General features: G+C 44.1%; 1 protein-coding gene and 1 pseudogene across 1 annotated transcript; one reads left to right on the top strand and one right to left on the bottom strand.

Moving 5' to 3' along the window:
- Positions 1 to 31,035: 31,035 nt before the first annotated feature.
- On the top strand, positions 31,036 to 117,090 carry LOC120055181 (fibrillin-2-like). Its single transcript, XM_039003102.1, has 63 exons — positions 31,036 to 31,220; positions 38,241 to 38,323; positions 38,583 to 38,690; positions 45,013 to 45,108; positions 45,224 to 45,319; positions 59,719 to 59,916; positions 69,861 to 69,986; positions 74,420 to 74,545; positions 80,179 to 80,331; positions 85,880 to 86,128; positions 88,022 to 88,159; positions 88,412 to 88,531; positions 88,660 to 88,785; positions 88,891 to 89,013; positions 89,435 to 89,710; positions 89,959 to 90,012; positions 90,261 to 90,386; positions 91,534 to 91,659; positions 93,453 to 93,572; positions 94,366 to 94,503; positions 94,604 to 94,654; positions 94,853 to 94,978; positions 95,119 to 95,346; positions 95,650 to 95,775; positions 96,782 to 96,910; positions 97,092 to 97,217; positions 97,493 to 97,618; positions 97,784 to 97,906; positions 98,004 to 98,129; positions 98,407 to 98,532; positions 98,771 to 98,893; positions 99,218 to 99,466; positions 99,551 to 99,673; positions 100,394 to 100,516; positions 100,650 to 100,811; positions 100,949 to 101,017; positions 101,116 to 101,241; positions 101,410 to 101,535; positions 103,604 to 103,753; positions 103,908 to 103,979; positions 104,194 to 104,319; positions 104,836 to 104,961; positions 105,530 to 105,655; positions 105,774 to 105,890; positions 106,053 to 106,181; positions 106,421 to 106,540; positions 107,130 to 107,255; positions 107,424 to 107,576; positions 107,757 to 107,822; positions 108,898 to 109,023; positions 109,180 to 109,299; positions 109,470 to 109,592; positions 110,261 to 110,392; positions 110,573 to 110,698; positions 110,899 to 111,105; positions 111,269 to 111,394; positions 111,510 to 111,632; positions 111,826 to 111,942; positions 112,084 to 112,212; positions 112,341 to 112,460; positions 112,751 to 112,982; positions 113,583 to 113,742; positions 113,885 to 117,090. Exons 1-63 carry the CDS (start codon positions 31,036 to 31,038, stop codon positions 114,254 to 114,256), a joined length of 8,679 nt encoding a protein of 2,892 aa, XP_038859030.1. The 3' UTR covers positions 114,257 to 117,090.
- Positions 117,091 to 119,172: 2,082 nt separating this feature from the next.
- Positions 119,173 to 119,435, bottom strand: LOC120054442 (annotated as a pseudogene).
- Positions 119,436 to 144,179: the final 24,744 nt, after the last annotated feature.

A 144,179-nucleotide genomic window follows, 5' to 3' on the forward strand; every position in this document is an offset into this window, starting at 1 on the left:
CACCTAGCTATCTTAAGATGCATTCACTGAATTCAATTAATAAGTCGCTCTGGATAAGAGCGTCTGCTAAATGACTAAAATGTAAATGTAATGTCCAGAATCTGATTGTCTTCACATAAAGTAACCCAAAGTAGTTCAGTTGACTGACTGGCCAGTAGATGGCTCTCCTTTTCTAAAACGTTAGCTAAATCTGAACTGACATGTTTTTCCACCATAAAACCTTTCATTCAACTTAACCTTTAATTCAACTCTAATCTAATTTATCAAATTAAGTGGTTCCAAAAGGAATCCAAAAACGACAACATCCATTTCACAAAGCAGCAATCTTAAAATGGTTAATAGACTCAATTGATGGTAACGTCATGACACAAGTAAATATATACAGTATAACGACATCTTTAGGTAATAACCCTCAATGCTATTTAAATGAATGATATCCCATTCTTTCTCCTCTGTTTTGTTTCTCTATCTATCCTTTCACTGCTCAGATGGCTTTCCCAGAGAGCTAGTCATCTTTTCCTCTCGTCTGTCTGGCTCCTTGGATCCCCTCTCTCTCTTCTCTCACCCCCCTTCCCATCTCTCTCTCTTCCCTCTCTCTCTCTCTCTCTTCCCTCTACTTCAGCTTGCCTGCCAGATCTCTGGCCCCGCCAGGTCCTATATGTCACATGCCTGGTTCTCTATCTCCCCCAGACCAGGACACAGACTGAGAGGGCCGGTATCAGTGTTTCCAGTCAGTCGGGGTTTCCACTTAGGTCAGATATGAATGGGTTTCCACTTAGGTCAGATATGAATGGGTTTCCACTTAGGTCAGATATGAATGGGTTTCCACTTAGGTCAGATATGAATGGGTTTACAGGAACTACAGTAGTTGTAAAGTGTCATCTATAGTTTGGAAGAACATCAGATCCTACAATAGTAGCAAGTCTCTTTTTTTATTCAGTAAGTAGCTGTTGGTATTTTCTTGCTAGGGTAATTGCATTTTAGTGCTGTCTTTTACCTAGTAGACTACTTAATCACTGCTGTTTGAACTGTCTGATTGCTCAGTACTTGTGACTCTTAGTTGTACACATAGATTAGTTTCAGACATATTTCTGTAGCACTCTTGCTAATTTGTGGTGTTGTTGCCAGGCAAATCAACAATCAGTGCTGGAAGATGTGTCTTTCACCTCTGCTAGGCATTTAAGTGGTGTTGTGTTCGCCAAAACAAAGATGTTCTGTCGAGTTTGGTATTTAGTATTTTATTAGGATCCCCATTAGCTGTTGCGAAAGCCGCAGCTACTCTTCCTGAGGTCCACACAAAACATGAAACATGACATAATACAGAACATTAATAGACAAGAACAACTCAAGGACAGAATTACATACATTTAAAAATGGCACACATAGCTACATATCAATACATACACACAAAATATCTAGGTCAAATAGGGGAGAGGCGTTGTGCCGTGAGGTGTTGCTTTACACATACTTACACTGACATCCCAACACACACCTACACACACACTACATATTCCCACACACACATGCATACTGACCACACACACACACACACACACACTGCTGCTATTGTCTTATCTATTCTGTTGATTAGTCAGTTTACCTACACCTATATTTAACTACCTCAATTACCTCGTACACCTGCACATCGACTCAGTATTGGTACTCCCTGTATACAGCCATGTTACTTTTATTTGTTATTGTTATTCGTTATTCGCTGTGTATTTATTCCTTCTGTCACTATTACATTTTTCTTATTATTTTTAATCTTTATCTTAGCTCTGCATTGTTGGAAAAGGACCCACAAGTAAGAATTTCCCTGTTAGTCGACACCTGTTGTTTATGAAGCATTTGACAAATAAAATGTGATTTGATTTGTCTCACCTAGCTATCTTAAAGGAAACTTTGTGCATCATACCAGCTGTATTTCTGTATTTTGAAAGTTATATATCTTGAAAACCTTGAATGCTGACATGTAAAACATTATGGGACAATTTTTTTTTAACCTTTATTTAACTATGCAAATCAGTTAAGAACAAATTCTTATTTTAAATGATGGCTTAGGAACAGTGGGTTAACTGCCTTGTTCAGGGGCAGAACGACAAATTTTTACCTTATCTGCTCAGGGATTCAATCTTGCAACCTTTCGGTTACTAGTCCAACACTCTAACCACTAAGCTACCTGCCGCCCCACTATATCAACAATGAACTAATGAAACAAATACCAAAAGATAGTTTTAAGGTGGAATTTTCCTAATTGTAAGTTGCTCTGGATATGAATTTCAGGAAGATGACACTTGTCAGTAAAAGTTCTTACTGATTGTCTGAACTGTCAAGAGAGAGTAAAGTGCAGAAAAATATTGTGAACTTCCTAGTTGTCATCTTCACCTTAATGGGGCATTTTGTCACAGATATTCCTTGCCCTAGGTACGAGGAACATAGGTCTGACTCGCCTCCCACTGAAACTTCACTATACGCAACACACACACACACACTAAATATGTGTACGTGACCAATAAAATTGGATTCGATTTGACACATACACTTAGCCCAGCTCTGTCAGTTCACACTCACAGCTGTCTCGCTTGCCTGGGCCTCTAATTGTTGCCGCATGACATCACAGAATCCCTCGGCAAGGACATCTTTCATTATCATTTCGGTAACGATTATCATTATCAACTACTATCAAAAGTCTGCACGGGCTGCATCATATTTGTGAGAACAGGTTGCGCGACGGAGGTGGAAAGAACAAAGGGAGGTAAGTGGAACCACATTGGGGTGATTAGCATCTGGCTGTGTGTTGGCCAAGTGGTGCATAAGCTTGTCAAGGGGTACTATCTGCCACACATCATTTAGACATTTGTTTTCTTATGGTGATCACCTGTCATTCCCTGACCTTAGAGATCCTTTTTATGTCTCTATTTTGGTTTGGTCAGGGCGTGAGTTGGGGTGGGTATTCTATGTTCTATGTTGTGTAGTTCTATGTTTTGGCCGGGTAGGGTTCTCAATCAGGGACAGCTGTCTATCGTTGTCTCTGATTGAGAACCATACTTAGGCTGCCCTTTTTCCCCACCTGTGTTTGTGGGAGGTTGACTTTGTTTAGGGCACATAGCCTTTAGCTTCACGGTTTGTTTTGTAGTGTTTATTGTTTTGTTCGGCGTCTTTTCTAAATAAAAGAACATGTACGCTTACCACGCTGCACCTTGGTCCTCTTCTTTCAACTGCTGTGACATCACTGTCATTATTGGCGCAATATCGTCCCCGCTATAATCATTTTCACAGTAGATCATCTCAGACCCCCATTCTACGAACATTTACTACAGTAGTTTGTCAACATTGTTGACATTTAATGGCACATCCTTGACATTATTTCAACATATTTGACACATAGTTGTTTGAGTAAGTAATGGTCCTGCCCACTTACAATGAGTAGCTAAGCCCCGCCATTGAGAAACACACTGGTTAAAATAACCTAAAGCCATTCTTATCCAGCATCACTAATGACAGCTACGAATGTGTGATAGCTGGTTGTCACCCTGGCTCTGGCAGACCAGGCAGGGCCTATTGTTTCCTTACCAGCCTGTGATCTCCTGTAGCGAGGTCAGTAGATAACACATTGGAGGGTAGATAACACATTGGAGGGTAGGACAGTAGAACACCTTGCACCTCAGAGAGAGAGAGAGAGAGAGAGAGAGAGAGATAATGAGAAAAGAAAAAGATAGTTACTTGACACATTGGAAAGAACTAACAAAAAACAGAGCAAACTATAATGCTATTTGTCCCTAAACAGAAAGTACACAGTGGCAGAATACCTGACCACAGTGACTGACCCAAACGTAAGGAAAACTTTGATTATGTGCAGACTCAGTTAGCATAGCTTTGCTATTGAGAAAGGCCGCTGTATGCAGTGTACACACTGCCCACAAAATGAGGTGGAAACTGAGCTGCACTTCCTAACCTACTGCCAAATGTATGACCATATTAGAGACACATATTTCCCTCGGATTACACAGATCCACAAAGAATTCAAAAACAAACCCAATTTTGATAAACTCCCATATCTACTGCGTGAAATACCACCGTGTGCCATCACAGCAGCAAAATGTGTGACCTATTGCCACAAGAAAAGGGCAACCAGTGAAGAACAAACACCATTGTAAATACAACCCATATTTATGTTTATTTATTTTCCCTTTTGCATTTTAACTATCTGCACATCGTTACAACACTGTATATAGACATAATATAACATTTGAAATGTCTTTATTAGTTTGGAACTTCTGTGAGTAATGTTTACTGTTCATTTTTATTGTTTATTTTACTTATGTTTATTATCTACTTCACTTTCTTTGGCAATGCTAACATATGTTTCCCATGCCAGTAAAGTCCTTAAATTGAAATTGAATTGAGAGAAAGGACTTGAAAGTGGTCTCTATCGTTCTCCCTTCTTTCTTGAGCCCTGATGTGAGGCCTCTAATCATTGTTATTGGAATAAACTGCCATCCCACCAGTTGCCAGAGGTGTAAATCAGTTCCTCATTAGGCATGTAGAGTGACACCAGGCCAAACCAGACCCTTCAGGACTGTACCTGCAGCAGGACAACAAAGGGGATTTTGGTACCTCCCTGATTCCTTGTCCCGCAGGTACAGGTTACCTTTCATCTCAATAGTCTGAAGAGGCTTCCTCTCCTCATCTCCTTCTTTTCAATTTACTGATATGAAATGATGAATGCAGCTTCCCAGCAGGCACCCACCATGTTGTTTTCAGCTAGCCTGTGGTCTTCGGACCACATCAGAGATGTACCCGATTACCCGTACAGTACTGACTAGGGGATCAATGAGGGGCCCATCCTGTATCCTCTCCAGCTTGACCCATAGATTTATTAGGATCCCTATTAGCCGACGCCAATGGCGACAGCTCGTCTTACTGGGGTCCGACACATAACCAAAAAGACATTACAGACAAAATACTTTACAATTTACATACATTTAAAAACATTAACGTGTGTGTGTGTGTGTGTGTGTGTGTGTGTGTGTGTGTGTGTGTGTGTGTGTGTGTGTGTGTGTGTGTGTGTGTGTGTGTGTGTGTGTGTGTGTGTGTGTGTGTGTGTGTGTGTGTGTGTGTGTGTGTGTGAATTACACATACATGTCAGGACATACACTCAACAAGTAGATCACATGGGGAGAGGCGTTGTGCCATGAGGTGTTGTTTTATTTGTTTTTTGAAACCAGGTTTGCTGTTCACTTGCTCTATCTAAGGTAACACCAAGTAATTTAGACTCCTCTTGTTCAACAGCTACACCATTCATTACCAGGTTCAGCTGAGGTATAGAATTTAGGGAATGATTTGTACCAAATACAATGCTCTTAGTTTTAGAGATGTTCAGGAGAAGTTTATTACTGGCCACCCATTCCAAAACTGACTGAAACTCTTTGTTAAGGGTTTAAGTGACTTCATTAGCTGTGGGCCCATTAGCTCCCGATGTGTGTGGAACTTGACTGATCCCGGTGAGGAATTTGCTCTAAATCTCTGTGGAGAGCAGGAGCTGTAAATCACATGACAAGTATGTGGGAACGGCTGTTACATGTAATGAAGATGGACAGGCTGAGGAGGAGAAGGGTGGCAGTGGAGACTACATTCCTCTAGTCTAACTTTTCTACAGCTCACTTACACACGCACACACCCACACACAATGTAGAAAACTGTTAGTGTGTATGCGTATATAGCATTGTATGTTAACTGTTTGTGTGTATATAAACTGTTTATACTGTGTTTGTGTGTGTGCGTGCGTGCGTAGAGGAGTAGGTCTGTGCAATATAATTGAAGTTGAATGTCACCTAGTGTCACGCTCGTGATTAAAGACGGACCAAGGCGCAGCGTGTGTAGTTCCACATCTTTATTTCGGTGAAACTTCAAAACAAAACAATAAACCAACAACGAAATGTGAAAGTAGTGGTGCACATGCACAAACACAAAGCAATATCCCACAAACACAGGTGGGAAAAATGGCTACCTAAATATGATCCCCAATTAGAGGCAACGTTTACCAGCTGCCTCTAATTGGGAAACATACAAAACACCAACATAGAAATATTGAGCTAGAACACCCCCTAGTCATGCTCTGACTTACTACACCATAGAGAACCAAGGGGCTCTCTATGGTTAGGGCGTGACAGTACCCCCCCCCCCCCCCCCAAAGGTGCAGACCCTGGCCGCAAAACCTGAAACCAAATGGGAGGGTTAGGGGGGGTGACTAGTGTCGGTGGCGGCTCCGGTGTGGGTCGTAGCCCCCCCCAGACCCCGGATCCGACCATGGAGCCGGGCTGAACGCCGTGCCTGGACTGGGCACCGGCACAGAGGAGGGATTTGGCCCTGGAGCTGGGTTGGACGCCGTGCCTGGACTGGGCACCGGCGCAGAGGGCTCCGGCCATGGAGCTGGGCTGGCCGCCGTGCCTGGACTGGGCACCAGCGCAGAGGAAGGCTCCGGCCTTGGAGCTGGCATCGGAAGTACCGGGCTGGGGAGACGCACTGGAGGCCTGGTGCGTGGAGCTTGCACAGGTGGCACCGGATTGGTGACACACACTTCAGGGAGAGTGCGGCGAGCTGGCACAGGACGTACCGGACTGGGGAGATGCACTGGAGGCCTGATACGTGGAGCCGGCACAGGTGGCACCGGACTGGTGACACACACTTCAGGGAGAGTGCGGGGAGCTGGCACAGGACATACCGGACTGGGGAGGCGCACTGGAGGCCTGGTGCGTGGAGCCGGCACAGGTGGCACCGGACTGGTGACACACTTCAGGGCGAGTGCGGGGAGCTGGCACAGGACGTACCGGACTGGGGAGGCAAACTGGAGGCCTGGTGCGTGGAGCCGGCACAGGTGGCACCGGACTGGTGACACACACTTCAGGGAGAGTGCGGGGAGCTGGCACAGGACGTACCGGACTGGGGAGGCGCACTGGAGGCCTGGTGCGTGGAGCCGGCACAGGTGGCAACGGATTGGTGACACGCACTTCAGGGCGAGTGCGGGGAGCTGGCACAGGATGTACCGGACTGGGGAGGCGCACTGGAGGCCAGGTGCGTGGAGCCGGCACAGGTGGCAACGGATTGGTGACACGCACTTCAGGGCGAGTGCGGGGAGCTGGCACAGGATGTACCGGACTGGGGAGGCGCACTGGAGGCCAGGTGCGTGGAGCCGGCACAGGTGGCAACGGATTGGTGACACACACTTCAGGGAGAGTGCGGGGAGCTGGCACAGGACGTACCGGACTGGGGAGGCGCACTGGAGGCCTGGTGCGTGGAGCCGGCACAGGTGGCACTGGACTGCTGACAGGCTCTTCAGGCCGGATGCCGTGCAGAACACACCTACATAACATTTCTCTCATCTCTCTCTCTCCCAACTTCTCCATCACCTTCCTGACGGTCTCTGGCTCTTCAGGGTGAGTACAGGGAGCTGGCACAGACGGCGCCCCCCCCCCTAACCCCCCCATTTGGTTTCAGGTTTTGCGGCCAGGGTCCGCACCTTTGGGGGGGGGATACTGTCACGCCCTGACCATAGAGAGCTCTTGGTTCTCTATGGTGTAATAGGTCAGAGCATGACTAGGGGGTGTTCTAGCTCAATATTTCTATGTTGGTGTTTTGTATGTTTCCCAATTAGAGGCAGCTGGTAATCGTTGCCTCTAATTGGGGATCATATGGGCCATTTGGGCCATACGTAGCCATTTTTCCCGCCGGACTGATGGCCCGCTCTTCCACTCTCCGCTGCTCCACCGACCAGAGAACCAAGGGCTTTCTATGGTCAGGGCGTGACACCTAGTGTAAGAAAGAGACCTAGGGCCTCAGTCTTGAAAGGATGGCACAACAGGGGGCTAGAAGGTGGACTGGAAGGAGGGAGGGAGTCTTGGCACCAGGATTCCAAGCATAGGGATATTTGATGTTGCCATTAAGTCTATCACCATCAGATAACATTGGCAATAGGCTACATTTAAGGATTCATTTGATACCCCCCATGTAGCTATAGCTCAAACAGACCAATTCGAAGCTTACCTTGTAAGATGTTTTCTGTTTGGTGAAAACGTGTAAAATTAGCATTTTGACTCTCTGGGCTAGTGATCAATAACGGTTAGTCACAGGCAGACAAATAAGATATCTTCATGATCTTTGGAGTTCCGGCTTTCGGTGTGTATCAACGTATTCCGTGTTTATTTTGTTTATGCGTCACAACGCTAAACGGAATGTAGGTAGCAACCATCTTTAAGTGAGGTCATCGGCTAGGCCTGCCTTTATAAATTCGTATGCCCATATATGGTAGTAAGTCAAACAAAATATTTGAAGGCATCGATCAATAGACAAGATACTCACCTTTCCGCTGACACCCTGCTTTTGCAGATTGGGTCTACCGTTCTCATACCAGACTGAATTTCTTTTTTTTAAATCTAATAATGGGGACTTTACATTATAGATGAATAATGTTTAGATATTGTTTTACCCACTTCATATGTACACTGAACAAAAATATATACACAACATGTAAAGTGTTGGTGCCATGTTTCATGAGATTAAATAAAAGATCCCAGAAAAATCCATCTGCACAAAAAGCTTATTTCTCTCAAATGTTGTGCACAAATTTGTTTACATCCCTGTTAGTGAACATTTCTCCTTTGCCAAGATAATCCATCCACCCTACAGGTGTGGCATAGCTGATTAAACAGCATGATCATTACACAGGTGCACCTTTTATTGGGGACAATAAAAGGTCACTCTAAAATGTGCAGTTTTGTCACACAAAACAATGCCACAAATGTCTCAAATGTTGATGGAGCATGCAATTGGCATGCTGACTTGAGGAATGTCCAACAGAGCTGTTGCCAGATAATTTTATGTTCATTTCTCTACCATAAGCCGCCTCCAACGTAATTTTAGAGAATTTGGCAGTACGTCCAACAGACCTCACAACCGCAGACCACGTGTATGGCGTCATGTTGGCGACCGGTTTGCTGATGTCAACATTGTCAACAGAGTGCCTCATGGTGACGCTGGGGTTATGGTATGGGTAAGCATAAGCTACGGACAACAAACACAATTGCATTTTATCGATTGGCAATTTGAATGCCCATTGTGAGGCCTTTTCTTGTTGTTGAGTATCTGTGACCAATAGATGCATAACTGTATTCTTAGTCACGTGAAATCCATAGATTAGGGCCTAATGAATTTATTTCAATTGACTGATTTCCTCATATGAACTGTAACTCTGTAAAATCTTTGAAATGATTCCATGTTGCATTTATATTTTTGTTCAGTATATACTTAGGAAAGTATTCAGACCTCTTGACTTTTTCCACATTTTGTTACGATACAGCCTTTTTCAAAAAAAATGTACATTGTTTTTTCCCTCATCAATCTACACACAATACCCCATAATGACAAAGCAAAAAACTGTTGATTTTTTAGCAACAAAATACCCCGGAAATATCACATTTATATAAGTATTCAGACCCTTTACTCAGTACTTTGTTGAAGCACCTTTGGCAGCGATTTCAGCATTGAGTCTTCTTAGGTATGACGCTACAATCTTGGCACCCTACTCCACTCAACACAGCCCCCTCCTGTCTGGGGGACGGCCAGACATTTCAAAGCCTCAGCCTGGGGGTTCCAGTGGGGTGCCAACCAGCCATAGCACAGGCTAACAGGATAACACTTGTTAATGCCGAGCAAACAGACATTTGAGTTGGGGTGTGAGGAATAGCTTCTTACTGGACCCCTGAAACACACCTCCAGTCCACTGGAGAGGCTGTCAGTTTCACATTGCACTCACCAACTGTCATGAAGGGCTTTCCAACTACACTCCACAGACTACATGGGAGCACAAAATAACTTGTCACACTTTATTTGGACAGTCCGGATTTTCCATTTGTAGATGATCTACAGATGGTCATTCTATGAACAAACAATATGTCGATTAGCAACTGCTAGCTAAGGTTACGGTTAGGATTAAGGTTAGGCTTAGAATAAGGGACAGGGTAAGGGTTAAGGTTAGGGATAGGGTTAGGGTTAGTAGATCGTTAGTTGAAATGTTACTGCTAGCCTGTAGATAGTCTGTAGTGCATTTACAGATGGTAACTAATTTATTCATGTGTACAATACTGTAACTTTAATACTGGTGTGCTTATCCTCTTTGTTTTAGGATGTGTACTAATTTAACATGGCTGTGACCTGGTAGAGAGGATGAAAGTGTGTTAAAGGGATGTGTGTTAATTGGCTCCCCAGTTCCACTATCAGGACCAAGCAAATACAGCTGGAATCCTGATGCCATCAACCTAAATTGACCCTCCCAGGGCCGGTTCCAAGCATAAGTCACATAAGCGGTCGCTTAGGAACCCCGGCCGCAAGGGGGCCCCTAACACACACACAAAAAAAACAATACACCAGGTGAAATTTAGAAATTTGGTTGTGCGTCAGCAGTTTTTCTCTTGTTATGTCAGTCGCTGACAGTCACTCAATTTGCCTTGTCAGCAAACCATTTTTCGATTGGTAGTTAGTCTAGCCAGCTATCTAAACATGTAGTAATTATGGCAGAATACTGACCAGGTACGCAGGGCACATGCCCAGAGGCCATGACCTCCAGGGGTCCCCCATTGATTTTGTTACTCATTCTCACACAGATATCCTATTAACATGGCATAAGTCATTACAAAAATATGTGTAGAATTGCAGGAAATTTGCTTTAAAACAAACAAAAAATTGTCTCTCCAACTATTATCACTGCTGGGTGATTTAAAAAGTCAAAGTCAATTGATTCATAATACACTGCTCAAAAAAATAAAGGGAACACTTAAACAACACAATGTAACTCCAAGTCAATCACACTTCTGTGAAATCAAACTGTCCACTTAGGAAGCAACACTGATTGACAATACATTTCACATGCTGTTGTGCAAATGGAATAGACAAAAGGTGGAAATTCTAGGCAATTAACAAGACACCCCCAATAAAGGAATGGTTCTGCAGGTGGTGACCACAGACCACTTCTCAGTTACTATGCTTCCTGGCTGATGTTTTGGTCACTTTTGAATGCTGGCGGTGCTTTCACTCTAGTGGTAACATGAGACGGAGTCTACAACCCACACAAGTGGCTCAGGTAGTGCAGTTCATCCAGGATGGCACATCAATGCGAGCTGTGGCAAAAAGGTTTGCTGTGTCTGTCAGCGTAGTGTCCAGAGCATGGAGGCGCTACCAGGAGACAGGCCAGTACATCAGGAGACGTGGAGGAGGCCGTAGGAGGGCAACAACCCAGCAGCAGGACCGCTACCTCCACCTTTGTGCAAGGAGGTGCACTGCCAGAGCCCTGCAAAATGACCTCCAGCAGGCCACAAATGTGCATGTGTCTGCTCAAACGGTCAGAAACAGACTCCATGAGGGTGGTATGAGGGCCCGACGTCCACAGGTGGGGGTTGTGCTTACAGCCCAACACCGTGCAGGACGTTTGGCATTTGCCAGAGAACACCAAGATTGGCAAATTCGCCACTGGTGCCCTGTGCTCTTCACAGATGAAAGCAGGTTCACACTGAGCACATGAGCACATGTGACAGACGTGACAGAGTCTGGAGACGCCGTGGAGAACGTTCTGCTGCCTGCAACATCCTCCAGCATGACCGGTTTGGCGGTGGGTCAGTCATGGTGTGGGGTGGCATTTCTTTGTGGGGCCGCACAGCCCTCCATGTGCTCGCCAGAGGTAGCCTGACTGCCATTAGGTACCGAGATGAGATCCTCAGACCCCTTGTGAGACCATATGCTGACACATGCACATTTGTGGCCTGCTGGAGGTCATTTTGCAGGGCTCTGGCAGTGCACCTCCTTGCACAAAGGTGGAGGTAGCGGTCCTGCTGCTGGGTTGTTGCCCTCCTACGGCCTCCTCCACGTCTCCTGATGTACTGGCCTGTCTCCTGGTAGCGCCTCCATGCTCTGGACACTACGCTGACAGACACAGCAAACCTTTTTGCCACAGCTCGCATTGATGTGCCATCCTGGATGAACTGCACTACCTGAGCCACTTGTGTGGGTTGTAGACTCCGTCTCATGCTACCACTAGAGTGAAAGCACCGCCAGCATTCAAAAGTGACCAAAACATCAGCCAGGAAGCATAGGAAGAGAAGTGGTCTGTGGTCACCACCTGCAGAACCATTCCTTTATTGGGGGTGTCTTGCTAATTGCCTATAATTTCCACGTTTTGTCTATTCCATTTGCACAACAGCATGTGAAATGTATTGTCAATCAGTGTTGCTTCCTAAGTGGACAGTTTGATTTCACAGAAGTGTGATTGACTTGGAGTTACATTGTGTTGTTTAAGTGTTCCCTTTATTTTTTTGAGCAGTGTATAATAATACTCTTAGCAAAAATGTTTGTCTTTAACTTACAACCTGTAGAAACTATGAGAATAGAAAGGTTCAGAAGTTTTGTGTACATTTAAAAAAATAATTACACTACCGGTCAAAGGTTTTAGAACACCTAATCATTCAAGGGTTTTTCATAATTTTTACTATTTTCGACATTGTAGAATAATAGTGAAGACATCAAAACTATGAAATAACACATATGGAATCAAGTAGTAACCAAAAAAGTGTTAAGCAAATCAAAATATATATTATATATTTGAGATTCTTCAAATAGCCACCCTTTGCCTTGATGATAGCTTTGCACACTCTTGGCACACTCTTACTTCAATATATCCACATAATTTTCCTCCCTCATGAGGCCATCTATTCTGTGAAGTGCACCAGTCCCCCCTGCAGCAAAGTACCCCCACAACATGATGCTGCCAGCCCCGTGCTTCACGGTTGGGATGGTGTTCTTCGGCTTTCAAGCATCCCCCTTTTTCCTCCAAACATAACGATGGTCATTATGGCCAAACAGTTCTATTTTTGTTTCATCAGACCAGAGGACATTTATCCAAAAAGTACGATCTTTGTCCCCATGTGCAGTTGCACACTGTAGTCTGGCTTTTTTGTGACGGTTTTGGAGCAGTGGCTTCTTCCTTGCTGAATGGCCTTTCAGGTTTTGGCAATATAGGACTCGTTTTACTGTGGATATCGATACTTTTGTACCTGTTTCCTCCAGCATCTTCACAAGGTCCCTTGCTGTTGTTCTGAGATTGATTTACACTTTTCGCACTAAAGTACGTTCAATTCTAGGAGACAGAACGTGTCTCCTTCCTGAGCGGTATAACGGCTGCGTGGTCCCATGGTGTTTATACTTGCGTACTATTGTTTGTACAGATGAACGTGGTACCTTCAGGCATTTGGAAATTGGAAATTGCTCCCAAGGATGAACCAGACTTGTGGAGGTCTACACTTTTTTTTCTGAGGCCTTGGCTGATTTCTTTTGATTTTCCCATGATGTCAAGCAAAGAGGCACTGAGTTTGAAGGTAGGCCTTGAAATACATCCACAGGTACACCTCCAATTGATTCAAATGATGTCAATTAGCCTATCAGAAGCTTGTAACGCCATGACATCATTTTCTGGAATTTTCCAAGCTGTTTAAAGGCACAGTCAACTCAGTGTATGTAAACTTCTGACCCACTGGAATTGTGATACAGTGAATTATAAGTGAAATAGTCTGTAAACAATTGTTGGAAAAATAACTTGTGTCATGCACAAAGTAGATGTCCTAACCGACTTGCCAAAACTATAGTTTGTTAACAAGAAATTTGTGGAGTGGTTGAAAAATGAGTTTTAATGACTCCAACCTAAGTGTATGTAAACTTCCAACTTCAACTGTATATATATATGGGGGATTGGAAATGATGCAGACAATTACATTGATGGAAGCCACAATCTATCTGCAATACTAAAGCTGATCTACCCCCTAAAAATAAAAATACATAAAAAATCTCACTTAGGGCTCCCTAAAAGGTTAGAGCCGGACCTGGACCCTCCACAAAACAAGATAATATCTTGGCTTATGGCTTTGATCACAGCCACATGTCATGAGGTGTGTTGTGCGTGTGTGCAGTCTGTGGGGGCGGTTGTATATGTTAGCAGTGCTGAGTGTGAAAATGTACTGATTATAGCTTCAGATCCTCCCAGTGTCACTACGTGCAGTCCTGTGTTGCTAGACTAACCCCTCCATCCCTTTGGTTTGTGTAAAACTCCTGGGTGGTCCGTTGATACAGTTTAATAGGCACAGAGCATCTGCATATGGTACAGAAATAGAACTCGACCTTATACAAACATGTCACGGGGAATGTGTCTCAGAGAACGTGGCAAGATTTGCAAAAATACACAAGTATTCTGTTTATAATAATTAAGTTATCTTTGTAGGAAGTAAATCAGAGTCGTCTTTTCCATTTGTTTGTATTTTCAGCCAAACAAATAGTTATCATCACCCGCTAACACATACAGTACATATACACAAACATATACTATATGGATGTAGGTACACACACACACACACACACACACACACACACACACACACACACACACACACACACACACACACACACACACACACACACACACACACACACACACACACACACATACCAGGGGAGGCTGCTGATGGGAAAACGACTCATGATAATGGCCGGAACGGAGCAAATGGAATGGCCCCTGGAAAACAAGTATTTGATGTATTTGATACCGTTCTACTGATTCCACTCCAGTCATTATTACCACGAGACCGTTCTCCCCAATTCAGGTGCCACCAACCTCCTGTGATACATGCCGACAGAGCCTCTCTTTCACATTCATCTGTCTTGGTAAGCGCTGTGAAAACAGCTGCAGGAAGTGTGTGAGACGTGAGATGTGGGTAGGTAGGACACTCTGCTACGAAGAATCTTAGCATCTGTTGTTTAAACCCATAATTATCGTGCGCCTGTCCATTCTTTTCTCCAGGCTACACCTGCTTTACCAGAGTTTCACACTAATAAAAGGCTTTTTGTGGCTTTTCCACTGCTCACACAGGCAGGTCAGGAGGATGAGGTGTTGTTGTGGCTGGGCAGATTGTGGGCTTGCAAGGCACCGGGTCATTTGGCCTGATTAGAAAGCATTGGGAATAATAACAATCCACGGAGATGATACACACACTTCTTTATTGTTTTCTTCTTCTTCAGATTCAAACAGAATCTGATAGAAAAATGTCTTTGTCCAGATATATATGATGATGCTCTGCCATGGTGCCCCCAGCCAGGGAGCCAGGCAGGTGTATCTGGTTTCAGTGGGCTGAGTGACCAAGCTCAGACGGGTGATTTTCAGTGTAAATAATTAGAGGGAGAGTGAGTGAGATGAGGCCCTGCTGTTCAAACAGGCACAGATCCTACTGTGAGCTGGACAAGGCCCTGAGGTTTATTAGCATGGTGGGAGATTGGTGTTTCTCTAAGATACATTCACAGAGAAGCAGCTTCCTGTTCATCACTTCACCAATCACAGAATCTCAGTCAGAGACGTGCAGATAGAGAGACTGAGATACATATTTACAGTGCATTCGGGAAGTATTCAGACCCCTTGACTTTTTCTACATTTTGTTACGTTACAACCTTATTCTAAAAGGGATGAATTCGTTTTTTTCTCTCGTCAATCTTCAAACAATACCCCATAATGACAAAGCAAAAACAGGTTTTAAAAATGTCTAAAAACCTGCTTTCGCTTTCTCATTATGGGGTATTGTGTGTATATTGATGAGGGAAAAAAGTTAATTAATCAATTTTAGAATAGGCGTAACAAAATGTGGAAAAAGTGAAGGGGTCTGAATACTTTCCGAATGCACTGTATAAAGTAGGCTACAGACAGACAGACAGACAGACAGACAGACAGACAGACAGACAGACAGACAGACAGACAGACAGACAGACAGACAGACAGACAGACAGACAGACATTTTGAGGAAATATATTTGATGTTTACAGAAATGCTCCACTTAGTTCTGAAGCCTGGGTTTCTGGCGTGGTCACTGCAGAACTGTGTGAATCTGATCTGATCTGGAGGTCCACTGTGTAGAAAGGGGAAATGGATAGGGATAAAGGCCTGGACAGTGTGTGCATGATCAATGTCACTATGTGAGCTAGCTCCCTAGAATTCGCCAGAGACAAAACAAAAGCAGAATCCTTCTCTCACTCTCTTCCTGCCTCAAAAAAGAGAAAAATATCTTGTCCCACCACACCACAAAGCGTTGGTGAAACTTGAGCTTTGCTTTTGCAATTTCCCTCAGCCCAAGCTGGCTTAGTTTAAGCCCTTACCCTGTGCTCAGTGTCAAACACCCCCAAATGGGGAAGGGAATAGCTATAAACACTATGGCACTACAAGACCATATAAGATAAGATACAGTACTATTCCATGAATGAGGCCATAGCTCTTAAATGATTAGGAACGGCAACCAGTTAAAACGTGAGGCTGGAATTGAATACACAGGTATGTATTCCAGCCAGACCATGAGTTAGTGCCTCGTTGAATGACAAGTTTATGGTATACTACAGACGTAGGATCTTAATTTGAGTCAGTTTGCTTCAGCGGGAAAATAATCCTGCAGCAACAGGAAATGTGAATTATTATGTGTATTATAATTAATGGAATGTTTTTGTTGGAGTCGATACATTTTTCGTTAGGGCAAATCAAGTCTGACATTTAAAGAGGAAATTACACATTTTAGAAGCGTTTTTAAAACTTGCATACACTTCTGTGCAGGAACATTCTCAGCAACAAAAGAGTGATCAAATTAAGATCCTACATCTGCAAAGTGCAAACATTTCGATGAGGGGGGGGGGGGGGGGGGGGGGGCATGTGAGAGAGAGTTATCCAAGTTGTTAGAGTTGGAGTTCTGCTTGGCAGATTTGTTCCCCCAATGCACCCCTGCCCTCCAACCTCCCTTCCTCTATGTGGGAGGAGGAGAGTCAGGGTTCGTTTTTCACCCTCTTCATTTTTCCTCAATGAGACATCAGTCACCTCGAGTAGATTTGGAGAGCCGCCCCTCTCTAAGGGGTCCCCAAATTCACCACAGATGCTTCCTGCCTCAGAGCATCACTTCTGTGGAAGCCTGGCCCTGGCACTCCACATATGACTGGGGGAGGTGGCATTTCATGTTCAGGAATGAGCTAGTCATTACATTTGTTTTCTCAGCATTGAACGAAACCATGTGGATCTTGATAAAATGGTAGAGTTGTAGACGATTCATATTTGTGTTATTAATCGAGCGAGCCGAGGCAGGGATTATGGACATAGGATCCTCTTTGTGCCTTACTGTTCTTATAAAGCCAGAGTCTCTCTCTCTCTAGAGGACTGTAGCCTCTGGAAGCTGCTGAAGATAACTTTACAATCAGGGCTCCAAGATTACCTCACTCCATCCTACTTCTAGCTCTAGCTCCCCACTGTATGAACAGGAAATGGAGAGAGGAAAAAAAAACTCAATGACACGGAGAAGTAACAAACAGATAACATGAGACCAATCTTTTCGAAACCAACATCATGAACATGATCATTGAGGATTTCAAGACGTATCCCAGAATAATAAAGATAATAGCAATAATCAGTGATGGAAAAAGTACTCAATTGTCATACTTGAGTAAAAGTACAGATATCTTAATAGAAAATGAGTTAAGTGCGTGGATTGGACAATTTTCCTGTCCTGCCAAGCATTCAAAATGTAAGAAGTACTTTTTGGGTGTCAGGGAAAATGAGTGGAGGAAAAAGTACATTATTGTCTTTAGAAATCTACTGAAGTAAAAGTAGTCAAAAATATAAGTTGTAGAGTAAAGTACAGATACCCCAAAAAACTACTTAAGTAGTACTTGAAAGTATTTTTACTGAAGTGCTTTACACCTTTGGTAATAATGTCAAGGATAAATGTTTAGTTGGAGTTCAGTTGTGACTTTTATGCAGTAAATTCCTGCCGTGATTTGGATTCCCCTGGAACGGAATGTTTTATGTGGTTTTGAAAATATGAAAGACGCTCTTCTCACATCTGAGAACCATTAGTCCAAGGAACTGTCAGCAAGCGGAGGATTCTTTCCGCTTTCTTGGAATCTTGCTACATTTCTTTCTATCCCTTTCTTTCTTTCTTTTCATTTCTTTTTTCACTTCTGTCTTTTCACAGTTACAAGGATCATGGAATTTCTGAGTCCTTTTCCAGGAAGCCTTATTGCATGACCCACTGATTCCAAAGCTCTCCAAACATCACCCATATAACTGACCCTGCTCTCTCTCCCCTGCTTTCTCTCTCTCCATCCCCCTCTCTCTGTCTTCCCTCCACTGTATGTATTTAAGTCAGTAAAGCATGGCCAAGAGGCTGCGTACAATACACCCTGTCAGTGAGGGAGCCTCGCTCACGTGTACGCTTCCTCCTCGAGTTCTCACAGACCCTACTGAAGACATGTGAGGCCTGTCCGCCCCAACATAAATGGATCAGTGTGTTTGTGTGCTTTTTATGAGATGACACATTCTCATCCCCTGAACACTGCTCCCTTTTGTCTCACGTCACCTTCTTTGAAGTGCTGCATTCTTCTGACGCTGCATCACCGGGGCAGAGCAGCTGGCTGCTGGGGGCAGAGGAAAGGATATCTAGGTGAGGTGAGGCTAGGTTAGCCTCTTTCTGAAGGAGGATTGGTGGGAGGTGAGGAGGGATTTGGTGAAGACTTTTAGGAGCTGGAGAAGACTTTTAATTTGAATCAGACAGAGCAAGGTAAGAGCTGTGATTAGGATGATATAAGGTGGCAGGGGTACCAACAATAACCCCAGCCTGAAGCTCACTCACTTATATGCCCGCCACTCAGATGTTTTCAAGAACACGCTGAAACAAATCAACAATGAAAAGACGGCGTGTTGTTGGTCAAAGAGCTTTATGGGAAAGTCTTGTGTAGACGACTTCTGCCCCTCGCCACAAAATGGCCCCCCTTTCCTCACCACATTGGTACCCAACAACCCTCAGTAATGATCTCCGTGAATGGTTGGCTAAATCTCCTGGTCTGACCCCAATGGAGACGAGCCCATTCTCTCTGACCACAGTTCTACTGATGAGGCCTCAAAGGACCTTACTTAAAGATGGCCGCTGTTTTTCCAGGGTTGTTTTCCCTCTGTATTTTTTCTGTGAGGAGGGAAGACCATGTTTTAATCTTCCTGGGCCCTTACCACCAGACCACAGGATTCCCAGCTGGGAGCGTCTCCACACTCAGCCACGCTCCACACAGACCCCATGGGCGCGACCACAAACCCCAGGATGATGACACTCCCAAACCTCCATTCAGCCCCACCTCACCACCTCCCTGACCTTAACGCCACCCTTCTCCAAAACATGAGTTTTAGATTATACACAGGCATACTAATGGAGTGTGGAGTGGAAAGTTGTGGAACTATGTCATTCAATTGAGGATGGGTAAACTGTGCTCTTTAGTTTAGTTTTTGTTTTGAGATGCAAAAATCTTGAGGCTTTGAGGATCTTCAATTAGGCATATCTTTGTCTACTATGGGAGAAAATAATAAGTTGACCTCAAAGACTTCCATGTCACTCACTCTCACACAAGCAGTGTGTTAATTACGGGGGAACCAGGATGAGACATGAGCTCCCGTAAATGCAAAAAAAAGTCAAACTTTGGGGGGGGTCTCGAAATAATGTAAATTTAACAACTAAGCAATTTTGTACTGCAGTGGTATGAAAATAAAAGTTTATCCCAAATTAAACGAACACCCCCACCTCTGTCATGATTTAAACCATTTATTGTTGGGTGTGCACTGCACACTGTTTGGATGTTGGAATTATTTTGGATTGGACGAATGTACGCATGAAGCGTACTTTTTGAAGTGATTTGTTTGACAATCATATGAAAACATCATGACTGGTTGTGTTCATGCCACATTAAAAGGTCATACATTTTTTCCGTTAAATGGCATGTCTTTACTATTAGGCCCATACATTTTTTCCACACACATGAACACATAGGAGGTCTCGCAAAGAAATAGACCCCCCCCTTATTTCAACTTAATTTGAAAAAACATGTTACCCCATCTCAAGAAGCTAAATTTAAAAAATGACTATAGTAAGTGACTATTATGTGCCAAATAAAGTAACAGGGTTGACTGTAACAGGGTTGACGAATTCATCTTAAAAATTCCTTTGTGAGAGAGGGAATGGAAGCTTGTGTGCAACAGGGAGGGGCAATTGAATGCAAGCTTCACAAAAAATAATTAATTGTTAAAACATCTCTAGCCTGTCTGTCTACAGATATAGGATCTTAATTTGAGCCAGTTTGCTACAATATGAGAATAATCCTGCAGCAACAGGAAATGTGAATTATTATGTGGATTATAATAGATTTTGTAGGGGTTGATACATTTTTGTAAGGGAAAATCAAGTCTGAAATGTCCTGCATTGCAGGGAAATTCTCCTGCAACAGAAGATTCTACATCTGTATGGGTAAGAGGGTTGAAGTGTTATGCTCAGCTCACATAACAGGCTTAACCTTAAAATGACAAGCTGTTGTTTTTTACCTTAAAATGAATCACTAATCAATTAAAAAAATATATATATATTCAGAAATGACTGTCAAAGCAACAAAATAACTAGGGCTTTGCAATGATGGTGAAAACATTGATAAATGGTGGGATTAAGAGGACGCACAAAGGGACATGTCAAATTATGAATTTCGGCACTTTAGCAAGTCTTTATTCATATAAAAAATCTGATTTATAGAATTTTCTCATGTGGTCTATATTAAAGGGCACTTCATTTAATATAACATGCTTTTATTTTTTTTTGCACAATTTCTACTTAAAATATAAAAGGGACGCAAAAGGCACAGAATGTGTAGAGTAATAAATGAGAGAGTAGTAGCCTTAGGGTCTGTTATACTGAATGACCCACTGATGACTTGAGCTCCCCCATAAAGATTTTATCTAACATGCATCCAACACTTGCTCTGCTGAAACATCAGGGCTTATGCAGATATCACATTTCAAAGGAAAACATCACCGAACTTTTCTGACGTTTATGCAGTGACCATTAGAACTTTGACTGCCTTACATCAAAGCACTATGCTATAGCATATTTTCTGTTGTTTCTGCGGTGACCAGCACCTTGACAAAGACACAATGCTGTGCACAGGGCTTTTACTGTTCCTCTTTTTTGCAAAAAAACCTACTAAAAACTATTTTTCCAGACATTTCCATTCAAAAGCGGTCTGGCCCATATAGGATGTGACATGTTGATTCATTCTTATGAGCAGTATGAGTAATGTGGGCTACTTATTCCTGCTGTGGGCCAGTCAGTGTGCTGGTTGGTCTGAGTGATGTATTTCCTAGTTCAAGGGCCTGTTCTCTAAGCTCCAGGCCTCTGGTGGTCTCACAAGGTTCAGGCAGCACCGGGAGGGAACAAACTGGGCATGGGACCAAGAATCTGCCCCGTCTCTGTTCTTCCAACCCTTTACCCTCTCTGACACACAACACAGGGAATCAAAACTGCTTGGGTCTCCAGGGCTATTCTCATGAGGGGCTGGATGGGAGTGCTGAGAGTACCTTCTACTTCTTTCCAGGGGTCTGGCTCGGTCCATATGTCATCCCTCATATACAGAGATCTCTGGGATGCACCCCAGCCTCAACGCTCACTCTGCTACACCACCGGCTGGATGCCTGCTCCTGCTCTTTGTGAGTTGAGGCATGTGTAATCTTTTGGTCTGGATGATGTCACACATAGCTTTTCAACGTGGGGCAAGGCATCTCACGAGAGCCCTTTTAACAGTGACGTGCAGGGCTTCTAAAGGCATACCTTAACATGCAATAATAATGTTTAATGCTGACCATGCGCACCCTGTAAAAAATATTCCCTCAGGATGGATCATAATGTGACTATCCCAACTCAGTACACACACCATATGACCATACTGTATCTACAGCACTACCATGTAGTACACCAAATTAACAAGATATCCACTGTTTAAATAGTTTAATAACCTGGTCTATCTGGATCATCACCATACTGTACCTGGGTGATTTGTGGTAGGCGGTTAGGCAATAGCATGTTCTGTGAGCGTTATGTATTCTCCGTGGGGCCCGATTCAGACTTAGGAAATGTACGCCTTTCCTACACACGCCTTTCCTACACACTTTGCAGCCGTGGATCCCTTGCGTGCAATGTATACATGTAATGCAACCGCTGAAAACAAGTTTTAACCCCACGGTCTATGTCAGAAGTTTTGTTGAGCAGGCGTTTCAATGCCATGACAGAGGGTATCACGTCTGCTGCAGACGCAGTTGATTAGCTTATTTCTCGAGTCAGTTATTCGAATGGAGCTAGGAGTGTTCATGTTTCCAAGTTTCAAACATGTTCTCAAATGCCATTGAAATTGCAGCAGCCATATGAGAACCAGCACATTCTTGAGCATGCAATACGGTTTTCCTCAGGACGAAATCCTCGTCGACCCACAATGCTGATGCCCATAAAAGTGATGCCCATAGCAAGTAGCTCAGGGATGTGCGTTTCAACAATACTGTGTAACTCTGAAGGGCAACATCTGTAAAAATAGCGCCTACTTGGTAGTGTGTACCGGTGCTCGACCAGTCGGCGAAAGCCAACATCATCCACGACACAGAACGGTTGATTTTCAAGGGCAATGAATTCCATTATCTTGGCGTTAATGGATTTCACCTTTGAGTTGTCTCGCTGAAATTTTCTTACTCTTTCAAATGACTGCTCGACTTGAACTTGTTAAGTTGTTGGAAGTGTGCTCTTAGTATTTTTCTGCTGTTGTTCTGTGTAGCGCTGTATTTTTTGTGGTGTCATTATGTAATCTACCTACGTTATATAGGTATGCACGCAGTGGTGTAAACTTAAGTAAAAATACTTTTACATACTACTTAAGTAGTGTTTTGGGGTATCTGTACTTTACCTTACTATTTATATTTTTGACTACTTTACTTTTACTTCACTACATTCCTAAAGAAAAATACATTTTCCTTGACACCCAAAAGTACTAGTTACAATTTGAATGCTTAGCAGTACAGGAAAAAGGTCAAATTCACACACTTATCAAGAGAACGTCCCTAGTCATCCCTACTGCTCTGATCTGGTGGACTCACTAAACATAAATGCTTCCTTTGTAAATTATGTCTGAGTGTTGGAGTGTGCCCCAGGCTGTCAATAAAGTAACAATAAGGGAAATTGTGCCGTCTGATTTGCTAAATATAAGGAATTGGATGTATAGCATTTACTTTTACTTTGTACTTTTACTCAAGTATTACAATTGAGTACTTTTTCCACCACTCTACTTAAGTACATTTAAAATCTGATGCTTATAGACTTTTACTCAAGTAGTATTTTACTGGGTTACTTTCACTTTTACTTGAGTCATTTTATATTAAAGTATCTTTACTTTTACTCAAGTATGACAATTAAGTACTTTTTCCACCTCTGTATGCACGTCAGCTTTGACATCGGTTTTGCACATTGCCGTTAAACTAGACATTCGGTCGATGCCGATGTTGGCATTTTTAGCTAATATCGACCAATTCTGATATGCTAACCGATATAGCGTGTCCCTAAAAAATACTGTTTTGGGGAGTCTTTAAGCACAAAATATATTGGTGAATCAAAAATACTGTGGTTTGATTCATCCTGAAAGTTGCCGATCCATGAAATATTGTAAGGTGAGAAAAGTGTACAACAGGGGTCCTATAAGTCTACTCTAATAATCCTCACTAATATGGAACTGTGATGACAACGTACAGTCGTCATGACCGTGCGCCAGGTTCCAGGTTTAAACTGCTACGTATGGTCTGCGTTCCTAAATGATTCAAATAGGTAACATGTCCAAAATTATTGCACAACTTGTAATATGTTAGCTTAATATGATCCCCTATGGCTAGCGATCCTCAGGAACAACCACACGACGTGACAGAAGAAAGAAAGGTAACCTATCGATGTAATTGTCACAACTTCCGCCAAAGTTGGTGCCTCCCCTTGTTCGGGCGGCGTTCATCGGTCGACGTCACCGATCTACGTTTCTTTTTCCATTTGTTTTGTCTTGATTGTACACACCTGGTTTCCATTACGTTATAATTTATTCCCTATTTAACCCTCTGGTTCCGACATTTTGTGCGTGTTTGTTCTTTGTTAAGTAGTCGCTCGGTTGTGTCGAGCTGGAATATTTTTCCCTGTATGGAATTTGTTTGTGATTTTCCGAGTAAAGTACGTTGTTACTCAGTTCTGTGTCCTGCGCCTGACTCCGTCCTACCTGGTGCACACTGACTCATGACAGTAATGGAATGATGCAACATGTAAGGAAACTAACACTAAAGTCAGTGACAGTTATACATGCTTATAGGTATAACTGATTGTGGACACCAATAGTGGCTAACACTTAATACAATGCAATTTTTAAAACACTGTTAAAGGTCATACAATTAAAACATTCTAGAAATCATTAATCAACTCGGTCGTTTTGGCACTACACTGTCATTTGTGCATGGCTACAGAAGCCTATAGCTCAGCTATCCAAATTTCATCCCAAGTTATAAGGCCAGCATTTCATAAACTTCACTGTGGAAAAAGTGATATATTGATATGCTTTAGTTTGCTGCCATATGACTGGTTTCACATTTGTCTCCTGCGATCATAAGGTAAAATAGATCTGAAACTATTGTAATGTATATTTACAATCCCCTTATCCAAACAGCTAACTAATTTACCAACAGTTAAAGTCGGAAGTTTACATACACTTAGGTTGGAGTCATTAAAACTCGTTTTTCAACCACTCCACAAATGTCTTGTTAACAAACTATAGTTTTGGCATGTCGGTTAGGAAATCTACTTTGTGCATGACACAAGTTATTTTTCCAACAATTTAAAGTCAGATTATTTCACTTGTAATTCACTGTATCACAATTCCAGTGGGTCAGAAGTTTACATACACTAAGTTGACTGTGCCTTTAAACAGCTTGGAAAATTCCAGAAAATGATGTAATGGCTTTACAAGCTTCTGATAGGCTAATTGACATAATTTGAGTCAATTGGAGGTGTACCTGTGGATGTATTTCAAGACCTACCTTCAAACTCAGTGCCTCTTTGCTTGACATCATGGGAAAATCAAAAGAAATCAGCCAAGGCCTCAGAAAAAAAAGTGTAGACCTCCACAAGTCTGGTTCATCCTTGGGAGCAATTTCCAAATGCCTGAAGGTACCACGTTCATCTGTACAAACGATAGTACGCAAGTATAAACACCATGGAACCACGCAGCCATCATACCGCTCAGGAAGGAGACGCATTCTGTCTCCTAGAGATGAATGTACTTTGGTGTGAAAAGTGCAAATCAATCCCAGAACAACAGCAAAGGACCTTGTGAAGATGCTGGAGGAAGCAGGTACAAAAGTATCTATATCCACAGTAAAACGAGTCCTATATCGACATAACCTGAAAGGCCGCTCAGCAAGGAAGAAGCCACTGCTCCAAAACCGCCATAGAAAAGCCAGACTACAGTTTGCAACTGCACATGGGGACAAAGATTGTACTTTTTGGAGAAATGTCCTCTGGTCTGATGAAACAAAAATAGAACTGTTTGCCCATAATGACCATCATTATGTTTGGAGGAAAAAGGGGGAGGCTTGAAAGCCGAAGAACACCATCCCAACCATGAAGCACGGGGCTGGCAGCATCATGTTGTGGGGGTGCTTTGCTGCAGGAGGGACTGGTGCACTTCACAAAATACATGGCATCATGAGGATGGAAAATTATGTGGATATATTGAAGCAACATCTCAAGCCATCAGTCAGGATTGTCACGACTTCCACCGAAGGTGGCTCCTCTCCCTGTTCGGGCGGCGCTCGGCGGTCATCGTCGCCGGTCTACTAGCTGCCACCGATCCGTTTTCCTTTTCTTTTGGTTATGTCTGTCTTGTGTGTCACCTGTGTTCTATTTGGGTAAATAGGGGGGGTATTTTAATCTCGCCATTTCCTCTGGGTTTTGTGCGGGATTGTTGCGTTTACTGTCATTCAGTTTTGGGTTGCGTTTTGGGTTCTGTTTGACAGGTGGTTTGAGGCTACTGTTGTAGTCCTGTTTTTCCTGTTCTTTGGACCTTGTTTATTAAACGCCCTTTCGGAAACTTGTTTTCTCTTGCGCCTGACTCCACACCCACATCTCCTTTTGGAGAATATTGACAAGGATGTTAAGGCTTGGTCACAATGGGTCTTCCAAATGGACAATGACCTCAAGCATACTTCCAAAGTTGTGGCAAAATGGCTTAAGGACAACAAAGTCAAGGTATTGGAGTGGCCATCACAAAGCCCTGACCTCAAACCTATAGAACATTTGTGGGCGGAATTGAAAAAGCGTGTGCGAGCGAGGAGGCCTACAAACCTGACTCAGTTACACCAGCTCTGTCAGGAGGAATGGGCCAAAATTCACCCAACTTATTGTGGGAAGCTTGTGGAAGGCTACCCGAAACGTTTGACCCAAGTTAAACAATTTAAAGGCAACGCTACCAAATACTAATTGAGTGTATGTAAACTTCTGACACACTGGGAATGTGATGAAAGAAATAAAAGCTGAAATTAATCATTCTCTCTACTATTATTCTGACATTTCACATTCTTAAAATAAAGTGGTGATCCTAATTGACCTAAGACAGGGAATTTTTAATAGGATTAAATGTCAGGAATCGTGAAAAACTGAGTTTAAATGTATTTGGGCAAGGTGTATGTAAACTTCCAACTTCAACTGTAGCTCTTATCAATAGCTCTTACAAATTTGGAAATTACAGTGCATGGAGAATTGTGTTATTTCTATCGGGGGTAGTTAAACTATTTCCCTGGGTTCCTGCTGTACAATCCATACAGACAGTGGTGCTTTCACCCTGCCCCAGATCACATGGGGAAATGTGGTTCTGCTTAGCAGATTGAGGTGGTGGAGGGGGCTGGAAGACAGTCAGTGGGGTTCCCATGCCACACTTGTAAGAGAGTCATTGGAAGACCCAAGAGGATCACAAATCATCCCAGTCACTCCACTGCTGCACGTTCAAGGCTAAGCCTGGTCTGGTGTGTTATTCCATGTTCCATGACAAGTGGTATAGGCATGTGTCTGCAAAAGTGTGTGTGTGTGTGTGTGAGAGTGAGAGAGTGAGAGTGAGAGTGAGAGTGAGAGTGAGAGTGAGAGAGAGAGAGAGAGAGAGAGAGAGAGAGAGAGAGAGAGAGAGAGAGAGAGAGAGAGCTAAAGCATGATTTCATACAAATTTCCCCAATTAGTTTTATTATCTTTAGAGCCTGGCCATGCCAGCTGGCCTGAACACATTTATCTATGAAGGCTTGGGAGTGTCCATTAATCTAATGTATAGGGAAACACCCACAATCTAAATATAAACGATCCCAACAGAACAAAAGGAAATCTACATGATTTGTATATCAGGAGTACTGGCATTTGACCTTCCCACTCATTTTATTACCAAGTCCTTTATTCTCAAAAGTCATAACTCCATTGAAGTTGTACTCCCTAATTACAGTATGATGTGAGTTTCAGCATTTTCATGCGTTGTGTGAAGACAGTATTTACAACCAACTTACAAAACATGGTGAGGAGTGGTGAGGAGACTATTTTAGGGCAGTCCTGACAAACACTGCTTGCTGTGTTTTCCAAACCTGTTTCCTTAGACAAACAGGGGGTATCAGTCAACTCTGTAGGCCCCAACATTTGGGATGTGCTCAGCTGCTTCTCCAATATACCACCCAGATGGCAAGGCCCCCAGTTCATTTGGTCCACTTCCTATCAACAGTCACAGCAATGCATAAGGATACGTCAATCACTGCCCTGTGGGCTACTGCAATAAAAAGCAAAGCTTTCTGGGCCTCCCGGGTGGCGCAGTGGTCTAGGGCACTGCATCGCAGTGCTAACTGCGCCACCAGAGTCTCTGGGTTCGCGCCCAGGCTCTGTCGCAGCCGGCCGCGACCGGGAGGTCCGTGGGGCGACGCACAATTGGCATAGCGTCGTCCGGGTTAGGGAGGGTTTGGCCGGTAGGGATATCCTTGTCTCATCGCGCTCCAGCGACTCCTGTGGTGGGCCGGGCGCAGTGCGCGCTAACCAAGGGGGCCAGGTACACGGTGTTTCCTCCGACACATTGGTGCGGCTGGCTTCCGGGTTGGAGGCGCGCTGTGTTAAGAAGCAGTGCGGCTTGGTTGGGTTGTGCTTCGGAGGACGCATGGCTTTCGACCTTCGTCTCTCCCGAGCCCGTACGGGAGTTGTAGCGATGAGACAAGATAGTAATTACTAGCGATTGGATACCACGAAAATTGGGGAGAAAATGGGATAAAAAAAATTAAAAAAGAAAAAAAAAAAAAAAAAAAAAAGCTAAGCTTTCTAAATAGCATGCGTAAACTTGTCGCACAATATAGCAATAACATGTCATTTCAATTTGGTTTCAATGTAAATGTACTAAACTGCCTGTGATAAATGACAGGGTGTGTCCACCAACTTTAAAGACATAAAGATCTTATTCCATTTGATTGGAAATGTTCACAAATCACTTCCATGTGACAATGTAATCAAAAACCATGGAACTATACCAACCTTTTGGGGAGGTAAGGATGGAATTCTATACATACCTAACCTATTGGCAAGGTTAGTTTATCTTTAACATTTTCCATAGGTTGAGGATTATTAGTAGACTAATTGCTTTAATCTAATTGACCATTTGCTTTATTAGACGTGACTTCATTACACAGGTATGAAGGAAAGTATTTGGAAAATAATGTCAGAGGTTTGTCTGAATACTTCCCCCCCCCCCTTTATAACAGTGGAGTCTTACGGAATGTGGGTTTGTCCTGTGGTCCGTTAGTAACCCCCCTCTCTGTGTGTCTTAAAAAAGCACCTCCCCTCTTCCAATCAGGGCAATTCCCTAACTTTTCTCTTCTTCTCACAAGGCTATAGTTCAATATCCCATTCTGGTGCACATATCCCATTTCAAATTTCGACTCGGGGCTCCTCGACTTCAAGGCACTGCAACAATTGTAAGGTATTGTGCTACTATTGATTTATGACACTGGTTATCAATGATTCACTATTGCATAGGCCTAGGGGTGTTTTACCCGAGTTGATAAATGTTTTGCATGTGTTATAAAGCAAAAGTAATGTGCATTTACTTGCTTATTCAAAAGGTGAATGGTTGAAAGGAATTGTCAAAACTGTTCCGGTTAGGATAATTTTAGGCAAGGCTGCTACATCTGTTTTACCGGTATGTTTTTAGTGGCTGCTAAATTGTCATTAACGTTAGCCGATTTACGAGCCGAGGTTCGTTGTACATTCTTTAGGAATATTAATGCTGTTTTATGATATTTCACACAAGAAAGGTGTGGTTATAGCCTACTATCAAGCATTGTTACTTTATTACTTTGCAACTTTGTTTCAAGAGATTATACCTTTTGTCGTCCACTTCGAGGTCATGTTGCCGTTTTTGTCCCATTCAAAAGGTTGCTGAGAAAATGCCTTCATTATAGTGCCAAAATGTTTAGCCCGTTGGATATTGTTAATTTCACTGTTCTATGTAGTTATTTTCTGTCGTTTTATCGAAAGCTTTTTTCATAGTTAATACAAAGGTGAATAAAGTTGCATATGCATTTTAACCGAATGACGTTTTATGTGTATTTCTTGCGATGGAAACGTCATTTGACGTCTGAGTCGAGAAAGGTTGCACTGGGTTGTCACTAGTTACTACAGCCACAAAGTCAAAATGTGCTTTTTGGTCTTAATTTAAGGCTAGGGTTAATCATAAGGTTAGCAGGGTAGATAAGGTTATGACTAAGGTTAGGGTTAGTTTTAAAACCAGATTTTAAGAAGATAAATTGTAGAAATGGGCGGGAATTATGACTTTGTGGCTGTGGTAATTAGTGACCTATCCATAGGTAATTGATCAGGCATTTTTCTTTGTTCGGTCTGACGGATTGATCGCGCCCACATTGATTCCCTTTCATAACCGACTGTAAATTAAGACACTAACTTTTTTCCACTAAAGGATGTCGTTGTAGCCTATCAAATTTGTGAAAGAGGGAAAAAAATCGGAATACTTTCTATGTAGACTTTCTAGTAGATTACTTTCTATAAATTACAAATTGGATGACAAATTATGATAATACTTGCGTATTCAAATGCTAAGGAAATGTGTATAATGATTTCTTGCTACATCATTTCAACATTATATTTTATGTAAAGCAAATTCAAGTTTGTTTGTCTGTGTGTGTGAGTCTGAGAGAGAGAGAGAGAGAGAGAGAGAGAGAGAGAGAGAGAGAGAGAAAGAAAGAGAGGGGTGGAGGGAAGAAATGGAGAGTATTGTTACCAGTAATTTATCACCCATCTTCCATTAAATTTGATTGGAGTCAGGGATGGAGGCTATTTTTCTTCTCCTTTTCTTCCAATAACTGTCTCCCATTATTGAAGGGAAAATCTCTCCTTCCTGCTCTGTAACCCCCTGATGTGGGTTAAACTGTGGTTATATATCACTGGGGGCCCATCATTCAGTCTTAAAGCTGACTTTTAATGAGAGAACTTGGACGTTTTTCTACTTAATATGTTCTAATGCAGTCAGAACAGACCTGTAAAAGTAAACTTCCAGGTAAGTTATTAGAAAATAATTTGATGTTGATGAGGAATAACTGAATCCTTTCCAAATTAAGAGCGAGAGGAGGGAGAAAGAGGGGTGGGGAGTTTGGGGTAAGGGGAGCACTCTAAATAAAACAGTTGACTTTTCAACAATTCACAATTAAAAATTCACAAATAAAAATACATTTCACTGTTATTTGGCACAGCAACCCGTTACTTTTTCTGCACACTTGAAACGGCACACATTCCACTCTAAGTACCTTTCTTGTAGCCCATACTCTTGTGTTGAGATGGTTGACATGTCTGCGGGAGGCCAAAAACCCTGATGTACATTCCTGTGTCTGCCCCCTCCAGCCCCCCACCCTGGAGTGCATACCGGGACTGGGACAGGTCCACACAAACGTGTGAGTGTAACTCGTCAACGAAGAGGAAGCGACATCATCCAGTAGTCTTCAGCAGCAGGGCTACGCAGAAACACACAGAGCAGCTAATGGGAGCAGGGAAGCTGGCCCGGTTGCTGCTGGGATGGGCGGCCGTTTGCTGGGCCGCGGTCCACACAGCGTATGGCCAGGCAGGAGCGGGAGACGGAGGGTACCAAGCCAGCCGCTTCACGGGGAAGGTGGACGAGAGGGAGGTGCAGAGGGTTCGCCGGAGAGGCCAGGAGACACTCAGAGGGTAAGGAGTTTAGTTTCTGGAGTTCTCTGTTTGCTGAGTTTTGTTTAGGCCAGAACTGCAAATTATTTATGTTGATTGACACAAAGAGCATTTGTGTGGTTGTCTGTCTTTGAGTTCAACCATACTGCTCCACTGAAACATGGTAATATGATTAGGTTTAGAATGTGGACAGTTGGACAATTAGTTTATGGCTAGCTTTCCCCATTGAGCTGTCTTGGCAACTCTTTCTTCCACTGCTGTGCTTCCTGGGCTAAGGCCAACATAGCCTTACTACAGCCAAATAATGCTGAATACATCATTGTTCTCCCAAAGACAGCACATGTTCGAAGCTAAAAGGTTGCTTGCAAAATTGAGAGATACTTGAGTATTTACAGCAAAATGGCATTTTCATGTCAGAGTCTAGGGAAAGGGGTTGGGTCATTCATGAAAGTTTGTCGAGTGAACGCAATGACCCAAATCTAGGCAAGTAGGCATTCTGTTAGGTGTATTAGCTGGAGAACACATAGCTGAAGACTGCAGGGGAAAGTTTATTAGCAAGACTGTTTTGAGCGAATCACTCGTAGTGGGGGTAAATGGGCAGTCAATTGGGAATTCACAAACGGGGGTGGTGTTCGAGTGTTTCAGTGGGGTGGATTATAGAAACCACAGAACCCTTCCTCCTCCCCCTTCTTCTCCATCATCATCCCTACCGTCTCCCCTCAAACCCCCCCAATCTCCCCAGGGACTGGGTGGGATGTGTGTCAATGGAGGACGGCAAGCTTTTACTGTATGTTTCCTCCTTTTGGAAAAACAAAGGATGTTTTGTTGGGACGATTCTCAAATGTTTGCATCAGTTATTCCAATCAGTCTCTCATCTGTCCCTGCTTATGGCTCCCCTGCGCCCCAACGCAGGGAAGGGGGTATTCAGATCGTTCTGGGGGCCACGACAAGGGACATTTGTTTCACTTTCGCAGGTGACAAAACAACAGAACTCATGGCAGAGCGAAAAGGAGGGATAGAGAGAGTGAAAGAGAGAGAGAGAGCTAAGCCATCATGGAATGAAATAGTATTAAATTACAGTGCAGGACCTGGGTAGGGTAAAGCACACATAGGACTGACTTGCTGTTTTCTTAAATGTTCAGTAATGATTCGCGCTGCACAGAACAAACAGACGTGTCTGCGTTGTCAGTCAGTGTGATTAATTTGGCAGCCATTGGACCTCTGCCGGACGTAAATGGATCCCCTGTATATCGGAGAGCCAAACAAGTCTCAATGGAGCCATTTTGTCTGTGAGCCAGCTAGGCACAAGGCCACTTCAGGCCTGACCTGTGTCACATTCACTCTGTGGTTGACTTAGACACACGTAGTGGGCTGCTCTGGTCTGGCAATCTTATCCTCTAATCTACTCAGTGAAGCAGAACTGTGTTGCATGGTGTCAAGATTAGATTAGATATGAAATAATATTGCAGCGAATGCAACAGTTGCACAAACTCGTGCTGTTCCCATTAAACGATTGCCTTAGTTTTCATGGCGAGTAACATACCCGGTGGACTTTTCCCATCATTTTGTTCAACTCCACCATTGTTTATAGAGTAAAGTATTTGCACCCAACATATAAAAATTATCCATGGTCCCCTCCCCACACAACATAATGACATGACATTGGAAAGTCTTCCGTTACACATTCTGTACAGCATCAGATTCCCTCTGGGAGAGAGATTATGTTAATGGTGGTCATTACACTTTGTTGTGTGAACAGTGTTTATCTGCTGCCTGAATGCTCCACATACCAGGGTTTCAGACTCGACTGTTGCTGGACTGTTGCTGGACTGGCTGATGTTGAGTGTGTCTGATTTATTGACTTCTTAGGCAGAGTGCAATTTGGTGTCTACACATGGGTGGAATCTGATCATACCATGGGCCCGGGTCCTGGGACCTCCTCAATTACCTTGATACTATACTGTACAACTTGGGAGGCTCTGTAAAGTGGTGGGCTCTAGGTTGAGAGAGAGGGGTGGGAGAGAGGGAGAGAGATGTGGGGCGAGGGAAAGTAAAATAAATAGTGAGTTTGTGGCTCATAACCAGCCATGCCAGAAAGAACGAACGAAACAGCCTTTCAGGCAGGCTAATAATGTCTCCTGCATGTGAAGAGGGAGGGAAGAGGTCCAGACTGGGACTTCTAGGCAGCCAAAACTCTGCTCAGGGGAGACGCTTTGGACGTTCACTCACTTGGTAGTCTTTCTCAAAGTAGAGAAGTGCATTCAGCCACTCGGGTTCTTTCCAAGGTAAATTGGATGGGGTACTTGCTCTCCCCAGAGGATTCCCTGGTACATGCCTAACCCATAAGAAAATAATTCCCATATTCTAGAATGTTCCGATCATTCTCTCCAATAAAGCTATAGATACATCAGCTGGTATTTTGAAGAGGGGAAGAGGAAGGAAGGGCAAGCTCCCAAAGTCTGAGAGGAACATTTGGAATGTATGAAGAATGACCCGTTTTCCTGTGTTTTTTATGCATTAGAGTTCCTTTCATTTTTTATGTGTCTGCATTTTATGCATACATTCAGGCTAGACCTAAAAGACAGAACCTCAGTTTCAGGGGGTACATGTGGCATGTGGTCGAGCTAATGTGGTTTAGATTTTCTGTCACCCTCGAAGAAAGAGACAAAACAAGAAATCTATCCTCTCCATCTGCCTTAGGACACAATGTATGTATGGGTTTCTTGTTTATGGAGTTGAAGGGATGGACTCAAGTTTCGCAAAAACTCTGCCTATCGTAATAGTTTATCACATACATCGTAAGTTTGGCCATAATTCACATGGGCCTCATAAAAAAAACAAAGAAAAAACTTGGACAATACACAACAATTATGCCCATTTGGACTTTTTTTGGCCCATGTAGACCGCCCTCCCTCGTCCTGCTCCCTCTAAACCCACTAACCCAGAGAGTGAGAGGTACAGTATGTACAGTACCAATCAAAAGTTTGGACACACCTACTCATTCCAGGGTTTTTCTTTATTTGTACTATTTTCTACATTGTAGAATAATAGTGAAGGCATCAAAACGATTAAATAACATATATGGAATCACGTAGTAACCAAAAACGTGTTAAACAAATCAAAATATATTGGATATTTGAGATTCTTCAAAGTAGCCACCCAACTTTTCACACTCTTGGCATTCTCTCAACCAGCTTAATGAGGTAGTCACCTGGAATGCATTTCAATTAACAGGTGCCTTGTTAAAAGTGAATACAGAAGATAGCCCTATTTGGTAAAATACCAAATCCATATTATGGCAAGAACATCTCAAATAAGCAAAGAGAAACGACAGTCTATCATTACTTTTAAGACATTAAGATCAGTCAATACGGAAAATTTAAAGAACTTTGAAAGTTTCTTCAAGTGCAGTCGCAAAAACCATCAAACTCTGTGATGAAACTGGCTCTCATGAGGACTGCCTCAGGAAAGGAAGACCCAGAGTTACCTCTGCTGCAGAGGATAAGTTCATTAGAGTTACCAGCCTCAGAAATCGGCAATTAACTGCACATCAGATTGATGTCTGATGAGTCCAAATTTGTCCAATTGCCGTGTCTTTGTGAGTCGCAGAGTAGGTGAACGGATGGTCTCCGCATGTGTGGTTCCCAACGTGAAGCATGGAGGAGGAGGTGTGATGGTGTGGGGTGCTTTGCTGCTGACACTGTCTGTGATTTATTTCGAATTCAAGGCACCCTTAACCAGCATGGCTACCACAGCATTCTGCAGCAATACGCCATGCCATCTGTTTTTCGCTTAGTGGGACTATCATTTGTTTTTCAACAGGACAATGACCCAAAACACACCTCCAGGCTGTGTAAGGGCTATTTGACCAAGAAGGAGATTGAGTGCTGCATCAGATGACCTGGCCTCCACAATCACCTGACCTCAACCCAATTGAGGTCTGGGATGAGTTGGACCGCAGAGTGAAGGAAAAGCAGCCAACAAGTGCTCAGCATATGTGGGAACTAATTCAAGACTGTTGGAAAAGCATTCCATGTGACTCCCTCATGAAGCTGGTTGAGAGAATGCCAAGAGTGTGCAAAGCTGTCATGAAAGCAAAGGGTGGCTACTTTGAAGAATCTCAAATATAAAATATATTTTGATTTGTTTAACACTTGTTTGGATACTACATGATTCCATATGTGTTATTTCATAGTTTTGATGTCTTCACTATTATTTTCTACAATGTCGAAAATAGTAAAAAAATAAAGAAAAACCCTGGAATGAATAGGTGGGTCCAAACATTTGACTGCTACTGTATCTCAGCCCCCGTCTACACCAGTACAGTATGAGCTCAGGGTTCAAATTAGTCAAGTGAGAGAATCAGGCCAACTTTAGATAAGGAAAAAACGTTCTCAGGCATTTTTAGAATTAACACTAAAGCAGGCCAAACAACTTCCCAGAGTTATGAAGATGAAGATGAACTCAGCGAATTCTATCAGCTCCAGATCTGACAAAGAAGCAAGTCCAAATATCTTAGGGCAGAAAAGGGTAGCAATCTACCGACGGGGTCAAATGCCAGTGAGCTGACCTCTGACCTTTTAGAAGGGTTTGTAGCCCCCATCCCCCTTTTCCCAGTTGGATTACCTCCTCCAACTGACCTAAAGTTGTCCTGGCCTGAAATCCAGTCTGTGGTCTTTACAGCCCCCCATCGGCCCAGCTAATTTCCCACTAGTCCCAGCATGGCCCCTTCTGTGCCTCTGAACTGTCTGGCTCTGACCTTCTGTTCCCCTGGAATCCTCCATGTGAAGAGCCTCTGGCACTCTGTCTCATAACTGTTGAGTTTGCACTTTCTAGCCAGGAGCCTGTGGCCCCCAGAAGGCCTCTAGATTATACGTTGGTCTGTAAGATCAAAGGACTGAGAAAAAGTCAGAAGATCTGGTCCGTTTGAGGTTCTTCTCGTGTCTTTCACCATTTTACACTATTAAACAAGAGGGAGCGTCCTAGAGAACATAGACGCAATGAAATGTTTCTTCTGAAAGCCTTTGAGCTCTAAACCTTTGGAAAACACCAGGTTAAAGGTATTTCCCTTACAGTTAGGCTCTGAAAGTATCTCACTAGGGTTATACCAAGTCCCATTTGACCTCATTGACAGCAACTTTTCCAGTTCCATACCATAGCTGCTGTATCTGAAATCTAGAACAATCTCTCAATCTAAACCAAGGGGGTTTTAGGTCGCAATAGAATGTGCTTTTGTTTTGGGGTTTTAATATTTCTCCTGGCTACTGTGCTGTGTGCAGTCATCTTTGTTTTATTACTATTAATGAGCTATAATGAGAGCGCTATGGGCCAGGAGACTACATCAAATACTTCAGCCAGCTAATCCTCTTTAAATTGAGTGCTGAAAACAGCATGACGTTTCAATATTGAGGCAAATCCCCAGGGCTGAACGTCTCTGTACTCTCCTCCTGTAAGGAGCCCGGGGTTAGCCTGAAGGAGAGCGCAGGAACAACAAACCCAGCCAAACCGATATGTGTGGGATTACTGGGTTGACCCTGGTTTGGCTGGGGCATGTTGTCAATTGGCATATCCAGGTTTCAATGAGCGGAGGAATTGCTAACCTGTGTAGAGAGATGATTGACTGTAGCATGCAAGCAGTTTTGCATCATTAATTGTTGGAATGTTGTGCTCTTGCGCTGTTCGTGTATGTCAAAACAGCATTTTTCAAGCCCCCTCAAGATTTGTGTAGGCCTATGACCCAAAAGTGCAGCCCCTCATGGGTTCGCCTCTGGTTGCTAGTGTTGCCCCTTTCTCTGTTTCCATATCTGCAGCTCTGTTTTCTGCTCCCTCCTCCTCCTCCATCTCCTTAACATAAACCTGTTTTCCTTTACCTCCTACTGATCCCTTGTCCCCGTCCCTAAATTCTGTATTTTCTTACCTCCTAACCTTCATTTCATTACATCTCTCCTTTCCCCTCCCTTCCTCTTCAATCTCTCTTTCTATCTTCTATCTCTTTTGTCTCTGAATCACACTCTCTTTCTCCCTTACCCTTTCCATTCCCCCTTCTATTTTCTTGCTCTCTCTCCCTCCCTCGCTCTCTCTTTCTCCCACCCTCCCTCATTTTCTGTGTTTGTGCCATCTGGTAATCCTGTTGGAGGTGTGCTCTCCTTTCTGTTGTCCTAAAGATCCAAACTACAGCTGCTCTAGTCTGTTCCCAGGTGACTGACAGACACCGGTTAATGTCTAGAAAGGAAGAGGAGGCGGACAATCATCTTGTGTTGCATGAAGGAAAAGTAGATGTTCCCTTAGTTATGGATGCATCTAACCCATTAGCAGCCCTAATCCACCTTTTGCTGAGATTCAGTTTACTATAGCTCTCTGTGAATTCCACCCCCTGGTTATAATATTGTCCTACAGTGTTGGATGAATTCCAAAGGGAAATGCATTACAAAGAGCTTGCTTCACCACCACTACAGTACATCGTATACACTACAGTGTTGCCCTTTCATTCGACTCTCTGACTGAGGTCTGAGTCACTACCTCTGTAAGGTAGTTAGAGTACTTGAGGCCAGGTCCGTTATGTGTGGATGTGATTGGAATGGTCCCTCAGGGGGATGTTGCAGCTAATCTGGAAGACCAGTCAGTCGCTCTCTGAGCTGTTTGATGACTCTTACATGTGTCAGTGATCAGGGCAGCTTCCTGTCCAATCACTTTCTTTTAAAGCCTCCCGATCAATCAGCAGGCAGAACCTGGACTCCAGGATGTGCCGGACTTTAGCCAGAAGAGCAGAGACCAGGGAGGCTTAGAGAAAGGGGTTCATATCAATCTGCTGTTTCTTGGGAAGTTTACATTGAGTATGTCTGAAAACAAACTGGTATTTTCGTGTCAGCCATACAAGAAATGCCTACCGTCAACGTTGGAGCTGTTTAGAGTGAAAGCAAAGGTCTCCAGGGTCTGTGAGCGCTTGGAAAATAACTCATGCCCATGTGTGTTTGTTGAAGGATTTTCTTAAATTATATTGGGGCTCTGTTGAGTACTGAGTTTGTTTTCCCTGTCTTGCAGGCCCAATGTGTGTGGCTCTCGCTTCCACTCCTACTGTTGCCCTGGCTGGAAGACTCTGCCTGGAGGGAACCAGTGTATTGTCCGTAAGTACCGAGACATTATGGTCACAATACCTATAAACTGAAAGTCAGGTTGCCTCTGCACTGGTAGTCTATAAAACCCCTGTATGAATCAAATGAATCAAATCAAATAGAGCTTTCCACGAACTTATCAGAAAGTGCTTAACAGAAATCTGCGTGCAAAGAGTAGGCCAAGAGGAGAGCTCAGTCCGTCCTCTTTTGGTTGGCTGGGCCAAAGTTCATCTAGAAATATATTTGACTTGTGTAATATCTCTCCTCCCAGCGATCTGCCGTAACTCGTGCGGTGATGGCTTCTGTTCCAGACCCAACATGTGCACCTGCGGCAGTGGCCAGCTCTCCCCCAGCTGTGGGGCCGGAGCCGGAGCCGGAAGTGAGTCCTAACACCCAGCACCCTACATCCCCCAACCCCACTCCCAGCAACTCTCCAGCAACCACCCAAATACACCCCAATACACTCCAACACCACCCAATACAACCTAACACACACAATGGACCACCACAGCTATAGACACTCTACAGATCAGACATCCATGTTGGCACCACCAAATGTTCCATAACAATATCCCACTGGGCACAGACGACAATTCAACGTCATTTCATTGAGTGACGTGGAAACAACGTTGATTCAACCAGTGTGTGCCCAGTGGGACCGTTCCAATTTGCCATTTGCCTAGTTAACTCTGTATATCCATGGCTTTGCCTGTCTGCCCAGCAGCACCCACCTGGCCAGACCTCCCGTTCCCCCCAGAGGGCTATAACATGTCAGGGTAATGCTGGCCTGGTTGACAGCCTCCAGCCGCTCCAGACTCAGCCTCCAGGTCAAAGGGTTTGGGAGGATTAATGCACACGCCTGGGGCTCCTAGCCTAGCCCACTGAGGAACAGTTTTACAGCACTTACTGAGTGTGTGTAGCATGCTCACCTGCTTGGCTGGGCGGGGGCCGACTCGTCAGTCACGCCTAGCCCTTTCAGGCCCCCGTACACACACACTGAGCCCTGAGTGTGGGCCGGCCCATCTGGCCCTGAGGTGTGAAACAGGATCTACTCCACAGTCCACACACACTGGTCGAACGCCCCAGAGAGGCCAGACGCCAGCTTTATGTGCTGGGAAAACAGTTCCCGACACCGGGGTATGAGCGGCTAACGTCCCCCCATAGGCTGGATGTTGGAGACAGGCCTCCAGCAGAGCCAGAGACAAGTGATGGGAAAGGGTATAAAACAGTATGAAGTCATTTCCCTCAGCGAGAGAGCTGTAGCTGTAGCGAACTGATTGTCACACTCACCGCTTCTGCTCTCTTACAGGGAATTTATGGCCTTTTTACATACCTACCTTACAGTATTGGGATTTTCCAGGTCTGGCGTTTGTTTTGTCCCGTTTTTTCTATTCTAAACTAATCATTTTATTGTTCCGTTTCATCTTTCTTGGCAAACGGGTCAGAAATTTTGTAGTTCAACACTGTGAGTTGTGTATATCATTAAAGACCGTTCTCTCTTTCTGGCCTTCTGGAAGATTTAATGGGATCAAGGGTCACGCAGGTTAATGACTGCTAAGATTAAACATGGCATAAATACACCCATCGGCCAGCTCTGGGAAATGACTCTGACAAAGCGGTTGCACCTTTCGTACAGGTTTCGTACAAGTTTCATACAGGTTTCATACAGGTCAGCGGTCTAGCGCCGGGGAGTTTCTGTCCAACAAAGCTATGTTTGATCCATCCTATAACAACCAATAGACACATTAAAACCTGGTCTGTCTAGATCAATCCTCCATATGTTCTGATACTGTAGGTTGACCTGTGATTCTATTTCACTGGGGGTGTTCAGTTTTCACTATGGTTCTCAGTGCATGAATTTAGTTGGACCACAGAAAGCTTTAGACACCTACTACAGTAACTTGCAGGGCTTTTTAAAGGTCCAATTTTTTATCTCAATATCGAATCATTTCTGGGTAACAATTAAGTACCTTACTGTCATTGTTTTTTATTAAAATTGTCAAAAATGTACAAAAATTGTTTCTTAGCAGAAGCTATTTCTCAAGCAATAATTTTGCTAGGATTGCCTGGGAGTGGTCTTGAGTGTGTGGCCTAATTGGAGGAGCCTAATGGGAGGGATTTGTAACCAGAAAACGAGCTGTTATTGGCATAGAGGAGGAAAACTCTCTTTGTTAGTGGTCTATTAACTTGTCATCAGGCGATCCAAAACTGCACCCATGCAAAACAGGCAGAAATTTCAGGCAGACTTTTCAAACAGCTCTTACACTGAAAGGACATTATCATAACTTTCACAATTTAACAGTATTATTCCAACGTCATAGTGTGGAAATTTGTATAAAACACAGGAAATCACATTTTTGAATGCATTGCCCCTTTAAGTGAGATGCAATACTGCTTTGGGTGACTCTACAGACTAATGCACTGCAGTTGACAAGCTTAAAACTAAATGGAGACCTGTTTTGAAGTACTGTCAATTTCCCTTCCCTTAATTACACCCAGTCTCTTGAAATGTAGTCATTGGTCAGGTTATTGATAGCACTTTTATGCCTCAGAGGCCACATCTGGAATGTAGAGGTCGGAACAACTTGGAAGAAATCAGCAGCATGTTTTTGGTCAAGCTCTTTATAAACTCAGCAAAAAAAGAAACGTCTCTTTTTCAAGACCCTGTCTTTCAAAGATAATTCGTAAAAATCCAAATAACTTCACAGATCTTTATTGTAAAGGGTTTAAACACTGTTTCCCATGCTTGTTCAATGAACCATAAACAATTAATGATCATGCACCTGTTGAACGGTCATTAAGACACTAACAGCTTACAGACGATAGGCAATTAAGGTCACAGTTATGAAAACTTAGGACACTAAAGAGATTCCCCCCAGAAATGTCCGGGAACTTGCAGGTGCCTTGGTGGAAGAGTTGGGTAACATCTCACAGCAAGAACTAGCAAATCTGGTGCAGTTCATGAGGAGGAGATGCACTGCAGTACTTAATGCAGCTGGTGGCCACACCAGATACTGACTGTTACTGTTGATTTTGACGCCCCCTTTGTTCAGGGACACATTATTCAATTTCTGTGGAACTTGTTCAGTTTATGTCTCAGTTGTTGAATCTTGTTATGATCATACAAATATTTACGCATGTTAAGTTTGCTGAAAATAAACGCGTTGACAGTGAGAGGACGTTTCTTTTTTTGCTGAGTTTATGTATCTTAATCCACGTACTATAGTTATATGGCTGTGTGTTCATGTCCAGGCGTCGCATTTTTTTATCTTTTATTTATTAAGGAAATCCTATTGAGATAACCCATCTCGTATTCAAGGGAGCGTATCGTTATTTTTATTTGCATTTATTTAACCTTTATTTAACTAGGCGAGTCAGTTAAGAACAAATTCTTATTTACAATGATGGCCTACCAAAAGGCAAAAGGCCTCCTGCGGGGGTGGGGGCTGAGATTAACAATAAATATAAATTCAATAAAAATATAGGACAAAACACACATCACGACAAGAGAGACAACACAGCACTACATAAAAAGACATGGTTCTGGACAAATAAATTCATATAGGCAATATAAAGGACTATTGACCAATATATCTGCTTTGCTGTGCCCAGGATCAGTCCAGTCATCTCAGACCTCTTCCCATAACTATAATTACCCTCTAATGTCCGTGAACTCTACCTCATAGTCCCTCGGAAACAGCTGTCAACTAACGGGGTCCATACAGGCTCAGTACAGCTCAACTCTGGGAAAGTGGTATTATATACCTGTAGATCTATGACACAGACAGAAGAGCCCCATAAAAAAAGCTTTGGCTTCCCTTCTTAAATCTTTGACTTCCATTCTTGGAAATCCTAATCACTGCCACAGTTAATCTATTCTGGATTCCTAGCACAGATTAATCCACAGATTTAGCTCTGGCATAAATGTTATTTCAGTGGAGATTCTCCATTGAGCATGCTTTTTATTCCAGGACTAGGCTTAATCTGACGTTGACATGTCACTGATCCCAGGAGCTGTGTATAAGAACAGAACAGAACACAGCCATAAAGTCCCTCAGTGTTCCAGCCCCACCACCACTAGTTTACCTCCCGTCAAAAAGAAAACCCCACAGAGATGTGGAGGATGCAGGCTGACCCACAGGGCAGCCACACAGAGGTGCATTGTGGTTCATGTTCTGTGGGACCCCAACCTCCTGCACGTGTGGCATTCTAGGCACCGGTCACAGGAATGTACCATCTCTCCTCATCTGTGGGTGGGGGCAGCTGGTCTAGCCAGTGAGATCATTCCCCCTTCCACCCACTCCATTTCCACCAACCCCCCATTACAGAGAAAACACATGAACCCCTTCAACCCTAAACGTGCTGTAACACAAAACTTCTGTAAACTAAGTCTACAGCCATGTCTGATGTTCTTCCAACCCCCCCTCGCCCCTCCCTTTGTGACCTATTTAGAATATTTTTTCTGGAACGGATGAGAGACATTAGAAAAATTGACGAATTCTCCCGAGCTCCCGAGCTGAAACGTTTGCATGATTACGTCATGCTAAAATTGTGTCCTCGCTAGTTGTTTTCCCCCTTGCAGTGCATCGAGGTTCGGCGCTGCAATCAGTCAATAGAGTCATTTTTCATGTTTAATTTTCCTGTTGGCCTGAGAGATTAGCCTGAATGCTGTGGGAGTTAAACGATATGGCCCACTGCCCTGGAGCTCTGAGTTGAGCTGAGGTTGAGTCTGGGGAGAAAAGATCGGTCTTCCCCATGCCGTGCAGACCCGTACAGAAACTCATAAACCTCTTGTCCAAAGGCATTCACGCTAATCCATCACTAAGTGTCTGCACGAGACGCTAGCCAGGCCTGGAGTCAGACTGGGCGTTAGCTAGGTTTGCTGTGTAAAGTCAGTCAGAATGGTACTACTTGGTCATTTACAGTAACTGGAAGTTCTAGAAAAACTGAATAGGCGAAGAAGGGGTCCAGGAAATCCAGTCATGCTGTATCCCCTCCCCACCTCATGAATCACAGCCTGTAAAGATAGAGAAAGAGAGATGAATGACAGTAATTAAAGATGGCAGCAAGCTAGAGAAAGAGAGATGAATTACAGTAATTAAAGATGGCAGCAAGATAGAGAAAGAGAGATAAATTACAGTAATTAAAGATGGCAGCAAGCTAGAGAAAGAGAGATGAACGACAGTAATTAAAGATGGCAGCAAGATAGAGAAAGAGAGATGAATGACAGTAATTAAAGATGGCAGCAAGAAAAAGAGATGAATGACAGTAATTAAAGATGGCAGCAAGATAGAGAAAGAGAGATGAATTACAGTAATTAAAGATGGCAGCAAGCTAGAGAAAGAGAGATGAATTACAGTAATTAAAGATTGCAGCAAGATAGAGAAAGAGAGATGAATTACAGTAATTAAAGATGGCAGCAAGCTAGAGAAAGAGAGATGAATGACAGTAATTAAAGACAGAGAGAGAGAGAGGGAGAAGGGTGTTCCAACTTCCAATCAACGGCTTGCATGGGCATCATGTACCGTTCTACCCAGGCTGAGTAGAAACATAGGCATCTGCCAGAATCAATTACTGTGGAAGTAGTCTCATGAAATGTTCTGCGTTTTTAAGGGAGACTGACTAAGCCCTCTCATTTTACTACTCTGCTATGGGCTGGTCTTTGCTGTAGGCTGGCTGGTCTTTGCTGTAGGCTGGTCTTTGCTGTAGGCTGGCTGGTCTTTCCTGTAGGCTGGCTGGTCTTTGCTGTAGGCTGGCTGGTCTCTGCTGTAGGCTGGTCTTTGCTGTAGGCTGGCTGGTCTCTGCTGTAGGCTGGCTGGTCTTTGCTGTAGGCTGGCTGGTCTTTGCTGTAGGCTGGCTGGTCTTTGCTGTAGGTTGGCTGGTCTTTGCTGTAGGCTGGCTGGTCTCTGCTGTAGGCTGGCTGATCTCTGACAGATCTGGTTGGATAGAGCATCTCCCCACTTCCCCCCGAATATACTGAGTGTCTCTGTCTGTCTGTCTGTCTGTCTGTCTGTCTGTCTGTCTGTCTGTCTGTCTGTCTGTCTGTCTGTCTGTCTGTCTGTCTGTCTGTCTGTCTGTCTGTCTGTCTGTCTGTCTCTGTCTGTCTGTCTGTCGAAAGCTTGCTGCTTTGAGTTCTAAAAATGCTGCTCCTCCAGGATTGAAGCGTTCAGATCTCAGCACATTCCTATCTATAGGACACAGCTGGCTCAACTTATAGCCTCCACGGTCTGTTTGATTAAACTGTAGCTGGAGTGCGGCCTGGGCCTTGTGTGGCAGTACAGTGCTCAACAATAGACTAATACTATTAGGTCTACACAAATACAGCCCAGACGTCTCTGTTGCAGTCGAGCGCGCTACAAAAATGTAATAGTGAAAAGTGAGTGTTGATATAGTTGAGTTAAACTAAAAGGCTGTCATAGCCCAAATACCAGTATGTAAAAGACAGTCAGTACCCAAGTGTCACTACCAGGCATTGGACTAACTGTTAGTCATTGGCACAGGTCTGATACTAGACCTTGTTACACAAATATGGAGTTGAACTGTAATGGTGTTCCAAGTTAAACCGAGCACCTGAGGGGTTGAAGTTCCCTTTGGAGGTCATTGCTTATGTGTGTGTGACCAGCTGGTTGAGTTGAGGTTCTTGGCTAGCAGTAGCAAGTTTTTCCCGGCTGCGTCTGTTGACCCCTGTATGTGTCCCACAGTGCAGAGCTGTAACGTCAGGTGTATGAACGGAGGCAGCTGCCAAGAGGACTCCTGCTCCTGTCAGAAAGGCTACACCGGCAACCACTGTGGACAGCGTGAGTATCTACCTTACTTTGAACACAGCACTCCCCCGGCTATCGTGTGTGTGTGTGTGTTTCTGTCCAGCTGTATCAGAATCCTAACACACCTCTTCCCCTCTCCTCTCTGTAGCTGTGTGTGAGAATGGTTGCCAGAACGGAGGGCGCTGCATTGGGCCCAACAGATGTGCCTGTGTCTACGGCTTCACTGGCCCGCAGTGCGAGAGAGGTAAGAGCCTTCCCAGTCATCCCACTTCACCCCTACTGTAAACCCATAGGTCTGCTCATAGACGGTTACATTATCAACACAGGACCCTGGTTCATCCCATAAACCCTGTGTCTGCTCATAGACGGTTACATTATCAACACAGGACCCTGGTTCATCCCATAAACCCTGTGTCTGCTCATAGATGGTTACATTATCAACACAGGACCCTGGTTCATCCCATAAATCCTGTGTCTGCTCATAGACGGTTACATTATCAACACAGGACCCTGGTTCATCCCATAAACCCTGTGTCTGCTCATAGACGGTTACATTATCAACACAGGACCCTGGTTCATCCCATAAACCCTGTGTCTGCTCATAGACGGTTACATTATCAACACAGGACCCTGGTTCATCCCATAAATCCTGTGTCTGCTCATAGACGGTTACATTATCAACACAGGACCCTGGTTCATCCCATAAACCCTGTGTCTGCTCATAGACGGTTACATTATCAACACAGGACCCTGGTTCATCCCATAAACCCTGTGTCTGCTCATAGACGGTTACATTATCAACACAGGACTGGTTCATCCCATAAACCCTGTGTCTGCTCACAGGCTGGATATGTAGAGCTATTCAACGACTCTTGGAGGATAAATTGAAGTTGACAGAGGAATGTTTCTTGATATTTATTGTTCAAAACCAGTGTTTGAAGTGTATATAGGGATGGGCAACTCCAGTGTAGATCAGTGTTTCCCAACTCCAGTCCTCCAGTACCCCTGTCACGTTCCTGACCTGTTTTCTTTTGTCTTGTATTTATTTAGTTGGTCAGGGCGTGAGTTGGGTGGGTTTGTCTATGTGTGATTTTCTATGTTGGGATTTTGTGTTCGGCCTGGTATGATTCTCAATCAGAGGCAGCTGTCAATCGTTGTCCCTGATTGAGAATCATACTAAGGCAGCCGGGGTTCACGTGTGTTTTGTGGGTGTTTGTATCTCGTGTCAGTGTTCGTGCCACACGGGACTGTTTTCGGTTTTGTCACGTTTGTTGTTTTTTTGTATTTGTAAGTGTTCAGTTTCGTTTTGATTAAATCAATATGAGCACTAACAACTCTGCGTTTTGGTCCGACCCTTACTCCTTCTCCTCATCCGAGGAGGAGGAATTAGACAGCCGTTACAACCCCCAACAGCACACATTTTAGTTGTCGCCCTGTCAACAAAAACCTGATTCAACTCAGGTGTGCTTGTCAGGGGCGACAACAAAATATGTGCTGTTGGGGGTACTGGAGGACCGGAGTTGGGATACACCGCTGTAGGACTAGAACTGAAACACATTGTTTTTTAACACTAAAGAGGCCGCCCATCGACCTCCATCGGTTCTTTGAGAGTTGATGAAAACCTCTAACAGAAAGACACATTATCACAACAGTGCCTGGGACTCTGACAGAGAGACGCCACACAATCATGTGGCGACACAGACTACACCCCGCTTTATCACAACACACCAACCAGTGCTGTGGAAGATAGTGAGCCAGGAACTTTAGAGGCTTTGATCTACTGCAAATATGAACTTCATATCAGTCTAGACAGTGTGTGACCGTAGTGTGACTGCATACAGTAAGTACATACATACAGACACGGTGGGGGTCTGTCTCCCTAGACTTAACCATTGACTGTAATCTGGTTGTCTAGTTTTGTGGATAGTGGACTCCCTTCTGTGAAGGCTAAAGCTAAGATGAATGGTTAGGAAGAGGCAAGAGCCAAGAGGAGGGGCTATGTCTCACTGGGGCTGTATCTCAGTAGGGTCTGGATCAATGCCATTTCAATTCAGTCAATTCTGGAAGTGAGCTGCTCCAATTCATGAGTCAAAAGGTCCTCAGAGAAAGGGATCTGCGTTTTTCAATTAATGAATTGGATTTCAGCTCGTCCCCAAATTGTACCGACAGACTTGTCCCATAGTGTTCACAGACCTAGTGTGGCCTCCAGCTAGACCCAACAGCCCAATGACTCGACCCCTTCCCCTCACCTAACCCACCTCTCCCCTGGCCTCCCCTTTCTCCTGGAAAACACAACAGGGGGGGGGGGGGGGCTCGCAGAAATCTGGCAATAAAAAATACGGTTCTCGCTCCACAATACGGTTCTCGCTCCAGGAGTGGAGCGAGGGAAGGAGGGAGGGATGGAGGTAGAGGCAGGGGGTAAAAGTAAAAATGGATTCCCCAGCTGTGTACACAGAGCCAGGCGCGGCCAAACATAAACAGTCTTGAGAGAAGGGAGACCACCGGACCCCATCAGCCCTCCAGCAAACCTCCCACCGCCTCAAAGTGTGTGTGTGTGCGTGTGCGCATGCACTTGCGTGTGTGGCGCTAACCCGACTTCCTCACTGTGTCCGTTGAAAATATGACCCGCGTCCATCTCTCCGTCAGCCCTTGCCGAAGTCTGGGAGAGGCTGTAAAACTGTCCCTCTATAGCCTCCTCAATCATCCACATCTACCTAAAGAGAGGAGGTGTGCTTTAATTCTCACATAAGCCCAGGGCTTCCTTAACTCAGTGAGAATTGACATGTCATTATTACCAGAGATTGTACTACCCTGTCCTGTGAAGACGTCCAGCTAGATAAATCTTTGACTCTCCAAGGTTGCAATTAGTGGTTTTTGAAGTGAGGTGTTACGGTAAACCCAAGCCCAGAGGTGCTTTGACAGTACATTACAGTTACAGTAGGTGTGGGTGTTTTCCTCTGTCGACCTACTGTCTATGAGTCACAGGGAAAGCTGCTGGTCTAATAGGTTTCTCTGTCAGGGTGAGGCGCAGAGGAGTGTGTGTGTGTGTGTGTGTGTGTGTGTGTGTGTGTGTGTGTGTGTGTGTGTGTGTGTGTGTGTGTGTGTGTGTGTGTGTGTGTGTGTGTGTGTGTGTGTGTGTGTGTGTGTGTGTGTGTGTGTGTGTGTGTCACTGACAGGCTAGTTAAGCATGAATTACAGTGGAGACTGACAGCCACTCGGGCCCCTCTCTAATCAGCTGAGTTTTCCACCATCCCCAGCCTCCTCCAGCCTGCAGCTGTCCATTCTGCAGCCTGGAGCACCAAGCCCTCTCATTACGAAGCAGCTGTATGAATGCGGCAATGGGGAGTTGTTCTGCTCACGTGTCCAGTGTATCTCGGCCCATTAACCAGGCTCAGGTCCAATAGTGAACAGTATTACTCTTATGGGCCCACACAGTCAGCCCAGTCCAACCCAGCCCAGCCCAGCCCAAACAAAGTGAGAAACCTGGCCCATGATGACGTCAGGACGATGACGAGGGGATGGAAAGGGGGAAGTGTTGCTATTTCTGTCTTCATCATGTAATCTGGCAAAGGCTCCCCCAGTGGAAGGGAAGGGTGTGTCCTCGGGAGAGAAGTGTGTCATTTTTTTCGCTCCATAGAGACCTCATAGAATGGGACATGCTGCCAAAAAGAGAGACCCGTAACTCTGTAATGAGTACAGTACAGTAACTTTACCTCATCGCCATGTTATGACTTTTATGTGGTTTTAATGACATCGCCATGTTATGCCTTTTATGTGGTTTTAATGACATCGCCATGTTATGCCTTTTATGTGGTTTTAATGACATCGCCATGTTATGCCTTTTATGTGGTTTTAATGACATCGCCATGTTATGCCTTTTATGTGGTTTTAATGACATCGCCATGTTATGCCTTTTATGTGGTTTTAATGACATCGCCATGTTATGCCTTTTATGTGGTTTTAATGACATCGCCATGTTATGCCTTTTATGTGGTTTTAATGACATCGCCATGTTATGTTTTGTGTGTCATTGGAAATGTTAAAAAAACACGCTGGCTTTTTGCGTCTGCTTTTCAGAGTGGCACTACATTTTGGTACTTCTCCCATAAACAACTCAGAAAAGGACCTCATAAATACATTTGTGAGTGGTCCTAAGAGGAACAGTGAAGGGTAGCCTTTGATCTTGTCTGATGGAAAATCAGTTGAGGTCCGAGAAGAGAGAGTCCTCTCAATGTACCAATGGAAATGTCCAGAAATGTCCTATTAATGTTACGCGATTTAGTACAGTAGTAGATAAGGAAGCTTCTTTAGTAGTATGTCTACTTTTAGCCTGGGTGCCTGACTGTTTCTGCAATCAGTAATGCCACATGCTACAAACCAGACTGTGACAAGATGACTACAGCAGAAATACACTGGAACACAGGCTACCTTAAGTCAATTTGTTCTGAATTAGAGTAGAAACTGTTGTTAGAATGGACTTGAGATGGGAATAAAATGTATCTGTGCAAAGAAAATGAGTGAAAACAGACCATAAAACACACTTGTAATAGGTGAGCAAGAACTGTCCTGTGTCTGTACTGTAGCCCTGTGTGTTCACTTGGGTTTCCACAGTCGTGTGTGTTCTGCATAATTATCCACAGTGGTGGTTTCTGCCTCAAAGAATGCTATCTATTAACTTACCAGTCAGGCAACACAGCTTTCTGGTGCCAAGATTGTTATCCTGCGTTTGAGCTTATCTCCCTTTCCCCTGTGTCTCCCACAATCTCCCACAGTCTCAAAGCAGGGGTTACACAGGGAAGCATTCTAGCGTATCATCACGTTTGGGTGAGTGTCCTGAGGAAGGGTTCAGCCTCTTAGAGCCATTAAACTGAAGGGAAAGTAGATTTAAGGGCTGTTGATAATGCTGTTGATAACAGAAACAGAAACAGCACAGTTTGTGCCAAAATGAGAATAACACACACACCTAGTGTACATACATTTGAGGAGTGTAGCTAGATACACACATACACACCGATGCACGCAAGCTTACGTGAACACACGCACACAGACACACATGCAGTCAGATGTATGCACAAACATACACACACACGGACATAAAGTTAACGTGTGCGCACACACACACACACACATGCACACACATGCTTGGGATAAGTGGAAAAGCTCCCATCTTGGCTGTGAGATAAAGAGATGACGAGGAGTAGACACGGTCCGTCCTGTTTCGGCGAGTAGTAAATCTCTCAGCTGTATGAGTCTAAGGGCCTCCAGGTCAGGAAACTAAAGCAGAGTCTATGTTTCCTCCTTCACTCACTGAGGAGCCTGACCTCTTTCCAGACCAGAATGAATGACTGCCTTCCCATGTAATCACAACATGTTTCATTGAGTATAATAATATCTTATCTCAACCCTCCTCCATTTGTCCCCATTAGGGTTGCAAAAGGTCTGAAACTTTCCATGGGAAGTTAAGCCCTGGAATTTGGGGTATTTTGCTTAAATCCATCAAAAAAGTTAACTTATAACAGTGAACCTTTTTTGTGGGATACACATAAGGCAATTCTAGGTCTTGTGGCATATTTTGGTTAAACTATCCCCAATTCAATTGAATTGCAACCCTCTGCATGCACAGTGCATTCTTCCATCACATGTACAGCTGATTCTCAAGAACTTTTACACTAATGAGATACTATTGAGCCCACACTACTACACTGTCTGAACCAAGGACTACATGCTTTCTGGTAAGTTTCGATTATAATACTGGGTGGGGGGAATATATTGTATATGACATACATACATTTTTGTTAACTAGTAAATAGTAGCCTACAGTAGAGTGTGTTTAAATCCTTTCTAACTTGTTAACAATTTCTGCTAGTTAGTTTTTGCTACCATGTAAGATTCAGATTGCTTGAGCCTGCTAACTGAGGAGTGTTAATTCACTTGTTTCCAGACATATTTCATTTTAAAACATTTATCTTACAAAGGAGTTGTTTAATCTAACTGCTTAACTATTTATTTGTACATGGAATTGTATTTGTTGTTTTTTACAATTTTTTTCCTACTCTTTATAGGAAAACTGGAACTATCTGATGTGTGGAGACATTTCACTGCAGCTAATGTAAAGGAAAAGCTGTGTACATTTGCAAATACTCTGCCAAATCATATGTGAAGATTGCAACAAAGATGCGGAATCATCTGGCCAAGTGCATAAAGTTCCCTCAGCGCTCACAACAAGCAACCTCTGACAAAAGTCTGTATACTTCTATTCGAGATCAAATCAGACACCTTATCGATAGCAACAGCTCATGGTCCTCCTTGAATCAGAAGTTGTTTTTGACTCAATGGAGGAACATAGTCAGTGAAATCCTGATGAATGTCTTGCTCGAGCAACTGGTTCACCTCTGATGCTCACAGGCAATGTGTATTGGAAGAGATTTCTGAATGTTCTTCGCCCAGCATACACCCCTCCAACCAGACATGCTTTATCTACTAATTTGCTGGATGCAGAGTTCAACAGAGTTCAAGTGAAGGTCAAGCAAATCATAGAGAAAGCAGACTGTATTGCAATCATCTCTGATGGGTGGTTGAATGTTCATGGGCAAGTAATAATTAACTACATCATCTCCACCCCTCAACCAGTATTCTACAAGACAGATAATGCTGCGAACATGAAGGCTGCTTGGTCTAAAGTGGAGGGGTCCTACCCTCACATCACACCCAATGGCTGTGCTGCTCATGCATTGAATCTGCTCCTCGAGGACATCATGGCACTGAAAACAATGGACACACTCTACAAGAGAGCCAAGGAAATGGTTATGTATGTGAAGGGTCATCAAGTTATAGCAGCAATCTACCTCACCAAGCAAAGTGAGAAGAATAAGAGCACCACATTGAAGCTGCCCAGCAACACCCGTTGGGGTGGTGTTGTCATCATGTTTGACAGTCTCCTGGAGGGGAATGAGTCTCTCCAAGAAATGGCCATATCACAGTCTGCTGACATGGACAGCCCCATCAAGAGGATCTTCCTGGATGATGTATTTTGGGAGAGAGTGGTAAAGCAACCTGAAATCTATAGCAGTAGCCATTGCACGGATTGAGGGAGATAATGCCACCCTGTCTGATTGTCAGACTCTGCTTGCAGATGTAAGAGAATAAATCTGTACTGCCCTGCCCACTTCACTGTTGCTCCAAGCAAAGGAAACTGCAGTTCTGAAATACATCAAAGCGTGATGACTTCTGCCTGAAGCCCATACATGCCGCAGCGTACATGTTGGACCCCAAGTATGCTGGCAAGAGCATCCTGTCTGGTGCAGACATCAACAAGGCCTATGGTATCATCACTACCGTGTCTCTCCACTTTGGCCTGGATGAGCACAAGGTCCTTGGCAGTCTGGCGAAGTACACTTCCAAGCAAGGGCTTTGGGATGGAGATGCAATATGGCAATCGTGCCAACATATCTCATCAGCCACCTGGTGGAAGGGTCTTTGTGGATCTGAGGCTTTTCCCCTTGTTTCCTCCATTATCCTCCAAATTCCACCAACATCAGCCACCTCAGAGCGCAACTGGTCCTTGTTTGGGAACACACACACCAAAGCACGCAACAGGCTGACCAATACAAGGGTTGAAAAATTGGTGGTAATCCGGCAAAATTTGAGTCTTTTTGAGCCTGACAACGAGCCATCCTCAACAAGGTTGGAAAGTGACAGTAAAGATGAGGCCTCAGTCTGATGTTCAAGAGGTAGACATTGAGGAGGTCCAGGGAGAAGACAGTCAAAGCTTTAGTTTCTAGACTATCATTTTACAGATGTATATTGAAAACATTTTTGGGAGATGCGATGGATCATTGGGGATCATTCCATATTCCCTTTCTTTTGTTGTTCTGTGAAATCATCCCATGTGAAGAGTCAACTCATTTAATTAAAGTTCAATTCGTAACAATTTTATTTAAAACAATTATATTGGAAGGATTTAATCATTAGCATTTATGTCTACTTATGATAAGGTTTATGTTTCTGTCTCCATATGATATGGTAAATATATCCAATGCAAAAAACATCTACATTTAAATGGTATTAATATTATTATGCATATATTTCTGTTAATTCCCATATATTCCTGTTAATTCCCATATATTCCCGTTAATTCCCATGGAAGGTTTCCACCTCTGAATATTCCGTAAAATGTGCAACCCAAGTCTCCATACATCATCTACGTATCGCTTTGGAATTGGCTGATTTTCTCCCGCTTTCCCTTGGTTTCCACCGACCGTTGACATAAGAAGGCATGTCGGCGTTCCTTCCCTCTTCCCTGTGATCGTGCAGCTTGACGTCGGGAGTGTTTCCCAAACAACTTGGCCGGCTTTCCAGACTGGATTAGCATCCCTTTTCTCACCTGCCAGATTGTCCCATTCCCATCTCCTCTCATCAGAGGCTTTCTCTCAGGCAGGAAAAGGGGAATAGGGAAAGATCACGTTTGACCCCATTACAGATGTTGATCTGATGGGCTGGACAGATCTTATATAGGTGAGAGTCCATAATGTGACCTCATTAACCCAACTGGGATGGGTTACACTTAGCCAGCACATCTTGGCAGATGTTTAGTACTTTGGCCTTGCTTCTAATGTAACAGATATGCAATGCATTCCTATGAGGAGGCTGTCTTAACTTATTAGGTAGCCTTTGCTGAGTTTTGAAAGGCCAAGAATTTGATTTCTAGTGATCTGTGCTTCGTCGTTGGGAGCATGTGGAGGAAACTGAAAATACCTGGAAAGGAGACAGATGGTGGTGAAAGGCAGGATACAGGAGAGGAGGGAGGGATCCGGCGAATAGTTTGGATCTATAGAGCAATTTTAACTGTAATTAGACCAAATTGCTTCCGAATGTTGTCGACTTCGGCCCAGCCAGTACCTCAGTTCCTTATACCCCATTCCCATTTCTAACTCTTCTGGCGCTGGATTGTTCATGTTCCCTGGTCATGGTCAACATACACACACACACACACACACACACTGCTTTGCCTGTCTGTCTGGTTCTGAGTCAGTCGGGTCTTGTGGCGCTGAGACATAGACACCCTGGCAAGGCGATTGTTATTGAGTCCATTAAAAGAGTGAGCGCTCGGAGCGCTCCAGTCTTTTGTTTGGCCTAGCTTGGCGGCCGACCTACGGTGTGTTTTCCTTCAGTCGTATGCACACATAGACAGGGCTCTGCTGAACTTGGCTAGAGCCTCAAGCAGTCGTCTAGCGCTGCTTCTGAAAGGTTTGGCCATGGGAGCGCCCAGACGCCTCCTCACTTTGAGGGTCTCACTGCTGATCAAAGGAATGGCAGCTCAATCGCCAGCTCTCTTCTCTCTTTTTCTTTCTCTTTCTTTCTTTAAATGGCTCCCTTCCATGTCATCTCATACCTTTTGCATGAACAACTTTCCTATAGCGCTCCATAAAGGTCCTGTTCATGCTCCTCGCTCACTTCCACAACTTAGTTTTACTGAAATTGTTCCAATGTATGATTAAATCAAAACCAGATGAAAGCATGATGGACATAAAGCATTGGACCTTATGAGTCCAACATTAGTGTGAGTATTATAGTATTATGATTTACATTAGTTTTTAATGCAGAGTTGACTGGTAGAAGAGCAGGGTGTATGGAGGGTTTAGTTTGTTAGTTAGTGGGGGGTTGTGGATGTGGCCCAGCGTGATTCAGAGTTCCAGATGGACACATCTGGACCAGACGTTGTTCCTTCCTGGTCCCGACCAGGCCAGATTAATCAAGCCCAGATGTGCGTGACTGTTATCGCCACAGTGGGTCTCTGCCGCTCGGATGGGGACTCGCATTCCCGGCCTCAAATTGTCCAGGCCAGATTGTCAGGTCATGGGTATGAGTGAGAGGGGACAGTAAGAGCCTGTTGGTATCTGTCTCAATCCCTCTTTCTCGTTCTCTCTCTCTTTCTCTCTCTCTGCTGGGTTTGACCTACTTCCCCTCTGTCTATGTCGCGTTCACTCGTTCTCTGTCTGGCTGTGATTTAATTTTCATTTAACTGCACCAGGAAGTAATAAGAGCAGCGCTACCACAACAAAGCTGACTCATCTATCTGTACATCTCCTTTAGAACTCAAGAGGGTCAACTTAAACCACTTCTCCAGGGTTTATGTTACATTCCTCCTGACAGCCCCTCTCAGACCATGTATTTTATTTTAATTCCGACCCTCCATCTACAGTACCTCTAATGAATGCTGTATTAACTTTGGCACCACTACTGTAGTTAATAAGGCCTTTCCATCATTAGGCCTGTTTGAGTTTTATTATGTGCGATTGAATGGACATCATATTGCTCAAATGGTTTCAGCATGAGGTCATTGTGTTTGACTCGTGAAGTGTGGTTAACAAAATGATGTTGCCTGGTTGTTCCTGGTGAGCAGCGCAGCAAGGTGGCCATTGAAGTACGAGGACATTGTATTCTCCTCATTACTTTGTTTCCACACAAAGTGACACACTCTATCTTTTTTTAGTTCATATTTTCAGTAGTTTTTTAGGGGGCAGATTTAATATTGCAGATAGATTGTGGCTTCTATCAATGTAATTGTCTGCATCATTTCCAATCCTCCATAAACAGTACTGTGCAAAAGTTTTAGGCAGGTGTGAATAAATGCTGTAAAGTAAGAATGCTTTCAAAAATAGACATGCTAATAGATTATATTTATCAATTAACTAAATGCAAAGTGAGTGAACAGAAGAAAAATCTAAATCAAATCAATATTTGGTGTGACCACCCTTTGCCTTCAAAACAGCATAAATTCTTGTAGATACACTTGCACACAGTTTTTGAAGGAACTCGGCAGGTAGGTTTGCCCAAACATCTTGGATAACTAACCACAGTTCTTCTGTGGATTTAGGAAACCTTGGGTGCTTCTCTCTCTTCATGTAATCCCAGACAGACTCGATGATGTTGAGATCAGGGCTCTGTGGGGGCCATACCATCACTTACAGGACACCTTGTTCTTCTTTACGCTGAAGATAGTTCTTAATGACTTTCGCTGTATGTTTGGGGTTGTTGTCATGCTGCAGAATATATTTGGGGCCAATCGGATGCCTCCCTGATGGTATTGCATGATGGATAAGTATCTGCCTGTACTTCTCAGCATTGAGGAGACCATTCATTCTGACCAAATCCCCAACTCCATTTGCAGAAATGCAGCCCCAAACTTGCAAGGAACCTCCACCATGCTTCACTGTTGCCTGCAGACACTCATTCGTGTACTGCTCTCCAGCCCTTCGGCGAACAAACTGCCTTCTGCTACAGCCAAACATTTCACGTTTTTACTCGTCAGTCCAGAGCACCTGCTGCCATTTTTCTGCACCCCAGTTCCTGTGTTTTCGTGCATAGTTTAATCGCTTGGCCTTGTTTCCACGTCGGAGGTATGGCCTTTTGGCCACAAGTCTTCCATGAAGGCCACTTCTGACCAGACTTCCCCGGACAGTAGATGGGTGTAGCAGAGTCTCACTGTTTTCTGCCAATTCTGAGCTGATGGCACTGCTGGACATCTTCCAATTGCGAAGGGAAGTAAGCATCATGTGTCTTTCATCTGCTGCAGTAAGTTTCCTTGGCCGACCACTACGTCTACGGTCCTCAACGTTGCCCGTTTCTTTGTGCTTCTTCAAAGGAGCTTGGACAGCACATCTGGAAACCCTGTCTGCCTTGAAATTTCTGCCTGGGAGAGACCTTGCTGATGCAGTATAGAAATGTCATCTGGTCTGATGAAACAAAATAGAACTGTTTGGCCATAATGACCATCTTTATGTTTGGAGGAAAAAGGGGGAGGCTTGCAAGCCGAAGAACACCATCCCAACCGTGAAGCATGGGAGTGGCAGCATCTTGTTGTGGGAGTGCTTTGCTGCAGGAGGGACTGGTGCACCTCACAAAATAGATGGCATCATGAGGATGGAAAATTATGTGGATATATTGAAGCAACATCTCAAGACATCAGTCAGGAAGTTAAAGCTTGGTCGCAATTGGGTCTTCCAACTGGACAATGACCCCAAGCATATTTCCAAAGTTGTGACTTTGCTATCTTAAGGATAGCAAAGTCAAGGTATTGGAGTGGCCATCACAAAGCCCTGACCTCAATCCTATAGAAAATTTGTGGGCAGAACTGACAAAGCGTGTGCGAGCAAGGGTGGCCTACAAAACTGACACAGTTACACCAGCTCTGTCAGGGGGAATGGGCCAAAATTCACCCAACTTATTGTGAGAAGCTTGTGGAAGGTTACCTGAAATGTTTGACCCAAGTTAAACAATTTAAAGGCAACGCTACCAAATACTAATTGAGTGTATGTAAACTTCTGACCCACTGGGAATGTGATGAAAGAAATAAAAGCTGAAATAAATAATTCTCTCTACTATTATTCTGACATTTAACATTCTTAAAATAAAGTGGTTATCCTAATTGACCTTAGACAGGGATTCTTTACTAGGATTAAATGTCAGGAATTGTGAAAAACTCAGTTTAAATGTATTTGGCTAAGGTGTATGTGAACTTCCGACTTCAACTGTATATCCAGTTTTACTGGCTCGTAACCAAATGTTGAATTTTGTTAGTTTTTTGCATTGTTTGTAACTCATTTTGTAATATTGCTGCTACCGTCTCTTATGACCGAAAAGAGCTTCTGGACATCAGAACAGCGATCACTCACCTCGAACTGGACAAATATATATATATTTTTTTTTGAGTCTGACGCAAAGGATATACTGCTTTGTTGAGACAAGGCCCAAATCCCTGTCATCCTCGTGAAGAAAAGGGATAAAAGGGGCGGGGTGCCGACGAGTTGGTAAACCACCACTACCCTCCGTGTTATTGGCCAATGTGCAATCATTGGAAAACAAACTGGACGATCTACGATTAAGACTATCCTACCAACGGGACATTAAAAACTGTAATATCTTATCGTTCACGAGATGTGGCTAAACGACGACGCAGATAATATGGAGCTGGCTGGCTTCTCCGTCCATCGGCAGGACAGAGCAGCTACATCTGGTAAGACAAGGGGCTGGGCTGTGTGTCTATTTATCAGTAACTGCTGGTGCGCGATGTCTAATCTTAAAGAAGTCTCGAGATCCTGGACTTCCTGACGGGCCGTCCCCAGGTGGTAAGGGTAGGCAACAACACGTCTGTCACGCTGATCCTCAACACTGGCGCCCCTCAGGGGTGTGTGCTTAGTCCCCTCCTGTACTCCCTGTTCACCCACGACTGCTTGGCCAAGCACAACTCCAACACCATCATTAAGTTTGCTGATGACACAACAGTGGTAGGCCTGATCACCGACAACGATGAGACAGCCTATAGGGAGGAGGTCAGAGACCTGGCAGTGTGGTGCCAGGACAACAGCCTCTCCCTCTATGTAACATCGACGGGGCTGAAGTGGAGCGGGTCGAGAGTTTCAAGTTTCTTGGTGCCAACATCACCAACGAACTATCATGGTCCAAACACACCAAGACAGTTGTGAAGAGGGCACGACAACACCTTTCCTCCTCAGGAGACTGAAAAGATTTGGCATAGGTTCTCAGATCCTCAAAAAGTTCTACAGCTTTACCATCGAGAGCATCCTGACCGGTTGCATCACTGCCTGGTATGGCAACTGCTCGGCCTTTGACCACAAGGCACTACAGAGGGAAGTGCGTACGGTCCAGTGCATCACTGGGGCAAAGCTTCCTGACATCCAGGACCTATATACTAGGCAGTGTCAGAGGAAGGCCCAAAAACACCTAAACAGCTTCTACCCCCAAGCCATAAGACTGTTTTTACACTACTGCTACTTGCAGTTTATTATCTATGCATAGTCATTTTACAAATTACCTTGACTAATGGGTACCCCAGCACATTGACTCGGTACCGGTACCCCATGTATATTGCTCATTATTGTTATGTAATTTTCTTGTGTTACTTTTTTATTTGATTGGATTTTTCAATTTTATTTGATTTAGTAAATCTTTTCTTGACTTTATTTCTTGAACTGCATTGTTTGTTAAGGGCTTGTAAGTAAGCATTTCACGGTAAGGTATTCGGCACATGTGACAAATACAATTTGATTTGATTTGATTTCTATTCACTATAATGGTGGTATTCTGTTTTCTGCTAACAATGCCTGCAGTACGGCGGTCGGCCTTGAACTGCCGCGGCTTCACTGAGAGGGGGCAGTTGTTCTCCCCTGGTCTGGACCAAGAATATTTGTCATGAGAAGATCGTTATTGATGGGAACCAGTACTAAATGGGTTTCCCCATTATATAGTTATCCCATTACACCAGTGAATAGGGGAACCCACTGTTCAGCACATTTCCAGATAAATGTCTCTAACCAGGAATGTGCAGCAGCATTTAGTCCAATGGGTTAAAGACTTGGGAGGTCTGTCATACAATGTGCATGACATATTGCAGCATTTAAAGCCAACTAAATTGTGTTCTTCTGGGGTATATTTATTTTAATAACACTTCAAATTCAATGAAATGTAGCTAGCAGAAGTGTGAAATAGTCTTGGCTTTAGATGTATTTTTCCACACTACCTTTCAGTTATACAGAACATTCAGAGGGGGATTTTAAGGAAGTGGGATAAATAAATGGCTGCCAAAATGGCTGACTCTTGTTCTCTCTCCTTCTCCCCCTCCAGACTACCGGACCGGGCCCTGCTTCACGCAGGTCAACAACCAGATGTGCCAGGGCCAGCTGAGTGGCATCGTGTGCACCAAGACATTGTGCTGTGCCACCATCGGACGGGCATGGGGACACCCCTGTGAGATGTGCCCCGCCCAGCCTCACCCCTGTCGCCGAGGCTTCATCCCCAACATCCGCAGCGGCGCGTGCCAGGGTAAGACATACACACACACACACACACGCATGTTTACACTCACATATAAACACACCTGTATGATCTTCAGTCTAATAAACTCTACAAGTGAGTCACACACACACACCATCCTCATCACGAACACTGTAACCAACTTAATTCACTTAATTTACTAGTAACTTAATCTGTCACCATCAGCAACATCTTCAATAAAATCATGTTTAATGTAAACGTCAACGTAACAGTCACCTTCCTTATCTCTGATACTGTCACCAAACTCCTGCAGCCTGCAACCACCACCCACACAGAGAAACCAAAACACACATACACACACACAGAGCAGAGCAGAGATACACATCAAAGCCTAAGAGAAAGCGAGGGAGAGTACGAGAGAGAAAGAGTTCTAATTTCACCGCCTCATGAACTGAGTTTCACCTTGCTTCATCAACATTGCAGCAGCGGTCCCAGACCAGTGTCTGTGTAAATACATGCTGTCCTCTCTCTCTGTCTCTGTCTCTGTCTCTGTCTCTGTCTCTGTGTCTGTCTCTCTCTCTGTCTCTGTGTCTGTGTCTGTGTCTGTGTCTGTGTCTGTGTCTGTGTCTGGCTGGCTGGCTGGCTGGCTGGCTGGCGCCTCCCATCCTCCACACTAGGCTCCCTAATGACCAACCAGACTAAGCAGTGAGGCTGGATCAATAGATGACACACATGTAAATGTTGTGTGTCCTCTTAGGTAAACGCAGCATCTCACCCCTCTGCAATGTTCAAACGGCCCTCCATGGACTGGAGCCTCTTCCTCTCTGTGGATATTAAAATGAGAGATGTCTAGCCAACACCCTTGTGTTGAGATAATGTGTTGCCTTTTTTAAATGTTTTTCACTAAGTCTCAAAGGGGGGCACTTACCTCATTCACATTAATGTGCAGGACTAGGAGCCACCTGGGTGAAACAGGACACTCCCCTTTATTGTCAGAAAGCAGGTGCACATGTCCTCTAAAGTTCCTGTTGAGTGTTGACACATTCTCAGTAAGGTGTGGTGAAAGCCAAATTGAATATGAAAGCTTTTTGCACTCAGTCTAATGAAAAATAGCTGGAAAGAACTGAACAACTGAAGAAATACGACTCTAAGACAGCATTAAACCTTCACTCCTCACTCTGCACATTGGAATTACCAATGTGACTGACTGAGTGCCTTAAAGGGGCAATCTGTGACTTCTTTTTCTGCTGTGGCCACAGGACAAAAAGCAAGGAAATTGATGCTCAAACAAAATCAACTACAGATTGTGACTTTGAGACTCACATTTAAAAACCAAAGTGCTTTATTATCCAAAGCTGCATCAATATAATACACTGTCTTACATTCAACTCTGTCAACCCATTCATCAAGTCAAATCAAAATAAAAGGTATTTGTCACATGCTTTGTAAACAACAGGTGTAGACACACAGTGAAATGCTTACTTACGGGTTACGAGTTGCAGATAAAGATAAAATATAGAAATAGTGACACGAGGAATAAATACACAGTGAATACGGAATAACAATAACGAGTAAAAATAACATGGCTATATATAGGGAGTACCAGTATCTAGTCGATGTGCAGGAGTACGGGGTAATTGAGATAGCTATGTACATATATGTAGGGTTAAAGCTGTTAAAGTGACTAGGCAACAGGATAGACAGTAGCAGTAGCGTATGTGGTGAGTGTAAATGTGTGTGTGTGTGTGTGTGTGGGGAGGGTGGGGTATATGAAAAGTCACATTCTTTCACAGAGCCTCTATCAATCTGCCTCTATATATACAGTACCAATCAAACGTTTGGACACACCTACTCATTCAAGGGTTTTTCTTTATTTTTACTATTTTCTACATTGTAGAATAATAGGGAAGACATCAAAACGATGAAATAACACATATGGAATCATGTAGTAACCAAAAAAGTGTTAAACAAATCAAATATATTATAGATTTAGATTCTTCAAAGTAGCCACCCTTTGCATTGATGACAGCTTTGTACTCTCAACCAGCTTCATGAGGTAGTCACCTGGAATGCATGTCAATTAACAGGTGTTAATTTGTGGAATTTCTTTCCTTCTTAATGTGTTTCAGCCAATCAGTTGTGTTGTGACAAGGTAGGAGTGGTATACAGAAGATAGCCCTATTTGCTTAAAGACCAAGTCCATATTATGGCAAGAATAGCTCAAATAAGCAAAGAGAAACAACAGTCCATCATGACTCTACCGCTTCTCTCTCCCGGATCCGGGATCATCCTCATCAAAAAAGCTGACTAGCATAGCCTAGCCTAACGCGACAGGGATATCATATAATATAATTTCATGAAATCACAAGTCCAATACAGCAAATGAAAGATAAACATCTTGTGAATCCAGCCATCATTTCCGATTTTTAAAATGTTTTACAGCGAAAACACAATATATATTTATATTAGCTCACCACAATAGCCAAACACACAACGCCATGTTTTCACCATTTATTCACCGCCAACATAGCTTTCACAAAACCCACAAATAGAGATAAAATTAATCACTAACCTTGAACAACTTCATCAGATGACAGTCTTATAGCATCATGTTATACAATACATTTATGTTTTGTTCGAAAATGTGCATATTTAGAGGTATTAATCGTAGTTTTACATTGCAGCCACCGTCACAAATAGCACCAAAACAGCCAGAATAATTACAGAGAGCAATGTGAAATACATAAATGCTCATCATAAAACATTTATGAAAAATACATGTTGTACAGCAAATGAAAGATAAACATCTTGTGAATCCAGCCAATATTTCAGATTTTTTAAGTGTTTTACAGCGAAAACACAATATATATTTATATTAGCTCACCACAATAGCCAAACACACAACGCCATTTATTCACCGCCAACATAGCTTTCACAAAACCCACAAATAGAGATAAAATTCATCACTAACCTTGAACAACTTCATCAGATGACAGTCTTATAACATCATGTTATACAATACATTTATGTTTTGTTCGAAAATGTGCATATTTAGAGGTACAAATCCTGGTTTTACATTGTGAATACGTAGCCATGATGCACCAAATTGTCCGGAGATATTTTGGACAGTCACGTAATCTAACCAAAGAACTCATCATAAACTTTACTAAAAAATACATGTTGTACAGCAAATGAAAGATACACTGGTTCTTAATCCAACCGCTGTGTTAGATTTAAAAAATATATATAACTTTAGTACAACATACAGCATGCAATATTGTGAGACAGCGCCCAACAATTCTCCGCCTTGTTGGAGCCAACATAAACCACAAACATACGAAATAACATCATAAATATTCTCTTACCTTTGTTGATCTTCCATCAGAATGTTGTGCAAGGAGTCCTAGTTCCAGAATAAATCGTTGTTTTGTTTTAGAATGTCCATTTCTTCTGTCGAATTAGCAACTTTGGCTAGCCATGTGGAGGGCACATGTCCAAGAAATCTTTGCGCATGGAACGAAAAAATCCAAAAGTCCCAATAAACGTCGAATAAACTGGTCAAACTCGGTTGAAAAATCCTACTTTATGATGTTTTTCTCATATGTATCCAATAAAATCAGAGCCGGAGCATTTCGTCGTGTATACCGAACGCATTTCAGAAGACAATGTGTGGTTCCCTGGTGCGCAGTTGAATACTGACAAAAGAGCGGACCTGTCACTCCAAAAGCTCTCATTCGGTCTCACATCAAGCTAGACACCCCATTCAACATTCTACTGCCTGTTGACATCTAGTGGAAGGCGTATGAAGTGCATACAGATCCATAAATATTTTTTTTATTTATCCGTTATTTTACCAGGTAAGTTGACTGAGAACACATTCTCATTTGCAGCAACGACCTGGGGAATAGTTACAGGGGAGAGGAGGGGGATGAATGAGCCAATTGTAAACTGGGGATTATTAGGTGACCGTGATGGTTGAGGGCCAGATTGGGAATTTAGCCAGGACACCGGGGTTAACACCCCTACTCTTACAACAATTGCCATGGGATCTTTAATGACCTCAGAGAGTCAGGACACCCGTTTTAACGTCCCATCCGAAAGACGGCACCCTACACAGAGCAGTGTCCCCAATCACTGCCCTGGGGCATTGGGATTTTTGTTTAGACCAGAGGAAAGAGTGCCTCCTACTGGCCCTCCAACACCACTTCCAGCAGCATCTGGTCTCCCATCCAGGGACTGACCAGGACCAACCCTGCTTAGCTTCAGAAGCAAGCCAGCAGTGGTATGCAGGGTGGTATGCTGCTGGCCAACAGCAGCATACTGGGAATATAAGCCAGTTGAATAGGCAGGCCCTGACACAGAGCCCCATTTTCAGAATTTTCACTTCCTATTTGGAAGTTTGCTGCCAAATGAGTTCTGTTTTACTCACAGATATAATTCAAACAGTTTTAGAAACTTCAGTGTTTTCTATCCAATAGTAATAATAATATGCATATTGTATGATATAGAACAGAGTACGAGGCAGTTTAATTTGGACACGATTTTTTCCCAAAGTGAAAATAGCGCCCCCTATTAAGAAGAAGGTCAGTCAATCCGGGAAATGTCTAGAACCTTGAAAGTTTCTTCAAGTATAGTTGCAAAAACCATCAAGTGCTATGATGAAACTGGCTCTCATGAGGACCGCCACAGTAAAGGAAGACCCAGAGTTACTATAAGGGCACAAAGCGAGACCCAAAAGCAGACACAGGAGGCAGATGGTTGAGCTCCGATTTTTATTATAAAAAAAGGGGTAGGCAAAAGGCAGGTCGGGGACAGGCGAGAGTTCATAAACCAGGTCAGAGTCCAAACAGTACAAAGGGATAGGCAGGCTCGAGGTCAGAACAGGCAGAGTGGTCAGGCAGGCGGATTCGACGTCGGGACAGGAAAGGGTCAAAACCAGGAGGGCTAGGAAAAAACAGAGACTGGGAAAAATAGGACCTAGGCGAAACGCTGGTTGACTTGGCAAAACCAGACGAACTGGCACAGCGAGACAGAAAACACAGGGATAAATACACCGGACTAATGGAAACAGGTGACACCTGGAGGTGGGTGGAGACAATCACAAAGACCGGTGAAACAGATCAGGGCGTGACAGTTACCTCTGCTGCAGAGGATAAGTTAATTAGAGTTAACTGCACCTCAGATTGCATCCCAAATAAATGCTTCACAGAATTAAAGTAACAGACACATCTCAACATCAACTGTTCAAAGGAGACTGCGTGAATCAGGCCTTCATGGTCGAATTGCTGCAAAGAAACCACTACTAAAGGACACCAATAAGAAGAAGAGACTTGCTTGGGCCAAGAAACACAAGCAATGGACATTAGACCGGTGGAAATCTGTCCAAACTTGAGATTTTTGGCTTCAGCTGCAGTGTCTTTGTGAGACGCAGAGTAGGTGAACGGATGATCTCCGCATTTGTGGTTCCAACCATGAAGCATGGAGGAGGAAGTGTGATGGTGTGGGGGTGCTTTGCTGGTGACTGTCGGTGATTAATTTAGAATTCAAGTCAGACTTAACCAGCATGGTGCAACGATATGCCATCCCATCTGGTTTGCACTTAGTGGTACTATAATTTGTTTTTCAACAGGACAATGACCCAAAACACACCTCCAGGCTGTGTAAAGGCTATTTGACCAAGAAGGAGAGTGATGGAGTGCTGCATCAGATGACCTGGCCTCCACAATCACCTGACCTCAACCCAATTCAGATGGTTTGGGATGAGTTGGAAAAGGAAAAGCAGCCAACAAGTGCTCAGCATATGTGGGAACTCCTTCAAGACTGTTGGAAAAGCATTCTTCATGAAGCTGGTTGAGAGAATGCCAAGCGTGTGCAAAGCTGTCATCAAGGCAAAGGGTGGCTACTTTGAAGAATCTAAAATATATTTTGATTTGTTTAACACTTTTTTGGCTACTACTTGATTCCATATGTGTTATTTCATCGTTTTGATGTCTTCACTATTATTCTACAATGTAGAAAATAGTACAAATAAGGAAAACCCTTTAATGAGTACATGTGTCCAAACTTTTGACTGGTCGCCAAAAAGCCCCTGAGCAAAGTCCTGTTGGAGCCAGTTCAAAGCACACATGCACATGAATCCCAATGTAAGGATAGCATTCCAGGCGTCATGGATTTGGATGGTCCTCAACACGTGAGCACATTTTCAGGCTTTGTTAAAAGGGAACAGAGGTGAAATATATTCGCATGATTAGAAACAGGCTGGGTGTGTGTGTGAGAGAGAGAGAGGGCGGTATTAATCTTGGCTGCTTGGCTGGGTACTGGCAAGGCGTGCCAACTTCCCTCTCACAGAGCTGGGTGATCAGGTGTGTGTGTCTGGACGTCTGTGTGTTTCTTTGGGAAGATCTCAATTAGAGGTCGACCGATTAATCAGAATGGCCGTTTAATTAGGGCAGATTTCAAGTTTTCATAACAATCGGAAATTGGTATTTTTGGACACCGATTTGGCCGTTTTCTTTATATATACATTTTTTTACACCTTTATTTAACTAGGCAAGTCAGTTAAGAACACATTCTAATTTTCAATGACGGCCTAGGAACGGTGGGATAACTGCCTTGTTTAGGGGCAGAACGACAGATTTTTACCTTGTCAGCTCGGGGATTCAATCTTGCAACCGTACAGTTAACTAGTCCAACGCTCTAACCACCTGCCTTACATTGCACTCCACGAGGAGCCTGACTGTTACGCGAATGCAGTAAGAAGCCAAGGTAAGTTGCTAGCTAGCATTAAACTTATCTTATAAAAAACAATCAATCAATCATAATCACTAGTTAACTACACATGGTTGATGACATTACTAGTTTATCTAGCGTGTCCTGCGTTGCATATAATCGATGCAGTGCGCATTCGCGAAAAAGGACTGTCGTTGCTCCAACGTGTACCTAACCATAAACATCCATGCCTTTCTTGAAATCAATACACAAGTATATATTTTTAAACCTGCATATTTAGTTAATATTGCCTGCTAACATGAATTTCTTTTAACTAGGGAAATTGTGTCACTTCTCTTGCAACAGAGTCAGGGTATATGCAGCAGTTTGGGCCCCTGGCTCGTTGCGAACTCTGTGAAGACTATTTCTTCCTAACAAAGACAGCCAACTTCGCCAAACGGGGGATGATTTAACAAAAGCGCATTTGCGAAAAAAGCACAATCGTTGCATGACTGTACCTAACCATAAACATCGATGCCTTTCTTAAAATCAATACACAGAAGTATATATTTTTAAACCTGCATATTTAGCTAAAAGAAATCCAGGTTAGCAGGCAATATTAACCAGGTGAAATTGTGTCACTTCTCTTGCGTTCATTGCACGCAGAGTCAGGGTATATGCAACAGTTTGGGCCGCCTGGCTCGTTGCGAACTAATTTGCCAGAATTTTACGTAATTATGACATAGCATTGAAGGTTGTGCAATGTAACAGGAATATTTAGACTTATGGATGCCACCCGTTAGATAAAATACGGAACGGTTCCGTATTTCACTGAAAGAATAAACGTTTTGTTTTCGAAATGATAGTTTCCGGATTCGACCATATTAATGACCAAAGGCTCGTATTTCTGTGTGTTATTATGTTATAATTAAGTCTATGATTTGATATTTGATAGAGTAGTCTGACTGAGCGGTGGTAGGCAGCAGCAGGCTCGTACGCATTCATTCAAACAGCACTTTCGTGCGTTTTGCCAGCAGCTCTTCACAATGCTTCAAGCATTGAGCTGTTTATGACTTCAAGCCTATCAACTCCCGAGATTAGGCTGGTGTAACCAATGTGAAATGGTTAGCTAGTTAGCGGGATGCGCGCTAATAGCGTTTCAATCGGTGACGTCACTCGCGCTGAGACTTGGAGTAGTTGTTCCCCTTGCTCTGCAAGGGCCGCGGCTTTTGTGGAGCAATGGGTAACGATGCTTCGAGGGTGGCTGTTGTTGATGTGTTCCTGGTTCGAGCCCAGGTGGGGGTGAGGAGAGGGACGGAAGCTATACTGTTACACTGGCAATACTAAAGTGCCTATAAGAACATCCAATAGTCAAAGGTATATGAAATACAAATGGTATAGAGAGAAATAGTTCTATAATTCCTATAATAACTACAACCTAAAACTTCTTACCTGGGAATATTGAAGTCTCATGTTAAAAGGAACCACCAGCTTTCATATGTTCTCAGCAAGGAACTTAAACGTTAGCTTTTTTACATGGCACATATTGCACTTTTACTTTATCTCCAATACTTTGTTTTTGCATTATTTAAACCAAATTGAACATGTTTCATTATTTATTTGAGGTTAAATTCATTTTATTGATGTATTATATTAGTTAAAATATGTGTTCATTCAGTATTGTTGTAATTGTCATTATTACAAATAAAATAAAAAAATTGGCCGATTAATCGGTATCGGCTTTTTTGGTCCTCCAATAACCGGTATCGGTATCAGCGTTGAAAAATCATAATCGGTCGACCTCTAATCTCAATTGCATACTCATCACGTCCTTTCTCCTCGTCTCTTTCTCTTAACCCATTGGAGGAAAAGGTCAGAGGGGAGGGAACTCTGTCTATTTCATCCAATGGGTTTTGAGAATGAGATGAGGATGCGAGGAGTATGCAATTGAGATTCTACACTTGACTATGTTTTCATACCATCCAGACAAATACCAGTCTCAGCACACATTCACACGCTCGGACCAGACGAACCCCCTCTAGGCACGCTAACGATCTGAGGGATCTGAGTCAATGTGTTTCCACTGAAGCTGACGAAACACCAACACCTCTCTCTTGCCAGCATGGCCAGACTGTGAGCTAATGAACTGTAAATGTGTGAAGAGGGGAAGAGCAAAGATTATGGATATACTAACAAGATACATGTCTCTCCGCCCTAACAATGGCTGTCGTTGTGCACAAAGAGGCACAGCAGGCTGTCAACCTCCCGCCTATCCTTTCTTTGATTGGTGAATACATCTAATTATTTTAATACTTTTTTTGAATATTTGATGGGGGTTGTTGAAGTCAACCGCCTGTATTCAATGGAGAGATGCTATGCTACTAGCCTCATGCAATGAATATGCATAGCCATCTGCTATATGAAGTGTTTTTTCTCAGTTGCGGGAATGTCGTTTGTCCTACTTATATCAGCATTGCGCAACTTCGATTCAATCAAATAAATATACCTCACATAGAAAATAAGCCATACATTTTTGTTGTTGACCAAATTTGACACTCATTGACCTCCACACAACAAGTCCAAGTCACCTGGTGGAGGGAGACAGATTTTCCGCCGAGTTGGCCTCTCTCTTTACCTCTTACTCTCTGGGAAGAGGGAGGAAGATGAGGTGATAAACGACTCCTCCCTCTCTTTAACGACTCTAAAGAAGACATGTCATGCTTCCTGGTTACTGTGTTCACTGTCCAATCAGAGCCCCACGCCCACAGCTCCATCCTAGTTACTCATGGCATGATGGGGAAATATACATGAACCCACTCACTCCTCAAACAAGTGCTGCAGTCTGGAGTCATCTTGGTTCCTAGGTGGCAGTGCCAAGATATCCTCTGTTCTTTCCTGCTTCGCCCCTTTCAACAGGTTTTAATACGGGACTGAAAGCGCAGGAATTTTTTTATATTTTAGCAATACGTCTTCTCATGATTGATTATTGTACTGTAATGTAATGTATGCGCCCAGCCTACTTCACTTTAAAGGCTAAGGTGCTGTAAATCACAGAGTGTAAAATCCAAATTCATTCACACACATTTATAGACTCCATCTGATTCAAGGTTAGTGGGCAGCAAAGCTTTGGGAGATTCTTAGCTCATTAAGAGTAAACGGAGTATTTAAAATGCATCTCTTAAAGCAACGCCTGTTAAGTGCTGCTTATTTGTGCTGATGGTCTACATTCTCTCTCTCTCTCTCTCTCTCTCTCTCCCTCCTTTCGCCCTCTTTTTCCCCTGTAGATGTGGATGAGTGTCAGGCCATCCCGGGGCTGTGTGCAGGAGGTAATTGCATCAACACAGTGGGCTCCTATGAGTGTAAATGTCCTGCGGGCCACCGCCAGAGTGACACCAGCCACAAGTGTGAAGGTGAGTCACACACACAGTCCACAGACCCTCTGTGGTGATATTACATTATGCACCTTTTATAACAAATAGGAATGTATAACAATGAGTTCGTGTAATGGAAAACATATTGGCAGTGAATTAAGGTAGGCTTAGCTAAGTTAACTCAATGCCTCAGTTAAGAATTTGATTTTGAATTGCGAGCGTAGATCCATTGTTTAGTTTTTTTTGCCAGGGTTTTGTTAGCAGTTTTTTTTTAGTACTGTGGCTATTGGCTTCTGTGGTTATCAAGTCTCTGGTATGGAAACGTACACACGCATAAGGAAGGAAGAAAGGGTGCATGTGAAGAGGATTTGAACGGCGCCTGGGTGTCCAGTGACAGCTATAGAGCGAGAGAGAGCTCAGCTGTTAGACATCAGTAGACCCTGAGGGTTAATGAAGGGTTGGAAACACTCATATACCCGGAGGAGCCTCTAATTAGCTGGTCATGTGATGAGGGAAGGATTCACACACACATACACACTCTCTCGCTCTCAGACACAGAGACATGCATGCTTTCATGCACTCACACAGACACACACACAGACACTGCTGTCCTATCACAGTCCCACTGAAATTGGATTGTGCTGCAGCAGCCCTATGGTGCTAGAGGCCTGTTGGTTGGACTAGCAGGAGAGGTGTCCTGTGCCCTGTAGTCTTTGAAGCCTGGTGGGATGAGAGGCAGCGTATGGGGGTGGAGGTCCTCGGAGGTTAACTAATTACAGAACAATTGGAGACAGTAGTGGATCAGCCCCAGGCCTGAGGCTCCATCGCTGGGCTTCGTTTGGGCCAAGGTGAGGGCTGGATGGTGGATGCATTTAGGTAACATTGTTTTAGAGCTTAATTGGGGCAGAGTCCGTTTTTAGTCTCAAAACATCAAGTATTTAATTAAAGGGTAAAGAATACAAAGTTGAACCATCCATAACTATAAATACCCAGATACCTCAAATAGCCCAGCTCTGAGATTGAGAGATTCAAGCCCCATTTTGTTCACTTATGACATCACAGACCACCATCAGTATTCCAAAGGAAAATGGGTTTCAAAATGCCCTCCAAGTTTATGCACAAACATGGCATCATATTCTAGTGGAGCCAGCCTTGGAGCTGTTAACATGTCTGGGAGGTAGCTCTTCTTTGCCAAAGCAACCTACCTGATTTCATAGCTCCTTTCGCTCCAGTCGTGTTTCGCAATCGTTCTTTTTTCTCTCCTTCTTTTTTTGCCCCCCATTTTCCTTCCATAAATACAGTCTACTGGCACAGGGCCAGCTGTTAGCGCTAGCACAAAGAAACACTTACAGAGCAGAGATGACTTCAGCGTTATATACACGGACCTCCCCATAGCGTCTGACACTTGTAGACCCACACTCACTATACACACTACACATACTATACATACAGACACACTCTTACACACACACACAGACGCACGCGCACACACACACACACACCTGTACTATACAGAGATACACACATACTGACACACTCAATCTATTTAGACATACACACACACACATACTATACATACAGACACACTCTTACACACACACAGATGCACGCACGCGCACACACACACACACACACACACACACACACACACACACACACACACACACACACACGCACACACACACACACACACACACACCTGTACTATACAGAGATACACACATACTGACACACTCAACCTATTTAGACATACACACACATACTATACAGACACACACACACATACACACTCACTCATACATATACACAATGCATACATACTTTCTCTCACACACAAACATAGTCTCACAACACACACTTTGATGATTGAACAGTGGTCATTTATCCAGGTGGCAGACATTTCCCTAAACACACACAGCGCTCCATGTCTGAGCTGTGTAAAGTCTGGTCCTATTCAGGGGGAATGCTGACACCACGTTTATTTTGCTGCTCTTTTATGACTTGAGGAGAACCTTTCACCAAAGCAGTCTGACAATAGTCAGCAGGGGACCCAGTGCCTCTTAACTTCCCACTGTGTGCGTCATTACAAAACACGCAAACACTGCCCCATAGACAGCATTAATGCTTACCCACTGCCAACACACACCACACACACCACTAATGCATACCGACCGACTGCACACACACATTTAGGGGCCCGCCTCTCACACGCCACGCTATACACACACGCATACTGTAATTTGACCAAAAGGGTAATTATATATGTGTATAAATAAGCGTAACACAGCATATAAACCCAATGCCTTCTGGAGCCTCACTTCACTCTCACCATCATAGCAGTGAGAGGCCTTTTCATGTGTAGGGTTATATACTGTAATACACCACACGGTAGACTGGACCCTGCCAAGTACTGGCTCTGTCTCTCTCACTCACTCACTCACACACACACATGCACACACACGAACACACACTAGCTATATACTGCTGACTCCCAGGTCTAGTGTACAGATGTAGGATCTTAATTTGTCCTGTACAGCAGGAAATGCAAACTTGTAGTGTATTTGAGTTTTTAAAAGTATTTGAAAGTTTGTAATTTCCACTTTGAAATTTCACACTTGATTTGTCCTAACTAAAAACAATCAACCCCTACAAAAATGTACATTAATTATAATACGCATAATAATTCCCATTTCCTGTTGCTGTAGCAAACTGGCTCAAATGAAGATCCTACATCTGTAGTCAATCAAATTTCAATCACATTTATTTATAAAGCCCTTTTTACATCAACAGATGATCAGAAAGTGCTTATAAGAGCAAGTAATGAAGGGCGGCAAGGAAAAACTCTAGAAAGGCAGGAACCAAGGAAGGAACCAAGGACGAAACCTAGATAGGAACCAGGCTCTGGGTGGCCAATCCTCTTCTGACAGTTCCCGGCAGAGATTATAAGAGTACATGGCCAGTAGCCCTTTCCTGCAGTCAAATTATCTAGTGGCCTTATGTAATGTTATTAATATTTTAGCTGCCGAAAATCCGGTGTTTCTGTGTCAAACTGTTTTGTTATATTTCAGTTTTCTGTGATTTATATGAAGTCTAATATTGGGATGCGAACTCAAATGTTATACTATATCTGACATGGTACAGGTGTCTTCTTTTTTTCAAGCCCATAACCATGTGTGTGAGGTGTATACTTTTGTTTCAAAGCAGGTTTGTTTAAGACTACCAAGAAACACTTTGTGTGACCCTGATTTAGCCCACTGCACTAAAAGGTTAAGGCCAGATTGTTCTTCAAGATGTTCAAACATTCATAGATGACCAGCAGGGTCAAATAATAATCACAGCGGTTATAGAGGGTGCAACAGGTCAGCACCTCAGGAGTAAAATGTCAGTTGGCTTTTCATAGCCAAACATTCAGAGATTGAGACAACAGGTGTGATAGAGAGAGAGAAAGGGAGGGGGAGAGGGTCAAACAGCAGGTCCAGGACAAGGTAGCAGGTCCGGTGAACAGGTCAGGGTTTCATAGCCTCAGGCAGAACAGCAGAAACTGGATCAGCAGCACGACCAGGTGGACTGGGGACGGGGACAGCCAGTCCTGTGTTATGGTCCTAGGGCTCAGGTCCACCGGGAGAGAGAGAGAGAGAGATGGGAGACTTAAAGGGAGCATACTTAAGTTCACACAGGACACCAGATAAGACAGGAGAATTAGACCAGATAGGACAGACTGACCCTGACCATAGTCTCTCCGGGTCAGCTGAAGTATTCCCATGATGTGTGTGTGGGAAACTCTAACCATTTAGACCTCTTAAAATCCACCACAGTTATGAAGTCCACTGAGGTATGTTGAACATTGTGAAGTGTAGACCAGCGTGAAATAAAGTCATGAGTCTTTGACGGAACACAATCCCAGAGATTTTCCATATGACCGCCTCTTCCTTTTACAGACTTCAGACCTCCACTCGGGTTGGCTTGACTGTGTCTAGTACACTCTTAGAAAGAAAGGTGCTATCTAGAACCTAAAAGGGTTCTTCGGCTGTCCCCATAGGACAACCCTTTGAAGAACCCTTTAGGGTTCCAGGTAGAACCCTTTTGTGTTCCATGTAGAGCCCTTTCCATAGAGGGTTCTACATGGAACCCAGAAGGGTTCTAACTGGAACCAAAAAGGGTTCTCCTATTGGGACAGCCAAAGAACCCTTTTAGAACCATTTTTTTGTTCAATCAGTATAGCAGTTGTTCCTGCTCTTGTATTTAGAGTTATGAGCAGTTATTATTTGAGGCCCTCAAGTGTATTTGACAGATGAGATATTGTCCACTTCTTCAAATATTTGACATGGATCCAAATACTTTGAGCAGCTGTGCAAATAATGCCTGTGATAGGGGTTTTGAGTTACCACGTGTGTGTGATGAGTGTATGACTATCATGAAGCTCAGTGTTTTCTCTAACTCCAATGATCTAATTGTTTGTGTGTGCGTTTCAGATATTGACGAGTGCAGCACTAACCCAGGTGTCTGTGACGGAGGTGAATGCACTAACACAGCCGGCAGCTACGTCTGCACCTGTCCCCGTGGTTACATCACCAGCACTGACGGTGCCAGATGTGTAGGTGAGTTACCGCTGCCCCCCCCCCCCCCCCCCCCCCAGCACACACCCCTCCCTCCTTCACCCTCTTGTTAGCCACTGACTGTTCACATCTGGACTTATCCCTCCTTCCTCTCTTTCTCCCTCCATCCCTTCCTGTGACTAGTGTTCTGATGACTCAAGCAGGTCTGCAGTCATCAAGTGCAGGCCCAGGGACACACACTCGGCCTTGACTGCTGTAATTCCAGTTAGCATTAGCACCTCTCTGACTCACACCCTGAAACACTACCAGGTGTTAATGTAGAGCGCATGCAATCTCCGGCAGCTCATCTCAAAATGTCCGCCAGAGAGCTGGCCCTGTTGCTTTCGAACAACTTTCGATTGGGAGTCCAACAACTCTCCTACACTCAAGGTCCCTCTCCTAGCCAAGCAGAACCACTTGATTACTTGAATTGAAAAGTCGTGCGCCCCAAAGTCTACTAGACAGGAGAACGCGGTATTCAAATTCTCTCCTGGGTCAAAGTTTTGTTGGCCCTCCTCTCACGTTGGCACGCGATCCATTTTCCATCATCTGCTGAATATCCCTGCTGTACTTGTTTGTTGTCTTTTGGCTAATAAAGGGAAACCGGGTGAAAATGCCAAACGAACAATGAACAGTGTCAACAATGATCTCACAAGGAGCCCTCTGTTCTTTTCTGTTCTGCCTGGCCTGGTCGTGTGGCAGATTGTTTAGCCTCAAGGTAGAAAGCATCTGTACTCACTTAGAGGCCTGCAGGAGAACAAAGCTGACACCACCACGACAACAAGCAAGACGAGCCAGAGAAGAGGGGAGAAAGAGAGGGGGAGGAGAGAAGAGAAAACTATCCAAACTATCCCCTTCCTCTGTTGTTCCATGCTGGAACAAAGGGGTAGAGCAGTGGGCGAGAGGGACAAGGGGAAGGGAGGGGGAAGCGTAGCCTGATTGGGAACATGCGTGTGGAAAATGACGGTCCACTGAGGTAGGAACAGGGGGGTGGTGGCGGGAGGAGAGGAAGACATATGGGATGGTCCAACAAGTTCAACTGGGTCTCTTGCTCTCTCTTCACTTTGACCAAGAAGACTCTATCGCTCTGGATCGCTTTCTCATCTGTCTTTTCTGTCTTTCCCAGCCTGCTCTACTCTTTGACCCAGTAGACTCCCTCTCTTTCTCGCTCTCTCTCTCTCTCTCTCATCTCACTTCTATCTCTCTGTCTTCCCCCAATTCTCTCTTATTTGAACCAGTAGACTCCTTCGTTTTTGTCCCCCCCACCATCTCTCTCTCTCTCTCTCTTTCTCTCTCTCTGGTCAGGGGGAGATTGAGGAGAGACTGGAGTCTACTGGGTCACACTGGAGATATTTCTTTCTGCTAACATTCCTCCCATCCCCCTCTCTTTCTTTCTCTGCCCCATCACTCTCTTGCTTTCTCACTCTCCCCTCCATGCCCCTTTTTGTCTTATCCCGTTTTCTCTTTCTCACCCAGAGTGCCCATCCATCTGTCTAGTGTAACCCGGTGAACTGTAGAGTCCCCAGGAACAAATAAAAGAGAGCTGTGATTTCAGGCCCTGTCTGACACATTGACGCATCCCGTCGTATATCCTCAGCTCCAGCCAGACGCATGCTGTGGCTGGCTCCCCTGTGTGAGTCGACCGACTCGGCCCTGTTTGCTTGGGTGCGTTTTGCGAGTGGAGGTAGACTAAGAAACTACACATGAGGTGAGCGGGGTGCTCCAGGTCCAGGAATGTCAGCTCTAGCCGAGCTGATTTCTTGCATGCCTCCCCTGGCCCTGGGCTGGCGTTATTCTGGGACAGCGTAGCGTGGAGAAGCAGACCGGAGGGACCTGTTGAGCCCGACACTAATCAGCCCTAATGCCTCATCCGTGGCATTGTGAAACCCCAGTCTGTATAAAAGAAAGCATGCAGTTGTGCTGTTCTCTGTAGGCTAGCTAGCTAGCTACGGGTCTGGTTCCAATTTAAGTCATCATCATCCCCATCACCGCCCTCCCTTCCATTCCGTTCCCTCACCCACTCTCCCTCCCTCTAATGGCCTGTTCCCACCCACCCCTCACCGCCCCACAATTCTGCCCCCAGCTGGGTTGGTCCCTTAGGAAGGAGGGAGGGGAAGTTGGGCTGTTTAAAGTGCATGGCTATAAGCTCCAGACACAGAGCTTCTCATGTCCAATATAATTGTCCAGGATTGCTCCACATGGAACTGATTAATTCCGGACTGCTAGCTCATTAGACAAGTTAATCGACTTGCACATCTCCCTCCTGTAGGGGATTTTATCTGTTCGAAGAGACTGCAGAATCTTCAAACAACAACTTTATAATAAGATTCGCAAAAATTGAGTAATTAACTATGCACTTCAACAGTGCATAGTTAAGGCCCAACGAACAGAGTTGACTCTCAGCTTTTATAGAAGAGTCAAACCTCTTTGTCTCTGTGGCAGTTAGCAGATGTGTGCAAACAGGGGTGGGGAACATAGTGTATAAAAGGAGTTTAGCTTGTCTGTGTAGATTAAGATAGCTGACGTTGCCACCATTGTCTGTTCCTTCCTGCAAGTTTCCACACAGAGGAGTTCCTGCAGATAGTACAAACGGGATGTCACATACTGAGGTCGCACCCGGCTCTTATCTGTACGCCCAGACTTATGACTAAGACACAAGACAACAAGCCTGCATCAGAAAAAATAACACTTTCATATAACAATGGACAATGGTAAAAACAGCATATTATGTCTAATTGTGTAATTTTCCAAAACATTTACTCCCTTTTGAGACTAAGTCTCAACCTAATGGAGAAAAAAAAGCATTTTCATCAAACAAGCATTAACATGATTTGGAAAGAGGGAAAAGGAAAGACTTTCTTACACTTAGCATATTACAGTTGTAAATGACCTCCGTTGTCATTGAGTTTCAAACCTTCACATAGTGCAATTCATTCTCAGAAGGGGGAAAGGAACATGAATTAGACATCAGTACATGCTTCATCCCCACACACAAGGCAATCATTTCTCTGTAAGGTCTACAGCGGTTGTATTCGGCGCATGTGACAAATACAATTTGATTTGATTTTAATCTAATCGCCTCATTGACACTGTCTACATTGCCATGTGAGCACCATTTACATGACCCGCGTCGTGGGCATGGCTTATGAACATGCTGCAAAATTAACTCAATGTTTTTACCTTGGTGTTATGGATTATCACCGTCTTCATCAGACATGTAATCAGGCATAGAAAAGTCAATTGGGTTCAAGGGTCAGTAATGGCATGGCGAGAATAGTGTCAACGGTTTTGCTGCACAATTTCTTAACATAAGTTAGAATAAACATTTTTGCAAAAAAGATAACTAAGCCATAAATCAACCAATGAAATATTGTAGCTCCCATAACACCAAACAATGACTGAACCCATCCAAACGGATTCCAACCGTTGTCTGATTGGTGTTCGTTTGCGAGATTACCGCTGAGCTCTTTCAGATGTTCCACGACAATAGTCAAGTTACCCTCACCCCGGGGTATGAATGTACAGCACTGGTCACCTATCATTTGGCACCCTCTGTCGGAGATGTGATGCTACTACTACAGCGAACTGCCCTTCTGGTGAGGTGGCCTCCGGTATAAAGGGATCTGTGGCTATTCTTTCAAGTGTTGTACCTTCTTTAACAAACTCCTCACTGAAAGTTGACAATAGTGTCAGAAATCACAACACTATCTCTGCAACTAACACCCTTATGCAAACATTCTGTCTCAAATACATGCCCTGTATGTACTTAGCCTCCTGTTACAAAAACATTTGCACATAAATCATTCCATCTAACCCATAACATATTAGTCACTACTGCTAGTCCACTTATATAGTTATAAACATACTAAAACATGCTTATGTCAATTGTACTGTATCATCCAGAAAGCTATATGTATTGATGCGCTTTAACATTAGAATTCTGATAACATGGTAAAACAAAACCCCTACTATCAATGTCCCCATCATGGTTATACAACCCACATTTAGAATGACAGTCTTCAGTGCTCCGCGTTGAGTCTATCACTCAAATTCAAGACACTAAACTTAGCACACACCGACACGGTTAGAATGTACATTTACAAACGGGACCATATATTACCAGTATTAACTGTTCTCATTACAGCCCCCGTTTGTCCCTGTTTTACTGTCGCCAGTGGTATGTTAATGACAGATCGGTATCTCAATGCATTTGAATCCACATTACAATAAGCTTCCCAGTGTGTAAACCTCCAAAATCAACGTGATACCCCAAATAAACAGTTTAGAGCAACCCTAAATTAATTTACAGGCACAGTTGACCACCCCCCTCCTTCCCGGCACTCTTCTTCTGGCGTTTCTTCATGTTTCTCTTCAGAAAGTGTTTCAGTTCGTCCTCCCAATGGCACATGTTCAAAGTGGATGGCCCTTGATAATGTTTCTCACCTGAGCCGCCACTGTCCTTTACAGTCCATTATGTCTTTGTCCATTTTCCTACCAGTACACCAGCAGCATGAGAGAAGTTTGGACTGGATCTCTCTCCATGGTCACTCCACGTGGACTCATGTCGCACTCCTGAGAGAAAAGGCAGTTGATAGCTTCGACTGGATGCTGTGTCCAGGTTGCTGGCTCAGACTCAGGTCTCACGGTAGAAGTGGTGAAGAATAAGGTCCTGTCTTCAGCCAGTTAGGGGGATGAAGTTCACACTATTCTCGTCATTTTATTTCTTCCATACATCAAGATACCATCTGTAGTCACTATCGCCATAACTTCGAGAGAGGACAGAACAAAACCACAGTTTAAGACATTCCTGATTCTGGAATTTCAGACGATTTATTCACCGTATGACAAATTATTACATTCCCAAAATGTCAAAGAGCATGACAACACACTTGTTCAAACCATTTTGCAAATTTGCTTATATTCCCTTATCATACTGCCGACCTCCCTGCAGAGTTACCCCTTTTGAGAAATCCAGGCCGAACAGCAGACCCAATCTGGTGAATTTTGTATCAAAACAAGACAAAAACAAACAACAGAATAGTATGTCTAATTTTGTAATTTTCCACAACACTCCCTCTTTCCCCTCTCTACATCTGTTTTTCCGCCTACACTTTCATCTGCATTACACACACAAACACACGCATGCACCAAGGGACCCTCACTTCTTCTCCACCTACCCGAACACACCCTTTCCCTCCCCCTTCCTCCCCCAGCCTATTGACCCTGACCTGAGGGACGGCTTTTAGTTGTAACCTCTCCTCAGGGCTGGAGGAACCACACCTCCATCCCTACTCCCAATTGCGTACCATCTTTGTGGTAGGGAGGTGATTGTCAAGCTTTTTTGTGCTAAAAGCTTTTGAATTTTCTTGTGATCCTGAAGAATGTACAAACCCTTGTTTCCCGTCACAATCGTACACTGTGACCCAGTAGAAGCTGGGTGTATACCTTGTCACCAGAGTATTTACAGTATGGTAAATTATGCATTATAACATGGTCTGCCTAACATTAGATGTTCTACATGACCTGGAAGTCAAACGTGTTTACAACATCATGGACGATTTGAGTGACTCACCCTGAAGCAAACTGACCTCTCTTCCCAACTCTCTTCCTTCTCCCTCCATCCTCTCCTCCCTCAGACCAGCGTGTGGGCACGTGTTTCTCAGCGTTAGCGAGTGGGCGCTGCGCAGGTGACCTGCAGGGCCAGTATACCAAGATGCAGTGCTGCTGTGACACGGGCCGCTGCTGGGCTTCTGGACAGATCCCTGAGATGTGCCCTGTCAGAGGGTCCGGTGAGTACACGCACGAACACACACACACACACACTCTCTCCTCCTCGTCTGTCTCAGACACACACACAACTTACGACTTCTAACCCACAGTCCAAACTCCCCTTTGCACTCAATTGCTGAGTTATTTTGTGCATGTGTTATGAATGAACACCTTGAATAGCTTGGATTGCCTGTCATTTAGGTAGGCTAGTTTAGAACAAGTTCTAATTTACAACTGCGACCTGGCCAAGATAAAGCAAAGCAGTGTGACACAAACAATAACACAGAGTTCCACATGGAATAAACAAATATACAGTCAATAACACAATAGAAAAAAGTATATATACAGTGTGTGCAAATGAGGTAAGATAAGGGAGGTAAGGCAATAAATAGGCCATTGTGGCGAAATAATTACAATTTATGTGCAGAAGATGAATGTGCACGTAGAGATACTGGGGTGCAAAGGAGCAAAAATAAATAACAATATGGGGATGAGGTAGTTGGATGGGCTATGTACAGGTGCAGTGATCTGTGAGCTGCTCTGACAGCTGGTGCTTAAAGTTAGTGAGGGAGATATAAGTCTCCAGCTTCAGTGATTTTTGCAATTCGTTCCAGTCATTGGCAGCAGAGAACTGGAAGGAAAGGCTGCCAAAAGAGGATTTGGCTTTGGGGGTAATCAGTGAAATATACCTGCTGGAGCGTGTGCTACGGGTGGGTGCTGCTATGGTGACCAGTGAGCTGAGATAAGGCGGAGCTTTACCTAGCAAAGACGTATAGATGACCTGGAGCCAGTGGGTTTGGCGACGAATATGAAGCGAGGGCCAGCCAACGAGAGCATACAGATCGCAGTGGTGGGTAGTGTACGGGGCTTTGGTGACAGAACGGATGACACTGTGATAAACTGCATCCAATTTGCTGAGTAGAGTGTTGGAGGCTATTTTGTAAATGACATCGTCGAAGTCAAGGATCGGCAGGATAATCAGTTTTACGAGGGTATATTTGGCAGCATGAGTGAAGGATGTTTTGTTGTGAAATAGGAAGCCAATACTGTATTTAATTTTGGATTGGAGATGCTTAATGTGAGTCTGGAAGGAGAGTTTACAGTCTAACCAGACACCTAGGTATTTGTAGTTGTCCACATATTCTAAGTCAGAACCGTCCAGAGTAGTGATGCTGGACGGGCGGGCAGGTACGGGCAGTGATCGGTTGAAGGGCATGCATTTAGTTTTACTTGCATTTAAGAGCAGTTGGAGGCCACGGAAGGAGAGTTGTATGGCATTGAAGTTCGTCTTGAGGTTAGTTAACACAGTGTCCAAAGAAGGGCCAGAATGTTGTCATCTGCGTAGAGGTGGATCAGAGAATCACCAGCAGCAAGAGCGACATCATTGATGTATACAGACAAAAGAGTCATCCCGAGAATTGAACCCTGTGGCACCCCCATAGAGACTGCCAGAGGTCTGGACAACAGGCCCTCCGATTTTACACACTGAACTTTGTCTGAGAAGTAGTTGGTGAACCAGGCGAGGCAGTCATTTGAGAAACCAAGCCTGTTGGGTCTGCTGATAAGACTGTGGTGATTGACAGAGTCGAAAGCCTTGGCCAGGTCGATGAATACAGCTGCACAGTATTGTCTCCTATCGATGGCGGTTATGATATCATTTAGGACCTTGAGCGTGGCTGAGGTGCACCCATGGCCAGCTCGGAAACCAGATTGCATAGCAGAGAAGGTACGGTTGGATTCGAAGTGGTCGGTGATCTGTTTGTTAACTTGGCTTTCGACGACCTTGGAAAGGCAAGGTAGGATAGATATAGGTCTGTAGCAGTTTGGGACTAGAGTGTCTCCCCCTTTGAAGAGGGGGATGACCGCTCTAGACCCAAACTGTAACTGACAATGTAAGTGATCCACGGTCCCACATCCCCTCACCGTGGATAAGGTGCTGAAGAGTATGACCTCATGACTAAAAACAAAAGGAGAAAGATGGAAAAGATCTGGGTGAAGACAATGACCGCGGTCTTGTCTATCTAGCTCACATGCAGTTGAAGTCTGAAGTTTACATACACCTTAGCCAAATACATTTAAACTCAGTTTTTCACAATTCCTGACATTTAATCCATATAGAAAGTCCCTGTCTTAGGTCAGTTAGGATCACCACTTCATTTTAAGAATGTGAAATGTCAGAATAATAGGAGAAAGAATGCTTTTTTTCAGCTTTTATTTCTTTCATCACATTCCCAGTGGGTCAGAAGTTTACATACACTCAATTAAATCAAATCAAATGTATTTATATAGCCCTTCTTACATCAGCTGATATCTCAAAGTGCTGAACAGAAACATAAAACCCCAAACAGCAAGCAATGCAGGTGTAGAAGCACGTATTAGTATTTGGTAGCATTGCCTTTAAATTGTTTAACCTGGGTCAAACGTTTCGGGTAGCTTTCCACAAGCTTCCCACAATAAGTTGGATGAATTTTGGCCCATTCCTTCTGACAGAGCTGGTGTAACTGAGTCAGGTGTGTAGGCCTCCTTGCTCGCACACACTTTTTCAGTTCTGCCCACAAATTTTCTATTGGTTTGAGGTCAGGGCTTTGTGATGGCTACTCCAATACCTTGACTTTGTTGTCCTTAAGCCATTTTGCCACAACTTTGGAAGTATGCTTGGGGTCATTGTCCATTTGGAAGAGCCATTTGCGACCAAGCTTTAACTTCCTGACTGATGTCTTGAGATGTTACTTCAATATATCCACATAATTTCCCTTCCTCATGATGCCATCTATTTTGTGAAGTGCACCAGTTCACCCTGCAGCAAAGCACCCCCACAACATGATGCTGCCACCCCCGTGCTTCACGGTTGGGATGGTGTTCTTTGGCTTGCAAGCCTCCACCTTTTTCCTCCAAACATAACGATGGTCATTATGGCCAAACTGTTCTATTTTTGTTTCATCAGACCAGAGGACATTTCTCCAAAAAGTACGATCTTTGTCCCCATGTGCAGTTGCAAACCATAGTCTGGCTTTTTATATGGCGGTTTTGGAGCAGTGGATTCTTCCTTGCTGAGCGACCTTTCAGGTTATGCCGATTATAGGACTCGTTTTACTGTGGATATAGATAAATTTGTACCTGTTTCCTCCAGCATCTTCACAAGGTCCTTTGCTGTTGTTCTGGGATTGATTTGCACTTTTCACACCAAAGTACGTTCATCTCTAGGAGACAGAACGCGTTTCCTTCCTGAGTGGTATGGCGGCTGCGTGGTCCCATGGTGTTTATACTTGCATACTATTGTTTGTACAGATGAACGTGGTACCTTCAGGAATTGGGAAATTGCTCCCAATGATGAACCAGACTTGTGGAGGTCTACCATTTTTTTTCTGAGGTCTTGGCTTTTTTCTTTTGATTTTTCCATAATGACAAGCAAAGAGGCACTGAGTTTGACGGTAGGCCTTGAAATACATCCACAGGTACACCTCCAATTGACTCAAATGATGTCAATTAGCCTATCAGAAGCTTCTAAAGCCATGATATCATTTTCTGGAATTTTCCAAGCTGTTTAAAGGCACAGTCAACTTAGTGTATGGAAAGTGAATTTGTAAGTGAAATAATCTGTCTGTAAACAATTGTTGGAAAAATAACTTGTGCCATGCACAAAGTAGATATCCTAACCGACTTGCCAAAACTATAGTTTGTTAACAAGAAATTTGTGGAGGGGTTGAAAAACTAGTTTTAATGACTCCAACATAAGTGTATGTAAACTTCCGACTTCAACTGTACATACATAGACATAAACATAGATCCGATCAGGTTTTTACATATACAGTGCCTTGCAAAAGTTATCACCCCCTTGGTGTTTTTCCTTTTTTGTTGCATTACAACCTGTAATTTAAATTGATTTTTATTTGTATTTCATGTAATGGACATACACAAAATTGTCAAAATTGTTGAAGTGAAATGAAAAACGGAGAAGTGGTGCATGCATATGTATTCACCCCCTTTGCTATCAAGCCCCTAAATAAGATCTGGTGCAACCAATTACCTTCAGAAGTCACATAATTTGTTAAATAAAGTCCACCTGTGTGATATCTAAGTATCACATGATCTGTTGCATGATCTCAGTTCTGAAAGGCCCCAGAGTCTGCAACACCACTAAGCAAGGGGAACCACCAAGCAAGCGGCAATATGAAGACCAAGGAGCTCTCCAAACAGGTCAGGGACAAAGTTGTGGAGAAGTACAGATCAGGGTTGTGCTATAAAAAAATATCTGAAACTTTGATCATCCTACGGGGCACCATTAAATCCATTATAAAAAATGGAAAGAATCTGGCACCACAGAAAACCTGCCAAGTGAGAGCCGCCCACCAAAACCCACGGACCAGGCAAGGAGGGAATTAATCAGAAAGGCAACAAAGAGACCAAAGATAACCCTGAATGAGATGCAAAGCTCTACAACAGAGATCGGAGTATCTGTCAATAGGACCAGTTTAAGCCGTACACTACACAGAGCTGGGCTTTATGGAAGAGTGGCAAAAAAAAAGCCATTGCTTAAGGAAAAAACACGTTTGGTGTTCGCCAAAAGGCATGTGGGTGACCCCCCAAACATATGGAAGAAGGTACTCTGGTCAGATGAGACTAAAATTGAGCTTTTTGGCCATCAAGGAAAACGCTATGTCTGGGGCAAACCCAACACCTCTCATCACCCCGAGAACACCATCCCCACAGTGAAGCATGGTGGTGGCAGCATCATGCTGTGGGGATGTTTTTCATCGGCAGGGACTGGAAAACTGGTCAGAATTGAAGGAATGATGGATGGTGTTAAATACAGGAAAATTCTTGAGGGAAACCTGTTTCATTCTTCCAGAGATTTGAGACTGGGATGGAGGTTCCCCTTCCAGCAGGACAATGATCCTAAGCATACTGCTAATTCAACACTTGAGTGGTTTAAGGGGAAACATTTAAATGTCTTGGAATGGCCTAATCAAAGTCCAGACCTCAATCCAATTGATAATCTGTGGTATGACTTAAAGATTGCTGTACACCAGTGGAACCCATCCAACTTGAAGGAGCTGGAGCAGTTTTGCCTTGAAGAATGGGCAAAAATACCAATGGCTAGATGTGCCAAGCTTATAGAGACATACCCCAAGAGACTTGCAGCTTGTAATTGCTGCAAAAGGTGGCTCTACAAAGTATTGACTTTGGGGGGTGAATAGTTATGCATGCTCAAGTTTTCAGTTTTTTAGTCTTATTTCTTGTTTGTTTCACAATAAAACATATTTTGCATCTTCAAAGTGGTAGGCATATTGTGTAAATCAAATGATACACCCCCCCCAGAAATCTATTTTAATTCCAGGTTGTAAGGCAACTTTTGCAAGCCACTGTACCTCCCCATTTCCCAGCCATAATCATGCCCCGGCATTGTTCTAATGTGTGAGTTTATGCAACCAATTACCCATTTACACTATATACTTTCAAAATAGGTCAAAATGACCCAAACCATAACAAAACAACATTGAGGTAAATGTGTATGGGAGTCATTTGAAGATGAACCAACATTAACCCTTTCCATGCTCTCTCCTGTAGATGAGTACAGAAGGCTGTGCATCGATGGAGTTCCCCATGGCACAGGTAACGGAGGTTTCCCCCACGGAGTCTTCCCCAATGGTGGTGGCAGCAACGGTAACGGTTACAGCTACGGCTACAAGCTCAACCCAAACGGACCTAATGGCAATGGTCACCATGGCAACGGAGGAGGAATTGGAGGAGGGGGACAGGGAGGAGGAGGAGGAGGAGGAAATGGTTTCGGAGGAAACGGTGGGGGGCGTAATATCGGTGAGTTGGTTGGGCCGTGAAAAGTGTCAATTGGGTAGTGTTCTATTATTAGCTTGTGGTTTTACATTTTGTATCAGAGATATTAGATATTGTTTAAACCATAGAGATTATATAAAATTCTAATAGTTTAATTCCTAATTCTATGGTTTAAACTGAGTCAACAGTGCATTCGGAAAGTATTCAGACCCCTTGACTTTTTCCACATTTTGTTACGTTATAGCCTTATTCTAAAATGGATTAAATTGTTTTTTTCCCCTCATCAATCTATACACAATACTCCATAATGACAAAGCAAACAAATAAATAATATTATGTTTGCAAATGTATAAACCCCGAGGAAGGCACAGTGGTGCCGAAACGTTGGTAAATACCCATTAAATTGCTGGGAGATTATACATGGAGTGTGCGACTTTTTTTACTTTGATAGTTTATAGTTTATTTGCCGTTAATCAGCACCTCCACACAAACTATTATTCTGGCAGCTCAGGGGGGTTTTTTTTCTTTTTTTTTTCTTTTTTAATGTATAAAAAACCCCTGAAATATCACATTTACGTAAGTATTCAGACCCTTTACTCAGTACTTTGTTGAAGCACCCTTGGCGGCAATTACAGCCTCGAGTCTTGGCACACTTGTATTTGGGGAGTTTATCTATATATCCTTCTCTGCAGATCCTCTCAATCTCTGTCAGCTTGGATGGGGAGCAGGTCTCTCCAGAGATGTTCGATCAGGCTCAAGTCCGGGCTCTAGCTGGGCCACTCCAGGACATTCAGAGACTTGTCCCCAAGCCACTCCTGCATTGTCTTGGCTGTGTGCTTAGGGTCGTTGTCCTGAGCGCTCTGGAGCAGGTTTTCATCAAGGATCTCTCTGTACTTTGCTCCGTTCATCTTTCCCTCGATCCTGACTAGTCTCCCAGTCCCTGCCTCTGAAAAACATCCCCACAGCATGATGCTGCCACCACCATGCTTCACCGTAGGGATGGTGCCAGGTTTCCTCCAGACATGATTCAATCTTGGTTTCATCAGACTAGAGAATCTTGTTTCTCATTGTCTGAGAGTCTTTAGGTGCCTTTTGGCAAACTCCAAGTGGGCTGTTATGTGCCTTTTAATGAGTAGTGGCTTCCATCTAGCCACTCTACCATAAAGGCCTGATTGATGGAGTGCTAGCTCAAGGAAGAGTCTTGGTGGTTCCAGACTTCTTCCATGTAAGAATGTTGGAGGCCACTATGTTCTTAGGGACCTTCAATGCTGCAGAAATGTTTTGGTACCCTTCCCCAGATCTGTGCCTCAACACAATCCTGTCTCGGAGCTCTACAGACAATTCCTTCAACCTCATGGCTTGGTTTTTGCTCTGACATGCACTGTCAACCGTGGGGCCTTGTATAGACAGGTGTGTGCCTTTCCAAATCATGTCCAATCAATTGAATGTACCACAGGTGGACCCCAATCAAGTTGTAGAAACATCTCAAGGATGTTCAATGGAAACAGGATGCACCTGAGCTCAATTTCGAGTCTCATAGCAAAGGGTCTGTTTTTTATTTGTAATAGATTTGCTACATTTCTAAAAACCTGTTTCCACTTTGTCATTATAGGGGATTATGTGTAGATTGATGAGGATTATACATTTTTATTTCATTTTAGGATAAGGCTTTAACGTAACAAAATGTGTAAAAAGTCAAGGGGTCTGAATACCTTCCCGAATGCACTGTATAGCCTGTTGATCAGTTCATGGACTAGGTCTTTTGAAGAAGAGATTGTATCTGAATGAGACTCACCTGAATGTCAAAATAATGATTGGAGCAACATTTCATCTCTTTTCATCTTCGCTGTGTTTTTGAGAATAATTAACCTTCTTTAGTAATGTAATGTAATTGTGTGTTGTGTTGTGTATCCTCAGTATCACTCAATGAGACCGTTGATGTGTGTAAACATTTCACCAACCTGTGTTTGAACGGACGCTGTATCCCCACCCCGACCAGCTACCGCTGTGAATGTAACATGGGCTACAGACAGGACGTACGCGGGGAGTGTATCGGTAAGCCCACTACAAAGTCATTACAGTTAGGAATATTACATATACTCTACTGCCATCTTCTGACCACACATGGGACTTCTCTGATGTAACACTCAGGGTATCTTTACACATTAGCATTGATTCCAATCTTTTTTAACACGTATGGGAGTGTTCAGGTTTGTAATTGGAGCACCCTGTGTTTTACTGATGAACTCATCTCTCTTCATCTCCTCCTCTCCCTCCTCTCTTCTCCTCCTCTCCTCCCTCCTTCAGATGTGGATGAGTGCGTCAGCAACCCCTGTGTCAATGGAGACTGTGTCAACACACCTGGGTCGTACCACTGCAAGTGTCACGAAGGCTACCAGGGCACCCCCACCAAACAGGCCTGCATTGGTATGTTCCAATCACTCACCATGATTATTTTGTATTCCAACAGTTGTATGGTATGGATAGACTGGGTACGTTGGCCTTCTGACGGTGTCCAGAACAGAAACAGACTGGTACCTAACTCCCCTCCACAGATATTGACGAGTGCATCGTGAACGGAGTGATGTGTCGTAACGGACGTTGTGTCAACACTGGCGGAAGCTTCCAGTGCATCTGCAACGCTGGCTTTGAACTCACTCCTGATGGAAAGAACTGCATAGGTAACAATGGACATTCATTTATATATTCAATCTACGGAATCTGTGGTAGATTATTGCACAACTAGGCCATTATAAATGAAAATGTGTCTCCCTGTGCTTTTCCAGATCATGATGAGTGTGCCACCACCAACATGTGTCTCAATGGAATGTGTATCAATGAGGATGGTAGCTTCAAGTGTATCTGTAAACCTGGCTTTGCCCTGGCACCTAACGGACGCTACTGCACAGGTATGTCATCTACCATACACTAGTTGCAGTTATCTGAAGTCAACAGAGTTGCAGTTGATAGCTGACCCACTGGATCACTTGTTGATAGTCTGATCAACATCTATAGCAGTGGAGGCTGGTGGGAGGAGCTATAGGAGGACGGGCTCATTGTAATGGCTGGAATGGAATCAATGGAACGGAGTCAAACATGTGGATTCCATATGTTTGATACTGTTCCATTGGTTCCATTCCAGCCGTTAACAATGAGCCTGTTCTCCCATAGCTCTTCCAACCAGCCTCCTATGATCTACAGATCATCTTCAAGGGAGTAGATTGCTCCTGGAGGGATTAATAAAGTGTTATTAAAGTGATTATCTAAATGAAATAAGGCTATACAATTATTTACTGTATCGCTTCCCTTCTTCTCTCCTTCCTCCCTCAGACATTGATGAGTGCCAGACCCCAGGCATCTGTATGAACGGACGTTGTATCAACTCTGAGGGCTCCTTCCGCTGTGAGTGCCCACCGGGCCTGGCCATCGACGTGGACGGGAGAGTGTGTGTGGACACACACATGCGCACCACCTGCTACGGCGCCATCAAGATGGGCACGTGCTCGCGGCCCTTCCCTGGCGCCGTCACCAAGTCTGAGTGCTGCTGTGCCAGTCCTGAACACGGCTTCGGAGAGCCCTGCCTGCCCTGCCCTGCCCGCAACTCAGGTGACCAAAGCTAACCCTAACCCCACCAGCAAGCATCAGTGGTTTACATGTGCCGTTATTAAGATCCTGTTAGCTCTGTTTCAGAATTGTTTCACATCACAGTACAGTTCAGATTACAGGCTAAGATCCTGTAGAACTCTACCAAGTACTGCAGAAGTGATTGTTAGAATTATAATGTAAATGGTGTTTTTTTTGTTACACTGGATATATTAGCAGGTGACTTACAGGTGTTTTTAATTGCCTTTCAGCTGAGTTCCAGGCCGTGTGCAGCAGTGGGATTGGCATCACCGCTGACGGCAGAGGTGAGTAATGTTACTTGTACGGTTTGATCTTAAGTCTGTGTGGTTTGGAGCCTGCCCTACTATCACTGATAGTTATTCTGACATTGAACAGGCCTCCCCTCAAACATTCCAATGCGTCCCTCCGAAATGTGTGACTTTCCCTCCGAATTTCAAATCAAAGAGTGAAAAAATACAATGAATATGTTTGTTGGAGAGAGCCTTAAGATGAGGCTGTGTCTCATGTGGGTTTGTCCTCTGTGTCTCTTCAGACATCAACGAGTGTGCCTTGGACCCTGACATCTGTCAGAACGGCATGTGTGAGAACCTGAGAGGGAGCTACCGCTGCATCTGTAACATCGGTTACGAGTCCGACTCCAGCGGAAAGAACTGCGTGGGTGAGTACAGTCTTCCTGTATCCACTCTCCGATGTCTGCTGGGAGAAGCAGCGACCCAAATTAAAGTTTGTCACGTTTTCATATCTGAATAACAGTGGTCTGAAGTCAAACTGAGTTCCATATCTGCTGTACTTTACTTTACTATTTATATTTTTGACAACTTTTACTTTTACTTCACTACATTCCTAAAGAAAATGATGTACTTTTTACTCCATACATTTTCCCTGACATCCAAAAGTACTCGTTACATTTTTAATGCTTAGCAGGACAGGAAAATGGTCTAATTCATACGCTTATCAAGAGGACATCCCTGGTCATCCCTACTGCTCTGATCTGGTGGACTCACTAAGCACATGCTTCATTTCTAAAGGATGTCTGAGTGTTGGAGCGTGCCCCTGGCTATCCGTAAATTAAAAAACAAGAAAATGGTGCCATATGGGTTTGATTAATATAAGGAATTTGAAATGATTTATACTTTTACTTCTACTTTTGATACTTAAGTATATTTAAAACCAAATACTTTTAGACTTTTACTCAAGTAGGATTGTACTGGGCAACTTTGACTTTTACTTGAGAAATATTATATTAAGGTGTCTTGACTTTTACTCAAGTATGACAATTGGGTACTTTTCCCTGCTTGAAAAGACAAACGTAACCCAATATCTGCCAATTAATTTCCAGCAATATTGACTGTGTATGTCTGTTTGGTTCGCGCATTTGTCAATGACTCTGTATGTAGCCAGTTAACGATGCTAATGGGATAGACATGATAGACATGGTTTTAATAAAGATAGACATGGTTTTAAAAAGGTAGCTGTAATATTTAATTCAGTACAGAAGTTTGTAGGTGGCTTAACTTACCCTGTTCGTGGCTCAACTTACCCCATACCTGGGGTAAGTTGTGCCAAGAGACCACTTTTTTGGGACAAGCTATGTTTTCAAAACTGTAATGTTTACATGAATTCTGATTATTTCCAGGAAAACACAACATCCTGAAATATAGGTAGATATCTTTGTTAGAGAGAATACTATTTCCGTTGACGGAGTGATGCTGAATGTAAAAAATGTCTCAACTTACCCCACTCTCCCCTACACTTGATCAACCATGTTGTTGTTTTCTTCTCCTCCACTCTTTCATGTCTCCCAGACATCAACGAGTGTCTCGTGAACCGTCTGCTGTGTGACAACGGCCTGTGTAGAAACACCCCTGGCAGCTACACCTGCTCCTGTCCCAAAGGCTTCGTTTTCAAACCAGACTCTGAGACCTGCGAAGGTAAACACCTCATACAAACGCCAAAGGAGCCACAGTTTGTTCGAAGACTCAATGCATTAAAACACTCTTCAGTGCTATTTCATACCTCGTAGCTGTCTAATCGTCTAGAAGTGCATACACCTGCAACTGTTTAACACTTAAACACACATGGAGAGAAGGTAGTCAAATAGACCATCAAAATATATGACCACATGTTTGCTTACATCCTCTGTCCTTGAACCAATTTCATAACGTGTTCTGTCTTTGTTGTCATGACGTGACTTGTATTAATGTGACTCTTATTTATCAAATCAACTAACTATGTTCAATTGTTACTAGATTAAATTAATCATGTAACAATTAACTCATTAGGAATTAGGGGCACCACGGAATAAGTTGTTTAACGTGTTGCCATCTCCCGAATTAAACTCTAGAATATATATATAAGTTATACATCGATAACAGTCACTTATTAATCATTACCTCATATCAGTCTCATTCTGATCATCGCTGACTTCTTGAATCCGCAAGAACCCCAGCCTTTTCTGATTATTCAGTTCTACACAGTTTGATTTAATTATTTATTTACTAACTAACTAAATAATAACACAGAATGCACATACACACTTACATGAGCCAAAAGTTCCTAGTGGACTGACAAGATATGACGGCTTGTTACACAATGGAGAGGGGGTGGGGAAAGAGAGAGATAGAGAAAGGGACATTTATCGTGGATACATTCTAGGACTGTTCTCACATTAATCCTATACATTCTATGGGGAATGGCTCGATGGGTGTAAGGCTCTGATTGTCCACCAGAGGTCACAATGTCTTTCATAGTTGTCTGTGGCTTCAATGATTCACCAGTGATTGTCTGAGGTGAGCTTCTCACCTCTTTTCTTCCTCGGGTAGATAGTCAAAGTTCTAGACCCCTTTACATGCACAGCTGCAGACTGTCAATGTTTTGGTCTAGTGAGGTTATTTTCTTCACCTTGTGTTGAGAGTTTCAGAGTTTCTAACCATTTCAACATGTAGCCACAGCTACACGCTTTCTGGTCTTAGAGTTTCAACCATTTGTAACGTTTAGCTCACGCTTCACGTCTGCTGGTCTGGTATGTTAATTCTTAGCGAGTTATTTTAAGCACTCTGGTCTAAAGGGGCGGTTCCATCACACTGACATGCTCTTCTGACCTCATTCGGGGTGTGGCTTAGTTAATGTGCAACGGACATGAAAACTATGATCTTGTTAGAAAACTAAAATCACCTTCCTATCTTAACAGAAATAGTTTCATCGTTCTTCATATTGTATTAGCATCATATTGGATGGAAACGTGACAGCTAGAATGTGTTTCCTTCCTAAGTTACAGTATTTGGTTCATACAGTTTTTAATAACATCACAAAATGAAAAGCAATATGATATGATTATTATTTAGATCCCCACTGACCATTCTTAACATTCCTATCTTAGAAATATTGTTCCAATATTCACTTTTTTGGACATTATGGTTTTGGCAGCAAAAGTTTCCTGGAGGACAAAGGCATTCCTTTGGTTGGTACTGAAGAACAGGAGAGGGTTCTCTGCTGCATAAGATTTACGATTGGCGTGAGGTGTCATAAAACCGGCCCAGAGCCGATCTCTCCTCTCCTCTCCTGTGGGTGAGAGGGGGGTCTGGCTATCTGTCAGCCATTTGCCAAGCTGATCTGAGATCTGAGGATCCTCGACCAGGAGAGTCATGACATTGTTGAAATAAAAGCCTGTCTAGATGTTAAGGATGACCATTTAACTGGCCCTGCTCTGGTCCATGTGTTTCAGATATCAACGAGTGTGACTCCAGCCCGTGTGTCAACGGAATCTGCCGCAACATTGCCGGGTCCTTCAACTGCGAGTGTTCCCACGGCAGCAAGCTGGACTCCACCAACACCATCTGCGTGGGTAAGAGGCCGAGGCGTCTGTCATAACTGGCCGACTTAAAATTGGACCCAAATTTAAAAAGCGACGTGGTCCTGAGGCAAACTTCTGTCAGAGAATAGACAGTCAGAGTAAGGAGTGGGATTTGAGCCAAGGTTTCGAGCCTCATAGGCGTTTTAGAAGGTTTATACCACTAAATAAACAAGTCAATGTCAGCTTTGGGAGCATGTCCAGACGCATCTGAACATCCATCTACAGATGGAATCTGGGATGAGTCATTCGAATAAATACCCATATGAGCCGGCCTTGTCAGTCTGGTAGATTCCTGTACTTTAAAATATAGAGCTGTTTTATTTTCAAAGCAGAGTCATATATTTGGTTCAAAGTCATTTCTCGGCGACAAGAATGTAAATTGTGGTCGAGGTTTTGGGTGGGCTCATGGTCTCGGGAGAGAAAATGCACATCCCGTTTGTTATGACTATGATCTCAGTCCATTAGGAGTGCCATAGCAAATTATTAAAGTCATTGATGCATGTGTCTTGGTATAAGCAGCTGTTGAAAGGGACACCTGTAGTTAGTTACTAACCACTGCCTGTAGTGTTGTGCTTGGAATGAATGTAGTATATCAATGAGAGATGTGTGTATGTGTGTTGATGCGTCACAGTACATTTGAATTGAAGGGCCTTTTCTTGGCAGGGTTCTCTTGATTGCCTTCACTTACTGACATTCTCTCTCTTTTTTCCCTCTCCCTCTCTCCTCCCTTTCTCTTCCTTCTCTCTCTCTCTCTCTCTCTCTCTCCCCCTTCCTCCCTCTACAGACAGCATGAAGGGAACGTGCTGGCTGAACATCCAAGATGGCCGCTGTGAGGTCAACATCAACGGCGCCACGCTCAAGTCTGAGTGCTGCTCTACGCTGGGAGCCGCCTGGGGCAGTCCTTGTGAACGCTGCGAGATCGGTCAGTACGCACACAAACGCACACAGACTTGTAGACACACACTCCTAATGAAGATACTGAAGTGTGAGGTGTGTACGGTAACTGATGTCTCTCTCCACAGACACTGCCTGTTCCAGAGGGTTCGCTCGTATGAAGGGAGTCAACTGTGAAGGTAAAACACACATTGACCCCGACACACACACTGCTGCTACTGTCTATTATCCATTCTGTTGGTATGAGACATTCTCACAGTCATAATGACCCTCTGTCTCCCTCCCTGTGGTATTCCACTCCCTCCCTTCCACAGAAACCGATGAGTCATACAGTACAGTCAGTCCTTTAATAACCCCCGATTTCCCCCCCCCTCCAGACATCAATGAGTGTGAGGTGTTCCCGGGGGTGTGTACCAATGGGCGCTGTGTCAACACCCAGGGCTCCTTCATCTGTGAGTGTGCTGAGGGTCTCACCCTGGACGGGAGTGGACGCACCTGCGTGGGTAAGACAAGACAGTAACCAACGTAAACCTTGATAAACAAGCAAATTCGTCACACAAATGTGGTCACCAAAAATATTAGCATCTTGAGCCTACTGTGTGGTCAGCAGTACTGTATGTCCGTCCATCTGTCTGTCCCTCAGATGTGCGCAGCGAGCAGTGCTACATGAAGTGGCATGAGGATGAGTGTGGCGAGCCGCTGCCCGGGCGCTACCGCGTGGACATGTGCTGCTGCTCGGTGGGCGCGGCCTGGGGCATCGACTGTGAGGAGTGTCCCAAGGCGGGAACCCCGGAGTACAAGTCCATCTGCCCCCGAGGACCAGGCTTCGCCAACCGAGGAGACATCCTGACTGGCAGACCCTTTTACAAAGGTAGGGACAATCACTCATTGTCCAGTTTTCCTTGTCTGAATGTCAGTAGGCGTTTTTTTGTGTCATTTACACATTTAGGGTCTATCCCTACTAGACTGAGGAGCTACAAAGAGCAAGACAAATAATCAAATGTAAAGGTGCCAGCCATCCACAGCATCACATATCTAAACAGCTAGAAATGTATTTTGAGAAAATCATTACTGGATTAGATTTGGAAAAATAGCACAGGTAAATTTCATGTGCATTCCATACACAATTCACCCCTGACCCTTGGCATTATTCTGTTCTGTTCTTCTCCTGCAGATGTGAATGAGTGTAAGGTGTTCAGCGGCCTGTGTTCTCACGGAACGTGTCGCAACACCATCGGCAGCTTCAAATGTCGCTGCAGCAGTGGCTTCGCCCTCAACATGGAGGAGAGGAACTGCACCGGTACGAGAGAGACAAAGCATAGTCATGGTTTTTTTTACAATAGAAAAGCATCTTAACTAATTACGGAGAAATATGTATCTTTAGTAAGTATCTTTGAATAAGATTTCTGTAGTATTTGAGGAAGTTTTAGGGTCAAAAAATAAACTTGTGCTACAAACTCACTTGACGACACTGTTTGTTGACACAGCTGAATTTCCTCATGAGATCAGTAATGAAGGTTGAATATGATATTTCCTCATGAGATCAGTAATGAAGGTTGAATATGATATTTCCTCATGAGATCAGTAATGAAGGTTGAATATGATATTTCCTCATGAGATCAGTAAATGAAGGTTGAATATGATATTTCCTCGTGAGATCAGTAATGAAGGTTGAATATGATATTTCCTCGTGAGATCAGTAATGAAGGTTGAATATGATATTTCCTCATGAGATCAGTAAATGAAGGTTGAATATGATATTTCCTCGTGAGATCAGTAATGAAGGTTGAATATGATATTTCCTCATGAGATCAGTAATGAAGGTTGAATATGATATTTCCTCATGAGATCAGTAATGAAGGTTGAATATGATATTTCCTCATGAGATCAGTAATGAAGGTTGAATATGATATTTCCTCATGAGATCAGTAATGAAGGTTGAATATGATATTTCCTCATGAGATCAGTAATGAAGGTTGAATATGATATTTCCTCATGAGATCAGTAATGAAGGTTGAATATGATATTTCTGTAATGTGCATTCTTCCCTCTGTCTCTCCTCCCTCTCTCTCCTCCCTCTCTCTCCCTCTCTCTTCCCTCTCTCTTTTCCCTATGTCTCTCCTCCCTCTCTCTCCTCCCTCTCTCTTCCCTCTCTCTCTCTTCCCTCCCTCTCTCTTCCATCTGTCTCTTCCCTCTGTCTCTTCCCTCTGTCTCTCTTCCCTCTGTCTCTCTTCCCTCTGTCTCTCTTCCCTCTGTCTCTCCTCCCTCTGTCTCTCCCCCCTCTGTCTCTCCTCCCACTCCCACAGATATTGACGAATGTCGTATCTCTCCGGACCTGTGTGGCCACGGCACCTGTGTGAACACCCCCGGCAGCTTCGAGTGTGAATGCTTCGAGGGCTATGAGAGCGGCTTCATGATGATGAAGAACTGCATGGGTGAGTGGAGGACACACATATTACTCTCCAGCTGACTGGAGAGTGGGAGAACTTCCTCCGAGATCATTATTGACTGTTGACCTTGTTGCACTCTCTCCCTCTCTCTCTTTTATATTTCTCGCTCTCCCTCTCTTCCACTCTCTCTTCTATCTTTCTTTCTCTCCCTCTCTCTCCCCTGCAGATATTGATGAGTGTGAGAGGAACACACTGCTGTGTCAAGGAGGCGCCTGTCTCAACACAGAGGGGAGTTACGAGTGTGAATGTCCCCCCGGACACCAGCTGAGCCCCGACGGTTCCTCCTGCGAAGGTAGTCAAACAGTATATCACTGCACAGTGCATAGTATACAGCACACACACACACACACACTTTACATCACCTAGAATATGAGACATGTTAGATCACTGTTTTGGCGTTTTTACATCATCCTCAAGTCATCTGGGATACATTTTCAAGTTCACCAGACAGTAAACGCCATAAAAGTCACGTAGAGGTATTCTCTCCTACATTATGTTGTCTACTGTGGTCGCTAATTCCTTTGATTTAAGCTGACTCTAACTGTCATCTTCTCTGTGTGTTTCCAGATGTGAACGAGTGCCAGCTGAGTAACAACCTGTGTAAGAACGGCCACTGTGTCAACATGGTGGGGAACTACCAGTGCTCCTGTGACACGGGCTACCAGGTTACACCAGACAGACAGGGCTGTGTGGGTGAGTAACCACCTGACTGAGACATGTCATCATTTGTCTTGTGGATGTTAGCACCGTGGTTGTTGACCATTTCTAAGCGTCACATCCGAAACTTGACCAGAAAAAGCACCGTTTGAGTGTCCGTTTGTGTGTGTCTATGCTTACCTGTAACCCTTCTGATTGCAGATATTGATGAGTGTACCATCATGAACGGCGGCTGTGACACACACTGTACCAACTCAGAGGGCAGCTACGAGTGCAGCTGTAGTGAGGGCTATGCTCTCATGCCCGACCTCAGAACCTGCGCTGGTAAGTCACACAGTAACGCAATCCACCTGCATGCTGTACATGCACACATAGTATAGTGTAAAAACACACAGTGACACTCGTTCTCTCCCCTGTCCAGACATCGATGAGTGCGAGGACAGCCCTGATATCTGTGACGGGGGCCAGTGTACCAACGTCCCCGGAGAGTACCGCTGTCTCTGCTTCGACGGATTCATGGCCTCCATGGATATGAGGACCTGCATTGGTGAGACGTACACCGTGTTCTCTTCTCCTGCTCTCTCTCCCTCTATCTCTCTCTCTCTCTCTCTCTCCATCTCTCCCTCTCTTCTCTCCCCTTCTCTTCCCTCTCTCTCCCTTTGCTCTCTCTCTCCCTCCCCCATCCCTCTAATTTTACCCTTACCTGTTAGACATATATTTTACTCCTCTGTCCCCTCTCCAAGACCAGTTAACTCATGTTCCTATGTGTGTGTGTTCCTCTGTGTGTGTTCCTCTGTGTGTGTTCCTGTGTGTGTGTGTATCAGATGTGAACGAGTGTGAGCTGAACCCTAACATCTGTCTGCATGGGGACTGTGAGAACACCAAGGGATCCTTCATCTGTCACTGTCAGCTGGGATACTTTGTCAAGAAGGGCTCCACCGGCTGCACAGGTACAGTGTACACACACACCATACGACACACAGCACCATGGGCTACACACACGCTGGTCGTAACTGTAAGGCTATTTACTGTAAAACACTATCTTAGTTATGATGATGTCATGAAGCTTTGGTCATTTTTTACTTCTGTGGATAATGCAAGGTATAAGCCAGAGTACAGACAGAATGAGAGAGGCACTCACATGTTATGTCTCTACATGTATATCTCTGCTGCCTTTCCTTCTCCTAGATATTGATGAGTGTGAGATTGGAGCCCATAACTGTGACATGCATGCTGCCTGCGTCAACGTCCCCGGAAGCTTCAAGTGTCGCTGTCGTGACGGCTGGGTGGGAGACGGCATCAAGTGTGTGGGTGAGTATACTAGTGCTAGGCTGGAACAAAAGCCTGTTCAATGGAATAAAAAGCACGTCATTTTGCAGACACTTTTATCAAAAGCGTCTTACAGACATGCGTAGATTTGTAGGTATGGATGGTCGGGGGAATCAAACCCACAGCCTTGACGTTGTAAGCACCACGCTCTACCAGCTGAGCCATACATCCTTTAACTCTCTAGAAACCGGAGATGTGACATCTACAGTACTTGATCTCTACAGTACTTGAATTGTTATTGCGCGGATGCCTCGTCTACGGACACCGAGTGAACTGATTATGTTTGACCCTCCTCTCTCCCTGTAGACGTGGATGAGTGTTCCACTGAGGAGCACAACTGCAACCTCAACGCAGACTGTGTCAACACCCCAGGCTCCTACCGCTGTGCCTGCAAGGAGGGCTTCAATGGGGACGGCTTCTCCTGTTCTGATATGGATGAGTGTGCTGACAACGTGAACCTGTGTGAGAACGGCCAGTGTCTGAACGCTCCGGGCGGCTACCGCTGCGAGTGTGAGATGGGCTTCACCCCTACTGAGGACAGCAAGGCCTGCCAGGGTCAGAATAACACACACACACACACACACACACCATCGTTCTGACCATAGACACTGACCGCATGTTTCTCTCCCTCTCCGGTAGATATCGACGAATGTAACTTCCAGAACATCTGTGTGTTTGGAACGTGTCAGAACCTCCCGGGGATGTTCCGGTGTGTGTGTGACGACGGCTACGAGCTGGACCGCAGCGGAGGAAACTGCACTGGTGAGAAGCACACAGCCTCTACCATACTCTGATAACTCTGCCACGGCATCACTACCAAGCCAATCTGGTGAGAAGCACACAGCCTCTACCATACTCTGATAACTCTGCCACAGCATCACTACCAAGCCAATCTGGTGAGAAGCACACAGCCTCTACCATACTCTGATAACTCTGCCACGGCATCACTACCAAGCCAATCTGGTGAGAAGCACACAGCCTCTACCATACTCTGATAACTCTGCCACGGCATCACTACCAAGCCAATCTGGTGAGAAGCACACACCCTCTACCATACTCTGATAACTCTGCCACGGCATCACTACCAAGCCAATCTGGTGAGAAGCACACACCCTCTACCATACTCTGATAACTCTGCCACGGCATCACTACCAAGCCAATCTGGCAGCCCTCATATTTCGCCATCAATTTGGACTTTGTATTCCCTCGTTGTGCCACTCAATCTCTCTGTCATGTGCAGCCGCAGTAAGTCTGACTTTATCAAGGCTCTTTCTCCAGTCCTCTCAGTCTAAGTGCATAGCTTTCATATAGTGCATGTGTGTGGTTAAAGCATGTGTGTGTGGATCTATGTGTGTTATTTAATGTTGGTCATAAAGTGTGTGTGTGTGTGTGTGTGTGTGTGTGTGTGTGTGTGTGTGTGTGTGTGTGTGTGTGTGTGTGTGTGTGTGTGTGTGTGTGTGTGTGTGTGTGTGTGTGTTCCAGACATTAACGAGTGTGCGGACCCTGTGAACTGCATCAACGGCTTGTGTGTGAACACACCAGGAAGCTACCTGTGTAACTGCCCTCCGGACTTCGAGCTCAATCCAACTGGAGTGGGCTGTGTGGGTGAGTACTGGACACCTGGCATCAGAGCAATGCTAATGTCTGGTAGCCATGGAGATGAAGAACCCTCAGCCAATGAATGAGTGGCAGGAAGTGTTGATGGGTATGTAACAATAATTCCTTTCCCTCATCTCAGACACACGAGTGGGCAACTGTTTCCTGGACACGTTGGCGCGTGGCGACGGTGGCATCTCCTGCAGCGCTGAGATCGGCGTGGGCGTCACCCGCGCCTCCTGCTGCTGCTCCCTGGGAGGAGCCTGGGGAAACCCCTGTGAGCTCTGCCCACCCATCAACTCCAGTACGTACTATAAAGCTTGGTCGAATCAAATCATGACAGACATGCTCTTTTTGTAGACGAACAAAACATCTTGGCCAATTCCACATATATTTTTGAGGAAAATGTGGTATGATCTTTTTTTTTTTTTTTGTCTGTAGCGGAGTACAAGACACTGTGTCCCGGAGGAGAGGGCTTCAGACCTAACCCCATCACTGTCATCCTGGAAGGTAAACACTGTTCGTCCATATCTTATTATCCTGTTGTATTTATTAAGAGTATGTCCCAACAAACTAAACCGGACTCCTTCTCCCACTGCCCCCACCAGACATTGATGAGTGCCAGGAGCTGCCAGGCCTGTGCCAGGGTGGCAACTGTGTCAACACCTTCGGTAGCTTCCAGTGCGAGTGCCCCGCAGGCTACTACCTCAACGAGGAGACACGCATCTGCGAGGGTAAGTGGGAAAAGGTCACAGAAGGGTCAAATGAGGTCTTTCTCCAGACTTTCCCAGTATTCATCTGATTCAGTTGATCATTGATGACCGCCTAAAGCCCCAAATAGTAGAAGATAATAAAAGACATTACTGTGTGTAACCATGTGTATTTTGTGTTTGTGTGTGTAGATATTGATGAGTGCACAGCCCACATTGGAATCTGTGGCCCTGGTACCTGCTACAACACCTTGGGGAACTACACCTGCGTGTGTCCTCCTGAGTACATGCAGGTCAACGGAGGAAACAACTGCATGGGTGAGTCACACCACACTGGGTGATACATACTAAATGATATATACAGTACCAGTCGTACTCATTCAAGGGTTTTTCTTTATTTTTACTATTTTAATAGTGAAGACATCAAAACTATCAAATAACACATATGGAATCATGTAGTAACCAACAAAGTGTTAAACAAATCAAAATAGATTTTAGATTCTTCAAAGTAGCCACCCTTTGCCTTGATGACAGCTTTGCACACTCTTGGCATTCTCTCAACAAGCTTCATGAGGAATGCTTTTCCAACAGTCTTGAAGGAGTTCCCACATATGCTGAGCACTTGTTGGCTGATTTTCCTTCACTCTGCAGCCCAACTCATCTGAATTGGGTTAAGGTCAGAGGATTGTGGAGGCCAGGTCATCTGATGCAACACTCCATCACTCTCCTTCTTGGTCAAACAGCCCTTACACAGCCTGGAGGTGTGTTTTGGGTCCTTGCCCAGTTGAAAACAAATGATAGTCCCATTAAACGCGAACCAGATGGGATGGCGTATCGCTGCAGTATGCTGTGGTATCCATGCTGGTTAAGTGTTCCTTGAATTCTAAATAAATCACAGACAGTGTCACCAGCAAAGCACCATCACACCTCCTCCTCCATGCTTCACAGTGGGAACCACACATGCAGAGATCATCTGTTCATCTACTCTGCGTCTCACAAAGACACAGCGGTTGGAACCAAAAATCTTACATTTGGACTCATCAGACCAAAGGACAGATTTCCACCGGTTTAATGTCCATTGCTCGTGTTTCTTGGCCCAAGCAAGTCTCCTCTTATTATTGGTGTCCTTTAGTAGTGGTTTCTTTGCAGCAATTCGACCATGAAGGCCTGATTCACACAGTCTCCTGTGAACAGTTGATGTTGAGATGTGTCTGTTACTTGAACTCTGTGAAGCATTTATTTGGGCTGCAATTTCTGAGGCTGGTAACTAATGAACTTATCCTCTGCAGCAGAGGTAACTCTGGGTCTTCCTTTCCTGTGGCGGTCCTCATGAGAGCCAGTTTCATCATAGAGCTTGATGGTTTTTGTGACTGCACTTGAACAAACTTTCAAATTTTCCAGATTGACTGACCTTTATGTCTTAAAGTAATGATGGACTGTCGTTTCTCCTTGCTTATTTGAGCTGTTCTTGCCATAATATAGATTTGGTCTTTTACCAAATAGGGCTATCTTCTGTATGCCCCCCTACCTTGTCACAACACAACTGATTGGCTCAAATGCATTAAGAAGCAAATAAATTCTACAAATTAACTTTTAACAAGGCACACCTGTTAGTTGAAAGGCATTCCATGTGACTACCTCATGAAACTGGTTGAGAGAATTCCAAAAGTCTGCAAAGCTGTCATCAAGGCAAAGGGTGGTGTAACGGTCGTCGGATGATGAAGGATCGGACCAAAGCGCAGCGTGGTAAGTGTTCATGATTTATTCTCAAAAAACACTTGAACAAAATAACAAAGAGCAAAACGACAACGAACAGTTCTGTCAGGTGCAGAAACACAAAACAGAAAATAACTACCTACAAAACACAGGTGGGAAAAGGCTACCTAAGTATGGTTCCCAATCAGAGAAAACGATAGACAGCTGTCCCTGATTGAGAACCACACCCGGCCAAAACAAAGAAATACAAAACATAGAAAAATGAACATAGAATGCCCACCCAAATCACACCCTGACCAAACCAAAATAGAGACATAAAAAGCTCTCTAAGGTCAGGGCATGACAGGTGGCTACTTTGAAGAATCTCAAACTGAAAATATATTTTGATTTGTATGACACTGTTTTGGTTACTAAATGATTCCATGCGTTATTTCATAGCTTTGATGTTTTCACTAGTATTCTACAACGTAGAAAATAGTCAAAATAAAGAAAAACCCTTGAATAAGAAAGTAGGTGTATCCAAACTTTTGACTGGTTGTGTATGTGTGTGTGTGTCTGTGTCTGTGTGTGAATAAACATACAAACAGTTTAGTAACGGTGATTACAAACGGTTAATGAGTTGTGTATTTATGATGAGTCATTCTCAACCCCGTCTCTGATGACATCACAGACATGAGGAAGAGCGTGTGTTACCGCAACTTCAACGACACGTGTGAGAACGAGCTGTCGTTCAACATGACCAAGAAGATGTGCTGCTGTGCCTACAACGTGGGCAAAGCCTGGAACAAGCCCTGTGAAGCCTGCCCTACCCCTGTCACCTGTGAGTTGGAACATAAGACACTCGCACACACTCCCATAAACACACATATACACACTCATAGACACACTACCTCCAACTCTTTCATGACAGCCTATAAATACTGTATGTTCCTGGTGCCTATGTTCACTCCGTCGTTTTATCCTCTCCGCCACAGCGGAGTACCAGTTACTGTGTGGGAACCAGGCTCCTGGGTTTATCATAGACATCCACACGGGCAAGCCCATCGGTAAGGTCATCATTAGGTCAAATAGGTCATTCTGGCCTACTGCTTGTTCAGAACAAAAACTGCTGAACTGCCAAAACCGATAGATACTATAATCATTATGTTATTATGTGGTACTACTGTAGAACAATAATAATACAATATGATATGGTGCTATTATAAAGTGGCTTTATGGAGTAACAGAGTCTAACAGAGCTGTTGCTGTATTGTTCGCTAGATATTGATGAGTGTCGAGAGATCCCGGGGATATGTGCAAACGGAGTGTGTATCAACCAGATAGGAAGCTTCCGCTGTGAATGTCCCATGGGCTTCAGCTACAACAATATACTGCTCATCTGTGAAGGTAAGGCTCAGACACACACACACACACACACACACACACACACACATACACACACACACACATACACACACACACACACACACACACACAATCCTCACCTTTTTCCTTCTCAACAAAAAAACGATCGTAAACATTCCCTCATATACACATACGTACACACTTTATGTGGCCCTCAAACCAAATATACCCGCACACAACACACACACACACACACACACACATCCACACACTCACACTTAATAAGCAGTAAAGTTAATGCTGCCCTCCTCTCTCCCACATGAATTGTGAAGACAGACAGCAGAGTATACTGGCCCTGTAGGGGCCTAATGCCAGGGTCTGCCAGTCCAGGGGATTTAAATCACGCTAAAGCACCAAGGAACTGAACCCCAGCCAGTCTGGCACTGTTCTGTTTGGCCCTCCTCAGCCTCTGCATTACCTCACACTGGGCTTTTACTAGGCAGTTATGACCACTGTGACTGATGGTCGCTGCCCGCTCTTGTTTTTCATTCCCTCCAGATATTGACGAGTGTAACAGCGGAGACAACCTGTGCCAACGCAACGCCAACTGTATCAACATCCCAGGGAGCTACCGCTGCGAGTGCTCACCAGGCTTCAAGCTGTCCCCAAGTGGGGCCTGCGTGGGTGAGTCCCAACTCTGTGTCTGGGGGCTGCGAGGATTTACCATCTCAGAACAAAAGGGGGGGGGGGGGGGGGGGGGGGGGGTGGAGAGATGAGATTATGTTGATTGTTTATAAGTGAAATGTACTACGGTGAGTTTCCCTGTTGAGAGATAATTGTTTTGAGAGCTAGATGGTTTATTAGTCAATGGGAAAACACACTGAGAAGATCAATATTAATGTATTTAATCTCCCCTACTACCAAACCCCGTTCAAAGGCACTTAAATATTTTGTCTTGCCCACTCACCCTCTGAATGTCACACATACACAATCCATGTCTCAATTGTCTCAAGGCTTAAAAATCCTTCTTTAACCTGCCTCCTCCCCTTCATCTACACTGATTGAAGTGGATTTAACAAGTGACATCAATAAGGGATCATAGCTTTCACCTGGATTCACCTGGTCAGTCTATGTCATGGAAATACTTTGTATACTCAGTGTATATTTTTGATCTCAATGGAACTTCCTGGTTAGATTATTTAAAATAAATAAAATAAAAAGGTGTGTATCTTCTCTCCCTGTGTGTGTGTAGACCGCAACGAGTGCCAGGAGATCCCTAACGTGTGTAGCCACGGAGAGTGTATCGACACCCAGGGCAGCTACCGCTGTCTCTGCCACAACGGCTTCAAGGCCACCGCCGACCAGACAATGTGCATGGGTGAGTAAAGAGTCCCAGTACACTCAATAGACTTACCATAGCAGACACAGTAGACACTCTGTCGTTCGTTTTCAATCATCTCACCTCGGTCTCACCCCCTGGTCTCGCTCCGTCTCAGATATTGATGAGTGTGACAGACAGCCGTGTGGGAACGGAACCTGTAAGAACACGGTGGGCTCCTACAACTGTCTCTGCTTCCCTGGATTCGAGCTCACGCACAACAATGACTGCATGGGTACGTATGACATCCCGAGGTATCTCATCATGGAAAATAACACTGTGGCGACAGTTAAGGAGTAGTTCAGTCGAAATGTTAAAAGGGATTCTTTCGAGTAGCATATTTTGAATAATTAGATGAAATCTTATGAACTCTCTCCACTTCCCTGTCCCCCTCCAGACATTGATGAGTGCAGTGCGTTGGTGGGTCAGGTGTGTAGAAACGGCCAGTGTATCAACAGCCTGGGATCCTTCCAGTGTCTCTGTCAGGATGGCTACGAACTCACCCCCGACGGAAAAAACTGTGTCGGTAAGCAACGTCAACACCCTAGCAACTCTAAACCTGGGTCAAGTACATTTGTCGTATACTTTCGAAAATATGATTCATGCTTGATTTAGTTTGCCTGGTACACTGGAGCCAATGGAATGGTCCCCAAAGTGCAAACCCCAAGCTAAATCAAGTATTTGGAAGTATTTGATGTATGTCTTGGGGTGTATAGTGTGTTTTCATTGAGGCGTACTGTATAATCACACAATGTTCTTCCTCAGATATCAATGAGTGTGTGAGTCTTCCTGGTACCTGCTCTCCTGGAACCTGTCAGAACCTGGACGGGTCGTTCCGCTGTATCTGCCCACCTGGATACGAGGTCCAGAACGACCAGTGTATAGGTAGGAGCCCTACACACACACAGACACAAACACACACTCCGTCGCGCATTTAACTATTTGGAGGTGAAAGAGACCATTAACTTTGACGCAAGTTCACACACACTGCATAGCTACCACAGAGAACATGACTTCATTACTTCTGCACATTCTGATCCCACCTGCTCACACAGATAGAGCCAGCACACGCCCCCACCTACACATCAGGGTGTCAACGACCTGCAGTGACCCTGCCTTCTGGCCCAACACACACCCACACCACACGCTGTGTAACAGCCTTATAGCCTTGTTGCAGCAGCACCATCTGGCCTTAGAGTGTGTGTATGTATGTATACACACACGTAGTCATCCATACACACACATACACCATCTGGCCTTAGAGTGTGTGTATGTATGTATACACACACGTAGTCATCCATACACACACATACACCATCTGGCCTTAGAGTGTGTGTATGTATGTATACACACACGTAGCCATCCATACGCACACATACACCATCTGGCCTTAGAGTTTTCTGTGATTTTGCACTCATTCCCTCTCCCGCCTCTCATCCCTATTGCCCTGTCGGTCGCTCACTTTCTCTTCCAGATATCAACGAATGTGAGGTGGAGCCCAATATCTGCCAGTTTGGCACGTGCACCAACACCCCAGGAAGCTTCCAGTGTATCTGCCAGAATGGCTTCGTCCTGTCGGACAATGGGCGCCGCTGTTTGGGTGAGAGAGAGAGAGAGAACTGTACATTACAGTAGTCATTAAATGGCCAAGTAACAGATGTGTTAGAACTCACAGCACCTCTGTCCTTTCCAGCAGACCCACTAGTGGGAGTCTATTGTCTGCTATCCACCTGACTGTGTTTTTTCTCCAACCCCCTCTGTATGACAGATACCAGAGAGAGCTTCTGTTTCACCCGCTTCGAGTCAGGCAAGTGTTCTGTGCCCAAGGCCTTCAACACCACCAAGGCCAAGTGCTGCTGCAGCAAGATGCCAGGCGAGGGCTGGGGAGACCCCTGCGAGCTGTGCCCACGCGAGAGCGAGGGTGAGTCACGCGCACGACGCGCACGTTCCACACACACACACACACCTCACTTCCAGTACTTTTCCATTCAGTGTTTGTTATGATAACGTATTCCTCAACACAAGCCAGTTGATGAGAACTAAGCCTAGTGGATCCTGTCCTGTCAGTGTGTGTACATTTAACGTCTCCTTGTGTCTCCAGCGTCCTTTAAAAGCCTGTGTCCCTACGGCCATGGATCCCTGCCCGGACTTGGGGACGCCCGTGAGGGTGAGTGACAAGTGACACGACTGGGCCAACCCCAGACATACCAACCCCTCAACTGAATCAGCTCTCTGATGACCAGATGTCAAAAATGTTTGGACAATAAACTGTCCTCATCTGTCTTTCTGTAGACATGAACGAGTGTCTGGACAATAAACTGACCTCATCTGTCTTTCTGTAGACATGAACGAGTGTCTGGACAATAAACTGGCCTCATCTGTCTTTCTGTAGACATGAACGAGTGTCTGGACAATAAACTGTCCTCATCTGTCTTTCTGTAGACATGAACGAGTGTCTGGACAATAAACTGTCCTCATCTGTCTTTCTGTAGACATGAACGAGTGTCTGGACAATAAACTGTCCTCATCTGTCTTTCTGTAGACATGAACGAGTGTCTGGACAATAAACTGGCCTCATCTGTCTTTCTGTAGACATGAACGAGTGTCTGGACAATAAACTGGCCTCATCTGTCTTTCTGTAGACATGAACGAGTGTCTGGACAATAAACTGTCCTCATCTGTCTTTCTGTAGACATGAACGAGTGTCTGGACAATAAACTGGCCTCATCTGTCTTTCTGTAGACATGAACGAGTGTCTGGACAATAAACTGTCCTCATCTGTCTTTCTGTAGACATGAACGAGTGTCTGGACAATAAACTGACCTCATCTGTCTTTCTGTAGACATGAACGAGTGTCTGGACAATAAACTGGCCTCATCTGTCTTTCTGTAGACATGAACGAGTGTCTGGACAATAAACTGGCCTCATCTGTCTTTCTGTAGACATGAACGAGTGTCTGGACAATAAACTGGCCTCATCTGTCTTTCTGTAGACATGAACGAGTGTCTGGACAATAAACTGGCCTCATCTGTCTTTCTGTAGACATGAACGAGTGTCTGGACAATAAACTGGCCTCATCTGTCTTTCTGTAGACATGAACGAGTGTCTGGACAATAAACTGACCTCATCTGTCTTTCTGTAGACATGAACGAGTGTCTGGACAATAAACTGGCCTCATCTGTCTTTCTGTAGACATGAACGAGTGTCTGGACAATAAACTGGCCTCATCTGTCTTTCTGTAGACATGAACGAGTGTCTGGACAACCCAGGCGTCTGTGTGAACGGTGTCTGTATCAACACGGACGGATCGTTCCGCTGCGAGTGTCCCTTTGGCTACAACCTGGACTACACCGGGGTCAACTGTGTTGGTGAGCTGACCCCTATTGGTGTTGATAATGATGATGATGATGATTAGATATACTTTCCTTCAAGATTACATTCATGTAAGAAGTCAACATACCTGTGGACAAATTCATTTACATAATCACCCCCCCCCCCCCCCCCCCCCCCCCCCCCCCCCCCAGACACTGATGAGTGCTCTATAGGAAACCCCTGTGGTAACGGGACCTGTACTAATGTGGTGGGAGGCTTTGAGTGCTCCTGTGATGAAGGCTTCGAACCTGGCTCCATGATGACCTGTGAAGGTATGTAACATCATACAAACACACACCCATGACCTTTCATCCTGGAAAATTACAGATGCTTACGATGATATACCGTCCGATTGTACATTTATTCTTGTATGATAGAATGCTCATGTACTCATCTCTCTCTCTCTCTCATTCTTGCTCTCTCCCTCCATCTCTCTCTCCAGATATCAACGAGTGTTCTCTTAACCCCCTGCTGTGTGCCTTCCGTTGTGTAAACACCTTTGGTTCCTACGAGTGCATGTGTCCCTCGGGCTACGTGCTGCGAGACGACCACCGCATGTGCAGAGGTGAGGGGACGCGGCATAACCTACCTCCACACAGGAGTCTCTGTCTCTCTCTGTGTCTCTCTCTCTTTCTCTGTCTCTCCCTCCACAGGAGCCTGTCTCTCTCTCTGTCTCTCTCTCTGTCTCTCTCTCTGTCTCCCTCTCTGTCTCCCTCTCTCTGTCTCCCTCTGTCCCTCTCTGTCTCTCTCTCTGTCCCTCTCTGTCTCCCTCTCTGTCTCCCTCTCTCTGTCTCCCTCCACATGAGCCTTTTCTCTCTCTCTCTCTCAGGACTCTCTCCCTTTTATCAGCAGTCATATGAAAACCCTCAGTAAGACTAACCCATGTGGGGTAGCTATTATACAGCTGTGTTAAAGTGAAGTTAGTCTATCATCGTAAATTCACCCGGCTGGTTTTATATGGTCGTGCTTTAGAGATGCCAGTTTTACAGTGAACTTGATTCATGGCTGGATTATGAACATACAGTACGTTACGGTATAATCATTCATCTGTTTTAGTAATTTGTTTTTTCCCGCTTCTTATTGGTCAAATGGATCAGTAGCCTAGACATCTTTGTCTATTTTTCTTTAAACATTTCCTCTCCTCGTCTCTCGCTCTAACTTGCTTTCTCTCTCTCCCTCCCCCTCTCTCTCCCTCCCTCCCTCTCTCTCCCTCCCCTCTCTCTCTCTCTCCAGACCAGGATGAGTGTTCAGAGGGGCTGGATGACTGTGAGTCCAAGGGCATGTCCTGTAAGAACCTGATTGGCACTTTCATGTGTATCTGCCCCCCTGGCATGCAGCACAGACCTGACGGAGATGGCTGCATGGGTGAGTCTCACACACACACACACACACACACACACACACACACACACACACACACTGCAGGAGAGAAACCACTTCTTGAAAGTGATTCCATTTTATGTCACACTGTTCTAAACTCTCATCTTTTCCCATCTTCTCCTTCGTCCTCTCCTCCTCATCCTCTCATCCTCCTCCCCCTGGCAGACCTGAATGAGTGTCGCGCGAAGCCTGGCATCTGTAAGAACGGGCGCTGTGAGAACACAGTGGGCAGCTACCGCTGTGTATGCAACGAGGGCTTCCAGCCCAGCTCCACTGGAACGGACTGTATCGGTGAGAATATCACCACAGAGGATTCTGCAGAAGGGTGCACAATCCATCCATGCAATGTCAATGCAGCCACATCAAAACCAAAGCATGAAAGACTGTATCACCCCTTCCACACACATACTTGATATGCGGCTCCTGTAAATTGCAGACTCATCTCTCCCTCTCTCCCCCTGTCCTTCTCTCCCCTCCCTCCACCCCTACAGATAACCGACAGGGCTTCTGTTTCACCGAGGTGCTCCAGACTATGTGTCAGCGGGGCTCCACCAACAGGAACAGTGTCACCAAATCTGAGTGCTGCTGCAATCTTGGGCGCGGCTGGGGACCCCAGTGTGAGCTCTGCCCACTGCCTGGCACCGTGCAGTACAAGAGGATGTGCCCACTGGGACCCGGGTACACCACCGACGGCAGAGGTTAGCTAGAGGAGAGGACGTGAGAAAGGGGTTGAGGGAGGGGGAGAGGAGATGGTAACGGAACGTGGAAGGAGAAAGGGATGAGAGAGGGTTAAGGGGGGTAAGAGGGGTGTGTATGTGTGTGTGTGTGTGTATCTAACATTCCCGCCCGCTGTTGTTGCAGACATCAATGAGTGCACGGTGATGCCAGACCTGTGTAAGAACGGCCAGTGCATCAACACCATCGGATCGTTCCGCTGCCACTGCAACGTGGGTTATACCACCGACTTCACCGGCACCTCCTGCATTGGTATGACCCGTCCCTCTCTCTTTCTTACCGGGCCTTGGACCAAACCATCCTGGCTGCGGGGTAGAAATTGCTCTCATTCTGACCTTATTACTCACCACTGTCTGTCGTGTTTTAGATATGGATGAGTGTTCCGCGTCTCCCAAGCCCTGTAACTTCCTGTGTAAGAACACAGAGGGCAGCTACCTGTGCTCCTGCCCCAGAGGATACACCATGCAGCCTGACGGAAAGACCTGCAAAGGTGGGTGGACCCTGCTCCTGGCCACTCGCACAGCCTTCAAGACCAGTCCGATAAATACTGAAACACGAGTTCCCATTTCCCCATGATCCTTCTATCTGAATAGTCTAACATGTTAACTGGTACTTTCATACAATTACATCCAGTATATATGTTTTCTTCACAGTTTATTAACAAATCCACATTTCTACTCCAGATCTGGATGAGTGTTCCACCAAGCAGCACAACTGTCAGTTCCTGTGTGTCAACACCATCGGAGGTTTCACCTGCAAGTGTCCTGCAGGCTTCACCCAGCACCAGACCGCCTGCATCGGTGAGGGGCCATGAACAAGATACACACTTTGTTTAGGGCAATTCTACGTCCGAGAAAAGTCCAAGAACTCTGAAGACTTAAAACTGGTAGTTGAATGGTTTTGAACGAAATCTCATGAATGTGTATCTTCATCTCTCGTAGACAACAATGAGTGTAATGGGCAGAACAGTGTGTGTGGCTCCAGGGCTTCCTGTGTCAACACTCCCGGGAGCTTCAACTGTGACTGTGGGAAAGGCTTCTCTCTGGACACCACTGGCCTGGAGTGTGAAGGTGAGGACCCGACGCACACACACATCGCTCCCCGTCATAAGCACACACACATAACACTCCACCCACTTTTGCTAGTTTCCCCCCCCCCCCCCAAAAAAAATACTTTTCTAATGTGACTTCTCTTTCAGATGTGGATGAGTGTGGCAGTAACCATCGCTGTCAGCACGGCTGTCAGAACATGATGGGAGGCTTCCGCTGTGGCTGTCCTCAGGGCTATGTACAACACTACCAGTGGAACCAGTGTGTGGGTGAGTGGGACAGACACACACCAGTCACTTACTTAAACCCATTTTGATTCAAGCGGTGCGTACGGCCACAAGATATGTCACTGCCCAGTATTGAGACATAGGCTCTGTGCTCTATGTGTGTCATATCCTCAATGAAGATTCCGGACCTAACTTACCAAGTATCCGCGTCAATGAGAAAGACAAATGAAAGGTAGAACAAAATCTGATACCGTGGGCAGTCTGTGCACAATATGCTTAGGTTGGTATTTTCCTCATTTTTGACTCTCTCTCTCTCCCTCCCCTTTCTGTAGATGAGAATGAGTGTTCGGGTGCGTCTGTGTGTGGCTCGGCCTCCTGCTACAACACCCTGGGCAGCTTTAAGTGTTTGTGTCCGTCCGGCTTTGACTTTGAACAGGGAGGGGGCGGCTGCCAGGATGTCAATGAGTGTTCCATGGGCAGTAACCCCTGCAGCTTCGGCTGCTCCAACACAGACGGAGGATACCTGTGTGGATGTCCTGGAGGGTACTACAGGGCTGGACAGGGGTGAGTGGTTTCCCAAATGGTGTCAGGTATACCCACTGATGGGTTGTTGCTGATTTCCTACGGGTTACTCAAAGCTGTGTCTTGGTTACTACTTAAGTTACTACTTATTGGGTAGTGAATACATACAAGATATGTATTTATTTTTATTTCAAAAATGTATTTGAAACCACTGGGAACCACACCCTCATACCACACAGCACTGTACCAACGGTCTAACGCTTATTATCTCCACAAGAAAGACTATCTCCCTGTGTTATAATTAAGCAATAAGGCCCGAGGGGGTGTGGTATATGGCCAATATACCACGGCTAAGGGCTGTTCTAACGCACGACGCAACACGGACTGTCTGGATACAGCCCTCAGCCGTGGTATATTGGCCATATACCACACACCCCCGAGGTGCCTTATTGCTATTATAAACTGGTTGCCAACGTAGTTGGAACAGTAAAAAAATAATTTTTGGTCATACCCGTAGTATACGGTCTGATATTCCATGGCGTTCAGCCAATCAGCATTCAGGGCTCGAACCACACGGTTTATACATGTGGATAAATGTGAGTAATATGCCCTGACGTCTGTATCTCTCTGTTGACTCCCCAGTCATTGTATAACGGGCCAGGGCTTCCAGGACCAGTATAGTTCAGAGGGAGATGATGAGGACAGTCTGTCTCCAGAGGCCTGCTACGAATGTAAGATCAACGGAGACGTCGGCAAGAAGGGCCGACACAGACGTCACGCTGCTGGGGACAACGACCTCAAGGTGCTGTCTCTACACTCTTTTCTGCTCTTTTGTGGTCTCCCACTCGTTCTTACATCTACAGGTTCTAAACGTCTACCTGTTGTGTGTTGTATGTGGTTGTTATGTCGCTATGTGCTGACCCTCTCCTCCCTCGTCTCTCCAGGAGGTGAGCATGGCCAGCGTGGACACCCAGGAGTCCATCCCCATGAACCTGAGCCTGGCCTCGCTGCACAACAAGGAGCCCCTGCTGGAGCTGCTGCCGGCCCTGGAGCCCCTGGAGCACCATGTGCGCTACGTCATCACCCACGGCAACCAGGGCGAGCACTTTCGCCTGCTGGAGCGCCGCGACGGGAAGAGCGTGCTGAGGTTGGGCAGGAAGTCGCCTCCCCCTGGCTCCTACCGCCTGGAGATCGCCAGCCTGCCCCTGTTCGGGCCGCGGCGCCTCCGACAGCTGGAGGAGGAACATGACAGCGACTACCTGCTGGGAGAGATAGGAGACGCCCTACGCATCAAGCTGCACATCCACCTGCACTGAGCTGCAAGCACTCCAACCCTCCCTAGGCTCCCTACTTTCTTCCCTTTCAGCCCCTGGACTGACTTTATAATGACCCCTCTGACCCTTGACCTTAACCCCAGGACCATCCCCAACCAATCGGGGTAGGGGGCTTTGAAAGACTGAGTCAACCAGCCCAACCACCACTTTTTAATTGTCAAGGTTCTTTTCTTTTCTTTTTTTACCCCCCCGACCCACCCCTCCTATTCCACTTGGAGAAGGAGTGGAGGAGATTACAGAAAGGTATGCAGTGTTTGGACCACAAACCCCTGCCATTTTAGATTTTACACACAAAATGGCTGACGAGAATCCATGAAGCACTTGGATAAGTGGAAATGGAAGGAGATGCACAAAAAAGCTGAAAATGTTTGAAATGGTAAAGAAAGTGTTATAAAGTAGAAGGAAGAAGTATTTTACTGTTGAGTTGAGTTCGTGTAGGACAATCTTCTTATGGTGAAGTGGAAATGTAAGAACCACTGATTTGCTAGGAGACAAATAGGGGTGTGTGTTGGTGAATGGTGGTCCAAGCAGTCCCTCGCCTGTCTGTAATCTCTGTGAAATCACAACACTGGGGTTAGAGGTCATGCTTCACACTACTCAGTATTCTAACATGTCAGTTAATGTATTGTAGTGTTAAAAAAATGTTCACAAGAAGGACTGCAACATTTACGCAACATGTCAGGTTTAACACTAATGTAATGGAGAGTTGGTCATCATGCATAGTATCAATTCTAGGAGTAAAACACCAGCTTTATACTGTTTATAATCATGCTTTTATGTAAAGCAGTGGTAAGCAGGGACTCTCTGGTGTGATGCCGTGTGCTACTGGCCCGTGTTCTGTTACCTCAATTCTTCTCACTCATCTCCTCCACTCACCATACATTAGCGCTGTTGTAATGCCTCCTCTGGCCAGGAGAGGGCCACACTGTCCCTCAGCATGAACCATGTCCAGAGACAGAGGTAGAAGTTCGCCCCTAATCACTGTTCCAGGTTCAGATCTTGTTTTATCTCTTAAATGGTTACGGTTAGGATTGGGGTAGGATAATCTGATCCTAGCTCTGTGGTTAGGGGCGATGTCTACCTCGAGCCTTAGGTCCTCTCTCCAATAGGCTGCCAGGACATTGTACTGCAGTTTTATTATCATGCACTGAAACTGCTCATTGAATTTAATCAGGGAGATTTGCTTCGAAACGCAGCAAACAGGTCCTGAGGGATTCAGCTTTTCTGAGAGTTGACATTCTGACTGGCAGTGAGAACTCTTGGACGGCTGAACCATCTGCTGCCCATAGAGAAACATAGCTGGGGATGAAAGATACTGTAACAACCTCAATGGTACATGACAACGCTACTGCAAACAGACGGTTAACGTTTGAGATTTGTACAGAACACATAAATGCACACACATATACAACACACACAGGTGAACTCTGAACCTTACTGAAAACAAGCATCCATCAGGGCATACTTTGTTTTTTTCTTTCAATGAGAAAAAGGTGCTAAATACTTCCCTCTTACGCTGTACAAAAAAAAGATTGCGGTCTTGAATCTTGATTGCGGAAAAAAAGTGACATTTTTACTAGGTTTTTTTTGTTTTGTGTTTGTCTGTCTTTTGTAATGTCTTAATGCTGAGAACCAATATTATCGAACTTGCTTCTTGAAAATGTAATTGTATATTTTTAAGTGAAATGTAGATGTTTTTGTTGTTGTTTTTAAAAAGCGTCAAGGCTGCCCAAACCAAATACTTATTGTAAACCCAAGGTTGAAGTCCTTAAAGTGCTGGTGACTTTGTTCTGCTCAGATAAAAAAAGAAAAAGATCAAATCGAATCCTAAAGTGGCATCCATTTTGTGATCATGCAGTAGATTAGAACATGGCCTTAATTAAGTACCGCTGTTTACCTATCATTGTCCTACTCAGCTCATACTGTAGTCTCTGAGCTCATAATGCCGTCGGTTAGTGGGTGCCGAGTTCCAGCAGCCTAGTCCTCGATAAGTTTGTGCAACGGACCATAGGTGTTGGCAAGACGACACTAAACAGATCTTGGACCAGGCTAAACTGAGTGTCAGTGACCAAAACACACAGCTACAGTAACATTCTCACTCTACAGTATGTCTCAGTATTGTGAAGTTGACACTGTAACAAGCCTATAGGATCAATGCAAACTCAACGTGGCCATCTATCTCACACTAGCAGTGAGTGTCTCTGTCTAGTAACCTATCTCTGGTGCCCAACTGATTTTGCTCTCTGAACATGCAAGGTTACTGCACTGTTCCCACAGCCTGGGCTATATTTATGCATAAAACATTTAACATGGGAACTTTGTATCATTTTGTATCTGGTTTGTTATTTTATTTGCCACTATGTTAAGGAAAGAATGTGCGTGTGCATACTGTATCTCAGCTTCAGCGGCAACCTTGAACTTCACTGTTATCAATGCCCGATCGGTCGATGCTGATTTGAATTTGAGGGAGTAAAGAACTCAAACGTTAGTTCTTCAGAGGTGTTTAGGGGGGGGGGGGGGGGGTGTAGAGAATGTAGACTCAACACCTATAGATCTCTCAGAAACCAGCTGACGGTTTCAATAAGAATCATTAAACCATTACTCTATCTAGGGCAAAACTGAACATCCCTCACAAACTAGTCTTTTCCAATTTTCAAAACTCTTATTTTATGCTAGGACAAAATCCATCCACCCAAGATTTATCATCTATTGGGTACACATTTGCAATCTATCAAATTTGTATGATTCTCATTATTTTGTAAACTTTTGTCAGTGACATAAATGGCAATAAAAGTATTGTGGGTTATATTTTTAAAGGATTGTCTTGGAGTTTCATTTTCCTGCCCTGTAAATGTCCCATTAGTGCTTCGTTAAAGTGATTAAAAGTGGAGTAATGTGGTAAAATGCTTTATTGATTTTACAGGAAGAGTAATACACTCCCACACTGGAAACACAAATTGAAGAAAACCACATTTTATTTCACAAAATTAAACCCTGCGTAGCAAAAACAAAGCAGTTATGAAAAATATCTACTTACAAATCTTAAACGCAAGCAAAGCTGCCTGCTCTGGATTTAACAACGTTGAAGCTCATTTACTGCATTTTTATAGAATTTTTAAACTAAAATGCTATTTGGAGAACAGCAAAAACAAGCCAAAATGACCCCAGACATTATCACATTGATTGCTGTAGCTTCATTCACATACAGTATACAATTAGCCGCTACACATTAACTCAGCTCTGGGTTTTAAATGTAGAGGGATCTGTTAGGAGAACAAATATTTTATTAAAAAGGTAAACAAATAAGATTGTTGTTCTTACAGTTTTACAGCTAATTTCCTGCAATTCTACACATTTTGCCATGGGGTGGGGAGAAATGTTTGCAGTTTTAAAGATAATTCCCTGCAATTCTACACATTTCGCCATGTTAATATGATATCTGGGTGAGAGTGACTAACAAAATCAAATGGCTCCCCCTGGAGGTCAGGGTCCCTAAGCACGGTAATTCGGCCATGATAAGATAACTAGCAAGACTAATTTAGCAATCTAAAAATTTTTAACTGACATGGGCTAATTGAGTGACATATAACGAGTAAAACTGCTAATGCACAACCAAGTTTAGAAATTGCACCTTGTGTATTCTACTATTCTAACTCTCAACAGTAAGTTGAGACCCCGAATGAGTTAAAAATAAATAAAATTCAAATTCAATTTTTTTTTAGCTATGGCCCTGAGTGAGAAATGCCTCTTGCATGTGTGTAGATCTTTGTTTTGGTCGCACTGTGTGAAGCGCATTGACTAGTTCCGGCAAAGATGTTGGGAAATGCGAGATGTGCAGTAGCTAAGATGGCGAGAAACCTCATGCGGTGCAAAAAGTGGATGTAATATTTTTCTGAATTTTCTGTTTTTCGGAGTACCACCTGCAACTGAACACAGACATTTATAAAAGACGTGTTTCTTCCAAATCGAGACCAAAGAAAGTATCGCCAAGTAGAGGCGAGTTGAAAAATTGCTGCCCATGCTTTGTATATGGAAACATATCACGTTTCATATTATAGATATGGCTTTGTTTCAGTTATACCAACACAAAACACACTAATAATGTTCCTTTGAAGACAAATCACCAGTCTGGTTTCTTAAAAGGGCGGATGCATCTAAACACAGTTGTAATATCTCAACCCAGTCGGGAAATCTGAGGGAAAAATACAAATTGATCATTTGTCAGAGGCCAATCAATATTAAAAAAAGGTAATGACTGTCAAATATACTGTAACAAATCATAAACTGGGAGGTACAGAAACAGGTGTGATGTAAATATTGAAAGCTACTATGATATAGCCTATACGTTTCATCTGGACAGATCTTGTTTGCAATCCCATTGTGTTTGTAATGGCTTTGTCAGCACTCCCCTGCATTTTAGCCAATCTACAGGGACTAGAAGAGGAGGAGGAAGTATTTTGAGGGGAATGCAGCAGTGCAGTACAACCCCTTTCTACCTCTGGCTCTGAGTTGCAAGTCTGGGTCTCAAATGGTCTAGTCTTAGTAACAGTCTGGGTCTCAAGCAATCTGGTGGTCTGGTTTTAGTGTGGGCCTTGACGGCAGCATATAGTCCAAACGGCCCCTCTTTCCTCGGGTCTCTGCAGCAGCATGTAGTCAAAGGTCTTGGTCTGGGTGTTGAGGAATCCTGTCTTGACAACTGTGGTCTTTGTTTCTACAGCAGGGCCAGTCAAACTGCCCCCTTTAGACACTACCGGGGTCGTTTTCATTAGGGCACACCGTAGCGAAACGTTGTGCAACGGAAAACGAAAACAACATTTTCTTATTGGACAAGTTCGGGTAGTCCCTCCCTGTTTCAGTCCCCTTTCTTCCGTTTGGTGCCTAATGAACACGACCCAGGTCTAGACCAGGGCGTAGTCAAACTGCCCCCTCTCTACGCCCTCCTTGTGTTCGGTCCAGGAGGAGGATGGCATGCGGCTGTAGGGGTCCAGCAGGATGCGGAAGCAGCGCACCAGCAGGAAGACCAGGAAGAGCATGAGGAGCCCCACGAAGGCAAAGGCCGTCCTCTGCTCTGCGTCGCCCCCCACCAGAGCAGGGCTGCTGGGGGGCCCAGGGAGGGAGGGCCCAGGGGACAGCAGCAGCTCATAGTCCAGGGTGGGGACATCGCTCATCCTCCAAGCAGCCCGTCGGCAGAACTTACACACAGACTGGATGGTGGGGGGACCGGGCAAGAGGTGGGCCACAGTTGGGGGTACAACCAGACAGACGGTTGGACAGACTGATGTGTTCTAGTCAGCCTTTGTTTATCCTTTGAGATGTTAGCCTCTTTGAGATGAAGTGTCTACTTCAAGAGAGATTTGGTCTTGATCCCTTCTGACAGGGTGATAGACAAACAGTATGATCAGACCTAGGATCTCTTCCCCTCACAGTGAACCAACCGTAGGCAGTAGAAGACGACAACAGCACGTGTTCATCATAACCCTCTCGTATCCACTCACACAGACAGCCGCCTGGACAAATAGGACATGACACTAGCACCTGCCAGAGTGAATAAACATAGCAGTACAACAGGGAAGTGTAGTAGTACTCTCCAGTTCTCTCAATGGGGGCTAATAGTGTGCAGATGGGACCCTCGTACCCAGGTGTTGTCTGTAGTGGATGGTGATTGAATGAGCTGACAGCAGCATGTGCCTCGTGATCAACAGGGCCAATAATATTTGTGAAAACAGTGTGTCATTTGGAGGGTTGCCTGTGTCTCTCTCTGTGTGTGTGTGTGTGTGTGTGTGTGTGTGTGTGTGTGTGTGTGTGTGTGTGTGTGTGTGTGTGTGTGTGTGTGTGTGTGTGTGTGTGTGTGTGTGTGTGTGTGTGTGTGTGTGTGTGTGTGTGTGTGTGTGTGTGTGTTTGTAAAAAATAAGAGAGGCTAGAATGCTAATGAAATTACAGGGCGGTCAGTGGATCAATGGCGCTGAATGTGAAAGCAACACGCAGCACGTCGTGCTAGCGTTAGATGTTAAATAAGCCTTTTTCTCCAGGGTAGAGACAGTGAGTGGGTTTGACAAGTGGAGCCTCTGTCTATAGCCCTGTGGGTGTCTAACAAGGTAACACTTTCACCAAGCAGTCTTCCGATAGAGTGTGTACTTTTAGGATTGAAAACTCCTTTCAAATATAGGGAACAAGAGATTTTGTTAAGTTCTGTGTCTGTCTGTGAATGGATTTGCACAGTCACTGGTAGGGTATGACTGTGTGGAAGAAGAGGACCTCTGAAAGAAGGCTTGGTTCCTTCTGGTGTACCAAGCTAAGCCTTACTCCGGTTCTGTAACCGAACAGTAACTGCTTCTCCTCCGCGTGACTTCACAACTTCCTCCCCTCACACAACCTGAAAGCACATGAAAACACAACAGTCATCATTCCCATTATTACCACTGACTAACATTAACATAATGTTGTATCCATTATTTATGATTGTTATGGGGCTAAAAATGATATGGTTAATGCTTGACCAAGAACTTCATTAGACCATATCCACGACAGAGAACTTTAAAACCCTGCAAACTCCACTAAATACTCCCATTGTTAGACTAGGGTCAATAAGTAACAATTACATTCTGACATTTCCCAGCTGCTGTAGCGAGTGTTACACTGCTTGATTACACTCATTTAGGGGAGGATTACAGTGGTATTAGAAGAGCATTAACCGTAATGAATACACTCTTGTAAACGTTGATATCACAAATGTCACATTCGTACATCAGCACACTGTTTCAGCAGTTTTTGTTCAATGAAAAAATAACAAGTCATGTGGAATCAAATGGTTTCTCATGAATTATATAAATCACATCTCCAGGACAGCCGAATCGGGTTTCAAATCAGAGGTACAGTACACCAGGCCATTACCAGACCATTCCCACAAAACCCTGCCACATTCAGTGGGAAGAGAGGTAATTTGGCACACAGAGGACAGAGAGGTTGGACAGAGCCAGGTTGGAGTACAGTTTTTGGCATCTTTTACCTCTCCCCTAGCAAGTCGTCCTTGACAAGGTGCTTCACACATAACGCTGACACACTACTGTATCTCGAAAAAAGTATGTTGTACATTCTCACCTCTGCTAATACTAGTCTACATTGTAGACTCGCTCTCTCACTTCCTCCCTCTCCTCTCGACCTCTGAGCCGGAGATGGTGTGCTATTCAATCAGTGTTATTCAATCACCAGCTCCCCAGTGGTCTCCACTCCTGACACACAGCTCCCTACTGACTCTGGATGGCTGCCTCCCCAGCTGTAAGGACTGGCTACATGCATGTTACACACTGAGCATGATGGTCTTTCATTAAAGCACTAAAACTGAGAACAGGAGTGAGGGTACTTTAATATAAATTGAGAAGGGGCAAAATTTGATTTGATTGTGTGCGTAGCGGTTCATTTGGGAGGTGGGGGGTCAACAGTTCATGGACGTGCACATACATCTAAAATATACTTTTTCCCTCCAGAAATGAGCCCAATATAACATATTGGTCAATATTATCAATCTGATTCAGCATAGTGGCTATAAATAAATAGGCTGAGGGTTGCCCATCTACATTTACCCTATTGGGCTCATCATTAGCTAGATCACTTAGCCTAAAGTTTAGAGTTATCTTGTTACTCATTATAGTAACATTGATGACTTGAATGTCCACAAAAAACGTTCCACTGGCACTCACTCAATCATGTACTGTGAATATAATCAGAGAGGGAGAGGCTAAGCAAGAGGGCTTACTCTGCCCAAAATCTGTGCACGAAAAATAAGACCAAAGTGAGGCATTTGTATGGAGGTCAATGAGTGTGGAATTTGGTCAACAACAAAAATGAATCGCTAATTTGCTACGTGAGACTTATTTGTTTGAATAAAAGTTTCATAACGGTTTGGTTGCTAGAATGCACTGGTGTTTTCCCGCGACTGCATTAAGAATGTTAGGCTACAATGACTGGGCTCGCATTTCTCTCCCCCTGTGCAGCACTCGCAATTTGAAAGTGCCACGAGAGGAATATAATTTTGTCGCATAGACTGCGACAGGCTAAACAATTGAATAAATCAACTATTCCACTATGGGGTTGGTCTGATTTTGCTGTTGGTTCCTCGTGTTGTTGGTTGTGGAAAATGTAAATGTGGACACCAATTTTTTTTTGTGATAATTAAAATAACAAAAAATATCGGGTCTCGGGAACGGCGGGACCCGTGTATGTGTGCGTGTGTGAGCTGGAAACCTTGCAAGGTGACGTCTCCCTCTGATTGTGGGAGATAGTGGAAGGTTACAGTGCTGCCCAGCAGTAGTGGTTCCCTCTCCACTGACCAGTGCCTGCCCAGCATGGCACAGAGACCAGAGACAGATGGCAGTGCACCACATGACACACACAACTATTACAACACAACACAGTACAGGCATGCAGATCAGCCTGACTAGCTGTGAGACTGTCCATCTGCTACTTCAGAGCCACACATGTCCCTCGGCATGGGGGTTCATCACACCTGCACATAAGCCAAACACACACAATTGAGGCATCTCAATTATTTCCTCTGACACAAGTCCAGAATAGAAAAAGGAAGTAGAGAAGTAGAAAGGGAAAGTATTAAAGTAAGTAAAAAAGGCATAACAGACTGCTGGCTGAGAATGTCCCCCCTTGGGGAATGACAACGGGACAGGAAGTACATCTCCCTGCAGTGCCTGTGGCTCCTTGCTTCGTGCCTGTGGGTCTGTGTGTGTGACAGAGACAGAGTACTTATGAAACTGGCTGCTGTTCAATAGGCTCGAAATCACCCTGAGATAAACATTTAACTAATCACCTGTCACATGTTCCAGTGAGCAGACTCACCTCCACACAAACAGTGGCTATGGATTCAATCATCCAATCATAGGAAACTTTAACTGGAGTTGCACTGTTCTTTAAAAGGTCATTCCCTAACCCTCTTTCTTTTTAGACTACAGTATGAAAACAAACTATTGATTTTACTTGGAATTGAAAGTTTGCAAGGTTACATTTTAAATTTGGCAAGTGTACAAAGAGACCTAGCACTCTCCAAATGTAGGTTTTTGATATCTAGTAGCTTTGTAAAATCCCAAACTCGATAGAACTGACCTTGATCGTGTGTTAGAAAGAGGATATCACAAAGCTCTAACCACCCTCTTTGTCACTGAGGCGTCAAGGGAAATAATTGCTGTCAGTCAAAGTGTGTGTGTGGAGTCTTCTGTCACCCATGATGGAACATCTCATCCAGGACAACACTCCTTGGTATCAGATGGATGCAGCTACTGCAACACTGGACTGGCCTGAGGCTGCAGGGGAAACTCGCTGCTCTATACTGTGCTGACCACGCTGTCTCCCATTCCATGTACCAGAATGCTGCCGTTGGCCAGGACATTCCCACCTTTACTGTTAAGGCGAGGCTGCAAGTTTTACCAACAAAATATAATCTAGCACTCTGGCACCCTGCAAACCATGCCCCATTTTGTATTCTACATGAGTCAAATGTAATGGAGTCCATTGCCCATGTTGTGAATGGCTGCTGTTCATAAACTGATTTGTACATTGCTAGACATGACCGCCTTGTCGACCTGATAGCCAGCGAGGTGAAACAAGTAGTCTCACCAACAGCACACATGCATAAACACTCATGTAAGGGGAAGCTGGTTTGATGTTGATGATAATGTGTTTTCCTGTGGGCCAAATACGCCAGATATTGTTGTTGTGGGGGAAGGCCATGGGGAGGAGCTCCTTCTGGAAGTGGGCTGCTCATTGGACGGCTACATGGTGCAGGCCTTTGCCTAGAAGCTGCTTAAATACCAGCTCCTCGTGGGGCTTGGACAGTCTCGGGTGTAGGTGCAAGCTGGTGGCTCTAATATTTGGCAGTCTCGGCCACATACACAGACTTGCAGTGCGTGGCCTCCAGATTCTGGGCCTGAAAAAAAACTAGGCCAAAGCAATTGGCTAGGTATTGCTCTGTTTCAGCTGTCGTGGGCAGCCTAGCTGTTTGGAGGAGGTGCTTTCTGTATCCTTGAGTGCCATGCATACATGTTTGGATCAGTGGAAAACTGATTGGATTTGAAAAATGTATCATTGTGTACTTTTTACCCCTTTTTCTCCCCAACTGGTAGTTACAGTCTTGTTCCATTGCTGCAACTCCTGTATGGACTCGGGAGAGGCGAAGGTCGAGAGCCATGCGTCCTCCGAAACACGACCCTGCCAAGTCACACTGCTTGCTTAACCCGGAAGCCAGCCGTACCAATGTGTGAGGAAACACCGTCCAGCTGGCGACCGAAGTCAGCTTGCAGGCGCCCGGCCCACCACAAGAAGTCGCTAGAGCGCGATGGGACATGGAAATCCCGGCCGACCAAACCCTCCCCTAACCCGGGCGACGGGCCAATTGTGCGCTGCCTCTTGTGGCCCCCCCAGTCACGGCCGGCTGTGGCACAGCCTGGGATCGAACCTGGGGCTGTAGTGACACCTAAAGCACAGTGCTTTAGACCGCTGCGCCACTCGGGAGGCTCCTTTCAACCAACTTTTAACCTAAATCCAATGGCATGGTGTTTTTTTGTTGATTAAACGTTGAATTCCCGTTAGTTGACAACTCAACCAAATGTAAATCAAAAATAGAAGTTGAACTGACGTCTGTGTCCAGTGGGCTGAGTGAGTACAGTCACTCAGTGAGTGCAGTGTCAGTCAGTCAGTGGGAAGGAAGTCGGAAGGAAGCAGAGAGATTGCTCCGCTTATTTTCTTCCTCGTTAGTCCTCCCTCCAACCATCACCCTCCATCAGGCTCACCCGCCCGCTCCATTACTCCATGAGGACACTTCCTCTCAGCCCTGCTGCTGGAACGAGTCCTCTGAGAGGTGCAGAGGGGACACAGGCCTCATCACTCTTCATAGAACACCCACACACACACACGCACCCCCCAGGTGCGCCTGCACACAGCCATTGGTCACACCAATGGTGACAGAGCTCATCAGAGTAAATGAAGAAATAGATAAATGACATTCATTTACCTTACCGGGCCCCGCTCTGCCCTTTCCATGCTCTCTAAGTGTGCACACAGGCACACAGGCACACACACAACCTTCAGTAACGTGACAGGGCAATATCTTTTCATTAAGTCCAACACCATTACTGTATTATCAAACCCGTCTAACTGCAACCCCTAAATACATTCTTCACTTGGCTCAGCAGGAAGAGGGAAACAATAAAAGGCTTGATTTGTCATTATTTATGGCTAGTCTGAGTCCTTTCTGTAATAGTAATTAAAGTTGACGAGAGGGGGAGGGGGGTACAGAAAGCGAGAGAGCAAAGTAAAGAGAAAGATCAAAAAATAAAGAGAAGAGAAACAAAGGGAAAGATAAAAGAGACAGGGTTACACAGAGAGTGAGAGAGAAAGAGTGAGTGACAGAGAGATAAAAAAAAAAATAGAGATGCAGCCCCCTCCTGTAAAGATCCTAACGTCCTCCAGTCTCACAGGACTACAGGGAATTAAATAAACACTTTCAAATTCGGTGTTTATAAAGATTAAAGTGGAATTGAGAAAAGGGCAGAGGAGTCAGTCAACAAACCTCAGGGTGTTTGCATGAAAAACATATGCTAATGCTTTACAGAAGAGGCAAGACTGTATGGTCCATGGGAGATCCTATTGATGCCATCCATCATGGCAATTATTGATGTGCTTCTTTGATTTGAGCCATGTCTAGATATACTAGTGTTTGTCCTTTTCCATTCATCACAGCATGAAGGGGACTCTAACTCCGTGTCAAAAAAGCGGTATAGCACCAGGTCACCTTGGGCTCCCAACAAACCAACCAAATTCCAACCGCATCCAAGCCTCTCAGCGCCAGTAACCACCAGTCTATATATAAACACTACACCCTCACCCACCTCTGTTCAAGGGGACTTTAGGAGACAACACAAGACAAAAATTGGCAAAGTGGCATTTCCATTTACACTTAGCATTCCTTTCAGGCCAGGCCCTGGTCTCTCACGGAGGCTGTACTTAATGATGCAGGCCGCCATTCAAAACACTACTGTAATTGAGATCAAGTTAAGCAGTTAAACATACAGCTGTTCCATCTTGAAGTGCCTGTTAAGCTCTGCCATCACCTTCTAGTCAGCCTGCCACTTTAATGAGAAGAGTACCAAACTCTTTTTTTGCAGTGTGTATGTTAAGGAGGTGGTGGTGCCGGGACATAAACTAAAAAAACATTGTATCAACTAAAAACTAAAGCGAGATGAATTGTATATTCATACATTCTCCAGGCATGTCAGCTTACATATATAAAAATGTACTTTTCTCCCATTCGCCACTCGTAAGTTTGAAGTATAGGCCATTCAGGTCTGATGAAACTGTGTCCTTTGGAGATTACAAATTGTCCATGGCTTCCCTGAAACACATTTATCACCATGATGCATGACAGGCAGAGGGAGGACAAATCTGTTCTAGACAGGAGCACAATGGCTCAGCGTTTCCTTTTACAAAGCCCACTCTTATCCCACAGACGCATCATGCAGAATATTTGAAGCACTGACGTGATCAGTCAATTCAAATTCCTATTAGTGTTTGAATCAGTTATGAGACAAATGTATTAGAACGTGAACATATCCCCTGCTGGGCTGGTGTTGTGCTAGACACAGGGTCATCTGGTAAGAGAGGAAAGCAGCACACTTCAACCTAGCCGGGGAGAGGATCCTCCTCTAGATTAGAACAGCTGCTTCCACTCCAGGATGTTTGTGTAATTTTCCTGATTGTCTGAGCCGGCAGTGTGTGTGTCGCACCGCAGGGAGGCTGTGGCCTTCTATAAAGAGCCCATGCTGCTGATGAGTAATATCACAGTCTTCAGTGTTCCTCAATGCTGGCAGAGAAAACAGCCTCCTCTCAAGAGGGTGGGATGTAGGCATTACCCATTTAGAAATCTCTCATTGGCACAAACACATAGCCTACAGTACACACACACACACTTTAGGGGGGTCCTTTCTCTCACTTCATTCTCAGTTTATTTTTATCTACATTTCCCTGTGAAACAGCAGAACAGGACTGTCTCAAAGAACGACAACACCAAGAAAAGACCACCACTGCAACCCTGCGTCGCTATGAGACTGTCAAGGTTAAGGGCAGCCTTAGAACGGCCACTCCCCCTACCAGTCACAGAGAATATCACTCAGTCTGGTCAAACCCACCTGAAAACACATCTTTAATTTACAGCCCAAATCACACCATGAAATATTCAGCGAGACGAGGGCCATCCGAAGTGGCAGTGAGTGAGGCTGCGTCCGACAGGGCTCGCTCTGGCGGGGCCCCAAGCCACTCACCCCAGACCCCCCACCGTCAGCGGAACTGCCAGACGCGTGTAAGGAACTGAGACACCACTGAGAAAGAGGTGGATGGAGGCAGGGAGAGATAGGAAGAGCGGAATGCTAATCCCTGTGATTCATGTCTGTATTCATGGAGAAACGCGCACGATAGTCAGCCAGGCAGACGAACATCAATCAGAGGGATCTGGGAGGGAGCGGGTGGCAGGAATATGGAGATGTCAGCAGTCCCAAAGTCAGAGGACAGCACTTTCCTCCGTTCTGAGTATTCTGACTGTCCCCACAGCGGACCATCGGGGCCCGTGCCAGATCACGGAACATCAACGCATTATATTAAACGGTCCGAAAAGCACCAAGGCAAAGAGTCAGCAAAGTCAAAACTTTACTAAAAATGTCCAAAGGTCAGAAAGGTTGGAGAAACTTTAAGAAAGGATATAATACAATACATTTCAGTCTGTGAAGACATGCTGACAGATTGCGACCGGATAGTCCACGCCCTCTTTTCTTATCTCTGGCCACAATGATAGGTCTGTCTTAAATTAAATGAAAGGGCAGTTGAGAACTAAAAACACGGATTCTCCAGTCAAGCTGATAGCTGGGCTCCGCATATACAGGACATGCTGACTGTCCAGATCCCATTCACAATAGAAGGTATAAATTGAGCCCTGAAGAATGGATTAAGCAATAAAGAGAGGTCCCCACAAAGAAATGGGTGCAAGACGTTGGTAAAGTCAGAGTCAGTAAAACTGATCTCCGGGCTAGGGGAAATCCTCAAGCCTCAGAATAATATCTATCAAAGAAAAGCAGACCAAACAAATGTAAAGAAAGGGAGAGCTTAACAGAAGAACCCTTAACAGTCAGCAGATTCTAGTCCAAGTAGGCAGTTGGCCACCACACAAAGACAGGTTTAATACTGGAGGTCTGGCTCGGTGTGGGAGGCTAAAGGGCTATCTTTAATAGTGCTCCACACTCTCAGATGAAGATCATAAAACCCGGCCCAGTGTCAATTATCAAATGACTCCAGAATATAGGGACGATGAATATTTGAAGAGAGATTCAGAGAAGGCCCTTAGGTCTCTCACAAACACCACAGATTTCCTAAGCTCAAATTGCTCTGACTCCAGGTGTCGAGGAGGCAATAGATGGCCGTTCTGTATGCACAGCGGGGACATTGCTCTTCCCTGTGTGTGTGTGTGTGTGTGTGTGTGTGTGTGTGTGTGTGTGTGTGTGTGTGTGTGTGTGTGTGTGTGTGTGTGTGTGTGTGTGTGTGGCCGCTGGCCCTGCTGTAACATCGACTGGGCTGTAGTGGAGCGGGTCAAAGGTTTGAAGTTCCTTGGTGTCCACATCACCCACGAACTATCATGGTCCAAACATACCAAGACAGTCGTGAAGAGGGCACAACAAAACCTTTTCCCCCCTCAAGAGACTGAAAAGATTTGGCATGGATCCTCAGATCCTCAAAAGTTTCTACAGCTGCACCATCGAGAGCATCCTGACCGGTTGCATCACCGCCTGGTATGGCAACTGCTTGGCATCTGGCCGTAAGGCGCTACAGAGGGAAGTGCGTACGGCCCAGTACATCACTGACGCCAAGCTTCCTGCCATCCAGGACCTATATAATAGGCGGTGTCAGAGGAAAGCCCATAAAATTGTCAGACTCCAGTCACCCAAGTTATAGACTGTTCCCTGCTACCGTACGGCAAGCGGTACCGGAGCGCCAAGTCTAGGACCAAAAAGGCTCCTCAACAGCTTCTACCCCCAAGCCATAAGACTGCTGAACAATTAATAAAATCGCCACTGGATTATTTACATTGAATTTACATTGAATTACATTTCTAGACTATTTTAGAGTTTACAAAATAATGAAAAACTATTGACCAAATCTATTCATTTTAAAATGTTGATTACGTCTCCTTGCCATTATCATTCACCTGATAAGACAAAACATGTAAAAAATGTAAAAAGTATTTAAGTATGATGGGTTGCCAGTTTTCCCGGGAGGGAAAGGTAAGGAAAGGGTAAGGAAAGGTTGAAGACCACTGATTTAGTCTGATTGGCAGTTTTAAATTTTGGCGTTGACTGCGGCTAACAACACACACAATAGTTATTAAGGAGGTCGATTATCTTTAATGCGCCATTGGGGGTTAGAATAGAAATATCAAAAACCAATATGCTTAATCAATTCAGAAAACTTTTTAAAAAATGTCCTGCTAATGTAGCCCTTGATTTTTTGACTTCTTTACACTAATTGTATGGGTTGGGAGCAAGGCCCCAGGGTTCCAGTCAAGAAGCACACTTTCGGTATTGCAGTTTATCTGTCGTCGAGCCAGCCCAAAAAGACAATTCCCATAGACGCCTCCGTAGAGAAGTCCAATTAGAAAATTCCTAAAAAGACAATTTCATTATCACCCTTGTGCCAAAAAATATCCATAGAATTATTCAAGTAATTGTCTTAAAGGCAATTTATTTTCCATCACTCACAGCCAAAGATATTAACTCGCATTGCTCCAGAGCGCTACTGCACAGGCATTATTATCGTCTCTGTAAAGCAGATGGCAACCACCACGAAACGGCGTACGATTACGTTGGATGCTGTCTACAATTAATTTACTACTAAAGATAATCAGAGTGTGCTGAACCAGAAGGGAATTGGGACATATTTTCCTTTGATGTTTGTGAACAGATCATCTTGACCGGTTTTGTACCCCCGTTAAGGCACCAGTGCGAATCTTCTACAAACTACTTCGTCATCTACTGCTTTTACAATGATCATCGTCCTCTATAGAGGGACATTTGACTGGGACATCGCGGTTGGAATTGAACTGAGACAATTGAGTGCACTTACACCATTTGTATGTCTCAAATCGGTTTACACGTTGTCAAGGAAGGCAGTCACATGTGTTGCAAAGCAAAGGATCACTGGTTCGAGCCCAGTATGGCGCAGTCGGATAGTGGAGGAAGCTAAGCTGTTAGCATCACACTGACACCTGTTACACTTCCAGTATTCTTCCTTCAGTAAATATTAAAATGTTTTTCCTTGCTTATTCGATGACATTGCTTAGATACCAGTCTCCTTTCAAACCAAAATAGACCGTATGCACATCATACATAGTAACTCTAAAGTAGTTCCTACAGTGTGTTACACTAACACACACACACACTGTCATACAATTTCATGGCACTTTGGTATTTTGGTCCACCTCATATGGGAAGCTGCAGGTTATTCCATGGTTGCCAACACTGTTCACCTTGATTTATTTGAAAACTTTATTTTCTGTTAGTGCACTCACTGTTCCCGATCAGTCAAGTTTCATTATATTCTTGTTAGATGATGTATAACAGAAATATGGCCTCTCTGAGAGTAGCATGGCTGGACATTGTAATTCAGATGAAGTGTGTTCACTGTAGATTCTGATGGGATTATACCCTGTGTTTAAAATCCAAAATAGATCCCTCTAACTACTATTATCTCATCAGGCTCATGACATGAGTGATATTAAATAATGTTTGATCACCTTGACACAAAACAATGATATATCGTTTTGTTATGGTCCAAGAAAGCATACAAATGCCTTTTCACATAATGAAAAAAACTAAATAATCTTAAAAGCAATGTATAAACAATTGCACATTAGTATCATAAATCATAACTGACAGTAACATTGTTTTTGCTGAATAATATTGTGCCAAAACAGTATTCCCAATATTCTGCTTCAGTCAGAGCATTCACAGAAACGTTTTATTGCTGCACTTTGCCAAAGGTACTATAATTAGCTAATTCCCAGCTAGCACATAGCGTTCTGAGAACCATATGTTTCTTAGAGATTGGTGAGAATGTGGTCGTTCTATAGTTATTTTGCATACAACATTCCCACAGCTTTCTGGGAATGGTGCAGGATAGTTGCTTGACTTTGGAACATTCTCTGCACATTTAAGGAACTTCCCCCCAAAATATATATATATGTTCTTGGTATTTCATTACTTTAACAGAAAGTTTCCTAAAAGTTCAAACATGGTTACATATCATTTCAATTTTGATGATGTTCTAGGAACGTTCTCCAACTGGTTTGACATTGGGAATGTTCTCAAATAGTTCAGAGAATGTTAAGAAACAACATTTGAGGGAATTTCAGTACTTCAACATAACGTTTCCTACAGGTTTCCTCATGGTTCAATTTAAAGATGCATTATGCAGAAATCACTCTAATTCTAATAGTTCGCCTAATTTACGTTTATATGACAAAACAAGCAAGTACAGTGTAGAGAATCATTGTACCATCTAAACTGCTGTGAAATATCTTTCCCATAACCAAAAACATTGTATTTTCAGCCATTTGAAGCTGGTGTACAAAACCTAAAGTAAAAGAGGCAAAAACAAAACTGAAGAACGGAACGCATAGAAATAGCTCACATAGAACAGATTTACCGCTTCTTAGAGACTTGCTTTTAATGAGAATGACAGATCTATAACTCACATTTCTGTGAATTTAGTTAAGTCACCCAAAAAGTTACATATTGCAGCTTTAAAGTCATGTTCTCAAATTCTTCCAAAAACATTAAGAAACAACGTTACCTGATCTTAATGAGTGCTTGTTTCCTTTGAAATGGGGTCTGTTTGAATAGACTAAAATGAACAGCTTTGTATGCGTAAACAAACATGGCATGCTAAGTGTTACATGCCTCGGACTGAGACGTGGTCAGCAGTTAATGGACCTGAATTAACAGGGTGGAATGATGAGACTGAGAAAAGTTAGTGTTCAGTATCAGTTCTCTTTTGTTCATTTTTTTTTTCTTTTTCTAAATCAATCATCAAGTATACATTACAACTGCATTGTAGTATTAAAGTATTTTCACATTCCACATTGGGTATCAAAATAAAGGTCTCAAATTTAAAAAGCCATCTCCATACATATACAAATTCACATTTTACCTTTCACTAATAGTCAAATGAATAGTGAATATAACATGAGGCTATTCAATCAGTATAGCATTCAGCATACACCAACAAAAGCTATTTGGAATGTCAAACCATAAAGTTGTACCAGAAAAGGCTACATCACATTATATAGAGCTCACTGTACTAGCAGTGTCAATTCCCATAACGCTACAAATCACTGGAGCCCTGTGCTAAACAATGCTAGAAACATTACATTCTAAACTATCAATATTCGAGCTCACAATAGCTGAAACCAAATAGCGTAGAGCTAACTAGTGCTTAGCAAAGCTACATTTGTTTAGAATAAAGTTAGAACTGTTAAATGCTATTTTGAATGCTAATACAAAAACATTCTATCGCCACATTACATATGTACAAATATTACCAGGAGTAAACAGAGCCTTTGTTCATAGAAAATAAAACAAATACGAGCTAAAAACATCGTTGAAAAAGTCACAAATTTCAGACACCATCTTATTGCCTTTGTAAACCATTAGCAACCATTGCTTAACGGGGAAAATACAAACCAGTTAACTCAAAACTCCCTTCAAACATCTCCAAAATCATGGACTATGTAGTTAACCATGATATCTCAATATTTCAGGACTCTTATTGTACTTTCACACATTACATTCCTTAATGATAAGACAGAGAAAAGTTCGTGTTCAGTATCAGGCATTTTCCAAGACTGAAGAAACGTCCAAGACGTCACGATCCCACTAACGCTCCCCATTGACATCACAGCTCCCCCTAGTGGTGGTAACCATATACATTACCTTCAACGCAAATACCTGGGAGACCTAGAAAATTAAACAAGGGATGGCGCCATAAAATAAATAAATAAATAAAACGTCAAAAATGTGTGCGTCAATTGGCCTAGCGTCGTCCAGGTTAGGGAGGGTTTGGCCGGCAGGGATATCCTTGTCTCATCGCGCACTAGCGACTCCTGTGGCGGGCCGGGCGCAGTGCGCGCTGACCAGGTCGCTAGGTGTACGGTGTTTCCTCCGACACATTGGTGCGGCTGGCTTCCGGGTTGGATGCGCGCTGTGTTAAGAAGCAGTGCGGCTTGGTTGGGTTGTGTTTCGGAGGACGCATGGCTCTCGACCTTCGCCTCTCCCGAGTCTGTGCGGGAGTTGTAGCGATGAGACAAGACAGTAACTACTAACAATTGGATACCACGAAATTGGGGAGAAAAAAGGGGGTAAAAAAATGTGCGTAACACACTCCCTGACAAACAGACAATGTCTCCTGACATTTAACCCTTATTTACATGTCATTGGTATGTATAAGTGCTTCACTTTAGATTCTTTCCTATTAATACAGTAAGGCACTAGTGTGGGGTAGGGTAGTGTTTGGTAAGGCTGTGGAATGTCGTATGTTGGAATTCCCCAGACTGTCATAGGTGGAACCCCATAAACCTCTACAGTGTTGATTGTAGTGTGTGGCTGGAAGGATGGCTGACCTAGCGTGTGCTAAGAAGCATCTGTGCAGGCCTTCTCTCACGTGTGGACCTCCTAGCCTGTCCAACCTGTGTCAACTAGTGGGGGGTTTACTATGAGTCTTTCCTCTTGTACAGGTGTTCTTCGTACAGGTATTCTTCGTCCATATCCATCTCGGTCTCTGGCCGTGCTGGTTCAGCGGGTAAGTATTCTTCTTCTTGTTCTACTCCTTCTGACTCTTCTGGTCTTTGGATTTCTCTTTCAGGTGCAATAACTCTGGTAGGTACAGCGTCTTGTGTGGGTCCTACACGTGCTGGGTTCCTCGGAGTATCACAGATAAGTCTCACATTGTCTGTTCTTTGCTCTTTTCTTACAAGTATTATCAGCCAGGTATGTGCTCCTGTGCTTTCGTCATCTGAGTCTTGTATCATTGTTTTGGGGCAGCTCTTCCTTATCTCTTTTGGTGGGTGTGTATGTGCAGGCTGTAGCTGTAAGTCTGCAGGTAAGTCATTGACTAGGTGCAGGAGATTGCGGTGGAAGATACAGGTCTTGTTCCCACCCATCTTTGGACAGAGTTTGTACACTGGATTGTAACTCAATTGCTCTTTCACTACGTATATTGTCTTTTCCCAGTATGACCTTAACTTTCCAGGACCACCTCTCTCACTTAGGTTTCGTACAAGGACTGTCGCCGGTTTGCGTTCTCAGCATCTGAAGTAGGGTCCTATTGAATATTTCAGCCGGTTTGCCCTGAGGGTGAAAGGGAGATGTCCTTGAGTGACCCACTCCAGTCATTTGCTGCAGTGTTTTGAAGAACTTGTTTTCAAACTCTCAACCTTGATCGTGGTGCAACTTGGGAGTGGTGTCCGAACCTTGGGATCAAGTCATTGAATATCTTTTCAGCTACTGTTCTTCCGGATTTGTTCTTGGTCGGATACGCTTGTGCGAATCTTGTGAAATGGTTGATGACTACCAGGATGTAATCAAAGCCACCTTTGCTGGCCTCCAGATGCATGTAGTCGATAGAGACTAGCTCTAGTGGTGAACTTGTGGTTGATATTGCCAGTTGGTGCTCCTACATATGTGGCTGGCTTCTTTTGCCTGATACAGCGCCAATATCTCTCTTCCAACATGAACCATGTCATCATTAACATGTTGTTTCAAGACCATTTGCTTGTACAGGACTGGTAAGACTAGCTCATGTCTTTGACTGGTTCTCCGGTACAGGAGACCATTGTCAATGCGTAGTTTTCCCCATTCATGCATCAGTTTCTTTTAGCAGCAAGCCCCTTCTCAGAGGCATCAGTGTGGCGCGTGAAGGCAAGTCAAAGTTGAGGCAGGCTAAGACAGGCGGACTGGCTAAAGTGTCAATCAGTCTCCCAAGGGTGCTTTAGTCCATTCCACTGGAGAACTTTGACTTCATCCACTTCAAGCTGGGCACTGTGGGTGTGTTGTCTTGTGATGGGAGGTTTGGCCCAACCTACCCTGTCTCTCACTTTCATTGCTTGTTATTTTGATTACATGCCTCAGTAGTGCTTTATCTGATAGAATAATCAGAGAGGAGGGGTCTTAATTCTGCCACGACCCCATTTTCACATAAGGCGGCCTCACCTAGTTTGGGAACGGCTGCTCTAGTGTCATGAGACTAACCAGGAACGGCACCTGTATTGACAGATTTGGATCACCGTTGCCCAGGCGGTCCATCCTTACCTCAACGTGCTGCTCTTTCTCCTAAGTGAGACCGAAACAAATGTTTCAGCTCAGTAACAATCCTTTCATTCTTATTTATTAGCATGCATTTAAAGTTCTGGTTTGATGATGCGGAAGATGCCTGTGATGATTTCAGCTTCACTGTGTTTTTATTTTAACCCCTCTTATTTGTTTACATATGCTGTTGTAACTAATGTCAGAAGTGTTGTCACCTATTTGACCCCCCCACATCTTGCGCTGCAGATATGGTAGGTCTCTGATGGCGACCATGCCATCAGCTGTGAGGTGTGCTACATGGTCTGTGCTCAGGATTTTAGACAAGCTGCTAAGTTCCTTTACAGTAGGTGGTTTGTCTGGTGTGGGTGTGGCAAGTGTTACTTTACACTGAAGGAGTTTTCTGCCTAGCTTCTTATAACTGGTCAAAATCCACTGATACTCTTGTATTTCAGTATCAGCAGTAGCTACATTAGCGGATAAATCTGGTCACTGGACTACCTTCACATCCTTGGATAACCTCATCAATAGGATCCTTTATAAACAGTAATTGAGCCATACCCCTATCCTGTAGCTCAAGCAGGGTCTTGCAACACATGAATTCACACACTGTCAAAACAACCTTCCTCATTAGACTTGTTTAAGTTAGCTGAGTCTAGCTCTGGTACCATATCAAGACTTTCAACTGGAAAACTTAAATCAGATGCCAGTGTAAGCAACCTTTTCTTAATGGCCCAGACCCTTTTTGTTATTGGACATGATGCACGCTTCCAAACACTTAAGGTACATAGTGCTGCACTCCTCTCAGTCAGGATCCCCTTTCATGCTGGTCACCTGCCGCTGCTAAGTCGCCCACTTGTAGCCCTCTCGCTCTGGTCAAGCGTCATGCTGTCCCTGGTTCATAAATCTCTGGATCAGATACCTCCAGCAGGTGGCGCCAATCCCGGACGAGCCTCAAAATCTATTACACGCCTCGGACAGACGCGGTCAGCAGATAGACTTGAATCAACAGGGTGGAAAGATGAGGTTAGTAGTTTTCAGTAGCAGGCATTCTCCAAGATTTTTTAAATGTTGTTTTTTTTATCTTTCTTTTCGATTTGTCAAGTACACATCACAACTGCATTGTAGTATTAAGTCTTTTCACATTCCATATTGGGTTTCAAAATAAATGTCTCAAATTCAAAAAGTTACGTCCATACATCTCCACAATCACATTTTACCTTTCACTAATAGTCAAATGAATCGGGCAGTAACCTGATGCTAATAAATCAGTATAGTATTTAGCTATTTCATGTAAAACAATCCAATTGTACCATAAAAGGCTACATTACATTATATAGAGAGCACAGTACTAGCAGTGTCAAATCCCATAAAGCTACAAATGACTGGAGGCCTGTGCTAAACAATGCTAGAAACATTACATTCTAAATCATCAACACGTGAGCTAACAATAGCTGAAACCCAATAGCCTAGAGCTAGCTAGTGCTTAGCAAATCTAAATTCAGTTAGCGAACTGTTAAATGCTATTTTCTTATCAATATAAACACTTTCAACACATTCTATCGGCACAATGCATATGTACATATATTACCTGAAGTAAACTATGACTTTGTTCATAGAAAATAAATCAAATAGCAAGATTATTTGCAAAAGTACAGTTTGGATGCCATCTTGTTCCCTTTGCTTACATGTAAACCATTACCAACCTAGCGTACCTCCATTACTTATAATGGGGAAAATACAAAAAAAAGAATTCACTTGGTTAAAACTCCTTTCAATTACCTTCAAACATCAAACTCATGGACTATGTAGTTAAGCATGCCATCTTAATATTTTGTGAGTCATATTGTACTTCTGCACATTACATACCTGAATTAACAGGGCAGAATGATGAGACGGAAAAAAGTTAGCAGTGTTCACTATCAGGCATTCTCCAAGATAAAAGAAACATCCAAGACCTCACGATCCCACTAACGCTCCCCATTGACGTCACAGCTCCCCCTAGCGGTGGTAACCATATACATTACCTTCAACGCAAATACCTGGGAGACCGAGAAAATTAAACAAGGGATGGCTCCATAAAATAACTAAATAAAAACAAAAATATGACCATACATATGTGTGTCACACTAGCTTCATCCTGGTGGCACAGAGGACAGAAGATAATAGGTTTGAATCTCACTGATGCCATGTCACAATACAAGGAAATTCATTTCCATGTGTCTTATCTGTGCTTGGAGTTTAAAAAAAAGTTAACCAAAAATAAGCTAGCAGTATTATTAAAAGTCTCATTGAAACAATACGTACATTCCCTTTTCAGAGTGTTAATAAGACCTCACAGGAAAACTTTCAAGGAACCAGAGTAAAACATTCTCAGAACCTCCCTGCAACCTAAAAATACATGTTCCCAGAAAAGGCCACATTTTCAAATCTGTTCTCAGAGGTTTTTACCATTCAGGAAACATATGGCTTTGTTCCCACAACCAATGTGAAACCAAAAACATACATTCCCACAACTTCCAAGGAACCAAATGTACTAGCTGGGTTATGTCTTGGCATTTGTTGAATTGATATATTCTGTAGTCAACTATATAATATTGAGAAAGGCATTGAGGCAACTCAGCAGAACATATTTTATGTGTGCATTAGTTTGGTAGAGCTAAACAGCTGACTATATGGCTGTGAAGTCTACACTACTGTAAAAGTTTAAACCCCTCTTTAAAAGCCATTTAAAAAATACTGATCAAATATTTTTTTTTATCTGTAAAATGTTTTGTATTATTTTACAATACAGGGACACTCATTGACAGTGGCCTCAATTGGGTATGGCAGTCGCCATAACCTAGCTCAACACCAACAATTTAAAATAGGCTACTAAAATGATTCAAATCCCGTTTAAAGGCAAATGCAGTTTAGAGGTATAAAATACTGCCTTTAGGATCATGCGGACTCCTGGGAGCAGGAGGTTAGGCTCGTTCTATGGATGCAGCCGCATGGAACAGCGCACTTCTTTTCTCAAAACAGTGCAGAGGTAAAGTTGGCTGTAATACAGATGTAGGATTAGTTTGCTACAGCAGGACAATAATCATGCAGAAACAGGAAATGTGAATTATGTGGATTATAATTAAACAATTTCGTTAGGGCAAATCAAGTCTGATATTACAAACTTTACAAGCCTTTCTAAAACTCAATTACATTACAAGTTTGCATTTCCTGCTTCGCAGGAATATTCTCCAAAACAAAATTAAGATCCTACATCTGTAGATGGCTTTGGCTAGGTAACTGCTGTTTGGTTTAACAATGACATAAAACTAAACTCGAGTTTTAATCATGGTGCTGTGCTAGTGCGTAGCAGCTAATTCTTGTATGACATGTTAGTAGAATGGTAAATCCCCTATTTGACTGAGGTGAACGAAGCTACAGCAACAAGGTGATAATGGCTGGAGTCAATTTAGCTTGTTTTTGCTGTTCTCCAAATTGCATTTTAGTTTTTAAATTGTGAAAAAATGCAATAAATGAGCTTCAATATGACACAAAACCAGACCATAGGTTTAGCTGAAATGCCGCCCCTGCTTATTGACATGCAATGTCTTTAAAACCCCCTATGCCTTACATAGATTTTCCACATTACTACAGTATTTCCAAAGTCACTTCGAAAACGCAGATTGACATAACTACTTTTACATGCGCCTCAAAACCTATGACAGATAGCCTATTAAAAACAATGTCACGTCTAATGTTTTTCAAAACTGTAGGCTAATAGTGTTCACAAACCTGAGTTCTTGAGAGGTGACAAGTCTTTATCCGTTACAGGAGTCCGGTTTGGTCAAACTTCGTGCTCTGTGATGTTCGCTCGTCCCAAAAGCATGTGTGCTCTTGCGCTTTGCTGCCTGGGGACGACTATTTGATATGAGGGCTGTTATTGCGCGAGACTCTTAAAGCACCCCACCCACTTCCCTTTCTGGAGACAGTCATCCAATCAGGAAAAAATACAACATCTCATAACACAGTAACACAAATGATAGTGGCCTACTGTAATATCGACTGTATTTGTGTCAAACCTTTTGTACTGAACTGTAGCCTACTTTATGTCCATGTACTGTTACAATTTTGATACAATAGGCCTACACTGAAAATAGGCGAATTGTAATGTTGCACTTTCATTATATTATTTAAATCTGATTATTAATGTATACAAGTGTGAGGACAATGCATGTTTTTCATTCCATGGGGCACACAAATGCCAGCATCTGCGTTCTATTGACACCTCATAAGGCTTCAAGATACTGTGGTGAAATTCAGGCACTTAACCCTTACCCCTTTTAGGGTCTAAAAATATGAATCCAGCCCTCTATTTTTAGGGCTCCCCATCAGTCATTGTGTAATTGCAACACTGCATGCATCATTCTGCCCCATAAAACTGATGGGACTCCATACCTCGGATCTGTCCACTGTCTACTCACCTTTGACCCTGTTCATCTGCCCTCTGCCACAGGGCAGCCCAAAGCGAATTCTGAAATGAACCCCTAGTACTCCAGACTATTAATTGTATTTTTGTCTAGCCCTTGTCCCCAAATGTTCCTTATACATCTCTAAATCTGATAATACTGAATGAGTAGCCTGCTAGTGTGCTGAGTTGAGTTTCTACTATGTTTGTTGGGCTCTGACTGGACCATAAGATGAGCGAGAGTATCAGTTACAGTGAAGTCAATACTCATCTACAGTCTCTGCTGTGTCTCTGCCAGATCTCACCTCACCAACATCACTGTTCCTCTTTCACCTGCAAACATGCCTCCTCCAGCCTGACCATCCATCCTTCCCCCTCTCTGCTTCTCCATCCATCCATCCTCCCTCCATCCCCAGTCCCAGGACCTTTCTCCCAGGCTTCGGTCCATGGGAAGGTGGCAGCTGGCCCAACTGTGCCATCTGCTGCCATCCTCTGGTCACTGCCAGGCTTCAGCAGTGCAAGCCAAAGCGCTTAGCCAATGCCCCCTCTGATGGATCAGATGAGCGAGGTGAGGGCAGAGCCACAGAGTCGTTACAGACGGGTCCTGTATTCCGCACGCCCACAATTAGATTTACTACAGCACTGCTCCTGCTTGCAACCTTCCACCATTTGGCTGGCAAAGGGACCCAATCTGAATGGGGGTTTTTTGGTTTTCGTTTCCATGATCAACTTTGTTCCCTGAATTACAAACACAGTCAGTATAACTTCAATGGATGCCAAATAATTTCAGAACAATGTCAAGTATTCCCTGTTGGTTCATTTCTGAGGAGAGCTATGTTAGCCAACACGCTATTCTGTTCAAACCTTTGACAACCTAACTGGATACACACAAATTACCAGGTTGTTAATTCTGATCAAACCAATTTTCTTTTGGAGCCAAAAGTGGCTTCCCTACTGTGCTAAAATTGTCCCTGACAAACACACCTCATTAAGCTTTAGAGCCGGCCAAAGACTTTGCGCCATTTGCTGAAGATGTGGTGCTTGGTTGTTTTTCCTCACAAGCAACATCACTTTTTTCTTTGTTTAAATGTAGAATGAAACATTGAAAAACCAAGATCAATTAAAGCCCAGTACTTATGAAAATTAGTGTGTTTTCACGTATTCTGTGTTTCAGGGCAAATTTTCACTTATAAGCCACATATAAACTACATAATGGGGACATGCAGAGTCCAGGTATTTCAAGTAACAGACAGCAGTAGAAATGACTTTTTCTAAGTATCCTGTAAAAGCAAGGCGGTTTGCCCTGACAGCTCATACAATTTATCCCTGTTCATATAGACTGGTTTAGGTGTTGTATTATGTACACATTAACAGTACGTGACAGAAGAGACGTACATTTAAAGGCTTTTTTGTTGAGCTTGATAACTCTCCACTTTCCCAAATCCAACATCCCATACAGCCTAATCACTTGGCTCTATGTGGATTACCACAACAATAAGCACCAACTGAACGGACGCCGTCTTCAAAGTGTTAAAACCACGTGTCAATGTCAGCATTGGACAGAGAGGTTTGCGGGGAGAAATTGTCAAACTTCTAGCAACATCATAAATCTAAAGAGATTGACATTACTCTGAACAATAGTGCATACCCTAGACCCCCACCCAGTACTAGTAATGATGCTAATGTACAGAACTAAACTCAGCAAAAAAAGAAACGTCCTCTCACTGTCAACTGCGTTTATTTTCAGCAAACTTAACATGTGTAAATATTTGTATGAACGTAACAAGATTCAACAACTGAGACATAAACTGAACAAGTTCCACAGACATGTGACTGACAGAAATGGAATAATGTGTCCCTGAGCAAAGGGGAGTCAAAATCAACAGGAACAGTCAGTATCTGGTGTGGCCACCAGCTGCATTAAGTACTGCAGTGCATCTCCTCATGGACTGCACCAGATTTGCCAGTTCTTGCTGTGAGATGTTACCCCACTCTTCCACCAAGGCACCTGTAAGTTTCCAGACATTTCGGGGGGAATGGCCCTAGCCTTCACCCTCCGATCCAACAGGTCCCAGACGTGCTCAATGGGATTGAGATCCGGGCTCTTCACTGGCCATGGCAGAACACTGACATTCCTGTCTTGCAGGAAATCACGCACAGAACGAGCAGTATGGCTTGTGGCATTGTCATGCTGGAGGGTCATGTCAGGATGAGCCTGCAGGAAGGGTACAACATGAGGGAGGAGGATGTCTTCCCTGTAATGCACAGCATTGAGATTGCCTGCAATGACAACAAGCTCAGTCCGATGATGCTGTGACACACCACCCCAGACCATGAAGGACCCTCCACCTCCAAATCGATCCCGCTCCAGAGTACAGGCCTCGGTGTAACACTCATTCCTTCAATGATAAACGCGAACCCGACCATCCCCCCTTGTGAGACAAAGCTGCGACTCGTCAGTGAAGAGCACTTTTTGACAGTCCTGTCTGGTCCAGCGACGGTGGGTTTGTGCCCATAGGCGACGTTGTTGCCGGTGATGTCTGGTGAGGACCTGCTTACAACAGGCCTACAAGCCCTCAGTCCAGCCTCTCTCAGCCGATTGTGGACAGTCTGAGCACTGATGGAGTGATTGTGCGTTCCTGGTGAAACTCAGGCAGTTGTTGTTGACATCCTGTACCTGTCCCGCAGGTGTGATGTTCGGATGTACCGATCCTGTGCAGGTGGTCTGCCACTGCGAGGACGGTCAGCTGTCTGTCCTGTCTTCCTGTAGTGCTGTTTTAGGCGTCTCACAGTACGGACATTGCAATTTATTGCCCTGGCCACATCTGCAGTCCTCATGCCTCCTTGCAGCATTCCAAAGGCACGTTCACGCAGATGAGCAGGGACCCTGGGCATCTTTCTTTTGGTGTTTTTCAGAGTCAGGAGTAAGACCTCTTTAGTGTCCTAAGTTTTCATAACTGTGACCTTAATTGACTACCCTCTGTAAGCTGTTAGTGTCTTAACGACCGTTCCACAGGTGCATGTTCATTAATTGTTTATGGTTCATTGAACAAGCATGGGAAACAGTGTTTAAACCATTAACAATGAAGATCTGTGAAGTTATTTGGATTTTTACGAATTATCTTTGAAAGACAGGGTCCTGAAAAAGGGACGTTTCTTTTTTTGCTGAGTTAACTACAATGACAAATGTCCCCGTCTGACCATGCTCCCTTTGTGTGAAACTATTCAAAATGGTACAACCAGACTACTCCCCAGATACATGCAATTTCACCCTTGAAGTGGTAGATAATGTTTTGACTTCCCTACCAAACAAAAAGGCAAATGGATCAGATGGTGTCACTTACGAGAGTTTAAAGGCCACAGTCCTCCCATGCCCTCATGCATATCTTCAATGCCTGTGATTCATGGAAAAGTATCTGACTCATAGACAGGTGTTCTTACCCACAGAATACCCCAAAAATACAATGTTCCAGACGAACTATCTACATGGAGACATCTCCCTCTTGTCCTCGTCTATGAAGTGTTCATGAAATGCTTGCTCGCCCGCATACTACCATATGGCTTGTAGATACAGGCATTCTCTCTGTAACGAGTGCGCTTAAAGTCGGGAAGCAAGTTCAGGGAGTGAGTGTTTTAATAAATAAACGAAACAGTAATCACAGAACACAAACAACGCACCAACATGAAAACAGAATCAATAACACCTGAGGAATGAAACAAGGGGAGTGACAGATATAGGGAAGATAATCAACGAGGTGATGGAGTCCAGGTGAGTGTCATGAGGTGCTGGTGCGCGAAACGATGGTGACAGGTGTGTGGATAATCAGCAGCTTGATGACCTAGAGGCCGGAGAGGCTTGATATGATTGACCAGGCTTGATAGGATTGACATTTCCCCTCTGCCTGTGGTCATGAAGCTAGAAGCTGTGAGAGAGGTGGCCCTAGTAAAGATTCAACATCTGCTTCCAAATGTGCATATCCCACAGAAGGTTCTGGAGGAAATTAATAACAAAAGTGTTCAAGTGGTGAGAAAGTGGCTATGCTTCAACACACCACACGTG

Source organism: Salvelinus namaycush, chromosome 10, assembly GCF_016432855.1.
Source record: "Salvelinus namaycush isolate Seneca chromosome 10, SaNama_1.0, whole genome shotgun sequence".
Taxonomy (NCBI): Eukaryota; Metazoa; Chordata; class Actinopteri; order Salmoniformes; family Salmonidae; genus Salvelinus; species Salvelinus namaycush.

Bases quoted from the DNA above. Each gene is read 5' to 3' on its own strand.
- LOC120055181 (XM_039003102.1), top strand. From the start codon at position 31,036: ATGGGAGCAGGGAAGCTGGCCCGGTTGCTGCTGGGATGGGCGGCCGTT. The intron at 103,754-103,907 runs GTGAGTTGGAAC...TCTCCGCCACAG, and splicing joins CTGCCCTACCCCTGTCACCT to CGGAGTACCAGTTACTGTGT. The intron at 106,541-107,129 runs GTAGGAGCCCTA...TTTCTCTTCCAG, and splicing joins CCAGAACGACCAGTGTATAG to ATATCAACGAATGTGAGGTG.